We start from the raw sequence: 141,743 nt of genomic DNA, 5'->3' as shown, positions 1-141,743 counted from the left end.
AAGTGAGAACACGAGCGCAGAACTTGGCATGTCGTTTCAGATCTCCTGGTCGACGAAATGGGCGTCCACAGACACATAGAAGAGGATCAGGAGCGGGCCGTGGCGGTGGGGTGCTACTCGCAACTCGTCTCCAGCCGCATACGCACACACGCACACACACACACACACACACACACACACACACACACACACACACACACACACACACACACACACAGTAACAACCACGGTCCGTATGTATCCTCTGACATATTGTGACTATTCGTACGAAAACTATTTCTGATTGATTTCTCTGTTTGTTTGGTTTGTACTTACTGCAGACTTGTGTCCAGTTGGCGCCCTCACATCCAAGCCCTATGCGTTCATGGCCAGACCATGGGAACTAAGGTAAAAATACTGCAGCTAGAATTGTGCTGGACTCTCTATCGAAACCTTTCAGCCATAGCGTTACGGAGGGCAATGCTGAGAACGTGGGCATAGCGCCCGATAAACACTGTGTTGCTTTTGAAACAAGGCAGTCTGACGACACACTCAAACTTCGTCTAGAGTGAAATGTCCTGGAAGTTTGGCAGCTCAAAAAGTCAAGTACGAACTCCATCCGGGCATTGTAAGGGAGTCAAGCTGTGTCTGACATCTATCTCACCCATGCTTAGCAGTCTCTCCACGATGTCCTTCTGCTTTACTGCTTCTTGGCGGTGTACTTTAGACCAGAATTTCCAGAGCAAGAAGTGACTCTTCTGAGAAATTAAACTGTTTGATTGCATTTAGAGATCCCTTAGCAAGATCTTTCAGCAAGGAATAGAGCGCGGCAAGCAGGGCAGGCACCGATGACTGGCCATCATCAACATTGCCATGTTAGTTAATTGCTTGGCAAGGTATTTTGGGTAAATGGACAAACTCATCGAAAGCAATGCTCTACTACGAACTAAAATGCTTTCAAACTTGATTTTGATTTTCAATCCTTCCCGCCCAGCATGATGTACATTAGCTGCTGATGCAGAACCAGAGCTCGGAGGCACTGGTCACTACTACATGTACATGCAGGTCACATACCGCCACCGCCTTCCCACAATGTGACACCTGACTAGAGACTTAGAGTACTGTAGTAGTAGGATCTCAAGCTAGGAAATCTCTTCTTTCTCTTCTTTGACGCTTTGTAGTAGAGAAATAATAGACCTATGTGTGATGGCTGGGATTGTTGAACTTTGTGCCCGCTTGGTGGAAAAAATTGCAAATCGTTAGGTTTTAAACTCTGACAGTACACCTGGTACACTGTACACGCTCTGCGCTGCAGTGTGTGGTTGTTTCTATGGTGATCAGTTTTCAACATGTCTTCCCATGGAAGAATATATTCACCCTACTGTATAGCAGGAAATTTTCGGACGGAAATATTTTCGGACAAAGCCGAATTTCGACATTTCGTACGGATTTTATTTTCGTACAGTGGTGCATGCTAAATGCACTTGTTTGCTTGCGGTACGCATGTATAGTGTACATAACTTCACAGGAACAAATTTTAGTACGGAATTAATTTTAGTACAAAAGAGGGCGTGTACGAAATCGTACGAAAATAAATTCTGTCCGAAAATTTCCTGCTATACAGTATGTTGCTGTCAGCCCTGAAGGGGGGGGGGGGCATCTTGTACAAAGTCGCCTGGCTGGTGAAACCATGCTGTCACTGTTTCTTGTTCCTGTTCTGTTTCTTGTTATTGACCAGGCGCGTGGACTCAGTGGATGTGTTTGATGCAGTGGGATGTAACATCAGTGTTAATACACGCACCGGTGAAGTCATGCGTGTCCTGCCACGTCTCCATGAGGTCAGTACCAGCATCTACATGGGATGCCTAAGGCTAGTGGGGCTGGGGGTCGAGAGGGGAGATATCAGATGAGAGAAGGTAGGCTAGTTTATGCATTACCCAGGAGTCAACCAGTACAGCTATCTAGCCTGGTGCTAGTTCAACCCCTCATGATATCCAGCGAGTGGCACATCTGGTCTCACAGCGACCGACTCCGAGGCCAAGGGATTGGTAATTCATGGCTTGCATCTTTAGTTGATCAAGACTGTTTGGCCCCTGGGTAGTGTTGGGCATGTTGTGGTTGCTGAATTCATTCACTGAGCATGGGGGTGATGCGGCATACAGTGTACCATGTACTTGTCAGCAGTAATTTAGCTTAGTCAATTCAAGTAAGTGCATTACAAGCTAATAATGCTTAAAAAGTAGCAATATCAGACGAAATTTCCATCTTGAAACCTGTGGAATAAGTGATGCACCTATCGATTTACAATGTAGTGCCAAAACGCTTGGTACTGATCAAATGTTAGGTGAATCCATTCCAGACAATAGAAGTGGTCTTTATACGCACTCGAAGTTGGATGACAGGCACCCGCCATTGTTGCATGTGAAGATGCATCAATGCACACTAACTGCATGCTGAGACAGCACAAAGAAATTCCGCTCGCGCAGTGCATCATGCGCCGTTGCCATGGGTAACAAAGTGCAGCGCTGAGGGGAAGTGCAAAATTAAGAGGTGTGCCGAAAAGAAAAACAGATCTGTTTTCTCCAAGCAACAAATAATAGTAGCTCGTGTCTGTTTAGCTCTCGGTCATGGCCAACTCCTTGTCGGAATCAAGTATATTAATTTTGTTTATCTATCGCAACGCTAGTAATAGTGTAGTGTATGCGTGGAGACGCTTTCCACCGCATATCAGACAATCAAACGACAACTTGCTCGTCTTCTCAAGAACTCTTTTAGAACACGGTGCAATGCACGCACAAGAAACACCTTGTGCACGCAGACAAAAATAAGAGTGCACTTAGTGGCATATACCGTCACAGCTGCAGCTCAGCTCACATCAATCGCGTGATCGAGCGCAGACGTGGCATAAAGAAAAGGACAAAACAAGAAAACAGAAAAGAGTGAAGTGAATTTGAATCGCAGCGCGAAGCTTTGAAAGTAAATAAATATTGAGAGAAGGAAATAAAATGAAGTTGTGCAAGCATAACACTACGGAATAATGGCATCAAGTATGATGCTCGCTGGCCCACATGACTTTTCAGCCCAGTGTAGGATTATGATCGTGTGCCACGGATGACCCTTGACCTTGTTGCTATGGAATCATGCAACACAGGTTTAGGGCGATGGCGTAAGTACTCTGACATCTCTACTCAAAGGTCATTGGGTGGTAAATTATCTATCTAGATGTTGCCAGGAATGGACTCCAGAACCTGCAACTAGCACCAACACAGTGAAAAGAAATCATGGTAATATCTAACGCTGAATTCGAAATGTTGACGGTGTGATTCATTTACTCGACATTGCTGGTCGTGTGTGCTCTGTTTAAGGATATCAATGAAGAGTGGATCTCCGACAAATCAAGGTGGGAATGGATAGATTTGTGCTTTCACAGCTCATGCAGAGGAAGCTATAGTTTTGTACTCTTCTGCTGCTGCTGCCGCCACGTCCACTGCTGTTGCTGCTGTCGTCACTGCTCCTGCTGCTGCTCCTGCTGCTGCTGCCACTGCTGCTGCTGCTGTCGTCCCTGCTGCTGCTGTCGTCATGTTCTGTCATGAATGAATGGACGTTTCCCGTCTTGGCTGACAGGACTTGACTTGAGTTGAACAGTGTGTTGTATTTTGCTTCACTTATAAACAATATCAGCTCATGATTGTTTTGGCAAGAAATTTGGTGTGGAGCTGCACGTACAATATATAGGGCAACCTGAAATATTTCCTTTTTAAAGCCTCTCTCTTGACTGCACCATTCCGACAGAAATCTTAGCAGTGAAAGTCCACTTGACGAGTTCTTCCTCCGTGTGAACCCTGTGATAAGCCTTTTGCGCGTTGTACAGATGTACGAAGTTCAGTACTAGGGCGTAGGTGTGTACAGACCCGATTGGGTGTTCATTGTGTGCTATGCATGCGCATTTGACCAATTTTAGCCTCATAATTAATGGCAAACAATCCCTTTTCCAGCTTCTTCACTTTGGTTAGAACTAATGACTAGCTAGATCTTTGTCAGAAAAGGTTTTCGTTTGAAATGCCTTCAGGGCCCATTTCTTAGTGGAAATAGCAGAAAACACAATAGGGTCCTGCGCATTCAACACCCATTAGGTTCTACGGGATTTCGTGCATCTGTACAACGTGCAAAAGGCTTATTCTGTTGTATTGCTTGGACGTGTTCCACTGTTGGATTGTGACTAAGTATGTGTTTCCCACTGGTACTTACCTTGTATGTGGGAAATCCCCCTGGTACTTACCTTGTATGTGTTTCCCACCGGTACTTACCTTGTATGTGGGAAATCCCCCTGGTACTTACCTTGTATGTGGGAAATCCCCCTGGTACTTACCTTGTACCACTGGACATATGCATGTATGTTATGTGTAGATTTGCTTTTGATGGCTTGAAGCGTCAGCGCCTGACCACTCCTATGGCCAAGGATGACAATGGACAGCTGGCCGTGGTTGGATGGGCGGAAGCCTTACATCAGATTTCCAGCCAGGTACGGGTGTGAATGGTAGCGCTCAGGTCTGTTGTTTTCTTGATTCGTGATTGGACCACTGTCAATACTTTGCCAATACGGAAGATATGAGTAGTGTATATGAGTACGCTGGGCTCAGCAATGCACTGTTCAACACCCTACACAACCATACCCAGGTGATAGTGTGAGGTGTTAGAGTGGTACTAACTATGTCATTGCGAAGAGGACGGTGCTGAAACTTGAAACCTGACTGCATGAAACTGGAAGACACGCCCGAAAGGTGGTGGACAATGCTCCTTGAATCTCATAGACACCAGCTATAATATTTCTGTAGTTGACATGTGCGCTTCTGTTTGTTGAAATACCTGTGCTTGTAGCTTTCCACTCTAAGTGGTAATGAAGTGGCTGCTGTTGCCGGTGCTATGATGGATGCTGAGGTTAGTAGTGTCACACGCTCTTCGTCTTTAATTGAGAGTCGGGCCATACCGCTTAGAGGAGAAGGCAGAAACGCCTGTATATCTGGTGAAGTAAAAATGATATCAAACAAGTCAAGTCCACGCGTGTGGACTTCTCTGTTTTGCAGTGCATTTTGATCTTTAGAGTTCAGGTGAAGTGCTAAGCAGTTTGTTTTGTGGATTGAAATGAGCCTGATTTTGCGTTTTGTTACGTGTTTTGTCGTTTGCATTTTGCGGGGAGACTGAAAACATGTCCTTCTCCGTATGGGTATGCATGTTACCGTCGTTGACAGCTCTGTGGCAGTCTAGAGATGCCCTAGCTGGTAACGGCCTGACCTTGTTTGCATTAGCTCTGTGTGTTTTGCCAATGCGTGTCCACTCTCAGTGCTTGGTGGCAGCTAAAGATCTCCTGCACCGATTCGACTCTGAATGTCTGTATACGGAGGAGCCATTCCCAGTGGCTGCTGGCGGGTAGGTTTTATTTCCTAGGTTTCAATCCTTTCTGCCGGACATTCTAAGTACATCTAGTGTGTTTCTGGAAGAAGCTGACCACACTGTACATGTGCGAGTATTGGGTACTTCCTCCGCGTCATTAAAATTGTTGCTTCGCACACCGCAATGTTTGTGAATTGCTCGTCTTAGTCAGACTGTTGGAATTGCTGTTTTCTGTGTTCGAACATTGGTCCGACCCTTCCTGCGCAATATATACGTGTTTCTGAAGCCGTGGTGGTCTACGACTTTGTCGGAGCTCTCTTCCACACCAGACAAATTCATCTCGCTCCGCACTATTCCATGCGAGAGCGCACATCGTTTTCTGGAGTTCGTGCCGTCCCACATCGTTCGCGTGGGCATTTATCAAGATGGGAAGCTCGGGTATAAGAATCCTGGTATCTCTCCTGAATACGAAATGCTGAAGTTGACGATAGCAAGAACAGAGTGTTCTCCGATTCCTAAAATGCGCTATGAAGGTGCTGCTGTTAGCTCCCGGCTAAACGAAGTCCCCTCACACTTCCAGAACACAGGGGTTTTATAGTATTGAATATGGAATAAGTATTTCGACAAGAGAGTAGACAAGAAAAGACTTGGAGAACGGAACGACAAGAACAACTCAGGACTAGAGAACCACTGGAGCATGCGCTCTTCTTCACGTGAGTGGCTCTCATTGCTAAGGGAAACGAGCGGGAAATACGAATAGTGAGTACTGTAAGACATGTATATATAACGAGGAAGCAAATCTAACGTTTTAACGGATGACATTTCTTCGTTACAATAAGATCCGTTGAGGCGGTACTGCTTCATATATGCTGTGTGTGGATATGGCAGAATACTGCAAGATCGTTAACATATCTTCTCGTTAACCTATGAATTTTGGACAATCGTTAAATTTGCGACTCGTTATAATAACATGTCTTACAGTATGTACATCCCTATTATAAATGCACCTATTACACTGTGCCCCCCTAGCAAAAATTCACGTCCACGGAAATGAACGAAATATCTAGGAAACAAACAAAAGAAAACAAACCAAATAATAAACTCAGTCCAGGACATAGTCAGCTAGTCGAGCAGGTGCAGTGCGAACACGGCCAGAATGACGAGGAACAGGAGAAGAAGTACGAACCGGATCAGACGACGGCGGCTGTAGCGGCGGAACGCAGCGCGGCAAATCATCATCAGGCAGCGGCAATGTAACAGGACCGGACACAGTTACAGCTTTCTTGAGGCGATTGAAATGGACGGTACGTTCACACCCAGGCATGGACAAGGTATACGACGTAGGACCATTAACACGAACAACACGAAATGGACCGGACCAATAACGGTGGAACTTGGCAGACTCTCCGGCGTGAATTACCTTATCATGCAGCCAGACTAAATCGCCAACAACAAACGAAGCACCACTGCAGTGAGCATCATATACTGACTTCTGGTGACGATGGGCAGCAGCTAATTGATCACGAGCAAGAGAATGAGCCAGAGCTAAACGGTCACGTACTAGCTGAACATAGGCAAATGGGGAGAGCTCGGGAGGATCGGGAGGAGGAAAGACCAGATCAACAGGCAGGCGAAGGCGAAAGACAAACATCAACGTGCACAATAATGGGTGAGATAGCACCACATACCTCCTCGAGGGGCTCCACTCGGACGACTGACGGCGGCCCCGTGTCACCAGTCAAACCTAGTTTTTTGAGTGTGGGCAAGATGCAATGAAGTGGCCCTCTTCACCACATCCATGGCACGCTCCACGGACAGGCCTGGCAAAACTCTGGCCACGACTACGGCGAGGCGCACCAGCACCACGGGCAACAAAACGGACATGGTCTTGCTGGGGTCGGGTGGGGCGATACAGGCTCACGCTCTCCATCTTTGCCTCCAAAGCAGAGACGCGAATCGAATTTCGACAAAAGCGAAGCCAACTGGTTTCGCTCAGATTCCGATTTCAAATTCAGTGGACCGACTGCTGTGTAGGGGTCACGACCACGAGAAGTGCGACCGAGCTTCCCTTCCGGAGCCATGGCAGCAGCAGCAAATACGGCTGTGTGTACTGGGTAGGCTCGGGCCTGCTCGCAAGCATAGATAGCACCTACCTCGATGGCCTTTTGGACTGCCGCATCCAAATTAGTTGGGCAAGGTGACGCCAACGCCAAGCGCAAATCCTTTGATGCCTGCCCATCAATAATTGCAACAGCATCGAATCAAGCAGTGGGCCTTCCTGTACTGGATAGGCTCGACGAGCGAGCCGACGAAGTTCTGTGGCATATCCGTGTTGAGTTTCACTCGCCAGCTTCACTCGCTGGCGAAGACTGGCCTCGTGCATCAGGGCTTGCTGGGGCGGCTCAAGACAGACATGAAGTGCCTCGACTGCGTCGGAAACGTTCATGTCAGCCGTGTGGGTTAGGATTTCGGTAAACATCTCGTGAGCTGTACCAACAAGGCGAGTAGCCGTAGCTTTTGGTCGTCGTCGTACCCACTCAGCTCGCATGTGTGGACGAAATGCCTCATGTATGTGCTGAAATCTTGGCCTGGCTGATTTCCGAATGTCTCGGGAAGCTAGACTGGCTTCGGCAGTGGACGCGCATGTGCATGTGGTGTGTCTGTGTCCGGCAAGCGAAAACGATGGGACAACCCTTGTACCAGCGAACTCTCGCGCTCTTCAGCAATGCTCATGTCGCAGCCAGCTTCAGCGAAGCTACGATCTAGCTTTTCTTGTCTCTTGGATTTCGCTGAACGGCCCATTGTGAACAAAATTGTTTTTGTATTTTTGAATTTTCGAAAAAAATCTGCAAAATTTCCCGTGGACTCGATCGACGAGTTGATCAACTATCGATCTAAATCTACGTAACCTATCGTGTGTAGCGGCAAACAACCAAATTTGGCAGAGATTCCAAATAGGCAACTACGGCTCGTATCTACGGACACAGTGTAGACTCTACTAGTACGGTACTATTACTACCCAGCTAGCAGCTACTAGTATCCTAACAACAGACAGCAGTCAGTATGCAATCATGCACAAAACACGGACACAGAAAATGTTCTGAAAAATGTTTCGCCAGACAGGTTGGCGCCAATGTGTGACCTATGGACTGTAAACAATGCATGCAACAAGAAAACGACGAGCAGAAAGAAACACAATACAGAAAGGAAAAAATCGACGAAGAGAGTGGATGAGGATATGGTAGTTAGTTCACTTGTGTGGGCCTCCGTGGTTCTTCATAGCAGACAATCTCCGAAGGCGTACACACTCCGCCAGCGATGTAGACGTGGACGTTTTCCGCTGCCACCAGTGTTAGCTCCCGGCTAAACGAAGTCCCCTCACACTTCCAGAACACAGGGGTTTTATAGTATTGAATATGGAATAAGTATTTCGACAAGAGTGTAGACAAGAAAAGACTTGGAGAACGGAACGACAAGAACAACTCAAGACTAGAGATCCACTGGAGCATGCGCTCTTCTATACGTGGGTGGCTCTCACTGCCAAGGGGAACGAGCGGGAAATACGAATAGTGAGTATGTACGTCCCTATTATAAATGCACCTATTACTATGCAAAGGTAGCAGGTCTGAAAACACCAACAAAATCAGCGAAGCGCTTGCCAAGGAAAGAGGGTGCGGAACTGCTTACCCTATCCCGCTGGAAAGTCGTTACAGTGTACTTGAAAAATGCTAGTTTGCCGTCATCACCTGCCACCTGGAGGCATGGATCGCTTGAAAACGAAGTTTCTTGACCTGAATTTGAACGCAAGTCTCCTTCAGCGTATTGTGGAGTGCTGAAGGGTCTGCCTCAAACTCTGATGAAGACGTCGACCTTAGCTGCAAGTGCAGTGAAGCGGGAGGCCACAAACTAAAGCTCGGTCCATCGACAATGCTCTGGCTCAATTTCTAGCTGATTTCTTTGCCCTTCGAGTGGACAAAATAAATTTGAAAAATCGATCTGGGAAGCGACAATTTTAATGACGCGGAGGAAGTATCTGATATGGCTGTGCATTATACATATAGTTCGCACATGGTATATCAGTAATATCTCCATTGTAAAGACTTTGAGTAATGGTACAAAAGGCCTCGTTAAAATTTCCAGTGGCTTCTGTGCGTCCGTGTGTTACCGGTAATTTGTTTTCCTCCAGCCAAAAATGTATTCACACGGTATATTGAGCAACATGTCACAGAAATGACAGGCTGTACATGTGCTCATGTGTTTGTTGTGATTTTCTGTTTGTTTTGACGGATAGATCGGACCTGCGATCCAATTATCTGCTCAATTCAGGAATTTCTGGTGTGGAGGTTAGTGTCCGAAATGCCGGTATGTATTTATCTGTGTATGCGTGCAAGTAGGCGGACGGATGGGCAAATGGACCAATAGATGGAAGCACGGGCGTGTGTGTGTGTGTGTGTGTGTGTGTGTGTGTGTGTGTGTGTGTGTGTGTGTGTGTGTGTGTGTGTGTGTGTGTGTGTGTGTGAGTGTGTGCGTGCGTGCGTGTGTGTGTGTGTGCTTTTAATGAGGCTGGTGTTTCAGGTTGTCATATTGCTGTTGTTGTTTTGCAATTTTGATGTGATGTTTTGCGTGCAGGAAGCTGATGTCTTGCTGCTGATTGGAACCAACCCCCGGTTTGAAGCACCTCTGTTCAATGCACGCATCCGAAAAAGGTATTAGTACCATTGCCTTATGCTCTGCTCTTGTCCTCCATAGTTGGATGTGGAGTGAAGAGGGGTGGTAGATGGGTGATAGATGAGTATGGGATGAGTATGGGATGAGTATGGGATGAATATGGGATGAATATGGGATGAGTATGGGATGAGTATGGGATGAATATGGGATGAGTATGGGATGAATATGGGATGAGTATGGGATGAATATGGGATGAATATGGGATGAATATGGGATGAATATGGGATGAATATGGGATGAATATGGGATGAGAGTATCGTGGAGCAAACATTATGATGCTGAGATTGTTGGTGGTGGAAAGAGGGCAGAGGGAGAGAGAGAGGCTGAAGGAATTTGTGGGAGCTGGAGGTTGATCAGACTGTCTCAGCAGCAGGATACAGCAGCAAGGACAGCAAATTCTGATGCAGCTGCTCACTGCCGATTATCATGTCTGCCATGACTGACGACAGGTGCTCAACTACGAGAAGGTCGGACTTCGTCAGCGGCAGCTCAGCAGCTTCATCACTACGCTCGACATCGACACAAACACGTCCTAGTATTCGCACTGCCTTGCCACTAACATCCACAATCTGAGTGGCATCAGACACGATGTACAGGTCCATGGCCGACGCTGCTGACGCCGCAATCAAAGAGTTGCTGGAGCAGGAGTCTATAGCTGCCGACAACCGATGCACATCATCAGCATCACTCTGCCGTGCGTCCACATAAATGCGTGGCAAGCTACACGGGGACGATGTGGCAGTCACGGCTAAATAAACACCAGTGTCAGCTCCTGACTTGGCCACACTGGTCGATTGCTTGCTGCGCTTGAGGCAGTTAGCCTGCATGTGTCCCTTCTCTTTACAATGAAAGCACTTGCCCTTCAATTGGGGACATAAACTACGTTTGTGCCCTGACTGCTTGCAGTGAAAACACGATACACTAGAGGGAACAGCAGCAGACGAGGATCCCGTGTTGTTACTACTGCTGGCAGGTGCTGATACGGAACTTGAAAACTGGCGCGTCACTCGTTGCGCAGACCGTAATGCCTTCACCTGATCCGCACACTGGCGAATCGTCATCGAGCTCGCCGCATTCTGCAAACGAATCTCTCCGGCAAACTCCACAGGTAATCCGGACAAGAGCTGCTGCTTTAGCACAGGGTCCTCACTGACCTCTGCATGGCCACTGCACCGCAACACGTGTTGCAAATCCGCCATATAAACGTTGACAGTCTCGTCTGTTCTAAGCTGACGACACACAAATTTGACATATGCTTCCTCTTTCGTGCTGCCAAATGCAGAACGCAACTGGTCATAAATCAATGTATCGTCCTTCTGCGACGAATCCTCTAACTGAGACCATACTGCAACATCTAACTGAGACCATACTGTAAAAGATACCATACTTTAAGAACATCCTTGTCCAAGAATAGTGGTAAGTATTCAGCTCGCTTCTCTTGCTGCTGCCATCCTTGTATTTCGGCAACAACTCTAAATTTTGCCCGAAAATTTCAAGGTCTTCGCTCCGGCCACCGCCAAAAGCTTTCAACAACGACAGACCGACAGAAGACGACATTCTCAGCAAGCGACACTAACACTACTCTAAGCCGGGTTTTGGTATCACTTTGTGTGAGAATTAGACTATTATTATTACATACTGATGCCTGTGTCTAATTCCATTTCCACAACAAAACCATTCATAGTAACCGGTACAAACAGTGGACCATTAGGACCCTTTTCAGTAGACTGAGATAAATTGCACACGTGAAACAACGGTACACTCTCACCAGTATCATCATCATCATCGTACGTCGTGTCGTCATCCAACTGATGGCAATCTTGTTGGCGTTTCTTCGACCGGCAAACGCGATCCAGGTGTCCCATGCGATTGCAGAAACGGCACTTCGTCGACTTGTGGGTACACCCGTCCGCCAAGTGACTCTCTGAACCACACCGGTAACACGTTTTCTTTACACCAGACTTGCCATGACTTGTCGACCTTGCTGGTGTGCGGTTTCGAGTACCAGTGGCAGTAGAGGTACGCCTCGACCTCGAGTCTGACGACTTGACAGCATTTAGAGACGTAGTGTCAGGACGCATCTCTGCAGCAAACTTTGCCGCACTCTCCTCATTCAGAGCAATCTTACTGATTTTCTGAAATGTGTCGACATCTCCGTCTGGCTTCGCCAGAATTAATCGTTTCACTGCAACACTCCGCAAACCACTGATGAACTGGTCCGACAGCGCTCTATCCGAATGGTTCTCAAACTTGCAGTCTACAGCACTGCGTTGCAGTCGATGCGAAAAAGTCAGTCACTGACTCGGTCGGAAGTTGATTACAGTTCCTGAAAGCGTGCGCCGCGCTCAATCGTGATGTTTGAACCTTGTAATGATCCGTCAGTTTCCTCACGATCTCCTGATACTTCAAATCACTCAGAGCTTTAGGTAAACAAAGAGTCTTCAGTGTGGAGTAAACCGTTTTACTCAGAAGAGAGATAAGATAAGCTGATACCCGTTTTTCACGAGTCTTTTCAGCCGTACTGGCATTCACCGCCACAACTCCGATTTCGTTTGCACAAAAGAAAAATACAGTCTCTCCCGCTATTCATCAAAATCTCCGCCGTCAAACGGCTCTACGTGGCCTTGGCCATGGCAATGGAAACAATTCGTAACTATCACGACTGTAGTACAAGAACAACTCTATTAATAATTATATCTTCGTCGCCATTGTTGTGTCAACGCTCACACAAAGTACTCTTCAAGTTCACCAAGAAGAAAGACCATGTTTTCCTTACGCATGCGCAATATGACATGTGAACGTGTAGTCATAATATAATAACTACACTGCATAGCAGGTTTATACAATGAATAAGAGCAAATGTGAAGGAGCCATCAAAACTACGCTCCTTTCCGCACAACAAAAAAAAACAGCAAGAAAGAACAAAAAAGATCGCAGAATCACTTTGAAAATTGATGCTGAAATCTTCAAGTTCGTTGTGGAATACCCGATTTTGGCCGCATAAAAGTCTGAGAATTCTTATTCGACGCAAACAAAATGTAGGCAAACCGACTTAAAACACTCAAAAAGCGATCTGCGTGCCAGCACAAAGCCCCCAACGGGACCCCAAGTCACACAGCCAAGTGTTCCTGTACAAACCCTGGAGAAAATGCCTGTGCATGGTGCTCACCAGTGGAGCCCCTAGTCTTACTTATGTGAAACTCTGTCCTGTTCACGTTCGTGTGTAGCTTGTCCTCTTGCTGTGACTTTTGCTGCGATAGGAGCTGTGGTGACCAGTGTGTTCATGTGATGCTGTGTTCCTGTGCTGCTGTGTTGCTGTGCTGCTGTGTTCCTGTGCTGCTGTGTTGCTGTGCTGCTGTGCTAATGTATGGTACTGTGATTGGTGTGTTGGCTTACAGCTGGATACACAATGACCTGAATGTAGCCATGATTGGGTCAAAGGTGGACTTGACCTATGACGTTGAGGTTAGTTAGGACTGTAGTTGTATGGTTGATTGCTGACCTTGCACATCTGCTATGCACTGTGCATGTGTACGCACTCATTGCGCAACCATCGCGCATTCACTCGCCCATGCATGCACTCATGCACACATGCATTCTTTTGGTCTTCTTCCACAACTGTCAGTAATTACACGTGTTGACTACTTTGTGGCCAGGCAGCAATAATGTATGCTTTTACTTAGCTGCTTCCGGTCATCAGTTGTATAATGTGGTAATGTGGTAATGTCACAATGTGGTAATGTGGTAATGTGGTAATGTGGTAATGTGGTAATGTCACAATGTGGTAATGTGGTAATGTGGTAATGTCACAATGTGGTAATGTGGTAATGTGGTAATGTGGTAATGTCACAATGTGGTAATGTGGTAATGTGGTAATGTCACAATGTGGTAATGTGGTAATGTCACAATGTGGTAATGTGGTAATGTGGTAATGTGGTAATGTCACAATGTGGTAATGTGGTAATGTGGTAATGTGGTAATGTGGTAATGTCACAATGTGGTAATGTGGTAATGTGGTAATGTCACAATGTGGTAATGTGGTAATGTGGTAATGTCACAATGTGGTAATGTGGTAATGTGGTAATGTGGTAATGTGGTAATGTGGTGTGCAACTACTAAGTAGTAGTAGTGATCTGTTCTTTAGGTTTGTGTCAGATTGTGGTGCTGTTGGGATGGCTTATACAGTCCTGTAGTTTCTCACTGAGTTCTTTTTGCTCTGCTTGGTTCCCCCGAACCCCTTCTGCTGTGGTGTGTGTGTGTGTGCGTGCGTGCGTGCGTGCGTGCGTGTGTGTGCGTGCGTGTGTGTGTGTGTGTGTGTGTGTGTGTGTGTGTGTGTGTGTTTGTGCAATGCGTGGAATAGCATCTCGGTGACAGTGCCACCGTGCTTCGTGATCTAGCACAAGGCAAGCATCCCTTTTCCAAGGTGAGTGTGTTGACAGTTGTGATGGCCGCCGCCGGTATGACATGACGTTATGTACGACTAGTCGTTTACAAGTACATGACGCTGTGTTGATGGTGACAAGAGAGAAGTTGATTGCATGCACTCATTCAGACAAGGCAATATAAATGGGGTGACAACTGCTACAGGGTATAGACAAATCTAACTGCCAAACCACTTGGATGATATGTATTGATCATAGTGCAGTGATAGACCTCTTGATTTGTGTTGCTTTCTGGCATTGCACTTTTCTTGAGGACTACTTGCAGCCGCTATGCCCTTGGAGTTATGTTCTGCATGTAGAGTTGCTAGATGTCCTCCCCTGCAGCCTCAGTTGATGTGGTGCAATCTTTACTTCATTGCATAGTGATCATTAGCTTGTCTTTCAGTGATTGGATGCTTAGCTTTTATACTTGGAAAATATAATTATGTAAACTTCGGATCAAGTACATTGATTATGTATGTGTGCGTGCACGTGTGTCTGTGTTGTTATGCCTGCATCTGCCTTAGGTGTTGCGTGATGCTAAACGGCCGATGGTCGTGGTGGGAAGTGTACCGTTTCAGCGCTCTGATGCTGACTCTGTCTTTTCGCTGGTTAACCAAGTTGCTGCACTGGGACGTCAGGGTGCTGATTCGGGCTGGCGAGTGCTCAACGTCTTGCATCGGGTATGTTTAGCAGTGTTGTATTACCTGATTCTGGGTATGTACTTTGCTGCTGGCACTGTGTGTATAGTGTTTAGCAGTGTTGTATTACCTGATTCTGGGTATGTACTTTGCTGCTGGCACTGTGTGTATAGTGTTCAGCAGTGTTGTATTACCTGATTGCGGGTATGTACTTTGCTGCTGGCACTGTGTGTATAGTGTTTAGCAGTGTTGTATTACCTGATTCCGGGTATGTACTTTGCTGCTGGCACTGTGTGTATAGTGTTTCGCAGTGTTGTATTACCTGATTCCGGGTATGTACTTTGCTGCTGGCACTGTGTGTATAGTGTTTAGCAGTGTTGTATTACCTGATTGCGGGTATGTACTTTGCTGCTGGTACTTTGTGTATAGTGTTTAGCAGTGTTGTATTACCTGATTGCGGGTATGTACTTTGCTGCTGGCACTGTGTGTATAGTGTTTAGCAGTGTTGTATTACCTGATTCCGGGTATGTACTTTGCTGCTGGCACTGTGTGTATAGTGTTTAGCAGTGTTGTATTACCTGATTCCGGGTATGTACTTTGCTGCTGGCACTGTGTGTATAGTGTTTAGCAGTGTTGTGTTACCTGATTCCGGGTATGTACTTTGCTGATGGCACTGTGTGTATAGTGTTTAGCAGTGTTGTATTACCTGATTCCGGGTATGTACTTTGCTGCTGGCACTGTGTGTATAGTGTTTAGCAGTGTTGTATTACCTGATTGCGGGTATGTACTTTGCTGCTGGCACTGTGTGTATAGTGTTTAGCAGTGTTGTATTACCTGATTGCGGGTATGTACTTTGCTGCTGGCACTGTGTGTATAGTGTTTAGCAGTGTTGTATTACCTGATTCTGGGTATGTACTTTGCTGCTGGCACTGTGTGTATAGTGTTTAGCAGTGTTGTATTACCTGATTGCGGGTATGTACTTTGCTGCTGGCACTGTGTGTATAGTGTTTAGCAGTGTTGTATTACCTGATTCCGGGTATGTACTTTGCTGCTGGCACTGTGTGTATAGTGTTTAGCAGTGTTGTATTACCTGATTCCGGGTATGTACTTTGCTGCTGGCACTGTGTGTATAGTGTTTAGCAGTGTTGTATTACCTGATTCCGGGTATGTACTTTGCTGCTGGCACTGTGTGTATAGTGTTTAGCAGTGTTGTATTACCTGATTGCGGGTATGTACTTTGCTGCTGGCACTGTGTGTATAGTGTTTAGCAGTGTTGTATTACCTGATTGCTGTTGAGGTTCGACCTCAACTAACTGAACTGCTACTGATCTGCATGATATCAGTCGCCATGTATCTGACTTTGCATTGTTGTCACTACCTACATGTAGTGCACTGTTAGCTGTGTTTTAGTGTCGCGCTGTATCTGCGTGTCACGTGTTTATTGCTTTGCGCGGGCTTGTCCATACTTCGAGTGAGTGGTGAGTTTGTGCTGAGGGAGTTCGAGAGAGAGAGAGTTGGAATGGCGGACATGGTTTTTCGAGTGGTTTTCCCTTTTGCTTTTGTCTTGTAGTATTGTCTGAGATCATGATAGTCTAAGTAAGAGATATCTCAGAACCCATCCAGTTGTTGTCTAACAGTCTGCGAACGAGCGAGCCCGACTCAACATTGGCGCAGTGAACAGGATTTGGCACTCGTTCCGAAAATCTGACTGACGACGGCGACAACAATGGCATCGAAAGTCCGCGTATCTGTCAAGCTGGACTTAGATCACGAACTCGGCCATGACCATTACCAGACGTGGAGAAGTCAACTGGACATCGGCTTCCAGCTCCACGAGGTGACCAACAAGAAGAAGCAATACCTGGCCGCGGCGGCGAATCTAGGAGAAAATGCAAGCTACTATTTGTGGCAGAAATTTCCCACGATCCCTGAGGCAGACGACCCGTTCGCGGAACTAATTGGGCTCTTCGATGAGTATTTTGGAAGCCAGCGCAGCACGGATGCCAGGCTTGCTGAGCTGTTCTCCATTGAGCAGCAGCCTGGGGAATCGATTCAGGCGTTTCGGGTCCGAATCGAGAAAGAGATGAGAGTATGCAATCTCACTCCAGGAGCTGACCTAAAAGATGTACTCGGCACAGTCGCCGTACATTTGTTTGCACGTGGCTTGTCTGTGAAAGCGGCCCGGAAGAGTGTGTTACAAGAGGGAGGCAAGGACCTGACGGCTGCAGCCAAGCGAGCTCAAGCAGTTGTGTTGGCGCGCGAGACGCCAGCCAAGGAAGTCGAGGTCAGCTACGCCGCTCCCCAGACACAAGGCCGACCCAGCCTTCCATACACCAGTAACCCCGCTTGTGGGTACTGCGGAGCGACGCACCCACCGGGAAAGCGGCACTGTCCGGCGGCCGACGCCGTGTGCCACCAGTGTGGACGGAAAGGGCATTTCGGGCAAGTCTGCCGTTCCGGCGCAGCGAAGCCCAAGCCGAAAGGCCAGTACCTGAGCACGAAGCCAGGGATGACGGCCAGCCTGGCCATGGCAAATGATTCCCGACCAGCAGCAACGCCATCGTCCAGAAGTCAGGTGTCTTCACCGAAACTTGCTGAAATGGATGACAGCAATGACGACGACGATGCGGAATGTTTCAGCGTCTGGTCCGGGAAAACTGGATTTGTGCTTCCACTACGATCGGTAGTGCTAGATGGCAAGCACCAAAGGGCTATGCGCGTGGATTCGGCCAGCATGGTGACGGTCCTGCCTCAGTCACAAGTACCGAGCGAGTATCGGCTATCGTCATCGCCCTGCCCATTACGGCCGGTAGGAACGTCTCAGCTCAAACCTGTTGGTGTTTTCGAGGCGTGCATCACGTACAACCAGTTCACTGTACAAGAGACTATCTTTGTTGTTGACGACTCCAAGCAGCCAGTGCCGGCACTCCTGGGCGAAGGTGTGTCACTTGCATTAGGACTGTTGGCACCACCTGTCGCTGGCATCAGCATTCATGCCGACACCGAGGAGTTGGCGTCGCTCCCAGCTATGCGTGGACCGGTGACGATTCACTTGGATTCCAGTCAACCAGCGATCCAGCAGTCAGCTCGGCGAGTGGCTCCGGCCTTGCTCCACTCATTACGAGAACAACTGCAGGCATGGACGGAACAGGGTGTGGTCGAGACCGTTAGTGAAGTGCAGGCCACTGATTTCGTTTCTCCCCTTGTCCCGGTGATGAAGCCGGACAAGACGGTCCGGTGGTGTGTCGACTTGCGACAAGTCAACTCCGCCGTACGCCGGCCTGGTGTGCAGTTGCCAACCACTGACGACCTCCTGGCGCAGGTGTCCGGTGCAACGGTATTCTCGAAGTTAGATTTGAAGTCTGGCTACTCGCAGCTGGAACTAACTCCAGACTGCCACCATGCATTTGTCATCGCCTCCCCATTGGGGCACTACCGGTTCCGCCGATTACCATTTGGCGTGTCAAGCGGTCCTGAGCTCTTCCAGAGGAAGATGGAGCAGATCCTGGGCTCGATTGAGGGTGTGCTCATTTACCTGGATGACATCCTCGTCTTCGCTCCTTCTCAACAGGAGCATGACAAGCGACTAGCAGCGGTGAAAGCAGCACTCAAGGCGAACTGTGTCACGCTCAACGGCAAGAAGTGTGCATTCAGCGTCACGGAGCTGACCTTCTTGGGCCATCGAGTTTCAGCTTCCGGCGTCCGACCAGGTGAGGACAAGGTCAAGTCACTCCACGAGATGGCTGATCCGGAGAACGTCTCGCAACTGCGCTCTTTTCTTGGCCTCACCACGTACCTAGCTAAGTTCGTGCCTAACCTGGCTGACCTGCTCGCTCCGTTGACAGCTCTGCTCGCTGGAAACTGGGACTGGACTCCAGCATGTACACAGGCAGCCGCCGCTGTGCGACAACACCTTGCAACCGAGCCCGTGCTGGCACTCTTCAACCCTACCCTGCCGACGCGCGTTGAAGTCGACGCCTCTGGTACGGGTCTAGGAGCCGTCCTCATGCAGAAGCACGACGGTGACGAGTGGCGTCCCGTGTACTATGCTAGTCGTAAACTGACTGGACCAGAAACCCGCTACGCTACGATCGAGAGAGAGGCACTGGCGATAGTCTGGGGCCTGCAGCGTTTCCGCAGTTTCATCACCGGCCTTTCCGTGACAGTGTTGTCGGATCACAAGCCACTTCTGCAAGTGTTCGACCGTGCATACAACTTGTCAGCCGCCAGTGTACGGGTGCAACGGCTCATCCTGAAGGTGCAAGACCTTCACTACCAAGTCCAGTTCCGCCCTGGCAAGTTCAACGTGCTAGCCGATGCTCTGTCACGTTTCCCGACCGAGCCGGCAGACACCAGTTTCCTGGTCGTGCAAGCGATCTCCTGTGCTGACGGTCTACTACCTGATCAACGACGCAAGATAGCCGCCAAGACAGCCCAGGACGAGACGCTATGTGCAGTGCGCCAAGCTCTCCTGACTGACAAATGGCCGTCGACCTCCGCAGTGGCACCGTACCGTGGTCTTCGCCACGAGTTGAGTGTATGGCCGTACCCTAAGACTGACGACTTTGTCATCTTGCGAGGGGAGAGGTTAGTCATCCCAGAGTGTTGTGTGCCGGAGGTACTCGAGCTGGCACATGATGGGCATCCCGGCATCCCGAAAACCAAGGCACGCCTGCAGGAGTCAGTGTGGTGGCCTGGTTGGGCCAACGCAGCGAAGCGGCACGTGCAAAGCTGCGAGCCATGTGCGCTCGAAGCTCGACCGACAAAGGTACCTCTGCAGCCCAGAGAGCTACCACCACGGCCCTGGCACACGGTTGCCATTGACATCTTCTACTATGGTGGAAAGGCGTTTCTGAGTGTGATGGATTTGTACTCCCGCTATCCACTCGTTGCAGAACTAACCGGCGAGACGTCCTCGCGGGTGGTGACAGCGCTTCGCGCTATGTTCACCATGTTCGGGTATCCAGTGCGCGTCATCTCGGACAACGGTCCCCAGTTCGTCAGTGCAGAGACCGCAGCCCAGCTTCGTGACTGGGGCATCCAGCACGAGCGTATTGTCCCGTACACCCCAAGGCAAAACCCGGTAGAGCGTTTGCACCAGACACTCAAGCGCCATCTCAGAAAGTCATCGCAGGCGTCCCTCAAGCGAGCGATGCAAGAGTCGCTCGGTACCCTCCGCTCCACGGTGAATGCCACCACAGGGCATGCTCCGGCAGATCTGTTCCTGCGCGGTGGATTCCGCACGCAGTTGAAAGCTCTGCGCTGCCCCGGTTCAGAATCTGAGGAAGAGGACGATGACGAACTGGATGAAGCCGTTAGAGTGCGAGAAGCTGCAGTGAAGGCCTCTGTCAAGGACAGGTATGACACACGGCATCACACCGCTCCACGTCACTTGGCAGAAGGTGACGCAGTCTTTGTACAGCAAGCCTCCGGCGCGACAGAGAGAGCCACAGTGTTAGAGGCTAATGCTCATGAAGCCACCGTCGAGACCGAGGGTGGTGCCGTTCAGCGCCGTCATCTTGATCAGGTGAAGCCGTGCCGCGCTACGCCCGCCTCAGCGGACACCGAAGTTCCCATGCCGGTCCAGGAAGCGACCGATGTCACAACGCGTCGATCCGACCGAGCCAAGAAGCAGCCTGATAGGCTCAACCTGTAAACTGCTAGTCCCTCCTGCTTTGAAAGAAGGGGAGGTATGTTGAGGTTCGACCTCAACTAACTGAACTGCTACTGATCTGCATGATATCAGTCGCCATGTATCTGACTTTGCATTGTTGTCACTACCTACATGTAGTGCACTGTTAGCTGTGTTTTAGTGTCGCGCTGTATCTGCGTGTCACGTGTTTATTGCTTTGCGCGGGCTTGTCCATACTTCGAGTGAGTGGTGAGTTTGTGCTGAGGGAGTTCGAGAGAGAGAGAGTTGGAATGGCGGACATGGTTTTTCGAGTGGTTTTCCCTTTTGCTTTTGTCTTGTAGTATTGTCTGAGATCATGATAGTCTAAGTAAGAGATATCTCAGAACCCATCCAGTTGTTGTCTAACAGTCTGCGAACGAGCGAGCCCGACTCAACAATTGCGGGTATGTACTTTGCTGCTGGCACTGTGTGTATAGTGTTTAGCAGTGTTGTATTACCTGATTGCGGGTATGTACTTTGCTGCTGGCACTGTGTGTATAGTGTTTAGCAGTGTTGTATTACCTGATTCCGGGTATGTACTTTGCTGCTGGCACTGTGTGTATAGTGTTTAGCAGTGTTGTATTACCTGATTCCGGGTATGTACTTTGCTGCTGGCACTGTGTGTATAGTGTTTAGCAGTGTTGTATTACCTGATTGCGGGTATGTACTTTGCTGCTGGCACTGTGTGTATAGTGTTTAGCAGTGTTGTATTACCTGATTGCGGGTATGTACTTTGCTGCTGGCACTGTGTGTATAGTGTTTAGCAGTGTTGTATTACCTGATTGCGGGTATGTACTTTGCTGCTGGCACTGTGTGTATAGTGTTTAGCAGTGTTGTATTACCTGATTGCGGGTATGTACTTTGCTGCTGGCACTGTGTGTATAGTGTTTAGCAGTGTTGTATTACCTGATTCCGGGTATGTACTTTGCTGCTGGCACTGTGTGTATAGTGTTTAGCAGTGTTGTATTACCTGATTGCGGGTATGTACTTTGCTGCTGGCACTGTGTGTATAGTGTTTAGCAGTGTTGTATTACCTGATTCCGGGTATGTACTTTGCTGCTGGCACTGTGTGTATAGTGTTTAGCAGTGTTGTATTACCTGATTGCGGGTATGTACTTTGCTGCTGGCACTGTGTGTATAGTGTACACACGTACAATTCACAAACAGCAACGGTGCAACCAAATCCTTCCTTGCCGTTACTCGGAGTTTCGTGTCTGAAAGAAGAAAACAACACTTGTCAGACGGATTACTGGCTCTGTCCACTTGACGATGCGCAGCCTGAGGATCTTAGATACCTATGTTGGAGTGAGTTGTAAGTTCAAAATTTACTTTTCTCCCGTCTTCTCAAGCACGGAACACTTTGAGAAATTAGCAGTGAGCAAGTACAGTGGCCGACAGAATTGTTGTGTGTGTTCACGTTTCTTCGCGCACGCGCGCGCATGTGTGTGTGCGTGTGTTTGTGTGCATGTATTTGTGTGCGTGTGTGCATTTGTGTGTTTGTGCGTGCGTGCGTGTGTGTATGTGTTTAGGTTGCAAGTCAGGTGGCTGCTTTAGACATTGGTTATCGCACACTTATACCTGAGAACCTGAAGAGCGTCAAGCTGCTCTACCTGCTGGGTGCTGTGAGTGCTCATGACTACATACAAGTTTGTTATGATCTGTGTGTGTGTGTGTGTGTTTGTTTGTTATTTATGTTTTTGTGCATGCTTGTTGTGTGATAACTTAATGCGCGACACAGACCGCATGTTCCATGCTGTAGCCCACACACTGTGCTGCTTGACATCAGCAAGTCCAGGTATACACTGTGTGGTGTGGTGTGTAGTGTGGTGGGCACTGGGTGCGTAGTGTGGTGTGCATGTGTGTAGTGTGGTGTGTGGTGTGCATGTGTGTAGTGTGGTGTGTAGTGTGGTGGGCACTGGGTGCGTAGTGTGGTGGTAATACACACTAAGGATGATGCATGCCTCAGAGGAGGAGACATCATGAGAACGACAAGCCTGGGGAGTCGCTTCTTTACAACGGCCACTCAACCACTGCATAGCAGCAGCCCATGCTAACATCAGTGAGGACATGTAACCGTGACATGCACTGATATTATACAGTAGGGGATCATGCTGCACACAGATCATCACTTGACCTCTACGGCTGTAGCACATGTGCACTAGAATTTCAATACAATCTGCCTCGTATATTGTTTGGGCATGCCCCTGCAACAGCACGTGTCTTCTAGGATGTTTTCGGCTGAATAGCACGGAGTAGAGTGGAGTGAATGGAGGTGTATGCTTTTGCGAAACGTCTGACCGTTGATCCGGTGTGGAAGTGCATCATGACTGATAACGACAGCACAAGACTCGCAGTGAAGACAACACGAGCTCCAATACTATTTCCTTCATTTTATTTCTCTGTGTGTGTGCTGTAGGATGAACTGCCCGACAAGTTGAGAGAACGTGTTTCTAAAGACTGCATGATCGTCTACCAGGGTAAGACTTGTTTCCAGTTTGGTTCAACAATTCACCTCTACTAGATGGTAGAAGTGCAGACGAAGATGAGATTGCGAAGAGTCTGCAATACAATTTTGTTGAGAGTTGGTTGACTATTGAACTAGTAGTGCTGTTGCTTTGTGTGGTAAAATGTGGTCTTCTCCTAAATCTCTGTTTGTGATACTTATTTTTTCTTCTTCAGGTCACCATGGAGATGCCGGTGCAGCAATCGCTGACGTCATTCTGCCGGGTGCGGCGTACACGGAGAAAACAGCTACGTTTGTAAATACTGAAGGCCGCGCTCAGCAAACTAGGTTTGTGTCTTTGGGCTTGTTAAAACTTTTTAAAAGCCATCCATCCAAAGCTTGGGTGTGTGTGGGGTGGGGTATTTGATTGCGGTCATATTTGCCACTTAGCTCATAAAGCCTGAAACGGTCCAAGTAAACATGAGAAAGTCAACATCTGTACCATCATCCGGTACCCGGTATGGGCACTTGGTCCGTTTCCCCGGGCTATTCTTGTCTATATTCCCACTGAATAAATGGAACCAGAAATGAAATTAAAGGCGGTTCATGCGCTCAATAGTGATGGACAGGGTATGGAAACGTGTGAGCTTTACAGGTTCAGAGAATCGAGAAACTGGTGAAGATCAGAGAATTAGCGACATCGATCGCGGACATTATGCTCTCTCGAATTATTTACTCATCACCTGACAATAGGGCATGACAATAGTCTCATTGTCGACTCGAAAGGTACGACAGACTCACAACAGTTGCACAGAGCACAGCACACGATGACAACCTTGTCAATAAGTGCACAAGATGTAACTTTTTCGTCTTGCATGAGGAAAGCAATGGGCAGAGTACCAGAGAATGTTGTGTATTTCTGGCGAAGCATTCCAATTACTCGCTCCACATGGATACGGACGCGTGATACTTGTCGCGGACACTGTCCAATTTCAGCCTTGAGAGTTGCTTCTTCCCCTTCGTAATTGTGGGCATCGCCAACTCTGCACAGAACATACCAACCCTGTCTTCAACAGTGAAACCACCGTCAGCCAGGACCTGATCACCAGGATTTAGGTGACTAAGCAGCCCGCAGTGCTCCGTGGAGAAGAAGGCAAGGTTGTTCTCACATTCAGGTCGAGTGAATGTGCAGACTGGATGACAACCTCGATGGAGAATCCAGACTTCTTTCCATGTCGCGACCAGTGCACTCCATTTCCTTTAGCTGTATGTGGCAACCTGACTCTGTCGTGTTGATAGTACATGTACAGACTACAGAGTCGATCCAGCCTCTGGAGTGCCGCCAACATTCTTTCCAAACCACCACATCTCTTTCCGCGTAGTTTGCAGAACACGCCTGTACTCCTCAGCAGCTACCGTTACGCTATCTATGATGTCAGTTTCACCAGCCACTGTGCCGGTTTTGGCATAACTGCATTTGGCCTTTCGTACAGATTTGACAGGCCAGATGCCTACTTCTCGCTCCACATACACCGACATAACGACATGGACCCAGACGATAGAGGCAGGAGCTGACAGAGTGAGGGTAGTAGGCCGCAGCCAGATGTGAACCGGAATGCAGAAGAAAACTAGGAGCAACAACAGGGGGACAGACCCCAGGAGGAAAGAATTAGTACATTCATCTAACATAAATAAGCCAGGACAAGCACCACTTGGGACCGTCAGATTAATTTCTCTGGACTGAGCTAGCCGGGAAAAAACCCTCGCGCCGACGGACGCACGAATGAGGGAAAAAACCGGGTGTATAACCCCAAGTGGCAACATGGCAGCATAAAAACAGGCACAACATATCTGCAGCCAGGAAAGAAATGGAAGAAGATGGGCAGACATGAAGGGTGGGAGGGTGGGGACACTGGTGAGACACAAAAAACTGACTGAAGGAGTCAGGCAAAAAGAACGGCAACAAAAAGAGAAAACATCAGATTCCATATTCGCAAGAAAAATAATTTTGTTGCACGAGAAATCATTTCTCGCCTCACTCGCTCCGAGAAATATAACTTTTCCATCAAAGCCGTACTCTGCACGCGACTTTGCCATGACTGCTAAAAGCATCACCTTTGGCATCCGGCCTTTGTGATACACGCGGCGTGTGTCTGCAGGCATGTTGATGATGACACCGCATTTAGTCTCTCCTTTCTCATTCAGCACAGTGTGTGGGTGGTCTGCAGGCACACTACACCGTGTCGATCATCAAGTACCACCACTTCTCCTCACTGTGTGCAACATTGCTATTGTCTCCGAACATCGTCTTTCTCCTTGTCCTACTTGCTGATTGCCTATGACAGGCGGTCACGGCGGCGATGCTTCAGTTACAGCTTTCAGCTTGATATACCGACGGCGTTGTCGGCCAGAGGCTGAATAGCAACAGCAACGGCGGTAGAGATCTGGCTTGCCAGCATGGGCTGGGGTAGTTGGCCGGCCGGCATCGAAGGCGGAGGTACTTGGCCAGGTACAGATGGAACACCAGGCGGTGTGAGGTTTTGGGCGTGGGCTCCTGCTTGGGTGATGCCAGGTATGGGTACCACCTGTCCAGGAGCAGAGGAGGATGTTGCTCTAGCGTAGGGGCTAGAAGACGCCCTGGCGGACCTGCGCGACATCTCTTGCCTAGGCGTGGGAAATTTTGAGAAAATCACTCGACGGATCTGTATACTGCACTCAGAATTCCAGCCCGCCCAGGGACTGGACACCACAACTAGGCAACAAGAGAGAACTGAAACGACGATGTCACGTAGGACAAGGAAGTCTGAAGAGAACTGAAAAAACTCTGGAGTTTGAAAAGACGGAGCAAGAGTCACGCAAGCTGTTGTAACTGCCTTTTCTCCACCTGCTCCCAGCCCAGCTCCCAGTTCCGTCGCCCCTTATACAAAGGGGCGATGATAACTACATTTGAAAAGACTGTTTATTGCAAGACGACTACGGAAACACAACTAGACATGACGAACTCAAGACGAAGACTGCTTTTCACACCACAGCAACACGCGCATGCACCAACATGACGTACACACGAGTTATACCCAGCTCATATTAACCCCCACTAATTCCTGTGATCTATAACTGGGGAATATATCTCCGTATTCACCACTTTAACTTGGGGTACTGTAAATCATATTATTTGAACGACCCGCAAAGTTAACGATTTTCTGATTTTCGAAGGTTAACTGTTTGAAAAGTTAACGATTTTCTCAGACAGATGCAATAATACTAGGAATGCTCGTCAAGAACATTCATTGTTGTCCATCACAGTATACCTCGATGTCAGGAGAATAAAGAAAATGAAATTTATCCAGCGTAAGGGGTCGTCCGTATTTTTCGAAAAATTAAAAAATCCGTCCTCAGGCAGAAAGGGGGTGGGACGTCAAGAGTGCTGGCGGAATTTAATTTTTTGATTTTTCGTACTTTTTTTTTTTTGCTCCAGGCCCGGACTTTCATACACTTGTTGCACTGACTGTGTAGTGTACTGTAGACGTAGTGTAGGATCGATTGTCGCAAACACCAGAATCTACTATGATATACATGACTTTTCAGACTTTTCATGTTGGGACGTGCATGGCCGTTGGTAGACCTACTACTCACTGTACATAGCTACTAGCTACTAGTACTTGACATACATCTACACTGTAGGTGCAGTCAGAAAACATGGGGTCAGGAGTTCTGATTTTCGAGCTGGGCACCGGTAAAAATCGAAAAATTAATGGCGGAAAAATGGGGGTGGGTGGGTCAGAGACAATTTTGCACGAAGACGGATTTTTTAATTTTTCAAAAATTACAGACGACCCGTAAAGAGCGTAACAAAATTCAAATTTTTCGATCTCCTGCCGCTTCGTCAAAATTCATCTGAAAGACTTCGGAGTTGTTCGAGCCGACTGCTGAGCGTCTCTGCTATCATCTAGATCTTTCGATTGTTGAATTCCGTTGAGACTTGACCGAGTTACGATCCGTTGAACACGCGCTGCATGCCATAATGTGAAATGATCGATTTCAATCGTGCGAGGCCCAAATCATACTTTTAAACGAATTTTAAAATGACGACAAATCTTTGCTCGTTAACTCGTTAGATTTACTTGTTCGTTACATATTCATGATTTACAGTACAGTACGGATCGGCTATAGCGTTGGTGTTTGATTTTCGTGAAAATATCACTATAGGCGATATTATTACAATAGGCGATATGCATACTTACAGTCTGTTTCAAAAAGATTAGCAATCAAGTTTGGGTCTTAAAAAGTATGAAGATAAGTGAAATTTGAACAACAAAGTACATAAAATGGCTTGTTAGGGCACGGCAAATTGTTCTGTGAAGGTTTCGGAACAATTGGACCAACCGTTAAGGAGTTAGAATTTCGGCCAGGTTTCTGGCCTTTTCCCATGGTTTATAATTTGCCCTGGAAGCCAGTATCGATTTGTTATCAAAACCCACGATTTATCCCTTCCTTTTTGGCCTTGTGGTTATGAATGCTGTCTGCTGACAATGAAGACAGTTGTGAGTTCAAATCCCAACAAATCTTCAAGTCAAACCTTTTTTCTTCATTTTTTCATTGTTTTGGTGATCACGCTGGTGTTGACAAAGAAGGTGGCTGCGCCAAACGACTTGTTGTTGGAGCTCGCGTTTCCTGCCGAACTGACACTTGACTGGCTCACGCCATGTGAAGTTGTGAACACACACAACACTGAAACCGTGTGTGTGAACACGGAAGTCATTGCGCTGTAGCTACGTGTTGTTGAATACCCTGGCACATCAATCGATCGATTTCTGTTTGAGAATTATTTTAGTAGTTGAAGATCGCCAATTTATTTGAATTTAGGAGTCAACGCCGTCTTCTATCTGCTTTCACAGGCGTCTGCTTTTCTCAAAATGTCGTCGAAGTCACACGGATAGCTTTGCCACATGGGAATGAGTCTGTGTCGATGCCGTTTTCGTCACATCGTGAGAGTAAATTGCATCCGCGGCATGGTCACAAAACGAATTGGGACGCATCCCGCTCGTCAAAATTTACCACACTTTCGACATGTCCTCTCTGACTCCATATCGATACGAGGAAGAACTCGTTTGTTGTAAACCAGACGAACATGTATTGTACGAGTACCGACGTCAGTGAGTTGTCATCTTCATGGTTTCGCGCGGAATATTTCTTCGAGTTCACAGTGGGTTTTTCCAGGCAGCGCTCGAGCGCTCATACGGTAAGACGGCAAACTCCCCGGGCGATCGCCAGGATTGCTAATCTTTTTGAAACTGACTATAGGTATGCCTGACAAATGCGTGTATGGTGTCATTCGAATCAGTGCAGCGTGCAGAAGCGTGCTGTGCATGTGACTGTGCAATACGCGCAGTGCAGAGCTACTTCCTGCGGAAACAAAAACTTCGTGGCTTTTTCACATGAGTTTTCAAGGAATGTGTTCTTTTGGAAGAGAAACACTTCAACACATTCAATCGACATATCAACAATATCTACAGGATCGATTAGTGGGAGTAGAGTCTCAGTCTGGGTCGCCATCGCTCGACTCATCACCGCTGAAACCGTACCAAGTGGCAGGTCGATCGACGCGTGATGTCGTATGTCACGGAGAAGCTTCTCCGCGTCCCTGATCGTCTTCGCTGTTACCTGAATGCCTTCTCCAACATCTCGGCGGAGACCACGGTAGCGCTTCAGCGCTGGTACTCATTACTGCTCATTACTGTACTCATTACTCATTACTGCCTCGGCTACGCCTCAGTTTTTATAGCAGTGTTTATATTCCCATAAACACTACGACATCGGTGTTTATTATACGTACACAAAATAACGTACTATATACGGTATGGTAAGTCTATCGATATACGGTACATACGGTATGATACGGTGGAAAGTCCGTCTACTACACTGTTCCCCCCCCCCCCCCCCCTCAAATAATTTTCCGTCCTCGGAAAACAAACAAGAACATAACACAAAAATTAATATAAACCTAAACTAAGCTCAAGCAGCAAAATAATTATAATGAAACAAAAACTACGTAGCAAACTATGCAGCACATCAAAAAGCTGAAGACCAAGACTGACTCACTACTAGTTACATGTATACACGAACATGCATGCAACAACTGCATAAATGTATAGCACACACACACACACACACACACACACACGCACGCACGCACGCACGCACGCACGCACGCACGCACGCACACACACACACACACACACACACACACACACACACATACACACACCAAATAAACAACTCGTACACTGCTGCCTCCTCAAAAGGTTGCATCTTGCAGGGGAGCCGTTCTTAGTCGCAATCATTTATTTCGATGAGCTTGCTGGCTAGCAGAATCATTCCCCGGCCGCCACAAAGGCTTGCACGTCGTCTGGTGAGTCGAACGTTTTCTGCAGTTTCATTGTCACGGGCTTGCTTCTTGTACTGCGTGACGATCCTCTGAACTGTCCACGCTGTGAGATTTAGGTGAGGGAATCGCTGCTGCAACGTCTCCATAGCTCCTCGAGGTAGTCTATCTCGACCTTTGCTTAGCTCCATGTAGGCAGGCAGGCACAATTCTCCAGCGATGCGGAGTCTTTACATCTGCGCAGATTTTGCGAGGAATATGTGTGCGTTTTTTTTGCAATGACTAGGTGTTTGTTCACCGGCCATTTGAGCTGCAACGCGCTGTTAGCATTTATAACAAATAAATATCGCCTAGATATAGTGATCAAAATTCTTTTGGTGAGGGGATGGAAAAGGGAAAAAACTGAAGAAAACAATTGACTGTCACCACCAGGACTTGAACCCGGGACCTTGGCTTGAGGCCAGCGATGCTCCAACCACTGAGTTATGGTGTAGCTGTCATCCCAGCAGAGACCGCTAAACATTTTCCTCAGACTTGGAAACTCACACTTCCTGTGACACTGCACAGGCTGGTGGGGCACAGCCCTCTCAGTGTACCTACGCAGTCATTGTTCAAAAGACCATATTACATCATTTTTGCATCGGATATAGTTATTGTTGTGATTTCAAGTAGTTACATAGGTTTTGCAACGAAGTGAACTGCATCCATGTCGCATACAATTTAGAATACCATGTCCATTCATGCAAAAGAGCATGTACCACGGACGTCAGTGTACACATGCAGGTGTACACTGCACCTAACTTAGACCCACTCCGTAACCAAGTATGCAGCGCATCTGTGTACGACGCACTGAATCTTTTCATACCCCACTTGCATACATTGCATGCAGTATCGGCCATTGTAATATCGCTTTTAGTGATGAAATACTCGAAATCCCAACGCAATAGGCTCTGTGCTCTGTACTGTGCCGGGCTCTGTGCTCCTGTGCCATCTCAGAACTGCTGTAACTCCACCGGGCCTGGCTCGTGAAGATTGGGAAATTGTGCGAGCACTTTCAGAAGTAAGTACATGTAGATGTACAGCGGTGTGCCTCAAGCCACATGGCTGCATGGCTTCCTGTTGCATCGTATACTTATACATTGTTTACCGTTGCGTAGGTTTAATCATCTACTTTTGAAGTATTTGGTTGCTTGGTGGAGGCATTGGAAAGAAACATCTGTGACCCAGTAAGCCTAACTATGTGTTTAGAGCGTGTATGGTGCATACATACCATGAATGTGTACTGAACTCTTCTTTTTATCAAGTCTGTTGGTATGACAGTAAATTGAGTAAAATCCCAGCAGAGTGCTCCGTGACTTCAACCCCTTCTGCTGTATGATGTGGCCTCTCTATGGTGGCGATAATTTATATGATGCTCTTCTTGGCCGTGGTTGCAGATCAGTGGTGTGACGCTGAAGTACAGTGATTTGAATGAGATGCGAGCACGCCTCAATGAGATCTCTCCCAGCTTGCTGCGCTATGGTGATGTGGAGCTGGCTAACTTCTTCTCGCTGGCCAGCTCACTTGTCTCCTCGGTACGTGCTGCTGCTGCTGTCCTCACACAGCTCACACTATTCCATGCTTGGCTAGTCGCTGCTGTAGTACTGCTGCTGTCCCCACACTGCGGTTCCATGCTTGCCTTTGCCGCCGCTGCTGTAGTGCTGCTGCTGTCTGTATCCAGGCAACACACAGCTTAAACAGTCAGTGCAGTTTGTGTTTCACAGCTGTCTCTGTGGAACCGGCACTGGTAAACATTCTGAAGTCTCATCCTGTACAACGTGTGCAAGTAGACACATAGAACCCTCTAACACTTTTATAGAAAAAGACGTTTGAAATCACGCTTACAAGGAGCGCTGTGTTGTAACCATGACATTGTTATGTTAAAATGTATCAGGACAGAACTTTGTGTAGGAGTTGCTCTCTCCGGGTAGGGTGGGGGTGGGGGTATATTCTTGTGATCGGTCTGCAGCAGAGTTTGTACTGAAGAACTCACTCAAATGGGTCATATGTGTTCATGTGTGTTTGTGTTTGTTTATGCATGTTTATGTGTGTATGTTTTGTAGGGTTTCTATATGCTTGCTTGTGCTTACCAGTACTAGGTGCTACTAGTATTGTATATCATACTGGTGATGTGTACTCTATACACACAGCCGAGTAGTCTTGCTCAATGAAATGATGAAATACATTTTCACCCTATAACTTTTTATTTATTATTATTATTATTTATTCACAATCACGTGGCACTAGCCAATGAAATGGTGATGTGGGCGATAGCCAGCCATGGCGGTAATACAGCTAGAGGGGGGGAAAGAAAAAGAATGAAAGGGGAACTGAAAAGCAAAAGAAGCTAGGGCAGGGCTGGATATCAACTAGTATGTTGCATTCTGCAGTAGCTGTGTGAATGTATTGTAACATTGGCAGGATTTTAGATGTTGTGGGAGGAGAGACCAATGGCGGTAAGCAAGGAAGAGAGGAGATGTTTGCATAGAGGCAGACCGCGCAATAGGGAAGCGGAGAGAGTTTCTGGTGCGCATGTCTTGAGATTGAGCAAACCAGCTTAGGCAGGAGAGAGCATGAAGAGGAGCAATGCCCAGCTTAATTTTATGAATTGTCTGGCATGCCAAAAAACGCACGCGGACCGAGAGCGGCACAGCAGAAGCAAGGCGGTATAAGTCTGCGCTTGGAGTCAGGCGAGGAAGCCGAAATAATATTTTCAAAAGACGCCTATGCATAACTTCGAGTCGAGCAATCAGTGTTTTAGAAATGCCAGCCCAAATTATGCAGCAGTAATCAAAAATAGGCAGAATGTAAGATGTGTAGATAACATGGCGACAGTCGGTGTGCAGGTGGGTGATGTGTGATGAACTTACACGTGCACAGCCCGGCAGTGTTGGTAGGTCTGGGGCTGCTGCACATCAGATTTCATTGAGCAGAACTGCACAACGTCTAAGTGTGTTCTCATGATGTGTCGGTTTTATCCCATGCTCCCCCGCTGTGTGCCGTATTGTAGGCCAAGTCCTCATCTGCCGCCGCCTCTTCCACTCAACCACTTGCTCCAGAGCTGCAGACGCTGGCTGATTTCTACATGACTGACGTGATCAGTCGTTCATCTCCCACCATGGCAAAGTGTGTTTCAGCCGTCAACACCATGTCATAAGCATACCGCCACCGTGGCATCTTGCACTGGGCCAAAGACTTGGCTCTGTCTCTGCGGACAAGGTAATCGAAACCTCTATCCTTCATTGTCTTCCATTGTCCTTCCTTCTCCATGAGAGTAAGAGCATGGCAGTACCCAGTGTGCTGCTGCAAGAACAGGCCCGTTGTTCTTGCTGTGTTGCTTCACTGCCTCCTCAAACACACTGTCACTTGCCGTACTCTAATGAGTAATGTCTCCGTTGTACTTGTCAACATCGTATATTGTAAATAGTGTCAATCTGCCGTGCTTATCAAATTATCATATTTTGTGTAAGAATACTGTTATGTACTTGTATGTAATTTATGCTTCGGTCTACTAGTATTCGTACATGCATGAACGCGCATACACGGTGCATAGTATTGCTACAAGCATTATGTCATTTTAAAATACATGCTTGTGTTGTATGGCTGTGCCCATACCCTGGTGTGTTGTATGGCTGTGCCCATACCCTGGTGCCTGAAACCAGCATCATAGTAGAATGTTTGCTTTTATTTGAGCAAGGGCAGGTTGAAGGGTAGTCAGTGTGGATCATGTACATTTGGCAATGTTGCCATTGCTTCTGCTTTTATGAATGCTGTTGCTGTTGTTGCTGCTATTGATGATCGGATGATGACGCTGATCATAAATTAATCAGTGATGCTGATGATTGTAGCTATTGCTGCTCTTGTGCACATGACCCAGGCCCAGGTTTGTAGTGTTTTGATTGTGAACTAAAACAATTTCCTAGCAAGTTTTTGGCTCTTTACTCCCATAACGAATTACAGTTGTGGCGGGTGCTGTCCAGACCAGTACGGCACTCTTTTTTATTTAGTTTTAGCACCGCAAATTGATTTTGATGGCATTCAAAATAATATGTAGAGTAAACTTGAAGCATAGCTGTGCCGGATGCATTGACTGTAGCTGTGAAGTGTGAGTGAGAAAAGAGGACAAGACGGTAGAGAAAGAGAGACAGAGGAGAGACAGACAGACAGACAGACAGACAGACAGACAGACAGACAGACAAACAGACAGACAGACAGACAGACAGACAGACAGACAGACAGACAGACAGACAGACAGACAGAGGAGAGACAGACAGACAGACAGACAGACAGACAGACAGACAGACAGACAGACAGACAGACAGACAGACAGAGACAAAGAGAGACAGATGGAGAGAGGCAGAGGGAGGGAGGGAGAGGGGGGTGGTGAGTTGCTCATACTCAGCATGGGGCTGATTGCAACTCCGATCATAATGGGCTGCAATAGAATTTGCAAATCCTTAGGAATGGTCACGTAGTAATCATGATAGTCTACCCAGTGTAGACAGGCATGAACACACGGACACATACCGGTAAATACAAAAAGAAAAATACACCAACGGTGCACCACAGATCGGAGCCCGGACCCTGTGGCTTGCCGGGCCCCGGCGTGTATGGGTGGGCTTTGCCGCTAGTGCCGAGAGTCTTCAAGAAAAAGAGAAAAGAAAAAAGGGGGTGGTGGTTCAGTTTCACGACTCCCTCATGCACGTGCTGCCCCTTATCCCTGGGCGAGTGCAAGCATGCAAGCGAGAGTAGCACGGTGTAAACGCTGGCTGAAGAATAAGACACGGTCTTGTTGGTCAGCAAGCAAACTGCTACTGTATACGGAAGGACTAGAACTAATGCAGTAATGGTGCGAGAAATAGCAGGGAATTGATAGAAGTTAACAACTTGAGTAGGGCAAGGTGTGAAGGGAGTGTGAAGGGAGTGTGAAGGGAGTGTGAAAGGAGTGTGAAGGGAGTGTGAAGGGAGTGTGAAGGGAGTGTGAAAGGAGTGTGAAGGGAGTGTGAAGGGAGTGTGAAGGGAGTGTGAAGGGAGTGTGAAGGGAGTGTGAAGGGAGTGTGAAGGGAGTGTGATAACAGCGACAACAACAACAACAACAACCACAACAACAACCACAGCGCCAGAAGCAGCAGCAGCAGCAACAACAGCACCAGCAACACCACCAATACCAGCAACACGACGAGCAATGGACTACAGTTACCAGCCGCAAACTGAGAGGTTCTCTTGGCTCCCTGCGAAAAGTATACTTTGTTGGCAATATTGATGACAGTTGCGACGCAGACTCCATAACGTCCCACTGTGTCCAGAATGGCATCACACCCACAGCTTGCCGCACCTTTCCTTCTCGCAAGCATGTAGGCACAAAAGCTGCAAGGCTTACAGTCCGTGAAGACCAATGTGCAGCCATCGAGGCAGATGGGTTTTGGCCAGCGCCCATTCAGGTTCGGCCATGGGACTTCAGCGAGGCAAATAGGCCCACAGCCACCAACTAATCGACCGTGTTCCCACTCAATCCCCATGCACCAGTCTTCTTACCTCGCATCTATCGTGCCCAACCCTGCTCAACAGCAGCCACGACCTTGTTCCCACTCAACCCCCATGCACCAGTCTTCATACCTTGCACCTATCGTGCCCAACCCCGCTCAACAGCAGCCACGACCGTGTTCCCACTCAATCCCCATGCACCAGTTTTCATGCCTCGCACCTATCGTGCCCAACCCCACTCAACGTTTGTAAGAGAACAACCTCCACCTGATACCACACCAGTAAACGCATCCCCCCACAACAATAACAATAATTCTTGCATTCGGATATGTACCCTGAACTGTCGTAGTATGAAACATAAATTGGCTGATATTACAGACCTCCTTGACCACCATAAAGTAGACATTTTGTGTATAACGGAAACGTGGCTAAATTCGTGTATCCCAGACGAGATCATTAAGATACCGGGTTACGACCTGTTCCGTCGTGACCGGTCCCAGTGCAGCACTACATGGAGCGACTTGGGTGGTGGTGGGGTAGCAGTCTTCTCTTCGTCCGCCCTTTGTGCTATGCGCCGCCGGGATCTAGAGTGCAACAATTCAGAGATGATAACTGTCGAAACAGGAGCTACAATCATTTCCTGTATGTACCGTCCTCCAAGACACGATAGTCTTGCATTCTGCAACTCATTCAGTCCTCTTCACCCCCTCGTTGACACCCGTCCAGTAATTGTCGTGGGAGATTTTAACTCCAAGAACAATGAGTGGAACAACGCAGACCCTACGAACACTGCAGGTAGACACATGCAGTCCGCCTTTGACGACTATGGCTTCACTATGGTCTCCAAGAACCATGGAACGAGGCCAACTAAAGATTCTAATCCGTCCCTAGACCTGATTTTAACTAATATGCCCCATCTTGTCACTTCATGTTACACATCCATGCCCATTGCAGACCACTGTCCTCTATTTTGCGCATTTTCTCCACCAGAGAAACGCCACTCTAGAAGTACTGTCAACGCAGCCGCAGTCTCCAGAAAGGTTGACATGCACCTCCTCAGGCAGAAACTGAGCACACTACCATTGACCGAATGCATGCAGGGCACCAACGTGCACATCAGTTTCAGATGCATGGCTTACTCTGCACTGCTGGACCAGGCAATTCAGGCAGCAACGACCATCACACGCCGGAAAAACACCCAGTCGAACCAACCATGGTTCACAAAAAAACTTAAGACGCAACGTCAGCGAACTAACCGCCTCTATGTGCTCCACCGAAAGGAGCCACTCAACGATTCCTTACGAGCTGCATACAAACTCTCGCGCAACCTGTACCACCGGTCATTAAGAGCCGCCAAGGACACATACTTGTCAACGCTCGGATACACAATGCTTGGCAAGGAAAGAAAGGGTGGCTATGCGTGGTGGAAACGTGCCAAAGCAATATGCAATATTGACCAAACAAATAAAAAGGCAATTCCAGACCTGCAGAACGGCAATGAAATTCACAAAACAGATCAAGCGAAGGCCGAAACGCTGTGTACCTTCTTTGCCCGCCAATGCACCACTCAGTCAACGCCGCCGAATACTGTAGCAACTAGTATAACAATCAATGAAGCCGACGTCGATGGAAACAAATTTGGATTCGGAAACATACGCCCTATTGAAGTCTTCGATGCAGCAAAGAGGCTGCAACAACATAAATCATCATCAGACATCAACCTGACAAACCGTATACTAAAGCAATTCGCAGACATCCTTTCCCAATCACTATCAGTGTTGTTCAACTACAGCCTTGATGTCTGATGATGGTGTGTTCCCGTCCTCCTGGAAAGCGGCAGAAGTACGCGCCATCAGCATGCCAATGGTCTGCTCAGCCAGCCAGCTCGCAGTCGGTGTGGCCAAACGAGATTCGCCACCGCAGGAGCATTGCTGTGGAACAGTTTGCCTAGAGAGGTGCGCACCGTATCCAGATTGCAAGATTTTAAGCTAGCCTGCCTTCCTTATGTATGCCTGAAATAGGTTGTGTTTCGTCAGGTTTTGACATGTTCCTTTCTTCTCAGTATTCTCGCTCGCATAGTACTCCACTTCTATGATAATATTGCCTATGCTGTTGCTCATTAGGATTTTGGCAAATTCTATCCTTCGCTTTCATATAACTGGGCCAGGAACCCGTTTGAACTTGCGAAGTAAAATAAAATCAATCAATCAATCAAAAATCATCCACTGTAATACCGGTGTACAAGAATAGAGGTTGCGCCAAAGAGCCTACCAATTACAGACCTATATCCCTTCTCCCATGCATAGCGAAACTAATGGAAAAGATTCTCTCGGAACGTCTACTTCGATACTTGATGACCCATGGTGTAATTTGTAAAGGTCAATTCGCATATGTACGCAACAAGTCTGTAACGGACCAACTTATCTTGCTAACCCAATCAATGGCTGTAAATATTGATAATGGCACTAATTTTGACCTGATATCTCTAGATTTCAGGAAAGCTTTCGACCGGGTCGACCACTCTATACTCCTAAAGAAATTCGGTAAGATTGCTACAGCTTCGTCAGTAAAATGGCTGAAGAGCTTCTTAGGGGATCGACAAATTGAAGTGAAGGTACATAGCACTAAATCGAAGAAGCGGAGCATCAACTGCGGAGTGTCTCAAGGTTCCCACCTTTCACCACTCCTATTCCTACTCTATATAAATGACCTGCCCAACGCTATGCAACATTGCACGCAATATCTATTTGCAGATGATGTCACCCTCCTACTGGCTTACAAACCTGAAGACATCCTCGCCAGTAGAGCGAACATGCAGTCTGATCTCGATGCATGTCAAACATGGAGCAGGAACAATGGAGGTGAATTCTCAGCAAGCAAGACATCCGTGCTGTGCCATAGAGCTATCAATGATACACCTACTGCAGGAATCCAATACCAAATGTACAATGAGCCATTAACGGTGGTTTCTGAACTGCAACATCTTGGCATCACCTTGACCGACAACCTGGATTTCCGCAAACATGTCGCCTCAATAACTTCGAAGTTCAGATATCGAGTGCACCTACTGTCAATAATGTCCCAGCAACTTACGCCTTCGGCAATGATCATACTGTACAAAGGGTTCGTAAGACCTGTGATCGAATATAGCTGTACGGTGTGGTCGTTTGGATCTAATAAGAAACCCATGACCACTCTTGATCAATTACAGGCGAGGTTTGCTAGAGCTCTACTGAAAAAGAAAAAAATTGCATTTGATTACACTTCTTCCAAATCTGTCTTAAATTCTAAATGCTACCTAGAGTCACTAGCCTATCGTCGTCAAATCATCAGTCTCACTACTTTTCACAGATATGTTTTCCATCATCGTGATTACCTTGCTGATTTCCATTTCAAGATTACGAATAGTGAGCGACGACCAAATAAAATCATTCTTCCCAAATTTAAATCATTGTCTAAGTCTCTCTTCATGTTCCGAACTGCTATTCTATGGAACTGTTTACCCCCCAGTCTAACATCGGAAGCCTCGCTCTATAAGTTCAAAGCTGCCCTCAGGAAATTTACAGCTGACTATGCTTATGCAATCAACGGAATTCCGCCACCTTGCAGTTGATTTTCCCCATTTCTCTCCTCATCAATCCCTACTTGTCTTTGTACATACATCTACATCTACTGTTCTTTCAATCAAATGAACCCCTCGATAGGCACATTGCCTTTGGGTCATTTCATCATAATAATAATAATAATAATAAGGAAAGGTGTTACTGTTATGCACGGCCTGTCAGTAGATCCTGTTCCAAGCTCTTTCTAGTCCCAGATTAGAAGAAGAAGAAGGCTAGACCTACGAGCAATAAAGATCCCGACTCCGAGTACGTCCACGTCTGTGGTGTAGGTAGGCTAGCTACAAGGACTTACTACCGCCGCCGCTCCTCCCATACTGAGAAGAACAGCTAACGCGTAACGGAAGCAACCGCAAATCGCGCTGTCGACGCTGGACATACGGGCTCTCAAGGTTTTTGGACGTGGCAGCAGGAGTAGAGGCCTTCTAATTCTTTGATATCCGGGTGACACACCCTGCCCTAAGGCCAGCCTGCTGTCGCGTTCCAAAGTCATGAGTACATGCAACGAGAGAGAAAAGAAGCGTCAATATGGACGAATCGACACAGCAGATAGAGGAAGCTTCACCTCGCTTGTTTTCGCAACAAATGGCATTGCCGCCAAAGAATGCACCATTTCCCTCACATCGCTTGTGAGCTTTTATAATTCTGTAAATCGAGAAGAACCTTGATCTTTCATATTCAGTGGTCATGAATCATTTGCGTTGCCGTTTATCGTTCTGTCTCCTTCGCTGATGTATCACTCGTCGGAGGGGCTGCAGAGCATCGTATCGCGCAAAGCGGTCCGCTAGTTTTGTGCATGAATGTCGTGTGTTGTCGTGTGTCTACGTGGACTTGTAGATTTCGGGTTGTTGTTGTTGTTGTTGTTGTTGCTGCTGCTGCTGTTGCTGCTGCTGCTGCTGTTGCTGTTGTTGTCGTCGTCGTCGTCGTCGTCGTTGTTGTTGTTCTTATTTTAATTTTAATTCGCAGTGACCAAACGAGCAGAGGTGCTCGATAACAAGGAAGCGAATGAACGTGCCAAGAAGCACGATACGATGGGTTTGCATATAGCATCTCCGGTTTTTTTGTTTCTGTTTTTGTAGTTGAACTTCATCACGAATGTCGGATTGTCCCCTCTTCTTATCTACCCAATACTTATTTTGACGCTCATCTTTGGAATTACAATTGACTCGTTGTTTCCTTTTTTATTTGGATTTCTTTTCTACTTTGCTGTGCACCTTTTGCTATTCCACTTTCTTGTTCTTTCCGATAAAAGGATTTGGGTACGTAGCTTGTGGAGGACTTATAACTAATTACTTACCCCTTACATTGTACTTTGTAGGTCGGTCGCCTGCGAGACTCAGCTGCGCTGTAGTCTGGACTAGACTGCCATGTACACCTGGTACACTGATGACATTGCACTGTGAGTAGGGATTCCGAACTTTTCCGTTTGAGAAATTTTTTTTCCTTGAAATTAATCCTTGCTGGTTTTTTTTTCATCTAAATGTCCCGCTATTAAAGGGGAAGTTAAGGCAAAAATTAAAATTTCACCATGCAGTTGTAGTCTTCGGGGTGCTGAGTCGAATGGTCGTGGTCCGAGGAAGCTGAGACGCTCCCTTCCTACTTGAATCCCAATCGAACTCGCGCACTTCCACCGAAACTGGGTGACTGCGCCCTACTAGATGGGGATTTGTATGCAAAATGTCACTAAAAGCGCCATTTCGTTCTTATAAAAGTATTAATGCGATCAATAGTATAAGCGAAGCGGACATTACAAAATGATGAATGAGAATACATGTATCTAAAATGGTTGTTCCTAATCGATTTTCTTGAGACTATCATCAGGGAAAATCGTCTCACAATAGAGGCTATACGGAGAAACAAACTACTTATAGGTTATCGGATAGTGGGAAGTATACAAGGTGAGGTGTGAAAAAAAACTAAAGTGGGAGAGAAGACGAAAGAAATTAGAAGAAAAGATGTGAGAGTGTTCTGACGGTGTGAGCTACTACAAAAGGTGAGTGAAATGAAGGCGTGGAAGCAGGTGAATGTGATAGAGTGAGGAACTGTGAGGTGTAGGTGTATGCGAATGAATACGTGTGTGAATGCTAGGTGAAGAGTCTCAGTTTTGTGACATTTTCTTTCTGAATGCATAGATTAGGATTGTGTTTACGGATGAAAACAGCTTCTAATACCTTAAGTTCACGAAACCTACGAGCACGACACAAAACAGTGAGTTCTTGCCGGCTGCAACTGGTCGAGATGCATTCACCACGGAGGATTTGGTGATGCTCAGGCTGCCGACTCGTTTCGGGGGAATGGCCATTCCACACTTTCACAGCATGAGCGGGACAGAGCGCGACGCTTCCAGAGCAATGACAGCAGCCCAGGTTAGTGAAATTCTGCAACAGAACAACACATCATGGACCAAGCAAGCACCGGAACTTGTTCGGCAAGATGCTATGACAGCCAAGAGGGATTTTGCCAGACAACGCGGCACAGCAAGTGAGGCTGAGTTCCGCCAGCTGCGGCAGTCGGCGTCGGCGGATATGTCGCGTCGTTTGGAGCATTTGTCCTCCCGAGGTGTCTCTAGCTGGCTCAACACACTGCCTATCAGAGAACACGGATATCATCTGTCGAAGGGAGATTTCAGGGATGCGGTGGCGTTGCGGTATGACTGGGCATTGGTTGATGTGCCTACTACCTGCTCTTGTGGCCAACCGTTTAGTCCGGCCCATGCCATGTGTTGCCCTACTGGTGGTTTCCCCACCATTCGGCACAATGAAGTTCGCGATATTCTTGCCGATTTACTTACTGAAGTTTGCTCGGATGTCGCTGTCGAGCCTCAGCTTGCTCCGGTTTCGGGAGAGGTGTTTCTGGCAGCCTCAACTATCACCGCCAACGATGCTCGCGCTGATATCCGGGCTCGAGGGCTGTGGACCAGGGCACAGAATGCTTTCCTGGATGTCCGGGTTTTTCATCCCGATGCTCCGTCCTATGCCACCAAACCTCTCGACAAACTGTTGGCGGAGCATGAGAGGAAGAAGAAGCTGCAGTATGCTGAGCGCATCATCAATGTGGACCGTGGGACATTTACTCCACTAGTTTTCACCACGGCCGGTTGTTGTGCGCCAGAGTGCTCCAGATTTGTTAAGCGCCTGTGTGGCCTCATTTCGAGTGGGGACACGAAGTTGTATGCCCAGACAATGACATATGTCCGGTGTCGACTGGCGTTTGCATTGTTGCGGTCGGCGATCATGTGCATCCGCGGTGCTCGATCGTCATATCACCGTCCTGTGAATGCATTGCGAGAGTTGGCAATCTCGGAGGGCCGGCTGTGAGGTTTTGGAGACGATGGTGGGCAGGACAGTGCCCTTGTATTTTCCTGGTTTTAGTTTTTTGTTTGTTTTTGTTTTTGGTGTTTTTTTGTTTTTGTTTTTTTTTGTTTCTCGTTTTTGCGTTTTTTCACACATACAATTGTTTTCATTTTTTGGTGTTGTGTTCTAATCATTCGCCATGCCACTGTCAATTGTATTCTGTTTGCCCGTAAAAGAGGCCATAGACTCTAACTCAGCTCTGTGGTTCACACTTCGCTGACTCGAACACAGCTCAGTTTCTCACACTTCGCTCACATTACGTGATACATCATGACACGACACGACTCAGTCAGATGATGTGCTCTGAGTCTGAAGACAAAGTCAAAATTGTTGAAGTCAACACAAAACAGTGAAGCATGAATCATCATACACTGAGCGGCATTGGCTACTAGACAAGAGGTGTTTCTTAATGGCTGACCCTTTCGTTGTGCTCTCACCTTCAGTCCGGTCATCTTCATCTTGGTTGTCCAACTCACTCTCTTCATCACTGCTCTCACCTTCCTCATCCTCCTCCGCTTCCATCCCGTCCTCTGCACCCAGCGACAATCCCACGCTACTGCTCGCTGCCAGTCCATGTCCGGTTGCAGATGCTATTACCAGCGCACGAGTCATGCTCCTAGTTACTGGTCTCCGTACCTGTGTTTGGCCATTTCCTTCAGTCTCACGTACCTGTGTACTTGTAGTCCGTTCAACCGGTACCGTGTGGTTCTGTTGTAATTGTGCAATTTGCACCTGTTTGCGGGGACGGCCTCGTCCAGGTCGCTGGGCTTTGGCTCCATCTGACAATAGGTACAATGGTACATGTTGTTTGACGCGTGCGTTCAGGTGCTGAAGGGTTCTTCCCGTAGTTTGTTTCTCCGTATAGCCTCTATTGTGAGACGATTTTCCCTGATGATAGTCTCAAGAAAATCGATTAGGAACAACCATTTTAGATACATGTATTCTCATTCATCATTTTGTAATGTCCGCTTCGCTTATACTATTGATCGCATTAATAAAGTTGTTGTCTCCTCGTCGCCTTTTTATAAAAGTATGGATGACCGCGATTGGCCCATATGTTGTAGTCTTTTGGACGCTGAGTCGATTGGTTTTGGTCCGAAAAGGCTGCGATGCAGAGTTCCTCCTTTATTCCCAATCGAACATGGTTGAACAAGGGGTCACGTGCTCCTGCGTACACCAGTCACCTGGTCACCGTGCCTGCAGGGTACAACTTACTAGCGTGTTTGACCTTTTTTGGGTGCAGTCCTGTCACTCGAGTTGAACCTTGGTGTCAAAGTTGTACCCTGCTGGCGTGGTGACCAGGTGATTTGGGCACCCAGGAGCACGTGACCGCTTGTTCAACCCTGTTCGATTGGGAATAAAGGAGGAACGCTGCATCGCAGCCTTTTCGGACCAAAACCAGTCGACTCAGCGTCCAAAAGACTACAACATATGGGCCAATCGCGGTCATCCGTGCTTTTATAAGAACGAAATGGCGCTTTTAGTGAGATTTTGCATACAAATCCCCATCTAGTAGGGCGCAGTCACCCAGTTTCGATGGAAGTGCGCGAGTTCGATTGGGATTCAAGTAGGAAGGGAGCATCTCAGCTTTCTCGGACCAAGACCATTCGACTCAGCACCCCGAAGACTACAACTGGTGAAATTTTAATTTTTGCCTTAACTTCCCCTTTAACTGCAGAGGTGATTTCTTCCCTCGTCGATTTCTTTCCTGCTTTTATACCTCGATATTTAGGTACTTGTTTCCCTTCTTCCCATGCTTCATCTTCCACTCTCCTCTCCCCCATTTCCCCATTTTTCTTGCGATATTTATGTGGGAGACTTCCGTGATAAGCATCCATTTGCTTTTGGAGAATCCTTTTAAATAAATACAATACAATACAATAGTAGTGCAGATCGACTATGGAGATTGGAGTACTCCGTACAGTCAAGTGTAGATCTACATGATTGTATGTAGGAGGCTGTACTGTAGCATGTAGCCTGATATGACTATTATGAGTGTAGCCTGTAGGGATATGCTACAACTACAGTACTAGTAGGGAAAGAGCAAAACCGCCGGTGACTGGGGGGGGGGGGGGGGGGGGGGTGCGTGAGGTGCTAACGTTATAACTAGGCCTTTGCGGATAATGCCTGCAGAAAAATTGGCAGAATTCGGTACTTTTTCTGGTAAGTTTCATACATGTTTGGTATGTGGATAAAGAAATGGAGCAGAATTCGAGGAATTGCCCGCCATAAGGTTTGTATGGTTCTGCCAATTTCACTGCTTTTCGAGCAGAATCTGCCACCTTTTCGAACATTATCCGCACACCCCGGCCCTAGTGCTAACTGCTTGCGCTACATCATCACCAGGGAGTTGTAGACAACTCCCTGATCATCACCGAGCCTTTTCTAGCTCTAGCTGAGTCTAGCTAGCTCTACCTAGGCTACAGGGCCCTACCCCTAGCCCCTGGCCTTGCCTTGGCCGGGCCCTAGCCTAGGGCTAGTAGGGGCCTATGTACTGATGTACAGAGGTCAGTTCTGTACTAGGCTACAATCATGTAATAATAATAATAATAATTCGCGGGATTCGCGTTGGCATCGCTTGAATGTTCAGAAACACACAAACTAGCCTTCGCTTCATGTACATCAGTACAATCATGTAGATCGATCTACGTGTAGACTTCTCGGGACTACAGAGTTACGTCACTAAGCCTTCCACAGTTTTCCAGCGCAAAATCTCGGATGGGGGGGGGGGGGGGGTCTGCGCTTACACGTACAGACTACTGGACTGCACTGGGTTGTAGATGTAGTGTAGATGTATCAACCAGGCTAGACTACCACCACAGGGAGTCGATCGAGTGGGGTCAAGGCAAAAAAAATAAGCGCATTTTCTTGCAGCGCGCTTCTCCGGATGTTCTCTCTCTGTCCTTGCATTCAGTGCTAGTGAGTAGTGTTGCGTTCTCCATTTTCTGTCAAAAGCTGAAGGTGATGTTCACCGCTTGTCCTGTCGAAGACAAACTGCGGGGATCTTGACAGTTTCTGTACTACCTCGTGCTGAGTCCTGCCGTACTGCTGCAGCGTCTGGCTAGCGAGCGTGCACAGGCTACGACTAGACTGAAGCTAGCCTAGCCTAGCCTAGCCGCGTTGTTGTCTCTCTCACGTCTCAGCCTTATCCTTCCTATCTGATCTAGGCTCCGAGTCCGAGGATGGATTTGATGGTGATGCTGCTTGGCACAGCCGTCACAACATGCTCCGTGACCGGGTGCGGGAGTCGGCAGTCGAAACAGTGTGGGAAAGGATTCTTCAGAATACCGACCAACATGACATTGGCGAGGCGACAGTTATGGATCAAAGCCCTGGACCGAAGTAAGCTGGCTAATGGTGAGCCATGGGCACCAAAGTCTGGTGATCGAGTTTGTGGCGATCACTTCAGCTCTGGCCGACCATCCACGGATCCTGCAAACGAGGATTACATTCCGAATCAAAAACTCAACGCATCGGATCATCCTCGAAAACCGCGGTCGCAGCGCGCCATGCATAGGGCCAAGTCCTGTACTCGCTCCTCATTGGCCAAGAAACAGAGAACAACAGCGGCTAAAACAAGTACTGCAGCTACTAGTGAGGCAGCGCTGCCCTTACTCGAATTATCACAAGATTCGCCTGAAACCATGGACAAGGTTGCGACAGAAGAGGAGGCCAGGTTAGAGGCCCGCAGCAGGAAAGCGGCCGTACGTCACGATCACAACTATCTTTACAACGGCGGCGAGAACCCGCTCAAGCAGCGGTCCGGTTGGCGGGATCAACAGCAGACTGTTAGTGCTAGTGCCGGTCACCATGGTCACCGCCGCAGCACTGTGCCAGAAGTAGCGCCGCGACACTCGACCACATTAACGGTGCTTGGACCAGTGCAAGAAGCTATGACTGCCGAAGTCGGTGAGTACATAATGTATATCAAAATACTACTACTACTACTACTACTACATCTACAAACTCGTTTCAGACGTGCACGCGCACACACGCGCACGCACCCACACGCACGCATACACCAGCACACACACAGAACAGCAGTAGGGAGGTTCTGCTCTACGTTTCGGGAACGCAACGCAAAGAATCACGCGAACTCTCTTCGCATTCCCGTAACGTAAAGAAATCCTGTTCTGCTCTACGCTTCACGTAGAGAAGTCACGTGGAATGTGTACTGGGAATTTCCCCTTCCATATTTGGCAGTTTTCTGCATGCAGCTGATCGATACCCAGCAAATCCGTACGCATTTTCTCTGCGTGTGCCACAACGTAGAGAACCTCATCTCCGCGTAGAAATCTGGAGCCAAAACACGCGAAGCCGTAGACTCTAACCCAGACACCTGCTCTCTACTTGATTTCTGTACGTTTCACGTATAGCAGAATATAATACAGAACAACAAGGACAAACAAGGCTTGTTTGCTGCTACTTCATGTTTCATGTTGTCGCCTGATGATTGCAAGAGCATGAAACTTGAAGTAGCAGCAAAGAAGCCTTGATCGTCCTTGTTGTTCTGTATGAATACAGTGCATAATGGTGTATGAATACAGTGCATAATGGTGTATGAATACAGTGCATAATGGTGCTGTGCCGTGAAAGTGGTAGGCTGCATGAAGGTAGACTGATTGCTGGCTTTTGACTCTTTTTGAGACAACTCCTGACAACTTGGGAGCATGAGCCACTGAGCCTGGGGGCGTCTCATCGTTGAAGTTTCCTCTGCCGTTGCTGATACATCTCTGCCGTGCCGCAGAGGTTGAAACAACCCTCAAAGTAGCGCCCATGAACAGGGTCTCTAAGGGCATGTTCGATTGGTAAAGATCGGGATCCAGATCTCAGATCCGTCGGATCCTTCAGAGTCAACTGGACACTTTTTTGGGCCTTGACTGTTGCCGGCATGTTGACGAAGTAATAAAAAGTCGTACTCACCGCGCCAGTTGTACAAAAAGTCAACAAGCTCTATCTCGCTCGATCCACGTGTGCGTACCACAATGTGTACAAAAACGATTTTTACCCGCCATATACGCACAAAGGTCACATTTGGATCCGGTCAACCCTGTTCCCCGAGGTGGGTTGACTGGATCCAAATCCGAAGGATCCGGATCCGGATTCGACCAATCGAAAGGGTGCGAATCCAGTGGATCCGGTGGATCGAGATCCCGATCCTACCAATCGAACATGCCCTAAATTTGTCCCCGGGGAAAATCGCGATTCCGTGGCCGCGTTTTTTTCCGCGTTTTTTGCGATTTTTTAAAAGACCGCGTTTTCCGCGATTTTCCCCGCGTTTTTTGAGTTTTTTTGTTGCACTACACGTACACACAGTGCACTGTTCGGTCAGCAACGTCTCATCGTGGCGGCTTTTTACTCAAATATGACGAGTGCTTACACCAGAGACTTGTAACTGATTGATTTCACTACATACTCACTGAAAATTGCCTCATATTAACTGCAAATTCGCCGCATATCAATAATATTCACCGCATATTTACCGCAAATTCACAGCAAATTATGCCATATTTATGCCGCGTTTTTTCCCGCGTTTTTTGCGATTTTTCCCGCGATTTTCCCCGGGGACAGCTAAATGCCTGGTACTGATGTTTTGAACCCACCGTGGATTTAAAATATTAAATATCCCATCTGAGTATTCTTTAAGTGTTTTGCATGTACGTCAAATAAATCAAGACATTGAATTGCAGCAGCCTATGACACACGGCCCATGATGATATTCACTTTTAGAGAGTACACGCGCGCGTGGACTTTGACATCCTGCAAGACATCTTGTCAAAACTAGGCCGGCCATCACCTGCTGATACTGTGTGCGGGCACGATGGTGAATTCTAAACAGGATATTACAATATAGACCCAGCTAATCTGCACTCTCCAGCCCTGATGTTTGTGCACTATACACTCCCCACGGCCCCTGTTTCAGCTTATTGAGCATGCACTGAGATCTGAGAGGTTCTGGACGACAAGTTGACAGCTGACAAACTGATACAGTGCATGGCTTCTGTATCTTATGCTTCTCTCCAGGTGTGAACACAGACATTTCGATACCGGCAACATCAGGAATGGTAATGGTGGAGAAGGAAAAGTATGAACTGTTTCTTGCACAGCATAGTACTGCTCGTACTGGTATTGCAGTAATAAAGTGGTGATACTGAAATGCAGGTTGAGACACTCATGATGCACAGTGAGTGTAGTGAGGGAAACACAGGTTTAGACACTGGAATAGAGGAAGTACCGCGTGACCCGCTGGTACCGTTGACCATGCTTGTACAGTCCCTGCTAGCCGCTGCCAATACTTGTCTTCCAGGTAGAATGGTTGATTAGTAAGGCTGGTTCAGTGTACGGAGACCAATACGGCGGCACAGCTCAGTAACAACAGCCTTTCAACTTTATTCATACACTTTTAAACTTTCTATATAGTTCTACGGTTTTGCTACGGATCCAGCAGCTACCTTTGGAAGAATGTCCACCGAGTACAGGTGGACGGATAGCAGAATAAAGCCTTGCAGACTCTGAATGGGAATGTTACTTCAAAGTCGCCACTACGTTCAACCACATACAAATGGTGCGTCCGTGGGGTCGGAGGGAAACTCAGCCTCTGCTACCGCTGTGTCCGCTGCTACCTAGAGCACACACCTGCTTCCACTCAGCTCTGTCTTCTGGTACACACACACACACACACACACACACACGCACACACCTTCTGCCCTTCGTCCACTGCCATGACTGGCTATGTGGTCCTGTATACGGGCAGAGCAGATGTGTCGTACACTGCGCGTGGTGTGACTAGTCTAGTAACTTTTGTACGGCCGAAACATTTATACTGACTACCAACAGAGCACATGTACTCTTGATACCACTGGTTGACTCCCTTATTCCCTACTTGTAACAATCAACTAACTAACTAACTAACTAGTGACTGTTATCATGGTTACAGGCAGTATTATTGATCATTAAATTACAACATAGGGAATGCGTGTCCGCAACAGGGAGTTCTATACACCCCATTCAACTCCCTGGTCAGCAATGTACCGGAAGACCCTTTCTTTGTTTAGTTAGAACCAGTTTGCGAGTACATGTACTGTGTGCGCTGTGTGCACTGTGTGTACTGTGTGCGCTTGTAAGGTTTGTGCTTCAAAGCCCGCTTGAATTCAAAAATGCCTGTTGCTCAGCTAGCTACTCTTCCATGTTAGGCATACATGGATTTCGTGGTGTCAATCAAACAATTCTATAAAATTTCGAAAGCCAGCTTCATGTGTCTTTTCTGTTCGTAACGGTGTACAATAGGAATCTGAAAAGAAGAGAAATAGCAGTTCTGCTACCGAACAAAATGTCACGGTATCAAAAAATATCAAGCAGAAAACAAGTTGAAACGAAGCAACATAAAGCTGAGTAGAAAATTCAGCAGCAGCAGAAGCAGCAGCAGAAGCAGCAGCAGCAGGGGTGAGCTACTACTGTATGGAGAATAGTGAAAGGGTAAAAACAACCTTGAGTAGAGCCACAAAGGCCAAATCCGCTTGGCTTGACAGTGCGGCAGTGGTGGCAGTGCTCTCAGGAGAAGCTGCTGCACATCGGCATGTACTACCACAGTGCACAGGGCAGAAGAAATGATGAGAAGATTTTGCGGCGCAGAGTATAGAGCAGCAACCTCCAGAGTGTGTTGCATAAACAACACCAACACAGAGCTAAGGATAGCTCCAATATACATGTACTCACTAAGTTAACTCAGTCCAGATCATCATTAGACGCCGGCATTTGAGCAGTATTCGGCTCACTGCTGGCATCTGTTGTTGGGCCATCATCATCCATGGGTTCTTCTCCAGTAGGTGGCATTCCACCAGGCATTCCTCCGGGCATTGCACCGCCAAACTTCGTCCTTAGCTTCTCAATGACACGCTTGACCTTTGGGTTACCCTCATACATGGAAATCTTACTTGGGTCTTGGCTCACAGCTTGAAAAGCAGCCATTACTTCAGGATCCTTTGTGTGAAAACACAAACACACGGACGCACACACACGCATGCACAAGACAACAGCAGAAGGTCTTCAATATTCGAAACAAGGCAGCAAGTGAAAACAAGATTGGCTGAAAACATGTCTCTCCCACAGTGCATGGTGTATGTATATGCAGTACAGTGGTACCCCTTATCCGGGTATGTCTACAACACACCTTTCTGACCTATCTAGAGTCACGATATCTTGCATGCAATAAGTGTGTATGTTGGGAGTTACTAGGAAACAGTGAGGTTCGTCAATCCAGTTAGCAGATCTGGGGTTGCACAGCGCCCTGCACCAGTGCACAGCCCAGTGTTCGCAGGTCTGCGGCTCCACAACGTCCTGCGTGTACTGGACCTGCGTGTACTGGACCTGCGTGATTGGATTTCATTGAGCAGCACTATAATACTAGTAGTCCAGTTGTGTCATTCATTGGCTGGTGAGAGTAGATTCTAGATTTACCCATCTATTGCCAAGGATTAATTTATAAGAAGAAAAAGAACCAAAGAGCTACAAGTTACGCTATAATATTAGGTGTAGAACGTCAGTACCGTTGGTCAGGTCGTGCCATGTTATCGCACGAGCTGATTGTAAAGTAACCCGGTGGTGTTAGTGGTTAATTATAGCGTAACTTGTAGCTCTTTGGTGATTTTTCCTTCTTATAAACACTCTTTATACGAGGATAACACTGAAAAGGACACACTCAGTATTATCGCATTCTCGTCTCCGAGGAAACTCGTACCAGGTGAAGAAAATAGATAGATTTAAAAAAAAGGAGCTGAGCATAGTGATGATGGTGAAAATAACAAAACAGAAATCAAACCACCATGGAAAGCATTCTCTCATTTTCTTCACTTACCATTGCAAGATTGTTACCAATTTCTAATTGCTAGGAGCTTTGCCTCTATGCGGTATTAATAATACAAATTTGCCTCTATAGTCTTCTGTTTTCTGAATTTACAGTTATACCCAGGTGCATGTATGCCTAGATGAGCAGAGAACAAAACAGTTTGCTGCGAAAGTAAGCAAATTGTCTCCTTGCCTGAATATGGTTTGCGTGGATGAATGTGTTTGATATGTTTAAACATACATTATAATGATGGTGGCTCTTACCTGGAATGCTGCCATGATTTCGGGATCGCTAAATAGAGCAGAGAGGTCTGGTTCGCCAGCCCCTGCACCAGGGAAGCCCCCAGCACCAGCACCAGGGAAGCCCCCAGCCCCAGCTCCAGGGAAGCCTCCAGCCCCAGCTCCAGGGAAGCCTCCAGCACCAGGAAAACCTCCAGCTCCAGGGAAGCCTCCAGCACCGGGGAAACCGCCTGCACCAGGGAAGCCACCTGGAAAGCCTCCAGGAAAACCACCTGGAAAGCCACCGGCACCTGAAAATCGACCAGCACGTTCCTCTTCCTCCTGATGAAAAGTACCAGAAGCAAAGGAAAGAAGAAAAAGAAAAGCAACGTGAGTTGGCTATAAATCATCACAGCTATATGCTCAAGACGAAGCCGAATTTCATAGTACTTCAGTAGACTTGCTAATTAAGTTGCTATACAAGGGTTGCCATGAGAGCCGGGTATAAGACAAACCTTGCGTGCCTTCTCCTGTGCTGCTTGTGCCTTCTTCCTGTGGCGGTCACAACACAGATACGGGGAAGAGAGAGAAATTATCGAACAAATGATTGCACGCAAGCCCAATAAAATACATTGTACATGTACTCAGCACGAGATAGTGGTAGCGACTTCGGCGATGATTTCATAGGAATGGTGTTTGTTTGCCAAGTGTCAAGTCAACGGAAAAGCAGAAGCTCCGGTATGGCGAGAAAACACCGTTCCTACGTAGTCTCTGCGTAGTATCAGGATACATAACTGTATTCCTTTGTACTCAGTGCGTAGTATCAGGATACATGACTCCACCATGGTCAACATAGTGATACATTTCACCCCGCTGATGCATTCTTTTCTTCCGATTATCATCTTCTTTCCTTCATTCATTCTTTTTTTTTCTTCTCTTGCCATGGCTGGCTAACGCCCCCTCCTTTGCATTGGCTTCTGCCATTGGACAGTGAAATACTCCTAATGACTGTACTCCTATGTACTCAGTGCGTCAGTGTGTAGTACTGTAGCAGACACGGAAATCCAGTCGATTGACCGGGGACAGAGCCCTCAGCGCGTACAGAACGCTGCGTGCAGTGCACATGTTGATCCGATGCGACCAGCGCGCTGCAGCGCATAAATGCATGTGTGTGCCGCTTATCCACGGCTGCACGGCCAACGCCCTGGGGCCGCTAGACGTGCGACCGGATTTCCATGCCAACGACAGTATCAGGATACTACGCAGTAAAACCTGTGTTCACAGTACCCTTGCCAAAGCGCAATCCTAACAGGGCTAGACATTGTACTCCCTGACAATCCTAACAGGGCTAGACATACATTGTACTCCCTGACAATCCTAACAGGGCTAGACATACATTGTACTTCCTGATAGAGCCAGACAGACTTTCGCGCAAAAATCACCGCAACAAACTTAATCCTGGCAAACCCGGAAAATGGATTGTTTTGAGTTTTGACCAATTCCCATATTCTATATTCACCTGCAACAAGCAAACATAGTTCCATTCCATAGAACACAATAATATGGCCTGAAGTGGAACGATCTTATCTCCATTCTCCCATACAACACAAACCCAGCAGACACCATTGTCATATAGCCCACTCAACGGCACCATGGATTACAAAGAATAACAAACAGATGTCCTTCGCATACTGTACATGTCAGAGTATGAAACCCCACAATGCTTCACTTACACACGGCGGATGCGTGCTTTCCTTTCCTTCTCCTCGCGGATACGGGAAATTTCACGTTGACGCTCTTGGATCTTCAGTACCTGGACACACAGACACAGACAGACACACCCACACACATACATACACATACACACACGTACGCACATACACCCACGTGCGCGCACACACACACACACACACACACACACCCGCACACAGACACGCACAGACACACAACAACGACGACAACAAAAAACAACAACAACAGTGATACAATATCGAACATTAGGGCGCAACATGAATCTGGCTAGATAGTAGATATATTAATTGTTCTTACTCGAACATGTCTCCGGAAAACACACGACTTGTTGTTTTAGAAGACTGTATTATAATGTTTTACTCTGACTCTAATCGAAATCATCTTCCAGTACAAAGGAATGTTGCGGAGATTCAAAAACATTCAAATCAAAAGATCGCGCGAAAGCAGTGTACGCGACTACGCGCATCAGACGTGAATACAACTGCGGAATGAAAGCAGTGCACGCGACTGCGCGCATCAGACGTGAGTACAATATGAGGAATGAAAGCCGTGTACGCGACTACGCGCATCAGACGTCAGCTAGCTGACGTGAATACAACACGAGGAACGAATGTGTAGGTAGTATGATAATGCACAACAGTACAACAAGCAGTGCTGATAGACACACATAAAACAGAGTGGCTCTGCACCATAATCAGTGGGCTGGATATAAACTGTACATAAATTAAATAAAAATCAGTATCAGCATTATTATACAGCTGCTTCTAGTGATAACACATCCCCAACTGACAAGGATGTACCGTAATTCGTGCATAAAGCCAGGACTATTCTTGCTGCAAGAGAGAGAGAAAGAGAGAGAGAGAGTGTGTGTGTGTGTGTGTGTGTGTGTGTGAGAGAGAGAGAGAGAGAGAGAGAGAGAGAGAGAGAGAGAGAGAGAGAGAGAGAGAGAGAGAGAGAGAGAGAGAGAGAGAGTGAGTGAGAGAGAGACACACACACACAGAGTGAGAGAGAGAATGAAAGAAGATACAGCACACTACAGCATCACGTAATACCTTTGGGCGCAGCTCTTTGGCCATGATGTAAACATCCTCATCAAAGTCAAGCTTATTAGACATATCCAAGTCTTGAACTGCTTTCAACCATTCACCAAGTTTCCTGCAAGTAATCGTAACACAAAAAAACTGGGCGTCATGTCAATGCATGTCATCAAGAGTACATCACCCCAAGCGTCTCTAACTCCAGTCTATGGGGCCACCTGGGATGGCAGAACTTCACATCACATGACAAACCCGTAAACAATATACCAAAGGTTTACAAACCGGTATCTTGCTCAAGTCTGTTAGTGTTGGACACAAACAATGGATAACTTGTAAACCTCTGATTCTTCTTTTTTCACATTATACCCACCTTGTGCATGATAGCTACAGCGCTGTGTGCAAGCCTGCTTTGGGTTCAACTCTCTGGTGATCGCTTTGCACTCTTTGCCAGCGTAACCTAATGAACCAAGGCATGTGATGTGAAGTTCTACCATTGTAATTCAAGTAGCACTGGATAGAGATCGCACAAAAGCAGTTGCACACTCAGACGAGAAGTGAATGGCAACTCTATGTAGACTGCACACACCATAGCCTGAAGAGTGAGTTGAGGAGATACCGGTACTTACCGGTAAGCAATACCTCTCCACTTGTACGGCTGTGCTGAGTCAGGATTCAGCTGAATGGCACGAGTGGTGTCCCGGATAGCAGCGTTGGGCTTTCTCAGCTTGACGTAAGCTCTGAAAATGAGCAGAAAGACAAGGAACAAAACAAGGTGAATACATTAAATGTCTGTAACTAGAGTATTCTCCGACTTGACCTGAAGCAAATCACACATGCCGGGTATTCCACGAGTCTAGTGACAACACAAACTTTGTGCCCAGCAGTTTGGCAAAAGTCTACTACCCTGCAGTACGGGTCGACGGATCATTTTACCGAGCAATAATAATTAGGGCTGCAACGGGTAGGGGTTTGGTCGGGTAACGGGTTCGGGTTTTTTCAATCCGGATAGCACGGGTACCCTATTGGGATTTTTTTAATTAATTTGTACAGTGAGTGTGCACTTGCGCTACATAAAAAGTGTACAGCAAGCGCGTAGCCGTGCTGTTTACATGCACCGTTGCGAAAACACCGTACTCCAACTACCCGATCGGGTTCTCAGGAGCAGTTGCCACCCTGCTACCTGATCTAATGACGGGTGGCATGGGTACCCTACTACCCAATGACATTCCTTATAAGCTTACACAACTCAGCATGCCGACTATACAAACAAACACACTCCAAACATTGGGCTGCACGAGGGGGCGTCAGCAAACAGCACATTACACATGAACAAGCTGACAGACCCACCTCTTTCCCCAATGGAAATGCTTACAAACACAGTACATGTATACGCATCAAAACAGTAATGTTCTTGGCTTACTGGCCACGCTTGGCAAATAGAGGTGCTGACTGGGGGTTCTTCTCAATGGCAGCAGTGAAGTGCTCAATGGCTTCAGAGAATTCACCTGCACACATCACAAAACAATGCACACGGAGCAGTGAGTAGCACCCTCAAATCATACTCCTCTCTTTTCTCTACAACCAGTTTGGGCCAAGATACGAGAGAAGATATCCAGCCGTTGGTGTGAGCCATTCTGAGCGCTGTGCACTTAGAAGCTGGACAGTGTCGAAAGCTGTGCATGCATGCTGGTACTGTAGAAGAAAAGGTCAAGTTGGCTAGTACATGTACAGTTTACCTGGTGCTAATGTACAAAGGGGATCTCCCCTACTTTCCTCTGCACCCTCAATTCTGCAGGTACATGTACACGCACACACTGCCATTGACAAAAGCAACTACTGTAGATTTTATCAGCTTCAAAATGGGATTAATCTTTCCTACTCCAGCATTACCTCCTCAATTGCCAAGAGAAGAAGGCAAAATAGGATCACTATAATCATGAACAGAGTTACGAATCACGTTACCATTGGACATGGCGGCCATAGCTTGACTCCTGGCCTCTTGTGCAGCATCTCGCATTTCATCTGTCACCTAGCACAACCCAAGAAAGCACGCACACACACACACACACACACACAAACTTGTAGTTGATCACTGCCAAAATTGGTCATGTGGGTCTCCCCGGGAGAGGGGAGAGAGACTCAACAGGAATCTTGGAAAGATGACACAATTGGCTATTGAACCGCCCAACGGCCATTACCCCTGAAATCCCCAAACTATGGGTGGACTTGGAAATGATCCCACTTATAGGCTCACCACACCTCAGTTAGTGGGTGAGTACAGGGTGCAGAAAAAAGGATTGACTGCATCAGGGTATTCGTCCCGGGATCCAACTGCAGTTACCCCTGCCCCGGTGAAGGTAATACTTGCTACTAGTGTGGGTGGCTAAATCAGAGGGAGAGAGAGAGAGAGAGAGAGAGAGAGAGAGAGAGAGAGAGAGAGAGAGAGAGAGAGAGAGAGACTGAGAGAGAGAGAGAGACTGAGAGAGAGAGAGAGAGACTGAGAGAGAGAGACTGAGAGAGAGAGAGAGAGAGAGAGAGAGAGAGAGAGAGAGAGAGAGACTGAGAGAGAGAGAGAGAAAGAGAGAGACTGAGAGAGAGAGAGAGAGAGAGAGAGACTGAGAGAGAGAGACTGAGAGAGAGACTGAGAGAGAGAGAGAGACACACACACACACCTGATCAAATAACTGTGCGAGCACGTACACCGAACACGCCAGCAAATGGAGTCGAAACACTGGGAAGAGTTGTTGCCCTTTGCATGGTCAATGTACACAATTGTTGACCGGATGTTCTACCCTTCTTCGAAGTTGACGACATTATTCACGACTAAATTCTCTGCTTGTACAGTAGTGTCAAATCCCACTATTCGAAGGGTTGCCAGGACAACAGAATCAAGGGTCCTGACAGCAAGAACGTCTACGCCATGAGAAGAGAGTTCTGAGAATGTTCATCATGGACAACTTGCAGGCAAGTGACTGTTGTAGTCTCACCTCAATATCTGGATTACCCATCGACTGGGGCTCGTCCTCATCTGCTTCCACACACTCGTCATCTTTCTCAATTACTATACCAATCATAAATCAACCAAGACAAAAAGCAGAAAATTCCAACAGACTTAGGCGCTACGGTATTGATTTCACTACTCTGCTCCACCACTCTGCACTGTGACTTGCCCCCCCCCCCCCCCCTCCCTGCACTGTGACTTGCCCCCCCCCCCCCCCTCCCTGCACTGTGACTTGCCCCCCTCCCTGCACAAAAAATACATGTACATGTACCATCATTCCGAGGTCAATTCCGTTGGAATAATGACACTACCACACACACACACACACACACACACGCACACGCACGCAAACACACAACCCCAAAGTAGAAATGAGGGAAGTGACCAAGCTCTTACCTAACTCTTCTGGCTCCTCGATGTCACTCTCAGCTGAAGAATCCTCCTGAATTGTCAGAGAAGAGACCAAACAATAAAGTCACACAAACATAAGTGCAAGTAGAATGAATATGCATGCACAGTACACAGTAAGCCTACAGTAGACCAGGTCAACACACCACTCAGGGAGGGAGTCAACAGCAATACACCTGTCACACACACACACACACACACACACACACACACACACACACACACACACACACACACACACACACACACACACACACACACACACACACACACACAACACGCTGGTCTTGTAACGATATCATGACCACACACATACCCGGTATACTCTTTCAAGTTGAGTAGATAGGAAAACGGCAGTATCCCTTCATGGTCTTGTTTTCAAACATAAGACTGCCTCCCATTCAATGATTGTGTTCAGTGTTACTATAAAAGAATGAAGCTCACAAAGTCACACACCGAGTTGTAGTTTCGAGGCCAATGTGCATGGTCAGGCCCGCCGGAACCGCTCCGGTTGGTCAGGTTATTACCAGACCAACTTTTCGCCCACCAACACATGTTTCCTACCATGGAGGTCATGTGTACCCGCCATATCATACACAAACTGTATGAAAGGCAATGATACTACCGGACCAATCAAAAACTGCTTCCGGCGGTCCTGATGGAGCATGACAGTGTACTGCTTCCTGTACATACATACTGACATGGTGCAGTCAATGCACATACAAACATGCACTTACAGCCGAGAGAAAAAAGCAAGTGAAAAAGGGGCAACAGCAGCATGTTTTTGTTGTTGTTTCTGAGACCATGTTGTTATATACGCAGGATTACAGCACGTGTTACCAAGTACGTGTTCATTAGATACAGTGAGGAGCTGACAAAGCAGCTGGTCCTAGTGATCGTCGTATTGAAGCTATTGCCTTCAGTATCATTGTTCAAACCCCCAGATTCTGCCCTCTCATCAAGGAGTAAAACAAATTCAGGATATAAACAGTATCTACACTGACTACAATTGCCACTTGCAAAGTGGAGTGCCAACATTGAAGAAGCACTATGGCTAGAAGACTAGTCGTATACAATAGGTCATGACACACACAAGTGTAAATCTTGTGAAGAAGAGGAGTGAAGCTCACTCTTCTTCTTTTCTGCACCTTTGGTGGCGGAGCACTCTTGGTTGGTGCAGGCTTTGGTGGTGTTTCTTTCTGCTCCTCTGCAGCTGGTTCATCAGATGATTCCGCAGGAATAGTAGCCCCTAAGCTACAAACCAGTACACAGCACCAAAATACATGTTGAAATGAAAATAGAAAAATTCAAAAAAACCACACACATGCACACACACACAAGCGCGCGCATAGGACTGTTCAACAAAAGTGCCATCGTATTTACTTTAACGATTTTTCTAGCCTGTAGCCCTATAGACATGCCCTCCCACCTTCCCTAGCACGGCAGATACAGGCACACAGGTGCACACTCTGTTATTGCCATTCTCTCTCTCTGTCTCTCTCTCTCTCTCTCTCTCTCTGCCTCTCTCTCTCTCTCTCTCTCTCTCTCTCTCTCTCTCTCTCTGTCTCTCTCTCCTGCATACTGCGATACAGCCTATTTCCTTTACAGTGCCTTGTAACGGCCTATGTATGACTGGTCATCCGTCTGAGGTTCAGGGCCAACGCGACCTCTGTTGACCAAAAATAATAAATAAACTACGTATCAAGCCTGCACCGCCACTGTAAGCATGTTCCAAATGTACACATTTTTCGGTGCAATTTAATTTATCAAAATTCTGATTTTGAAGCTCAATCAGATCAATTTTATTTTACTTCACGAAGTACGTTCGTTTGGAGCGGGGCCGGGTGTATATGTATATGTGGTAGCTGAAATACTGTGTTCATGTACATGATTCACGAGGGGATTATTGTGTATTCCATTTCCCTTTTGGAAGCGGAGCAACTTGCCTGAGGCAGAATGCACGACCCTCATTTGATGTTTTCATGAGCTATATGCATACTGTATCACTATTATCAGTACATGACTTCATTCTCTTAGGAAGTCTCAGCAGTTTTAGTTTTCCATTCGAGCAAGTCAGGGATGGTGACGAATATAAATATAGCCCACACAAACACGGTGCAAGTGCTCCAAATACGCACAAAATGCTCCGACGTCACATGCCCTTTTAAAATGAAGCATGCAGTGCAACCAAGAATAATAAACTGTTTACAAGATCTTGCTGTGCTAAATACTTGTAGTGCATACAGAACTGTGGTACCCTCACCTTTCTAAGTATTCCCTGAAGAAACTCAACTCAGGTTTGTGCAAGAGGTCTGGTGTATTCTTCAACAACTCAGTGAAAGCTTTCAAAAGCGTCAGCTGCTCTACGGACGCCATGGCACCCACTGAAAAGGAGTTACTGACCAAACTGCCCGCGAGGAAATACAATTGTCGTCTGAAGTTTGTGAGGTAGTTTCGCAGACTACACGGGCTCAGGAGAACTTTTCAGAAAGCTGGCGAATGATTTTTATATCAACGTTTTGCATGCGATGTTTCGATATCCGCATGCATGTACGTACGAATTTTTGAACGGTCAGCAAATCCCACCATTTCAATCATTATGCATTGCTATGGTGAGAGGTGCGCCATGGGCGCCGGGCCGGGCGCGTACCGCTGAACCAGGGATCCCCACTGGGAAAATCGCGATTGCTAATTTTTCCGCGCTTTTTGATGATTTTTGCAATTTCTGCGCTTTTTGACGTTTACACAATACACTGGTACATGCAGCCTTCTGGCGCCGGCAAACCTGTATGTAGATTGGAAAATTACTTACAAGTAACTTGTTTTCCGGGAACTTGTCATAATAATAATAATTATTATTATGTCACATGCACAAAAATGAATGCCCTCCTCACGTGATCACACACACCCAACGCAAGCATGCATGCATGTACGTAGTACACACGCACACGCACACATACAGTATCCAACGCCCACTCAAGTCAACAGCAATAGCTAAGATTCTAGAGCAACATTATAAAAGAGCATCATCGAGCCTTAAAAATCCTAACGGATCGCGTGTAGTAACAGGACTGAGGACTGGTGAAAGAGATAAAAAGAAATGACATCGTAATCACAATAGACGTTCGAACAGGTTGGTAAGATTTTAATATCAAACACAGGGCAGTCTCTTTTCTGACCAAGGAGAAGAGGGTAAACCAAAAAAACAAACAAAACAAATGGGACGCGGACGATAGCTTTTGTACACAAAGGACAGATACAAGACGGAGGCTTTTGTACAGGCAGAAAGAGAGGCACTAAAAAGAAAGAGTAAGGAGAACAATGATTACCCTGCTCGAGTTGGTGTACAGGTGTACAGAGTTACAAGACGTACATGTACAAGGTGGGGCCACTGGGAATAATACAAGGATGAAAGAAAAAGAACAAAGCTGTACATTGCTCACTACACAACACTTCGGAGACACTACAGTCTCCCAGCGCAGCTTGCATTCGGGCAAGGGATGATGGGCTCACGCCTCACGTGGAAGGGTGCACATTTCACACGACTGGACTGAGCTGGAATTACGATAGGTGCAGTGCGCACATTCCCACTTGCCAGCTGCTGCTTGCTCGCCTGCCCCAGCACCACCTTTGCTGAAACCACTGTCAGTAACATCTTGGGCGGCCATAGGTTCGTCACCTGCGTGCATATGCAACAACAGAACAAAGCCAGAACAATGTCTGAAACGTACAAAGCAATCATCCAGAGTAAAGCAACACAGCGACACAGCACAGCATCACAGGAGTCCAGCATTATATCACAACAACACAGCACAGCAACACCGTACAGCTACACAGGAGCACCCCATTTCACAGGAACACAGTAACACAGCTACACAGCAGTACAGCAGTACAGCAGCATAGCATAGCAGTCATCACAACAACACAGTTGTACAGCATATCACAATAACCAAGAGTACATGAAAGCCAGAGTGTGCAGCTTGGGGTCTTTTCTGCTATGGGTGTCTGTCACGGCGGAATTCCGTGATTACACCATATTTGGCGCAGATCTCAGGCGGGAAGTGGCATAGTGCATACAACTGAGCTGCAGTTGTGCAGAAATAGACCTGCTTGAATCCTGCTTGTACGTACCACATCACTAAAATGATGTAATCACGAAATTCCGCCGTGACAGCAACCCATCCGAGCTGCACACTCTGGTTTTCATGTACTCTTGCAATAACACAGCAGTACAGTATATCACAGCAGTACAGTATATCACAATAACACAGCAGTACAGTATATCACAGCAGCAGTACAGTATATCACAGCAGCAGTACAGTATATCACAGCAGCAGTACAGCATATCACAGCCGTACAGCATATCACAGCAGCAGTACAGCATATCACGAGAACACAGCACAGCAGAGTACGGCAGTAAGTCAATAACTAACCTAGGGCATCCATGACCTGCTGGACAGTTGCCCACTCTGGTGATTGACACCAACGTGCAGCCTGATCATGGTCACGATTTACCACAGCCTGGCACAGCGTCATCAATGTGTCCTACACGTGAGAACAGACAATCATCATAACACCGTACTAGTACACAGCACAAAGCAAGGTATCCTCAAAGGCCCATAAGACTGCACAAAAAAGGTATGTCACCATGGATAGAGTGAGCAATAAATGACCCCACAGAACATGGAATATTTCCAAGGCAAGAGTAAGTAAATAAACTCGGAGCGTAACATATTCCCCACAACTGGAACCCAGCCCCGTACAAAGCCAGCGGAGATGTAGGTATGTGACGTATGGAACCAGCTTGGCTTGACCATTTAGGAGTACACACATGGTGGTTTTACACGGTGACAGCGTGAACAAGGTGAGGACACACTGTATGGGAAACAGTGCTCCTGACTACAACCATACACCGGTTGGTAGAGTCTCGGTCTTGCGACCATTTCAACCGTATGGGGCAATGCCCCGGTTCAGACCCTCACTGTTTCCCATACAGTGCGTCCTCTCCTTGTTCATGCTGTCACCGTAAAAAGCTAAACATATTACAGTCCATTCATCGGAAACAGTCCCGCTGGCTTTTGAAAGTCTGATTTGGGCCGAATTGAGGATCAAAACCCACTTTAAATTTCAAAATATGGATTTGGGATCTGCTTCTCCACACAATTTGCCATGGCATACCTGTCCTAATTTTGTAAAACCTGGCTGAATTTCTATTTCCTTGTTCTTGGACCTTTCTGCCCTCAAATGTGGCAAGGAGTAATTATACGGGTCACACAATGCAGGATTGTACTGTTGTTTTCACTATATCTACAACTATGTGCGGGAGACACCAAAAAGTTAGGGTGCCAGTTTCCAATGAATGGACTGTAGTAACCTATCAGGCAAGGCTTGCATATACCATACCTGGTAGTGTGAGTCAACACTCGCAGTCACTGGGTGAACATTCTACACTACTCTCTCCCCCCCCCCCCCCCTCTCTCTCTCATATCCAGTAATTTGCAGTACAGAAAAATGCTATCACAGAAACCCACACAAATACTAGTACCGTAAAGTACCGCCAGAGCGCCCCGTCTCGCGAGAGCGCCCCACCTTGATTTTACAGCCAGAGAAAGGAAAATCGTATGGCAGAGTGCAACGAAGTTTGTACGATGTCAGAAGCTTAGTGTACTAAGGTCACACTTGGCAGGTTTTTGTGTGGAGCTTGTGTCCGCTCGAAGGTACGGATTGACTGCGAAACGTGCTATATGTGTACAAGGTTCATGTCGTATGACCTACAGACAGCAGACCACCTCCACAATACGACCACGAAAGGATGAGATGGTGGGGCGCTCTGGCGGTACTTTACGGTAGTACGGTAATATTGACAGAGACCAGTGGGCAGTGCAGAGGGCAAGAGCATTACAATTTTACACGTACAGTACAGGAAAATGAGGAAAAAGCGCGGCATGAAAAAGGGTTTTCGTTGAAGAAAAAGATAAAAATCTGGAGGATGCGGGATTTGAACCCGCGGCCTCTCACATGCGAAGCGAGCGCTCTACCACTGAGCTAAACCCCCAATCTGAAGTTTGCTGGTCCTGAAGAGAAGTACTATTCTGTTCATTGAAGATGATTGTGTTTCAAAGTACTGTAAATATACAAATTTTCGGCAGCTATTTAATTTCGGCTATATTCGGCACCGACCCAAAACGCCTAAATTAAAACGCTGATGAAATTTTTCACAGCATCTGTCGCACTATACCATGCCCTCTACCCCACGCCGAAAATAAATCGCCGCCGAAATGTCAAAAATCGTGAAGTGACGAAATTTTGCAGCGCCGAAATTTTGTATATTTACAGTAGTTTATTGAATTTGAATTTGTTTGATAATGTGCAATTCATGTTGCCCGTACAAGAGGCTTTACTACTATTGAAAGCAAAGCGGATACTGCTCTGATACTGCGGATACTGCTGGTACTGCTGATACTGCTGATACTGCTCTGATACTGCTGGTACTGCTGATACTGCTCTGATACTGCTCTGATACTGCAGATACTGCTGGTACTGCTGGTACTGCTGATACTGCTGATACTGCTGATACTGCTCTGATACTGCTGGTACTGCTGGTACTGCTGGTACTGCTGATACTGCTCTGATACTGCTCTGATACTGCTGGTACTGCTGGTACTGCTGATACTGCTCTGATACTGCTGGTACTGCTGGTACTGCTGATACTGCTCTGATACTGCTCTGGTACTGCTGGTACTGCTGGTACTGCTGATACTGCTCTGATACTGCTCTGATACTGCTGGTACTGCTGATACTGCTGATACTGCTCTGGTACTGCTGGTACTGCTGGTACTGCTGATACTGCTCTGATACTGCTCTGATACTGCTCTGATACTGCTGGTACTGCTGGTACTGCTGGTACTGCTCTGATACTGCTCTGATACTGCTCTGATACTGCTGATACTGCTCTGGTACTGCTGATACTGCTGGTACTGCTGGTACTGCTGCTGCTGGCATAGTGCTGCCGCCGCTAAACCCGATGCCGGTATCAATAACAATGCTTCATGCTTGTCGTCAGGTTGCACAATACCATTACAGAATCAGCAAAGGGGCCATCCGTAAATATACTTGTAGATATTTATTTAGAAACTAAAACTAGTCGTTTAGGGGGGGGGGGGGGGGGAGGGGAGGGGGTTGAGCGCCTGTTTATTTCTCCAAAAATATCGATGCACAATTTGTATGTGTGGACACATCGAGAAGAAAATAAAATAACATCGATACGATGTACCGTTTGTATGTGTTCGTTTCTCGGGGAGGGGGTTGAAGAGAAATGACTACTAGTCCTGTAAAAGCCATAAATATAAGTGAGAATCGTTACCTTTGGTACACGTAAACCAGTCAATTTTAGGAAATCGTTATATATGCGCCTCGTTAGAATAATGACTTTTACAGTAGTTTTCGTTTCTAAATAAATATCGGTATTTACGGATGACCCCAAAAGTGAAAGTGGCATGAAGTCCACAATGCAGTCATAGCAGCTTAGAGCTATGATGTCGCCATCGCGTGCGGCATTATACAGAATGTGGAAAAGCAGGGCCACCGGTTCAGACTTCGTGTGGCTGGTTTCAGCACAGATGATGGCCTACAACCACAATAGACATGGTCAGCATTTTTACCGTTCACACTATGTTCAACGTCACAAGTCAATCGTTGCATCAGGAGTCAGGACTCAGAAGCCGAACTGCTAACCGTGTCTCGAAAACACACAAAAAACAGTAGACTCGCCCTCTACACGCCGACCGTCGAAAATAACGTAAACGGTAAAATGCAAACCATGCAAACCATGTCTAATAATGTACTTGTAGTTCCTTGGTCTTTCTCCCATGTCTAATAACTTTAAAATAAGCCTTATGCACGTTGCACAGATACACGGAAGAAACTCGTAGAATCCCGTAGACCCAGGCAGACCCAGGCAGGTGTCGGATGTGCAGGGCCTACTATACTCGCCAACAAACATCCGGCCAATGCTGCACATGGTCGTCGACGACGGTGCATGCAGCATTGGCCGGATTTTTTGGCGAGTATAGTATTTCCACTACGAAACGTGCCCTGAAGGCATTTTATACTTCGAAGTACAATTTTTTCGGACAAAGATCTAGTCATTATCTCTATCGAAAGTGATGAAGCTGGAAGAGCAACTGTCTTCCATTGACTGTTGGGCTAAAACGGTCAAGTGCACATGTCTATAGCACACAGTGAACAAGCAACTGGATATGTACACACCTAGCAGCGCGTGGTTACCTACATCGGAACGTCTCCTCTGGTACCAGTTACTAGTGGCGTACCTCAAGGCACCATTCTGGGCCCTGTGCTCTTCAATATATATGTGCGGAAGCTGCCGCTCGCAGCTGATGCTCTTTCCTGCAAGCTGCCGATGTTCGCGGATGACATGACGTTGTATGCCAGTGGAAGGTTGCCAAATGAAGCTGTCGACGCCGTCAACAAGGTACTTTCAGTGCTTGCTCTAAATCTTGCGGGCCTATGGTTGTCAGTCAACTCTGCCAAAACTGTCGCCATGGTCATTTCTAAACTCCCCTGCACCTGTCTGTTTCTGTGATACTTAACGATCAGGTATTGGCCCGCGTTACCAGCACCCGAATCCTGGGGGTCATCATTGATGACCGCCTAACGTGGTCGCCTCACATTGACCTTGTAATTCGCAAGACATGTGCTAAGGTCGGCTCTCTTTGTCGGTCCTTTCGGCAACTGAGCAGGAAGGCAAAGAGGCAATTTATTGTATCAGTCATTCTACCTGATCTTTTGTACTGTTGTTCGTGTTTTGTAACGAAGCTGTCCGCTAAGGACCGCCAAAGGCTCTCTACTGTTTTCCGCCATGCTGTGCGAGCTGCCTGTGGTGCTAAGTCACAGGACGACATCATGCCATTATTGACCACATTGTCGATTTATCCATTTGAACACTATGATTATGACTTTGCCCAGTTTATTCATAGAAATCATGTCATCATCTCACTGCCTACCCAAACGGAATTATTTTCACCGATCACAACAGGCCCTAGAACTAGAAGCCACTCTAATGCTTCCATTGCCATATCTAAGCCCCGGACAACTGATGGAGTAAATTCTTTTTCTAATCGTGCCGCAATTTTCTTTTAATACACTGCCTGCCGAGTGGCGCAGACACCACTGTACCTCTACATTTTCAAACCAATTCAGGGATCTTTTTAAAGACCCAGTGGTGTTTAAGAAGTATTTGGACCTTCTTTTTGGAATCTGTTGAGTTTCTCGATGATCTTGATCGTTCTTGTACTAAGCTTGAAGTCGATTTGGTGTTCGATTACTGTACTGCTTGATGTCTGGATTCCTATTTTTTCTTCTTCTTTTCTTTTCTTTTTCTTTTCCTTTTCACTTATCCCGTTATCGGCCCTCTTAAGAGTTGTGTATATCACTGTTGAGGCATCCGATGGTAAATTTAATAAATACTACTACTACTACTACCTACAGGGTTTCGTACATCTGTACGATGTGCATAGGGAACAGTGTGAGAAAGGGGCAAAAGATGAATGGAATCAACAGCTCAAAAGCACCGGAGATGGGCACTTTACAGTGTAGACCCTGGTCTTGACACTACAATATGCACTGAACAGAACTGCATGGTTTGATTGGCCAGTATGCACTGACCAGAACTGCATGGTTTACATTGGCCAGTGCAGCTCATAGCTCATGTGCCGCAGTGTATCGCTCAGACTGATTCAACATTGTACCCCCCCCCCCTCCCCCTGAAAAAACCCAGATGGGCAGTTTCTAGGGATCAGTCTACACGACTTTAAAAAACCCAACACCGTAGTTTCTGCAGAGGCTGCAGACTGAAGGCTGCGCCAGTGCACTTACCCGTATGGGCATCATGTCACAACATGCCATGAACGCAAGCACGTGGAAACTGCTGACAATGTCAAGGAACGATGATGCATTGCTGTGCACCAATTTGCGGAAAGCAGGGAACTCCTGTTACACAACAAGAACATCGCAGTGCAGCACACAAGCACACACACAACAATGGATTCTTGTTGGCTGTCAGTCTAAATGTAGATGTGAGAACTATTAGATAAACCTGGCATCGTAGAAACACGTTATATTTAGAATTTTTAGATGGTCGCAAGACCGGGGCTCTACCAACCGTGGATGGTTGTGGTACGGCGCACTGTTTCCGAACACGGTGTTCCACCACCTTGTAATATGCTGTCAAACTAAAAATGTGAGAACTAGTACATAGCTCTTTAGAAACAGTGCATGTACAGAAGATTTGGAGATTTGCTAGCTGAGCATCATGTGGTTGTATCATACGTCTTCCATCATCCTACTTTACTAGTCAGGGAAATGCTTCAAGCCTCCGGATTTCCTGATTTCCACACTCAAGTCGGATGTTGCAACGGCAGAAGCAGCAAGAACTACTGCACTGGGCACTGGCCTACTCTTTAGAATGTACACAACACACGCAACACATGGCATGCGGTATGCTGCACAATATGTTGCACAATAACAGCACACAAACAGCAGGCAGACATAGAGACCCTTACCTGAACCTCACCAACAGCACTTCTGTTCTCAATAGGAAACTTGGCGGCAGAAATGTCGGCAGCAAACATCGGAGTGGGATTTACTGGAGCAGCAACTGGCACCTTTAAGATAGAGGGCATGAACAGCAAGATATTGACCTGGCTTACTAGCGATGTCACACATAAACACACACGCGCGCGTGCGCACACACACACATCACACGCGCACACACACACACACACATCACACGCGCACACACACACACACACACACACACACACACACACACACACACACACACACACACACACACACACACACACACACACACACACACACACACACACACACACACACACACATATGGCAGTAATCTTCCACTACCTAGCAGCTGGAAATGGGTGAAGGGTTTAGCACAAGAAGCATGGCTTCACCTTCCCTAACATACGCACAGTTCCCTGGAACAGCTGCTGCCACAACGCCAACAGACACTATTGCACTTTCTGGCATACTTGGGGAAGTAGTGCCTAAAAGAAGTTTTTAGCTACAAGCCCAGTTACTTATTCATCACCAAAGCAAGCACCATCTCTGGGTGAGGGCTGTGTGATGTGTATAGGACATGATGAGCAAACCATCTCTGGGTGAGGGCTGTGTGATGTGTATAGGACATGATGAGCAAACCATCTCTGGGTGAGGGCTGTGCAGTGGCGGGTTTAGGGGGGGGGGCGCCCCCCCCCCCCCTCAAAAATTTCGACCTAGGTTTCGAAAAATAATAGGCAGGGCGCTAGGGCGCCGGGTCGATCGAGCTAGACTCGTTCGGGGCGCGCGCGGCCTGAAACGATTGTCCAAAAGCGGTTGCACGGTCGAGCTGGTGTTGATTGTACACACTACAGACTAGTAGTACAGTACAGTCTACAGAGTAGAGTCTACGTACAGTGAGCATGCACGGCGCGGCTACAGAAACATGGTGACCTGACTGTGTACTATTGTACAGTGTGATCCCTGCTGGGACGCGCTCGACGCGTCTTCAACGGTACAAACATCGAAGAAAAGTCTTCGAACGAGTCAACCAAAACACGATTCGAATGCCGAGGGCTCAGGCGATCATCCTCGTTCGAATCGTGTTTTGGTTGACTCGAAGGCTTTTCTTCGATGTCTCAGGGACATCCCAAAAGGCCAAGCTCTAGCCAGCAGAGCCTGGAATTTTTGTAAAGCGTTCCTGTGGCGGCGCAACTCCTGCTGCCGCTCCAACAGCAAACAGTGGGAGTGATGAAGTCGCTGTTATTCCAGTTGAACTTTCGGAGCGGACTGACAGTCACACTCCGCCAGACGCGGAAGAATCTGTTGTCAGCGAGTAGCCAGAACATGAAGAACAGCGCACAGTGACAAGTACCGCTGCCTATGTAAAGGATGCTTTGACTCTTTGAGAGCGGTGAGAAATTGTTGGACTCGCATAAATAATTGCAGTTGATTCGCTCACCTAACGGCAAATTTGAAGTTTACAATGTACATTGTTGCTGCGTGTACAGAAATACTGCTCGTGGTGTGTGAGATTTACGGCTTGTTGTTGTTGTTTATTTTACTTCACCAAATGAGCAGGCAGAGATGCCTTCTCACCTGCCCATAGGACAGGTTCTCACAGAATGATGAAGGGATGATAGGCAAGGGAAAACAAGAAATGATAATAATAATAATTATAAGACAGAAAGGACCAAAAGAAGAAAAGGAAAAATTTATATGAAGACAATTTCATGGAGTCAGAAATAGAAAGACAATAATTTCATGGAGTCAAAGAATAGAAAGACAATCTCATGGAGTCAGGAACACGTCGTTGATTTTATAGACATGCATGCACAAATGTGATAGATGAGAAGGTTGGAATTTATGGCAGATAATAAAAGTTTAACGAGGATATTCACAAAGTAAGCCAGTATATCAATCGCAGAAAGAGCTTTTCGGAAGGGACCAGGGACACGTATCACTCTAAAATCAGAGGGGAGAGCGTTCCAGAGAATGCTTCCCCGAAACATCATGGTCAATCGTCCCGCAGGCCCACGAAGGAAGGGAACTTGAAGCAAGTTCGACACTTGTCCCCGTGTGGTGCGCTGATCCTCCGGAACAGTCTCTGGGGCCGTTCGGGTGAATAACTGTTGAAGAAGGGGGCTACAGGAGGAGCTTCTTGACATCGGTTTTCAAAATGGCTGACCTGGGACAGTAGCATGATGTCATCTACCCCCACCCCATCCCGCCTTGATCCCGGCCGCAACCCCCCCCCCCCCCCCCCCCCCCCCTCAGCCAAATCCTGGACACGCCACTGCTGTGTGACCATCTCTGGGTGAGGGCTATGTGATGTGTGTATACTAGATGATAAGCAGAACAGCAGCAGCAGCAGCACATGGTATTACCTGGACAAGCAGATACTCTACTGGCAGAGGACGAGCAATCTTTGTGACCTCACTGTTATATTCATCCTTGATCTGGGTCAAACAACAACACAACAACAACAAGAACACGGTCGCATGCGTCTAGATACTTCAGTCAGTAACAGTAGGTAAGTCAAATACAAAGAGTAAGAATGCACTAGGATCACAATCCACAATAAACTGCATCTAAAGGAGGCCACTAAGAATTCTGACTAAAACCCCATGACGGGCATTTCACATAGTGTATTATCCCTGTTAGGTACCTCCTCCCGTACCTTTTCTAGCTGGCCTGCATGCACTTGCGTACTCACCTTTTGTCTCCTTTTGTTCCGTTGGCCTGGGTAGCTACTTGCGCGCCCATATTTGCCATAGCTACCCAGGCCCTTTATCTTGCCGTTCAGACTTGATCTCTTCCTCTCTTTTCTTACTCTTCAATGTAGTCGTTTCGTTCGTCTTGGTCTCTTGTCTCGTCGTCTATAATAAATGTCGTTCCCCCAACCTACCTGTTCCCGTTGTAATGTCTGGATAATGTGTCGTCAGTCGTCCTTTTCCCGATTCAACATTGGCGCCCGATTTTTGATCGACCCACGACCCTGAGATCATCCCAGGCCCAGCCGTCCTCAACCGCCATTCGTCTTGTCTATGTCAACCTCGTCTCGTCCATGTCAGTCTCGTCTCTCCTACGCCAACCTCGTCTCGTCATGTCAACCTCGTGTCGTTCAAGCCATGCAGGTCAGCTACCTTTCTCTCTCTCTTTTTTTGTATGCGTTCCTTCTTCGTCAAATATATTTTCGTGAATTTTTTTGTAGTGTGTGTGCGCGCGGGTGTCCTTCATTAATATTAGGGGTCCGATCATGGTGAGCCACGCTCTCTTATTTATGTCGTATATTAAAGTGCAAAATACTAGTCATCAGAATACAAATCAAGTCCCTCGTCGAACTCCAATAGTTATTTTTTGTGCCATGTTTTGAAGGGGCGTTTGGGCCCGTTGTTATTGGCAATGTACACACTATAGTATGAGTAGTACAGGAACGTTGACGGTTGTAATGATCTGTAGTGCACTTTTTAGTACACACTTTTGTGAGGCCCGTGCGTTGTGTGTGTGTGTGTGTGTGTGTTTTTTTTCTCCTTCAGTCATTTTTTAAAAATCTTTTTCTCTCTTTTTATTTCTCTCCGCGAGGACGCGGGATTTTTTCTCATGGAGGGGTGGTATGTTAGGTACCTCCTCCCGTACCTTTTCTAGCTGGCCTGCAAACACTTGCGAACTCACCTTTTGTCTCCTTTTGTTCCGTTGGCCTGGGTAGCTACTTGCGCGCCCATATTTGCCATAGCTACCCAGGCCCTTTATCTTGCCGTTCAGACTTGATCTCTTCCTCTCTTTTCTCACTCTTCAATGTAGTCGTTTCGTTCGTCTTGATCTCTTGTCTCGTCGTCTATAATAAATGTCGTTCCCCCAACCTACCTGTTCCCGTTGTAATGTCTGGATAATGTGTCGTCAGTCGTCCTTTTCCCGATTCAACAATCCCCAATAAATGAACAGTTTCGTTAATTGGTCAAAGCGGGTCACACATGTACATGTACTACTATCGGAGACATGGTTTTTTCTGGCAAAATTGACCATTAGAAACGTAGGCGTCCTTGATCAACAGTCATATGCACCAGCATTGCACACTGTACTGTCCTAGCATTGGGAGAAGTTCACTTTTCTTGGGAATAATAGGACATGGAAGTATTCCCGCAGCGCAGCAATCCATCTATCATCCATCTGCTGCAACACAGAGCACAGTGCATGCTGCTACCTACCTTATAAAAGACATCAGGGACATACTGCTCAATTGTAGACTCCTTGATGTATCCCAGCTCAGGAGCATCCACAGTCGGTACAAAGCATTCATCATTGACCAATGCCATGCATTGGTCAGTAACCTAAGCAATGCAGATGTGAACAAGAGAGAAAGCGAACGATTTCTAGCACAGAGTTCACCATGCATGTGACATTCAGTCAGTCAACCTCACTTGCAAGAAAAGCAGCCATTCTGGGAAAAGGTGTAGAGCAAGATGCGCCAAACCTGAATTTTACGAGCAACTAGCTACAAGCAGCAGTCCATATCTTTTTAAACTACATGCCAGCAACTACAATGCACTGGTAGTGATTTAAAGCAGAAGCAGTACACACTATGTAAAATCCTGGCACCATACCTGATAACCTTCCATGCAGATCTGATTATCAACACCACCTAGGTGAGTGAAGAATTCAAAGCAGGACAAAAAACAAGCCAGAGAGTTAATGAAAGGATGTATGATGGCAGCATCAGCATCAGCATCAGCAGCAGCAACAACATCGCCAATACTGATGGCAGGAAGAGCAGTGATATTCCTAAAATCCATAGCAGCAAAACTGTAACAATACCACTCTGGTCGCTTACCTGACACAACAACTGTGGAGAACTTCGATCCAAAGTAGCCAGACGTGGAATACTTGCATGGGGATGGATGCCGGGCCTGGTAGTCGGCAGCCATGATACACTCCTCAGCACTGATAAAATAGGAGTCCTGTAGATGTCAGCAGCAGCAGCAGCAGCAGAAATCACAGACATCAACCAGAACAGTGATAAGTTGACAACAGAGTCCAAGTTCCACAGCAGTACACTCTTCACTAAAATAGAACTGTGGATAACTAGCCAAACCCATCAGAAGGAGCAAGACTTGAAATTATTTTCATCAGAGAGAGAGAGAGAGAGAGAGAGAGAGAGAGAGAGAGAGAGAGAGAGAGAGAGAGAGAGAGAGAGAGAGAGAGAGAGAGAGCGAGCGAGAGAGAGAGAGAGAGCGAGAGAGAGCGAGAGAGAGAGAGCGAGAGAGAGAGAGAGCGAGAGAGAGAGAGAGAGAGACAGAAATAGAGGGAGAGAGAGAGAGAGAGAGGGAGAGAGAGAGAAAGAGCGAGAGAGAGATAGAGACAGACAGACAGACAGACAGAGAGAGAGAGAGAGAGAGAGAGAGAGAGAGAGAGAGAGAGAGAGAGAGAGAGAGAGAGAGAGAGAGAGAGAGAGACACACACACACACAGAGCTACTCCGAGAACCTTAAATGTAGAAGATAGAAGCTTCAGGTTACACTAATACCCCCAGGAGCTAGCTATACTTAGCTATACCTGGCTGGACTTTGCTAGAAAACAAGGAGCATGGAGAGACATGCCAGAACACAACTGCACCAGTATCAAGCTACTAGTGCACCAGAGTGCCAAAGACATGCACGCACAGAACACAGGTGCAGTAAGTTACACTCATAGAGTGAGGCATAGGCCATGTGCACAGAGACTTCATGGCTACCAGCCAGCAGCGCATAGAGTGAGGCATAGGCCATGTGCACAGAGACTTCATGGCTACCAGCCAGCCCATGACCTCTAACTAACCATGTGCCGGAAATACTTGACTGTACCCTGGCTGCGATCCTCACTCTCCAAATCACTGAATACCCAGCCGACCTACAAACACATGCGCATACCAATCACAGCCGCAAAAAACATGACATACATAGAGTACAAAAATCTGAGAAACGAACAGCGAAGACAAGCCGTGCTGCACCAGCTCCAGGAAAGGCATGCATTGGAACGAAAGTACTAGTACAATGCCGTGGTTGTTTGTCCATGTCCATGCATGCACCTTTCCTAAGTGCAAGTGAGGTACATAAAGAGTACACAGCGAAATCATAAAGAGAAACAATTGCCTGAGAACTTACCGGTCTAAGGCCTAGCTGCTGGCCAAGGCGTTGAATACGTTCATCGTTTTCATCAGGAAGAAGACGCACTCCGTTGGCTGTCCCCACCTGTAGAGAGGCGACAATGGGCACACAGTCAAGTACACCAACAACCAGAGAGACTAATTCTGATATCTACCCGCTGTTGGGTCCCAAAACATAGAATACACACATGCAGTGTGGTTCATTTCCAGAAGGCTGGCCACAAACCAACGAGCACTGATGCATATCAAGCAAGTAAGGTGTTAGGGGATGGGCCTATCCAGAGCATTCCCTCTTCAACCCTCCCCCCCCCCCCCCCCCACCACCACACACAAATACCAAGGCTTATTTCCCCCATGAAACGGCCAAACGATATCAGGGAATACAATAGATGCTGTAATTTGTTACAATACCAACAAGCACCAGCCATTCTACTGACCTGCGGTGGCTCGTAGATTGCGGAAACGACGGCCTTGATACCAAGTGGTACATCCTTATGTTCAGTGTACTTCCCATAGAGAATACCCATGCGCTGCAAAGAGTTACACACCCATGCACATACACACACACGCACACACACGTGCACACACACACATTCACACCCAGGCCCACACCCACACACACGACAACAACACATCATTTCACTAGCAAAGAAAAGAGAAGAAAAAGAAAGAAGGCTCAGCAACTACCCATAATCGGTCGTTTTCTTTATCGGAGCTGCATTTCCACGCACTGAAAGTGAACACCATGCAAGAGCAGACCAGACTAACCATGCAAGAGCAGACCAGACCATGCAAGAGCAGACTACCAGACTAAGTGAAGTAGTGTGTAGACTCACCTGCTGACCACTCGTACGCCAGAACTGAAGGAAACGGTCCATGATGGACGGATCCTCAAACATAATGTTATCAACATGACGGTACTCCTGAACAAGAGGTCACACACAAAATCAACCAAAACAACATGACGATACTGGTGAAGAAGAGGCCAAGAACAAAAGCCAAGCATCACGTCCTTTGGAGTAACATTGTACAATGCAGGCCACCGGGCTCGACTCTAGAGGAACACAAAGTCAATGATCAACAGGGTGGTCAGGAATCCCCCCATCAACAAGGCAATGGCAATATGTGGCCAAGCTGTTAGCACTTGCACAAACAGTAACACACCATACCAGTGATACCAGTGATACCAGCGATACCAGCGATACCAGCGATACCAGCGATACTAGCGATACCAGCGATACCATGAGTGATACCATGAGTGATACCAGTGATACCAGTGATACCAGCGATACCAGTGATACCAGTGATACCAGTGATACCAGCGAGGGAAATATGTGACATGGAACAGCTAATACTGGCATGCTTCCAGGAACACAGCAAAATATCACATAGAACAAAAAGTGATTTGAACTCACTTGTCGCTTTAGTGTGACAGCATTCGGCTGACATTTGGTACAAATACCGTTTGGCCAAGGCGAATGCTCTGTGCAGCCTGGCTTAATCTTGCAGCTCAGGTTTTCCAGAAACACAAATTTTCCCCTGGCAACAACATGGCCAGAAGCAGACAAACAAAAAACGAAACACTTAGGCCAGCCACTAAACCCTGTTTCTAAGCATAACACAGTATCAATACATGATCACACCCAGTTGGGAAAGTCATACATGATCAGTTCTGTGTCTTTGTGGAATGGTCCAATAACTCTCCTCTTGTTAATGCTGATAGTGCCAGAGACAGTGCAAGGAGTAGTGTCAGAACAAAATGGCAGCAATATTCCATCTGAGAGGGAGAAAGACTGGACTTACTTGTCAACGCCACTGTGAAGTTTGCGAACATATGAGTGAAATGACATATGCTTTATCTCTTGTTTAGCTAAGTATTGTGGGTCGTACGGCTGCAGAAACATGGGCAAAGTGAAGAACAAGAACAGTGAGATTCAATTCAGCCCCGACTCCTGCCTAGCACAGACACACTATCTATCTAAAATACCCCCCCCCCCCCCCTCCCCCCACAACCACCCAACATCCCCTCTCCCCCCCCCCCCCCCCACACACAACAACCCCCTCCCCCACCCACCCCCATACACAAGCACCACCCCCCCCCCCCCCCCCCACACACACACCACACATACGCAGAGTCCAAAGCATGGAAAAGAAAAGAAACAGTATTTTATTACTAACCTGTATAGGAGTACAGTGAATGCAGCGCCCTTGATCACCATGACGACAGCTGGGCATCAGTAGTAGATGGTACACATAAGATTAGATGAGTGTGCGTTTACGTGATTTCTTCCCAAGTAAAACAGTAGCAAGGAAGGCACGTAAGACTAGCACCAGGAGGTCATAATGTAAATTACAGGAGATGCATGAAATGAAAACCACCAGTTATGACATTATGGCAGGAAGTGCTTGCATGCATGCTCTACGAACAAAAACACGAAAAACAGTAATCAAGACTTGTTTGAGCAAGCCTTCCTTGAAACTGTGGTAACAAACCCACACATACAATGTAGATGTACATGTAACAACAACAACAACAACAACAACAACAACAACAACAACAACAACAACAACAACAACAACAACAACAACAACAACAACAACAACAACAACAACAACGTGAGAATAAAGATTTGAAACAACAACAACAACAACAACAACAACGTGAGAATAAAGATTTGAAACAACAACAACAACAACAACAACAACGTGAGAATAAAGATTTGAAACAACAACAACAACAACAACAACAACAACAACAACAACAACAACAACAACAACAAAAATCAATCGTGAGAATAAAGATTTGAAACAACAACAACAAATTGCTTGCCCACCCAGCTTCGCGAAATCCCTTCTCGTACTCTCTTCAAATCCCAGATATCCCTGCTGTTGCACAACTCTGTATGCTCGTGTAGCGACCACCCCTGCCCGTACACGTAAGTAGTCATTAACCCCTTGGCTCTGCCCACTCAATTCTTCCTCACTCCTGCTCCTTTCTTTCACTATTATCTCTTATTGGCCACTGGCTATCGTGAGAATAAAGATTTGAAACAACAACAACAACAACAACAACAACAACAACAACAACAACAACAACAACAACAACAACAACCCTAGGCTCTGCCCACTCAATTCTTCCTCACTCTTTCTCCTCTCTTACACTATTATCTCTTATTGGCCACTGGCTATCGTGAGAATAAAGATATGAACAGCAACAACAGCAACTTACAACTGTGCATCTCGACCTCTCTCTATAGTGCCCTTGCTTTTGGCCAGGGTCTTGTCGATCTCATCCTCTTCTACCACGTTGGACGATGTGGCTGCTGTGGCCCCTGTGGATGATGCTGCTGCTGTTGCACCGTTGACAGATGTTCCAGCCGTTGCTGCTGCAGAAGCCGTTGCACTAGTTCCTTGCTGCACGGAGGTGGCAGCGGCATCACGATTGCCATTAGCGGCGGGATGACTTGGGAATACCGACAAGTAAATCATCTCACCATTCCTGCACAACAACCAGAATTATCAACAGCCAAACGGACACACAAACATCAAAGCAAACCAAACAAACACAACCGTATTACCTTGTATGCACCTCTACCTTGCACTATCAAGCAAATGTGATGAGCATGAGCACTAGTTGTCATGGTCACAAGCTTGAGGGAGTTCTAGATAAGAGCTGCATGCACTTGCCATAGGAGTACTGCAGCCTGGTCATGTGACAAAGACTTCACATCTCTATGGGTTGCAACATGGATGCACGTGATTCTGTCCAATAGTGTGCCCATAGCAATACCGCAGTAGTCCATGTGTTGCAACATGGATCTCGATGTGATTCTGTCCCACAGTGAGCCTAGCACAGCCATACAGCAGTAAAACGCAAGCATAGTAACGATCAGAAATTAAGGTTGATTCATACTTCAGGGCAAACGGGTCACAGCGACTTTCCCGGCATAAAGGTTGACTTGGGCTCAACTTGCCTGGCCCATCGCAACAAGACCGCCACCGTACGCATAGCAAAACATTTCCCGTGCGCGGAATGAAGTATGAACCAGCCGCCGCTTTAGACACAGGAGCACTTACTTGAATCCCAGGCTGGCAATGCTGGCGTCGCTATGGTACAACGGATCACCGCCATTGCGTGAGCGACATAAACTCCAGCTGACTGTCGAGGGCACCTCAAACACAAGTGCAACCTGCACCATTCGCAAAACAACACAATCAAGCACAGTGCGATCAGCAACATGAATGCTTCACCAGATGTTATTATTATGGCTGAGTCGGGTAGTATTTTCTTCGGGTATCGAGTAGTTTTCCACGGGTAGCACGGGTACCCGATTGGGTAATGTTTCCATGGTAGCACCACAGTGCACCCCTTCCCTTACACACTGGGTAGACATGCGGAGTATCACATGAATTTACACACGTGCACTGTACATGATGTCATCTGCGACTTCGGGTTTTCAGGTACTATTCTGCACCCGTCTACCCGAGGTCCTCACGGGTAGCACGGGTACCCGACTAACCGTGCACACCACTAGTTATTATAGTGCAAAATGGCTGTGTTCACGTGACCAACAACTGTGAACAGTAGGTCAACGCTCTATGGAATTCTATGGAATTCAGAATATAAATACACTACTCACACAGCAATCACACACCCAAGTCCTCATCAGACAGCATAATACAGAATATAGATACAGTCAACTTCGCTTATAACGACACTCGGTGGGGCATCAGAAAAGTGTCCTTATTCGCGAAGTATCGTTATATCCGAAGTCTCATTATATGTGTTACAGTTGGATGGGACTTTGCTCTGGGCATGGAAATCGAGTCGTTATTCGCGTATTGTCGTTATATCCACAGTCGTTATTAGCGAAGTTGACTGTATGTAGAATGCACATGTATACGGGCAGCGGTTTTCTCCGGTTGCAAGTGCAGCAGTGTGATGTATGGGATGTTGACTATATTTTGATTCGCTGACCAAACCTGAAAAATATAGCCAATGGGGCGAATAAGGAGGGACCAGTGTGATATATGCAGGGATGAATTTATCCTGTATCGCATCGCAGTTTGCGATGCAAAATCGATCTACTGCTACTCAAAAGTCACCATGACTCGCAGAAAACTACGATACATACAGTCTATCCATACCTAGCCGGTGCAGTCAAGAAACATGCATACAGTGCGGTGTATGACTTGCAGGCACTCTCAATCTGCGTGCACATGTATGATTCAGTGGGTTTTTTTGCAAATGGGCTTTCAGGCATCACTCTCAAGAAGGACAATGTGGTAAACACCCAACCTTCAAAGAAAAATGCTAATCAAAATCAAAGACTGCTACACATTTATTGTGATTTTGTATAGCAGAAACTGCTATGCAAAAATATGACAATAAATTCATCCCTGTATATGTGTACATGACAACCTGCGCGAGGTTGCAGCTACGGCTGGCATGAAGTGAATGCGTTGCAGCACGGGACTTGCACTCTCGGTCGATCTCCATCCACCATTTCACTCTCCTTCCTCGTATGAAGCTCAAATGTTTTGCACTCGCTCGTGAGAGTCTTCGTTTGAATTAGAAATTGAATGACTGTATCCTTGCCAACAGCTGACGTGAAGTCACGTGATCAGGGGAAATCCCCACCGTTGAGTCACACATCACGCCCTGAGCACAAATCGACCGTGGCCAGAGTTACGAGCGCAGTAACTCACAAATCACTTATTGCATCGCTTCGGTGATTGTTCGAGACAATATGTGAGAGTCTTTTTTTACATTGACCTATATAATTATTTCGTTTTCTCCAAAAGACTGAGAATTGACCAAGTTACGACCAAGTTACACTCGTATGATAGTTTGAAAATGTTGCATCAATCGAACACCCGTGTCCGATAGCTGTATGGTCGAACCGTGAAGGGCTAAGATAGAGTGGCAAAACTGTGGCACGCCATTGACCCAACCTGGATTGCCACTCAATACAAAGTACCGTAAAGTACCGTTGATCTGCCCCCCACGCCATGTCGCTTCCCAGCTGGGTTTTCGGCAGGGGGTGGGAATTAGATCAAGGCTGTCAAGTGCAGTACGATGTACAACAACGTAGAAGTTCAGACTCGATGTGCTGGATTGTGCACATTTTCATCCTGGATTGGCAAATATTGTGTACAGCAGTTCATGCGTCGGTTCAACATCGTATTTTCGTTGTATACGCCGAAGTCGCTTCACAGGTGGAAAATCGACAGGGGGCGGGAATTAGAGAGGGGGCGGATCAACGGGACATTACGGTATATGCGATAATGTCATTCACAGATATAGAAATCAGCCAAATTCGAGGCTTGAGAGTCAATGGGAGGCCGACTCTGCCTATAAAGTACCCCGGATACAAAGAACCTTTCCTTTTCCCAATGATGTTCCCTACATCAGGATTTCACTGTAACTAAAAACAAACACACAGACAAGCTCACAAATAATTCTACACAGAATTGTGCTGATTCGCACCTTTGACAGAAGTTCGGTGACATTACAGCTGTTGTCAACTTCCACACGCTTCGTGCCCTCGCTTGACTGCACTCGTACGATCTGTGTGGCAAGAAATCAAGAAGGACAAGGCAGAAGCTAGAGTTCAAATCAAGCAACTACCTACATGTACAAAGTAGACAAAAGAAAGATGTCACAGCACCACAAATTCAGGACTCTTTCACGTAAATGTTCAAGAAGCATACCAAAACTCACCATTGTAGCTGAGCGAATGCGAATGAGAGAGGTGCAGTGAGGATGAGAATAGATTTTCTTAAAGATTTTCTTTGGAAGAATAAATACGAACGTGGTGGAAGAAGTGAAGTGTACTGCTGGATATCGATATGCCGACTTGCCAATGAGGCATTCAGTCAATACCACTAAATGAATACGGGAGATCCGACAAACGCCACAGCGATAAATCACAGCGCCATCATAGGAAGATGAAAGAAGTAATCAGTGAACGGCGAACACAACCCTCAAGAACAAAGTAAAAGAAGTGTTTTCATGTGCAGTTCATCTTGTACATTCGAAAGTGAAATTCAGTCATGACGTAATTTTTCTACCATGATTCATCAGTTCAGAAGTGAGCTTATTGCGGCCGAGGATGCGTTCTCCGAGCTAGCCAGAGCCACACTGAAAAACATTTTCAAAACAGATCTGCCTCAGGCGAAAAGCAGTGTTTATGATTGTACTCTTGCCGTCTTGGTGTTACATGGAGAGTGCTTCGAGTCAAGTACTTGCAGTTGTAGTAACGACCACTGGCACTGCATGGTTTGTGTTCACCAAGAACTAGCTCGAAGAAGTGAAGCAGAGTGGTTCAGAGTAAGGAATCTAAAATTTTAATGGCCAAGAGTGTGTCACAAATACTATACAGTGCACCTCCTCACTCGTCGACTGCGACACCTTTGCCGCTTTGGAACTTCATTGCCAACCAGAAATAGAGGCGTGCTGAACAAAAGAGTCAGCCTTTGTTCAAACGTCAGGAAGTCATGGGCGACGAAAAATTTCCTCTCACATCATCGACAGTAAGCCTTTTTTGCTGTTATCTTTACTTATAAAAGAGAGGCACCTGTGACGTGTGTCTGTGTGTGTGTGTGTGTCACGCTCCTTATAAAGAAGAGGCACCTGTGACGTGTGTTTTTGTGTCACGCTGAAGCGCTGCGGAGCAGCGCTGCCCTGAGCACGCGAAGCGTGCGAACAGTGTAGCACAGTAGGGATGTTCTGCTCTACGTTTTGGGAACGCGACGCAAAGAATCACGCGAACTTTCTTCGCGTTCCCGTAACGTAAAGAAATGCTGTTCTGCTCTACGTTTCACCTAGAGAAGTCACGTGGAACGTGTACTGGGAATTTCCCCTTCCATATTTGGCAGTTTTCTTCATGCAGCTGATCGATACCCAGCAAATCCGTACGCATTTTCTCTGCGTGTTCCACAACGTAGAGAACCCCATCTCCGCGTAGAAATCTGGAGCCAAAACACGCGAAGCCGTAGACTCTAACCCAGACACCTGCTCTCTACGTGATTTCTCTACGTTTCACGTATAGCAGAACCTCCCTAGTGTAGCTAGCTAGCGGCCGCAGAAGCACTGAGCACGCGAAGTGTGCGAATCGTGTAGCTATAGCTAGCGGAAGCAGCCACAGAAGCACTGAGCACGCGAAGCGTTCGAATCGTGTAGCCACCACCACGTGCTGAGCACGCGAAGCGTGCGAACAGTGTAGGTACGGTGGTAGCGCTTATACTGTAACTTATACATAGCAGACACGATCAGTACGAGTAGCAGCCGCGCGCAGAAGCACTGAGCACGCGAAGCGTGCGAATCATGTAGCCACCTAGCCTAGGCCATAGGTAGCACTACTAGCAGCCGCACAAGCGCTGCGGACCACGTGAACCGTTCTCTGCAAATAAAAACATCTGCAACAAAAGGATACAAAAGATCTGCACTGACTGCACTCTGCATCTGATCTCGGTGAAGAGCGCATCGCACTTTTGTTCGTATTAAAGTTTATGAATTTTTTGAGCCGCTTCATCCGCCACCAGGTGATGGACAACCCTGACCAGCCTCCCGAAGGCGTAACAGACGTCCCTCCTTCTCCTTCCAACGATGAAGAACCTCCCTCACCAGGACTTCAGCGGTCTGACCACCACCACGTGCTGAGGACGTGTGCTGTTCATGTACTTGCTTCACCCGCATGCCACATTCGGCCAGGCAACGCTGGCCGGGGGTGCTGCTAGTTGTTTATACAAGTCAAAAGTATCAAGTAAATTTCCTTTGATGCATCATTCATATCATCATATCAGCGCGCGACTGGATGTTTTTTTTTAAACTTCAAAGTTTTACTTCAAAGTAAATTCAAGTAATTTTTTAAACATACAATGTACTTTTAAAAGAGTTTTGATGCTTAGTACCTTGGCCTTGATATACTAGACTCAAGCACAATAGTCCATATTTAATTATAGAAATAAAACGGCACTTATTCACATCAAGTCAAAGTTGTTGGGTGAATTCCAGTCTTATTGCTATACCCAAATTGCTATTAATTATAATAAAATAAACAGGTGGCGTATTAGATACCGGCAGTGGTAGCGACTTAGGCAATGGTTTTATAAGAAAGCACGGGCTCCGGTGTGGGAAGCGAACACCTTTTTTTTAGTTGGCGTATTGCTGGCATATTGCCGACGTAAAACAAATCATACAGGGGTTCTGTATCATCGGGTCATGTATCATGGGGTTATGTATCTGTCAATGTTCATTACCCGGAGTTGCTTGTTGGTGGAGAGGTTGAAGCATTCCTGAATCGGCGCATACAGAGGCTTGGGGTCTTCCTTGCTATTGTCAACCCATCGCTTGTGGGGTCGTCCACGGTGCAGGTGGCGCTTGATTTCTAAGGTATTGAGAGCTAAATACAGCGCCTTGTAAGAGGCCGCGTCTGGTCCCTTCCGGGCAACGTGCCCCAACCACTGTGGCCCACAGGAGGCAGCGCTCTTTACAGGGCTTGATTGGTCTTTTCGTAAATATTCTCATTGGAGATGTGGTGAGGGTGGACTATGTTCACCAGATATCGAAGCTTGCGATGATACCATGCAGTCATCCAGGCTATCTTCGAGCTTCTTCATTACAGTGCATTTCAAAACTATAGACGCGTAGGGTTTTTGAAATATTTCAAATTTGGCTGGACCTTTTTGAGAATAGTTTTCGGAATGTGCTCAGGATCGCTCCACAATTACTGTCATATAGTTTCTAAACGATTGGATAACAGACGCCCAATTTGGAAAAAATTATGCACAAAGTGATCACAGATTTTATGTGGTATAGATGCTGGCATAACGGTTTTTGCCTAGGTACGCGTCTATAGTTTTGAAATGGATTAGTAAAACTCAGATGTTGAGCCAATAGTAATAATTATAATTATTATGTAAAGAAAAAGGCATCTGACAGAGATGCCTGGCAGTCACACTGTGCATCTACTGCTTACACAGCTGCATAATGCCGTTTTTTATTTTTTTTATTTTATTTTAGTATTATTATTTTTTCGGCAGCGCAGATGATGATGATGATGATGATGATGATGATGCCGTTCGAAGGAGAAACACTACCACATCGAACTGCGAACCGGTCTTTGGAGGCGCGTCTGGATATCAGGGCGCGGGGCTTCTGGACCCGGCAGCAGGATGCCTTTTTTGATGTACGGGTAACACACCCGAAGGCAAGCCTGCTGTCGCGTACAGACGTCCTGCGTCAGCTGAAGACCCATGAACAGGCCAAAAAGAGAGAATATTGTGCCCGTGTAAATATTGTAGAGAGAGCATCATTTACACCGTTAGTTTTTTCAACTTCAGGCATGTGTGGGCCAGAGGGGTCTCGTTTTTTGAAAAATTTGGTATCGCTTGTTGAGAAAAATCCTGAGTTACATTATTCTGTAGTCATGGGACAACTTCGATCTGTATTGTCGCTGTGTTTGCTCCGCTGGTGTATTACCTGCATACGTGGTTCGCGGGCATCATACAAGCGCCAGCGCCACAGCTTTTTACAAGCTGCCATACCCTTAGAGCACGTTGATGTGTACGGGTGTCTTATGTTTGTTCTTTTATTTTCCATTATGAGCCGGTCTTCTCCGATTGGTGGCCCCATGCCCCATGCTCATTGTGTTCAACTGCACTTTGCGTTCCTTTTTATATTGAGTTCCAGTGCACTTTGTGTTCATTTTCCTCTCTTTTTTCATTCTATTTGAATTTTGATGTATTGCGTTTTTGCTTGCCCGTACAAGAGGCTGTTCAGATGATGATGATGATGATGATGATGATGAAAGAAAAAGGACATATAAGTATAAGTATACCTTGGTGGGCTGTTAGTCATAACTCGTAACTCATACTAGTTATAGGTCTTTTTCTTCGTTAGTGTCCAAAGTAACAACGGTCCGTGGATGAAGTATAACAGGCAGATGCAAGCTATGTGTGTGTGTGTGGGGGGGGGGGGGCTAGCCAGCTGCGACCAGAAACCGCACTGGTGGTGTGTTGGCAAGAAACTGAATAAGACTGTGACGTGACGTAGCCTGTGAATTGAAGCGTAGAAGACAGGAAACAGGTCTCTGCCGCAGTTACATCTAAGCAAAGCTCGGAAGATGCACGAGGACTATCAAATAGCCACCTGCAGCCATGAATGCACATAATGCATGGGGAACAAGGCAGGAGAAAGTCTACACTGCGTGTGTGTGGGGGGGGGGGGGGAGAGGGGTCTGTATGGAGATGTGTATTGAATAATTATTTATATTGATTGCTTGTTACGCTGTACTGTGTGTGTAGTACAAGTGTTATTCCGTTGTATTTCCTGTTTTGCGCAGAGCCGTGGTGCCCTGAATGGTATTGACACTGATCTGTATGTCTGTGACTACTCAAACAAAGTTATGATTGGCATTACGCAGTATGAGAAGTTTGGAACAATGGTAAGCAGAAGCTTGTTTCTGTCATGTGTGGACAACCAATGAAGGAAATGGCTGGAGTGTAAAGAATGCACGAGTTCATCTAATACATGTACGGCATGTGCGCACACCACTGGCCGAAGACAGAGAAGCGTTTGCGCATAATGATGTACAGTCAACTTCACTTATAACGACACTCGGCGGGGCATCAAAAAGGTGTCCTTATTCACGAAATGTCCTTATACCCGAAGTCTCATTTTGTGTATTACAGTGAGATGAGACTTTGCTCCGGGCATGGAAATTCTGTTCTTATTAGCGAATTGTCGTTATATCCGCAGTCGTTATTAGCGAAGTTGACTGTACTGGTATACTGCTGCTAGATGCATCGTCTATACTGTACTCGAAGTAGTATACATGTCATTAAACCAATTTACTGGTTCCTTCCATCTAGCAACCACCCCTATCTTGTAGTACCTACACCAGTACACAGCATATTATTAATCTCGATCTCCAATGCACAACCCAGTGCCAATGCATGGGCTCCTTTGCGTCCGCCTGTTGTCAGGCCTCATGGTAGATCTCTCTGTAGTTATCCATCAATTCTCGGCTTGTTTGTGTTGACTAAATGCTGATAATTATGGACTTTCTATACTGTCCAAAAAATAACTGAAAGAACTTTGTCGAAGTAGAAAAAGGTTTGTTTGTAGTGCAGTCTGCAGAGTCATCTTACTACAGGATGGATTTTTTCTACTTCTTTGGTGCATTGATGACTAGATTCTGTGCTATCGCGACGGTGCAGCCGACTCCACAAACCAAGATCAGCTTGAAACATACACAGTTCGGCCACTTCTTGGTGAAGAAAACGAGGTGAGTGTGTAAAACATAGGAATAAGAACCAGCAGAATAGAATGTGTACATGTAGTGTACTGATCGGTCGTAGTTCTGCGTAAGAAATACATTCTTCACGTTATCTTCAGGTGAGCATGACTCATAATAATTTCCTTCGCCACAAGAATCCATTGTGTTTATTTTGCCCGTAAAAAGAGGCTAGTTTTTAAATGACTGTAAGGAATACTTTCCCTACCGAACAAGTGCTGGACTGAGTAGGGATATAATCTAGTGTGCATAGACTGTAAGGAATACTTTCCCTACCGAACAAGTGCTGGACTGAGTAGGGATATAATCTATTGTACATAGAAACAGAGTAAAGTTTGAAAAGATAGAACACCAAGTCCCTATAACAGGACATGTCTGGTTAAATCATAAAACATGGCATTTTAGCCATGATAAAAATTAAGGTCCAGCAGCAGACATAATCACAGCTACAGCATCAACATTGGCAGCAGGAAAGAATATAACTATGACAAGTGCTATGCAATGCAAGTTTGCTAATTTCATGATGAACACACCGCACACAGACTGTAGCCTAAAAGTCACTGCAGCTATACTATCCAGCTGTTTGTTCCTATCTTAAAAATCCCTCAAGGGTGATGTTAGTATGAGTTCTCATCACCGCTCGGTTTCTTGCTCTCATGCACTACCTGCACAGGGTATGCTGGTGTATGCACGTAGTCTTGTCGAGTCGCTGTCCAAGACGGGCCTGGCAAAGCCGCTGCTGCTGTCAGTTGCCATGAAGGAATACACGCCGCAAGGACTCGTGCCGTTCGTGGACTTCGTTACGAATCATTGCAGTGCTGCTGCATCAGCGCCAGCTACTGCACAAGCTGCCTCCGCATGACACATCATCCATGCCATAGTCACTAGTGCATGCATTCCTGACAAGCTCCCTGTACATATTGAGACGTGTTCCACCGTTGCATTACACTGTACCATCTGTACAACAGTGACACTGTATATATTGTTCGTACTACCCGAGTGTTTGTATATACACACACACTTTCGAGTACTTCTTGTACTATACAACCTTTGCTCAGGAACGAGCATCATGCAAAGCCCAGGCTTCCTCACGGATTTCTGACAGGCGGTCTTGAACTTGATCAGTAATCTGCTTTCGGATTCTCATTTGACTACAATTTCTCTCACGCATCTCCTTCAGCTGATCTGTGAAGTCCATCGCTTTGCCTAGGACTAGTGTGATCCTCTGGCCAAGGTGCATGCGATAGGGCCTTACGTTGGGCATGAAATCATCCATGCCAACATGCCACATGGGTAAGATTTTAGGAGCAGGGAACGTTGGGCAGTCTGCAACTAAGCGTCCGATGCCCCATTTCAGTCGTTGTGTAGCATCTTCTTCTCGCTTGTGAAGGATACGGCCCTGAGGGTAGATATGTAGCCAGCGGCCTTGACCCAACAAATTAATTGCTTCATCCATAACTGGCTGGTACACACCAAATCCACGCCTTATGGGCAGGATGTGTGCAATGGCGCATATGTGTGCCAACTTATAAGACCAGAACATGACCTCCTCTGCACCCATGACATATCTCATATCACCTGTCAAGGCTTGCTTGTGAGTTCCCAGGATAGAGCAGAGTAACCAATCATCTGTAACGGCCTTGTGATTGCTCGCCGAGATGATCGGCGTGCCGGGAACGCGGTCCAGAACTGATTCTTGAAAATATTCTTGATTGTACACTTTCGTTTCGGACAATTTCCATACAAGCAACTGGCCAATCACTCCGCCCAAGGACAATGTCACATTAGACGTCGCGTGCCATAATTTGCCTTTGGATGACGGGAAAACAGGCAGTGTATCTCTAAATCTGAGACCAGCTTGTGGTGGAGGAGATGGCAAAGCTGCCAGACCTGGCTGACCATTTCTTCTCATAAATTTAAAAAAAGACTTTAGCATCCTGCTATTTTGTTTCACAACCATCCAGGACGTTTAGGCCAAGGGGTCCATTCGGTCAACGTAACGTTCTGTGCCCACTGACTGCTAGCTACTCGACAACAGTCAACACAGATCGTACAGAGGAATCAAGACAGGAAGGAAAAAAAAGAGGAGGCTCATCAACTTTTTGGTCAAACGACTTACTGAGCTTTTGAGAAGTTTTGTGTTGTGACTTTTTGAAATTATAATAATCGAAAAAATAATTAATTCGCCTGCATGTACTGCATGCATGCATGCTCCATGCACGTGCACGTGTTGTCTAGGGTAACAAAATGGCCTCGATGGCAACCTCGACTTTGCGTGCACTGCATGTGCGGCCTAGCGCTTGTGCTGGAGAAAAGTGACCGATCGGCCGATCAGCTTCAGCGGCTCCGATTGCGACACACGCTGCTTCTCAGCTCAAGATCAAGCTGAACTCACGGATTTTTTCGTCAAGCCTTGCGAAGCTCGAAGGCCGAGCTAAGGACTTTGGGTTGTGGAGCAAGTTAATGACCTTGAGATTTGATGAAGAACTAGGTTCTCAAGGCTTTGACCTGAAATAAAAGATGGCATCAGGATCTCCACCTCCCCCGAAGGAGCATGGGATTTTTCCAGGCACCTACGAGGAACTGCATAAGGCAGCTAGAGGTAAGAGGCAATTTCTAAATTTCATATTTTCTTGATATTTTCGTTATTGCTAAAAATCCTAGTCATTCAAAGTTTCCGAAATTGAATTTCACTCACGGTATTTCATGCACATTCAGGGGAAATGTTTGACTTTTATTTTATTTTCCTGCCTACTATTTAAAAGGACATAATGGAATAGTTCTGGTTTCTGTATTTTTAAATTTTATTATCAGCTAGATTTTAGGAGAATTGTTGGACACTGGCGTGCATGTGATCATAAGGATGGGGTCAGTTTTCACATGCAGAGTGAAGCTACAAGCTTCATAGCAGACAGCAGTCGGTACGTGTTGTACGAGAGTTGATGCAGCTGGAGCTACTAGTGTAGTATCCACAAGTCATGTAGACATACGCAGCCATCGATTGCATGTGTGCGTACTGATGCCAGAGCAGCAATATCCATTGTTACATGTACCTGAGAGGACAAAGACATGGAGCAATGGGACTACAGTGGATGTATGCTCTGGCACACACAGTACTAGTATGCATGCATCCACAACTCGTCACAGTGTGCAAGTCCGGTCATGGTATCTGTAGCTTGTAGTGACTCACCTTTAGCTTGTAGCAAGAGTACATAACCCCAAGAGTGTGCAACTGCCTGCACAACCTCTATGCTGTGCTGCGACGGCAGAACTTCACATCACGTGACATGGTTCAAAAGGTTATGCTGGCAAACAGTGCAAAGTGACCACAAGAGAGTTGTACCCAAAGCTGGGCTGCGTACAACCCTGTATCTACAATGTATCATGCACAGAGTGCAAATAATGTGTACGGGTTCATCACGTGATGTGAAGTTCTGCCGTCGCAGACCCCATAGCTGGAGTTGCATACTCTTGGGGTTATGTACTCTTGCTTGTAGTGACTCACCTTTGCTGCATCTCACACTGGTTCACATGATTACTTTACCGTGCCACCAAGGTAATTTCTGTTGCGCATTGCTGCTCGGCGTACCAAAGGTGAAAACACACACGAGTCTCCTGCTATCACCTTAGTGATACGGTGCTTTTGCACTGAACCTACGGTATCACAGGTTTTCTATGATTCGTGATCACCTAAACAAAAAAACTTCGCCGTGGGATCGGTTTTGGTTGGTTTATGTTACTAATTATTAGTGGTGTGCACGGGTAGTCGGGTACCCGTGCTACCCATGAGGACCTCGGGTAGACGGGTGCAGAATAGTACCTGAAAACCTGAAGTCGCAGATGACATCATGTACAGTGCACATGTAAAAATTCATGTAATACTCCGCATGCCTACCGAGTGTGTAAGGGAAGGGGTGCATTGAGGTTTTACCATGGAAACATTACCCGATCGGGTACCCGTGCTACCCGTGGAAAACTACCCGAACCCGATACCCGAAGAAAATGCTATCCAACTCAGCCCTACTAAGTATGTACTCTTGCCGCATTGGAGTTTGGCGTGCCATTAAGCCTAGTTCACATTCGACAGGACGCGACGTAAGGATCGACGGGAAGCGACGGGACGGACTGACGGCGTCCAATGTGAACACCAGGAACGGGAACGCAACCGTACTACCGTACAGATCGGGAAGCGACAGGAAGAGTTGGATCGATCCAACTTTTCATACCGTAGACGGGCGTAGACGGGGACGCAAGCGTACAAAACGGCTGCAATTCGAGTGTGAACAGGAGACGGCGTCGTGCGTCGACTACTCCCGATTCGTACTTGGAAATTTTTAGCATTTCGAACACTGTGCTTCCCATGATAACTCACAGAATGGCTAGCACGACTTGAGTTGAATTTTAGCAACATAAGATCTCATGTCACTTATTGTATTTAGGGATAGTTCAGAAGCGTGACAGACGAACTATTCTATCATTTCCTGGGGCTATTATTTGAATGCCACAACTTTCAGGGCTAATTTTTTGGTCTTCATGAAAAACTGGTATTGTGAACTTGATTCCGCTTCTTTCAAGGAGAAATAATTGAAGAGAAGTCCCGAAAAACGAGAAATTAGGTCCGAAAGTCACCCCGTCATGGACCGTGCCTTATGACTCGCGCCGTTCGACGTTGAACGTCGCAACGACTGCTGCATGTCGTGTCGTACTATCGTACAGGATTTTACAGCTCACCCCAGCCCTCCGGCAAGCCCTTACGTCCCGTACCGTCGGCGTTGCGTCGAATGTGAACTAGGCTTAAGACAGCGCATGTTTGTGACTGCAACCACGTAGAGTAAGAAAGCCAGTCAACAGCCTTAGCACGTGTGCAGTGTTTCCCAATACAATATTGCACAACAGCCTTAGCAAGAGTGCAGTTTGCCAAATAGTGTATGTGAGTGAGCGTGCTGAGTATTGGCATACCCTGCAAGTTCAAAAGGCAATACGTGGAGTAGCAAACAAGGAAGTCAAAGGGTAACATTCGATAAATGGAAAATAAAATATTGCACTCGCGCACAGGTGGGACCATGCTGGATATCTACCGGTACCCCATCAGTCGCGTTCAGTATCCCTTATACTTTTATTCAAAAATTTGAAATGCTTACTGTAAGACCATTTTTGTTGATGAACATTTAAATCTAACGATTTAATTAAGTATTTGAATGGACTCGGATGGAGAGCGAAGAATAAATAATATAGAAAAGAAAAAAGACCAAGGAACTACAAGTTACGCTATAATATCCACTAGCACCACATCCCCATCCAAGGCGTGCTAGAGCTGATAGCCAGTTAGTTGTAGAACTTCAGTACCATCGGTCAATGTCGTGCAATGTTATCGCATGAGCCGATTGTTTAGTAACTGGTGTTGTTAGTAGACATTATAGCGTAACTTGTAGTTCTTGTAGTTCCTTGGTCCTTTTTCTTTTCTATAGATTTAATTTGAATTGATTTTCTGCAAAATGCGATATACATATCTTTAGTATGTGCGGTCATTTGCTGGGTAATACAGCCAGAATTTGTTACCATTTCACGTCGCTACCAAAACCGGAGACCGTTAATTTTAAATGGCGTTGAAATATGTGGTGTTACAGTACTTCGACAGCGATCTGAGTAAACTGTTCACTCAATCGCGTGGGTGGGTGTGGGTGGTGTTATTAGTATGCAGTCTGGACATAACAGTTATCTCACAAAGAGCTAGAGCGTGTGTGTTGCTATCTGTGGGCATAGCCGTATCCAGCAGCCGTGAACCACCACACACACACTTGTGAGCTCCACTGCTGTCAAAGTGCCTACAGTAACAATGATGATGCTGTGCGGTGAACACAGTTCAAAACACATATCCAAGTTCCATTGCTTTGTTCAGTAGAAGATAGCTGTCTGGATTGCCGCTGCTAGGGGCTTACTCTATCTAGACAGTCACAGTGACAAGTGCACTGAAGGCTATGTGATGTGCATTGCACATGGACTGAGTCCGTTGGCTGTTCCTATTGCGGGAGGGCTTGTACTGACCTACGAGGGGGGTGATAAGAGCTGGATGCCACCGCTGCGACGATCACAAGGCTTATGCATTTCCTGATCCTGCGAATATAAGGGCGTAAATTCCGGACTACTAGAGTGCTGCTTTCAACCGTGCATATACCAGCACTGTCTATAAGAGCGACTTGCTGGAAATCTTTCGCAGCTCCTGAATAGCCAGACTCTTGGAAGGCTTTGGTCATCCATTGATCAATTGAGAACTACTGCATGCCGTAAAGGCGTGTGCCCACCCAGTATAACACCCACTACCAGTGTGCGCGCCCAGCTGCCACGTTGCAATGCTCTTGTTCTGTTTTCCAGCCCACCTCCGTGTGAATGCCCTTGGGCGAAAGCACAGGCCCAGTACACAGTGCAGTGCATGCACAGCTCCACGTGCATGTGTAATACGGTAATTACCCATGGTTGCTAGCGGCTGACATGCCATGTGTGTATCTTTGTTTTTCTTTGTAGAAATCATGCCGATGCCTTTTGAAGGAATTAAATTGTCGTCAAACGCCGCATCAACGCCACACTTCCAAGCGTCACATACACTAGCACTTACCGGCTCTCAGCCGTCCTCTTACAAATTTGGTGCCACCTACGTTGGCGACAATCAAGGCCCTGAGCCTGGAGATGTAAGCTGCACCTACGTATACACTGGTCTTCTGCTGTTCTTTGTATGTGTACCACTGGACTGAACTGTACTCGTTACTCACAACATCTGACTTTTCATACTAATACATGTACAACATCAGTAGAAGTCTAATTTTTGAACCAGTGTCACCCTGGTTTATGTTGTGCGCTTGCAATTATGGTGGAACCTCGAAGTGTTTGTCCTCGAGGTGTTTGACTGCATAGATACCGTTTTTGATTGCTTGAACTTCTCTCTCTCTCTCTCCCTCCCTCCCTCTCTCTCTCTCTCTCTCTCTCTCTCTCTCTCTCTCTCTCTCTCTCTCTCTCTCTCTCTCTCTCTCTCTCTCTCTCCTCTCTCTCTCTCTCTCTCTCTCTCTCTCTCTCTCTCTCTCTCTCTCTCTTCCTTTCCCTTTCTCTCGCTTTATTCTTGTTCTTCTTTCCCAGCAATTTCCTGTTTTAGTCAGTGAGATGGACACATCCGGCTCATTGAATGCGCAAGTCATACATCAACTCACAGAAAGGATGCGGGGCAGATTTATCCTACAGGTAATGCCTTTATAGCAGATTGGTCATACACTATGAGCAGCGGCGTCGGCGGTGGTGTCTCAACTTCCACTACTGATCACTCGACAATATATTGTGGTCTTTTTTTGTATACTTGAACATGAACCTTCATGTCAACATTTCTGACCATGTGTAAAAATATGAGTACAGTCTGTATTGGCTATAGAGTGACCGGATATAAGAATACATCGGCTACAGTGATATTGGTACGAAATATCAAAAGCAAAACGTATTTTATCCAGTCAAAATATCACTACTGTATAACCAATATTATCGGATGTAATGATATATCGGATATTATGGTGGCAACAAAGAATCAAAACATGCATAACACACTATAATTATTATTATCGGCTATAGTGATAACTTTAGAATACAATCATGTAGCAATAATATCAAAGGCCCTATTTTTTTTTACTTTCTTCACGTTGCTTATTTTTATAGTGATACAGGTACATGTACACAATTTTTTTATGGAAATGTGGGCACTGTCAACTATGCAGAATGCTCATTTGTCCAAACGCCATGCTGGAAGTATTTCCTCGCCTTTCATGTGTTGATCGAAAAAGAAAAATCGATCGTATCGCATATAGTGATGCATCGGTTATAGTGATAAAATCACGGAAATCAAAAGGGTACGCTATAGCCGATACAGACTGTACTTGTATTATGAACTTGCATGGTGAGCCAAGGAAATACACATGTTTTATGGTGTCACAATTGTTGTCATGTTTGGCAAACATCAAGAATGTTAGTAGCAGTGGTGAGAAATGAGTTCAAGTTTGCAGAGTGACTGGGAAGAGAGCGAGTCTGCTCTGAAACCTTTTTTTTCCTATCAAGAATGTTGCTGATCTATTAGCGAGGTTTCGCATTCCGAAATTCGGCAAAAAGATTCGGCACGCGGGAGCGAGGTCGAAAATGCACACGAAGATTCGGCGTGTTTGTTCGGAAAAAGCTCATTTTGCCGAAAATATTTTTCGGATGCATTTTCTTGTAGAAGAGCGCTAGCGCGTGATTTATTCAAAGAGGTTTCTTATCTCGGCATCGCTTGGCAGGCGTCTTTGGCGACATAGCATCGTCAGCTACCTCTGATTGCTCCTCTCCACTGCCTGTCTACTCTCTTTCGCCTGGAGTGTCCTCACCGTCATCTGTGTGGCTGAAAAGACTATGCCGACACGCATAAAATTTGACTTGGCCATGGAGTTGGTTTTTCTGAGGCGACTGAGGAGGCAGGTTTGGCCCTCGACTCTTTGGGCGATCAAAGTTCGTAGGAATCAGCAAGAAAAGGAGCACGGGGCAGGACGTTGCTGATGCTGGGGCTCACGAAATGAAAACACATCATTTTCGACTTGCAAAACAAACGTTGGTGCGAAAATTCGACATTTTCATGTTCGACAAATGACCGAAGAACGCTGAACCGAAATTCGGAATGCAAAACCTCACTATTTACTATTTACTATCTTTACTCACTCACTCCTTACAAAGGCATGGTCGTTTCTGCTCGAGTAATCAGACTCACCCGTCTTGACTGCGATTGTACCTGCGTTGTTCTGGGCTTGGCTTTCCTGTGACTTTTCCTACCTTTATCTTGTCGAATTGTCTCTTTGCGTACAGACGGAAGGTACATCATGGGAGAACCTACAAATGGATGCTACATACTCTGGGCGCGATTTTTCGCTGACAGCTGTCGCTGCAAATCCCGATCCGTTGTCTGCAGCAGGCACATTTGTTGGCCAGTTCATGCAGGGAATCACGCCGAATGTCGGTCTTGGCACTGAGCTGCTCTACTCTAAATCGGCGCAGGGCGAAAAGGCTCGCCTCTCGTTAGCAGGACTTTTCCGTGGTCCTCGGTGGCAGCTGGCTGCATCTGCTAATCCTTCATCGCTTACCGCATCGTACTACTTGAAGCACAGTGATACCGTACAGGTTAGTATCCTGACTCTCCTCTCCCTCTTCTTACACTTTGTTCATACTCTGCGGACTATTTTTATTGAGCTGTGCATGCAGTTAACTCCCTATTCATTCCCGTTTGTGGCGCCGATTTTGGTGACATATTCACATACAGTAAAACCTGGGTTAAATGTCCTCTGGTATTAACGGCCTCCTGATTTTGAGCGACCGTTTTCCATGCACCGTCAGTTCTGCATAGAAACTGCACCGGAAACAGTAACCACGTGCGTTGCACGACCAGCGCCCGACTTTTAGTGTACTAAATACTGTATCATACCATATCATACCACAATAAATAGGATAGATGTCTGTATTTCGTGGCAAAATATATGAGGAGTGCTGCTTATACACCAGTGCGGCTTGTACTCCGGAAAACACGGTACTGAGTGTATTCTGCCTTCATCCCTTCCTAGCTGGTGTGGCAAGCGAAATCTGACCCCACCCGATCCCTGATCAGAGTACACCTTGTGTGGTGTCCACGCTAGTGCTACAGTCATGTATGCAGGGCCGGGCGTGGCTATTCACATTTCACTTGGCACAGGCGTACTCGTACTTGAGACGTAGAACTGATCATGGTACGTCTTCTAGCCTTGTCCCTTCCTCTTGTGTTTGCTTCTTGGTGTTCTTGGCTTAGTTGGGCGCCGAGTTGAACGCTAACTTTGGCGACACTATGAAGCACACTGCTCTGATGGTCGGCTACAAGCTTGATGTGCCCGTTGCTAACATGACGTTCCGCGGCATGGTTGACACGAACTGGACGGTCGGTTCAGTGTTTGAGAAGCGCCTGGCTCCTTACCCGTTCCTCTTCAGTCTCAGCGCTATGCTTAGCCATGAACAGAATGCTGCCCGTGTTGGTGTGGGTCTCACGATTGGATGAGAACTTCTTCACAGTGAACTGTTTTGTGTATGGTTGTTAAATATTTTTAATTTTTTTGGTGAACCTAAGGGCATGTTCGATTGGTTGGATCCGGATCAAGTGGATCCTTTGGAGCCACCAAAGTCCAATAAAACGCTGCCCTTGATCAAACCTGGAATTTTTGTGATTTTTGAGGTTTTCCATGAGAGAAAGCAACGATTTCCGCATCATCACTTCTGCTCCCGCCATTATCATGTACACAGTACACAGTACGATTTTTGGCAAAAAAATGAATCTGGTGGATCCGGTTAACCGGTTGATTGATCCGAATCCGTTGGATCTGGATCCGGATTCGTTGAAACGACCGTGCGCATATCGAATGGATCCGATTGATCTGGATCCGAACCCAACCAATCGACCATGCCCTTAGGCCATGCAACCATTTTGAGAACTTCTGTACTGTCGTAGTTTCATCAGCCTTGTCATTTACTGCCTCGACATACGGTTGGTTTGGCTATGTGTAGTGTTGAGCATCTCAATGCCTAGGTGGTGATCAAGTAAATTAATAGTTATGATGGTTTCTTTCATACCTAACCAACGTTCTGTTTCTCAATCCAATGAACCCGGTGGGTGAGTGGTGGTTGTCCCGTCAAACAAAGACAAGTAGTGCAGTCTGGCTGCATGGCACAACACTCGTAAGATTTCGTATACAGCTCCCTCGGGACGGCTAGCTGTTTGGATCTTATTAGATCTTGTCAGGGGAGAGCTCAGAGTCACTGGCTGAACCGATCGCAATCAACAATGAACGACAGAGCATCAGAGTCAGAAGGCTGACAAACACAGCTTTTTGTGAAAAACGAACAGATTCATTCTATCAAGTGTCTTGATTCTATGCTAAATTTCTGCCTCTCGACTTCCGTAAGCAACAGCCAGGATTAGGCGTCTCAACAATAAAAGGAACTACAGCAATGCCAATTCGAACTTTGAATAATACTGCTGTCTAAAAATACATGCACAGCAGTAACACATTGTCATTACCATCGACGCTGAGAGAACACAGGAAAGCAGTAGAGTAAAAAGTTGCCTGAAAAGTGAAAATTGCCATACTAGTACTACACGGCTGAGTATAAGTCCCTGGTAGTTACAACTCGGTATTATCCAGGGTGACCTTTCACTTTCTGTGTGTGAAGGCATTGCACCAAGGCCATTGAGGACTGTCCTAGCAGCTATCCCTACATAAAAAATATTGGACAAGAGAAAATAACGTGTGGGTCGAGTAACTCGAGTTCCAATCATATTCTTGATAATGTGTGATATTTGCCCTTTGGTGCTACGAATATCTGACATGCTGGTACATGTACTGGTACGTGTTAGTGCCTCATTGCACCCGCAAATACATGTACTGCACAAACAAAAGTAAGAATACGCCACGCTTGACTGCGTGTTCTTCAGGTCATTGTGTTATGTGAACACAGAATGCAGGAGTAAGTCGCTCTGAGAGCGGGATCTCTTTTTGTAGTTGCCGATGTGCACGTTTGTATTGCCCATGTACGTCTGACCATGGCACACTTCCCAGCAAGAATTACTTCAAGCAAGAAGAACGGACAACTCTGGGTGAAAGCAGAGCGAAAGCATTACGTCCAGGTGCAATACTCACTGTGAGTTCGGGTCTAAAATGTAGTGACTTGCACGTTCACAAGCACTCCCGCTACCATGCCTTGAAGCGCTGTGGGTTCGCTTTGGACTCCATTCAGGCAGTCAGCTTCCAGCGACAGAATGAGCCGACTTAGTGACTTGGTCTGAGGTGTGTACACAAGGCCCAACCAAGGCTGTATTCTATCACATCCATCTCTCCTCACAGGAACCAGTGCCAGTGTGTCAGTAGGAACAGGACTTGCCTGGATGTGGATAGCCATTGTCTCGTTAATGGCGCATTTCGTTGGAGCCTAACGAGCCAACAGTGCCGGTCGTTCAGCCCAAAACTGGTCACCGATAATATCGCAGTGCAGCTCTGCAATTCTTTTCCGCTTTCTTTGTGTGACTGCCGGCTTGCCTTCTTCCTTGTGCTTTGTGGACACCTCGGCATCCAGGCAGGTAACTTCACTGCTCCCTGAGGTCGATGCAGATGGGCCGTGAAGCGGTACTTCCTCTACCACCTGGACAAAGGAGAAAAAGAAGGAAAGAAGCAGGCACACGGGTCAGGTGTTGACCTCTGCTTTACCAGTCCACTGTAAGGACATTGCAGACGTTGCACATTCTAATCGCAAGCAAAGAAATAGAGTGCATTTCAGAATGGTCTTTCCTGCAGTGAAATCCGACCAAAAGTGCATATTTGGCGCCCTCAACGTCCACGGCCCTTGACGCCCTGGAAGTGGTACGAATGCAGCTGGATGTACACATGTACCAGTACAGTGATGCCATTGGAACTGGTTGAGGGCGCCAATTTAGCACTTCGGGTCGGATATAATTGAGGGTAAATTACTGTACTTTGATTACGCTAATCTTAGGAAACTAGGACAACACGTTGATGTGTTCGGCATAGCGTCCTCCATACTATGGCACGGTCCAGGCCATTCCACAATTCCTACATATGATGACACTCACCTCCTCCCATACGAATGTTGTTCCTTTCCTTGCAACATCGGGCTCCTTGCTGTAGTTAATGTTGCACTCAGTGAAGAGAATTTCATTCTTGTCACTGCTGACCGTGCCCTGTAGAAAGGAGAAGAAGGACATGATGCTGAGTTTCTGGCTGTTGCATGTACTGTGTTGCGATTCACACATGTACTAACTACAAATGGGAGAAGAAGGAAAAGAAAACAATAAAAATAGTTTGAGGTAGGTGTAAAGAGGATTTCCGGTAAAACAACACCCACCACTCACCAGAGAGCTAAGGCAGTAGAGCTCCACATTCATGTACAACATTCAGCTAGCTACATGCACAGCAGACAGAGGCAGAGGAAACGGAGGCTTACACAAAGCTTAGTCTCTGCTTCCTTTCCAGTTAAACCCTTCTTGACCAGCGACCAAAACACAGTGTTATACAAGTTGTTGATATGACCTGTAGGAATTAGACACCATAGACAGTAATGACAGGTGGAATTATCTATGTGACTGCATGACTGTAAGTACTTTGAAGTAAATGTACTCTACGAACACTATCAGGGATTGATCCTTGTTTCTCCCAGTTCCACACAGATGATGATGGCTACTACCACTACCAGATATCAAGGCTTTGTGTCTGGTGTTCACCCAGTACGCAGAACGTAGTGTTCCAATAGATACTCGCTAATCTTCGTTTTACACAGCTCTACCCCTGGGTATTCAGAACAAGACTGAATGTTTGGTACACCTGGCACTTGTGTGTTTCCAATCTACAAGTAAAGTAGTTGCAAGTTGTGCCGTGGTATATGTAGAGCAGTCAGGAGGACATAATGCCAGTCATGTACACAAATGTACCCCTCTGCACTCTGACAGTCATGTATACAAATGTACCCCTGTGCACTCAGACAGTCATGTACACAAATGTACCCCTCTGCACTCAGACAGTCATGTACACAAATGTACCACTCAGACTCTGCACTCTGACAGTCATGTACACAAATGTACCACTCTGCACTCTGACAGTCATGTACAATAGTAACATGGGTATGGAAAGCATACTCATGACGTCATGATGACACAGCATGTCATAGCTGAGGGCTATGTCTGATCATGTATCCGGGACACTACTGCACCCATTCAAGCCAAAGCAATCAGCTTGCACCACTCACAATCAGCTTGCCGCCAGCACAAGTAATCACGCAAGTTCTCCACCGTCGGATAGCACACTGCACGGCCATCAAACGTTACCGGGTACTGCATGCGTACATCCTCAAAGTGTGCAGCCCAGTGGAAGACAAATGAAGATGCAAAGTATGATGCCATACACGTTGCCAGTTTACTGGAAACCACACACAAAACACACACACACGCATGCCAAACATACATGAAGTTGATGAACATTGTGATTAGGGCTGAATCGATCATTCAATAACTCCTAACGATCAACCGATATCATTAACGGTTGATATATTGGTTTTATCGATTCTTGTCGGCTCTACCTTTGCTACGTTAGAAATGTATGGCTCAGCAGAGTCAGCACTGATAACATCTGGCTGGTTTATCAACATGAACTAGAAAATTTCACGTTGTTTCTAGAGCGAAGAATCTTGTCATCATCCTCTGGCAACTGCTCTTATCTTCGACCTCCCCCACAAATGAACCGAAAAGACAAATTCTCCTCCCCGATCTCGTTCAAAGCCACAAATCAATATTACTGTGCTTGAAAGTACAAATGTACATGATTGCACTCGTATTCACTATCGGATGGAGTGCAAGGGATAGAATACTCTCACTGATATGCATGCATAAAAAAATCGTTAGCACTCGTTGTGAACACTAACGATTATCGATTGCACTCTTAACGATCGATATGCGAGTTATCGGTATAATTGTTTCAGCCCTAATTGTGATCAACCTGAGACCTTCTCTCAGTCTGCCATGAGAAACCCAACATTGGCTGAGTGAGAGATGTGCAGTCACACCTCTGCTTAGTAACCATCGAATGCTGCACAGGAATGATAGTCAATCAACTAATAGCCTACTACAGTGCATTTCAAAAGTGCCGATATTCAGGCTTTCTCCAGTATTTTTTAAATTTCTACTGCCCACGTCCGCACAGTCCTTGGCTACACAAATGAAAACCTCTCCAAATCTCTCCAAAAAACTAACTTCATATTCCTTCCAATTTTTTGGCCCAAGAGGGCATCTTCAGGGATATATTTCTTACCATGTGGCTATGCATAATGACTCGATTTATGAGTTGCACGTACATGACAACAACAGTTGAACCTGCAGCACTACGATGCAATGCGAGTCTCAGAACTGCATTGGACAGGTGTTATTACTACAGGCGACCCACTTTGTACTACCGTACTGGCAATATATATGGTCGCAGTGAGGCCATGAAGCGTTACATTGGCACATGTTTACCGCACGCAGGGCGTTACATGCAAAGTCGCACAGAAGCCGTTACACAGGTTTCTATATTGCCGCAGTCCTTTTTTTGCTATTGCCGCATCACTTTTTTGCTATTGCCGCATCATTTTTTGGAAACTGCAATGAAAAGATCGCCGCACCCTGCCGGACGCGCGTTACGAACGCAACGAAAATTTGTCGCACTAGCCTGGTCGCGCGTTACGCCGCACCCCCCTGCGTTACGCGGCAACATATATTGCCAGTACGGTAATCTGGCATGTTTTGCTACACAAAGTCCATTCTTAGGTTCAAATAGGACCGATATATTCTACTACGTGATAACATTACTTGTAAAACTTGAAAGTTGAAACCTATGTTATGATTATGAAAATATGAGAGTTCATTCTTGTAGGTAGTACAACCGTGTATATTCTTTTACACGACTACACTATAACCGATACGCACTGTATTGTCTCCGCGCCGCCTATTCGTAAATTCCTAAGCGTTAGGATAATAAACACCCAATTTTGAACAATTCAAGTATGCGCAAAGCGTCGCAAACTTCCTCAATAGGACGTCAATACAGACGTGGCTCTTACGTTGCCCTTCGGCCAAACAGATTGCAAGACGGACGCAAAACGAAGCTGAATGAGAGATGAACACACGAGACAAGATAGCACTATTCATCATCTACTGGTGTATACAATGTCATGTATGAACACGTTGCCATGGCAGCAGATGAATAAGTAAGTATTATTAAACACAGTTTATTGACAGATGTGAACGAGATGATAGATTAGATGCCTAAATGGTGAAATATGATGGAGAACACTGCGTTAGGGCACTCAATCAGGAAAACGATAGATCACTGTCTTCACTGGTACTGAATGACAAGCTGTGCCATTCAGTTCTGATATGACAATAATCATGAATGGAAGTCAGTATTATTTTAGAGAGTGGAAATACACCAATGCGTGATTGTACCACAGCACCTACCTGAACTCATCACTTTGCCCATACGCTAGTACAATCTCCGTGAACTCTTGCATCACTTCCCGGGCACAACGCGCCATCAATGCTATACAGCGGTAGTCATTGGGCTTCTCAAAGCCATGCGAGTCGGAGAACCTGGACAGTGATAGGGTGATAGATACAAACAGAAATCAATTTTGATTACTGGGATAAAAATGAATAGTGGGGAACAAATTATGCCTTACAGTTCACCTAAGCCAGCTCTCGAACAGTCAGATATGCAAAATGTAGCACAATACTGACACTTAGACATTGCAATACATGATACTGGGCTTGAGCACAGTTCGATAGCACTAACTAATGACTTTACAACATGGAAGGTTCATGGTTATGAGTTATAATGCCGATAGAGACAAAGTTCTACTGTCTACAGCTTATAAGGATGTATACCGAGTGTATTCGTTCCCTTCTCATCTGGGTGTTGCAGCGAATGAGGAAATATTGTCAGAGACGACAACTACCGGTAGTACAGGGGCGTAGCAGCCGCTCCGGCTTTGGCCGGACCAGTTTTTCGCCCGACCACGATCACCATAGTAAAACAATGCCAAAACTTGCCCAGAATGCAGGATTTTGCACCCTAATTTCAAAAAAAATCAGGGGGACATCCCCCCGGACCACTGTCAACGGCGGTGCTACGCGCCTGTAGTATCATGCTGCACTCTTGCCTTAGTAGATGTTTGAGAATTCTTTGGGATATGTAAGCTCTGCTTGATACTAGTAATCTACCACAGGTATGATGATGGCAGAATAGCACAAGGCCGAGGACACTGACTGTATGGAAACAGTGTTCCTGACCGCAACCAGAGACCCCCCCCCCGGAAGAGCTCGGATACGGTCGCTCTCCTAATATGCATGCACAGTAGCGTGTCAAGTTATTGATTTTAGATTGTCCAAAGGCTGCGGAAGCCTATCGAGGTGCTCTACTGTGTGAGGAAAGAGGAGGAAGAGAGGGAGGAAGGGAGATGAGTGCAATGTATGTTATGGCTTGGTTAATCAATACTGTCGGGAGAAAGCGGGTATACCAGAAACAGAATACATACAAGTAGAAAATTCTTGCATGAGGGATGTACGGAATTGCCGGGGGTGTTCAATCTCCCGAATACGCGTGGGTAATGAATTCCAAACTGATAGACAATGGAATAACATACACACAATGGAATAACATAAGTATAATGTTGACGAGAGTACTAGTATGTGTTGATATGGTATGGTCTGCGTGGACTGGAACTGAGGGTGTAATGAAATTCATCAAGGGTATCAGGCCAGACGTGAAGGATATGATGGACTGTACAGAGACACTGGACGTGGCGCCGCCAACAAGGGACTGCCGGCGAGATAATTGAAATAAGTTCTCTTGGGATGTGCCAATCAGGGTTTCGACTGTGGAGGATGCATCTGCTAATGCGTGCCTGCAGTCTGTCCATGCAAGTTCTCTCAGCTTGCGTCAGAGAGAAGGTCTAGACTGGGCAAGTATATTCCAGTAGAGGTCTGGCACATCCACAGTACAGGCTGAAAATGACTTTTTTCTGGCAGACGGTGGGACGTAAATCCCAGCAGACAAACCCGTCGCCGGAAGGAATATACGACGTTCGTAATAATATTAGGAACGTCGTATACCTCATATTATGGGGAGAAAATGTCAGAGTAGGCAGGAGCAATACACCAAGATGTTTATGCTCTTGTGTACTCGGGACACGAGCTGTTGAAACTTGTAGCGGCGACATCCAACGCCCTCGGGACCGGGCCCTGCTAGTTAAGTGAATACTCCAGATAACTGAAGGTAAATTATCACCAATCAATCCACACATTAACAAGATGATTACTGGTATGCATGGTTGCACATGTCCAGGTCCATGTGCTGTAATGTGGGCACTTTTTTCATACTGGAAACTCGTGTCACATCACTATGAACCCACTCCATACCAATAAGGCAATGTTCAGGGTATTCAAATGGTTTGCATGGAACACACCGGAAAACTAAGTTACTTTAGCTGCCAGCACGCTGTCGGATAACCCACATGCCGGATGACTGAACGCCGGATAAGTGACGCGTGGCTGTACTACGTTAACAATTTATAATCGTACTTTGTTTTCCAAACATATCGCCCAGGCACAAACAGCCAGTCAATTGTATACACGTGCAGTGATTTAATAGTACCAGCATAGTGTGACTGTGAGTCTAAGAACCAGGGAGTTGTATGAACTATACAGCTCCCTGCTATGACCTACTAGTATCAGAAGCTGAGGCATTCAATTTGAAAGCAACATACCGGTGAAAACTTCTGCCATCCAGGCGTATCGCAACCCAGGTGTTCCTCAAGCACTTCTCGCATGTCTCGAACTGCTTGACGTATTCGTACTTTGACTTGGCCATAGCAGACAGTCGAAAAACAACAAGCAAAATATTAATTGAAATAAACGCAAAACCTCAATTTTGTTTATGCGCGCACTGATCTTCTTGATCATGTAGTTGCGCGTTGATCCATCGAAGCGCGCCATGTCACCCATGTATATAATAATTATGTGCATGCTAGCGAACGTGGGAGTGCAGTGACCTTTTTGTAAGTACAGTGTAATAATTATTAGTTTTGAATCTTGAAAATCTCGAAAAAGTGACGACAACGGTAGATCCGCGAAGGGTGACTGAGTCCTTGCAGACCAACATCAAGCTGCAGACTATGGCGCTCGGCTCTGCAACCAGTCTCGTGTTCGTACTGCCAAGGCGCAAGCGGAGGTGAGGATAACAGCACGGAATGCTGTCAAAGCCCAAGCCCTGCTGCTCCGCTCCAGTGTGCCGGATGCCAAGCAGCGTGTAATCGACCTGGCTGCGGAGAAGGGCTCTTCTTGATCCAGTTGGCTGACCTGCAGGCCCTTGAAGCGCCATGGATTTGCCCTCTCCAAAGCGGAGTTTCGCGATGGAGTGCACCTAAGGTACAACCACGACAACTGGCAACCACAGCGCATGCCATCAGGGTGCGTTTGTGGAAGCCAGTTTACTGTGCCTGTGGCCCATGCCCTCTCGTGCCCCACCGGCGGTTACCCTACCATCAGGGCATAACGAGATCCGCGATGTGACCGCTGGTTTCTTGAAGCGTGTTGCCACCAACGTATCTGTAGAGCCTCATCTGGAGCCCCTGAGTGGGGAGCAGCTGCGCTATCGCACCGCCATCCGCGACGACCAGGCTCGCTTGGACGTAGCAGCAAATGGATTGTGGGGAGGGCGGTTCGAACGCACCTTCTTCGACGTCCGGGTGTTCAACCCTTTTGCGTCTTCGAACCAGTCCTCCTCCATTTCTGCCACCTACGTTCGCCATGAGAAAGCGAAGAAGAGATCGTATGAAGAGAGGCTGCGGGAGATCGAGCATGCTTCATTTGTCCCGTTGGTCTTCTCGACAACCGGTGGCATGGGCAAGCAATCTGCCTCGCTTTACAAGCGAATTCAGTACTTTCATTTCTAGGGTACCCTGTAAGAAGGCCTTAGGCCTGTGGGGATTGCCCTATCAAAAATTTGATAATAATAATAATAATAATAATAATTGCATCTCTCATTGCTGAGAAAAGCGGCGAACCGTATTCGGTTGTTATGTCATTCATCCGCTGCCGCCTTAGCTTTGCGTTGCTCAGAGCGAGTGTCATGTGCCTGCGTGGTAGCCGCTCTGTTTTCGCTGTACATGCACCTGTCTCTTCTTCTGCCTCTTCCCGTCATTAATTTTATAGTCTTTAGTTCTTTAATATTATTATTTGCCATGGCGACACCCGGTACCCGTAAGCCCAAATAGCTGGCAGGGCTACATTGTAGGGCAGGGTTGGGCCTTTTTTTTCTTTTACTTCACAGGTAGACCCAGGTGCTCGAAGTCCGTACATGGTATCCTAAGTTCGTACGCCCATAATTTCATGTTCTGTTATTGTATTCGACTCAAATATTTTATGGAGGGGACAGTGTGGTATGTTCTCCTCGCGTACCAATTTTCAGGAATCTACGATAAGCAGAAGTCCCATACCACGCGAGTGGGTTTTCGAGTGTCCATACGAAATACAAATTGGGTTACATTTCATGCAAAAATCAACTTTGCCAAGACCGATTTCGAACGGACAAAGCGTCAAACGGACCTTCACTCAATCATCAAGAGCCAGCTTAGAGCTGACAATGGCCAGAGGAGAAGAATTTACAGAGAACCACCAATCCTTGCAGAAAGGTTGACACTCCTGGCATCTTCACCACTGTTTTCCCGCGGTTTTCACAGCGCAGCTGCTTCTTCTCTGAGCCGACTAAAACAGCTTGCATTTCGGCAACAAACTACGCTTTTGCAAGAAATACTGGTGGAGGCACATGCCAAACATATCCCTTCGGTGCTTTCGTCGTAACCGAGGGTTTGCAAGTTAGCAATTAGCGGAAATATGTGCGTATTTCGAGTCACCTCTGATCAGTACGGACTTAGAGTACCCTCTGCGACACCAAAATTTGATATGAAAAATCAGCGAACTCCAGAGAAACAGATCGGATCGAAAGATGGCCTGGTTCAATCGAGCCTGGCCTCAGAACAAACTTGGACAAGATACCTTCCATCCACGAGCAGAATTCTGGCAAGTGATCATTGCTAGTGTGAGTTTCAGCTCGGCAAACACACACTGTAAACGTGTACGGACTTCGAGCACCTGGGTCTACGGTGTAGCATTCTATCAGTCATTACGTATGATTTATACAGCAGTACAGTGACAGATCTGCAGACTAAAAAAACAAAAACAAAAAAAAAAAAACAACGGTAGATCTAGATATCTACGGATGGTACGGGTGGGTACGTTCAGCTCAGGGAGCCCTACGCATACGGTACACATATACGGTATACATACGGTATGCGTAGTGCTCCCTGCAGGTGGCCTGGTTCAGCTCAGCTTTTCGCTGGGGACATGTGGCGAGTTGCACGTGCGACTTCAGACATACATCGATTGCGTACAAAATGCAAAAATCAGTTTTCTGTTTCTGTTTTATCAATGCTTTTGTGAAGGGATTCATGGCGTGTTAAAAAAAACAGTGCTAGAGAGAGAAGGCTAAGTAATTCCTAAGCCTCGAGTAATTGTTCTGCTCAGAGTGTAGGTACTAAGCAATCTGGTTCTAATAGCAGCCATGGCAAGTCCGGCGGGCGAGAGTATGACGGTAAGAATCAGCCACCCCGAAAATTCAACAGACTTTGATATTGTGTGCTTCTGACATTCTTGAAGTTTGTCATTGCATTGGTGCATGTGGTACATGTATTTGAAAATATCAGTATTGTTATCATTATCCACAGGGCTACTCGTGTTTCCGACGTGTCTTCATGCCCAGAACGCGAGTTGAAAATGAGAAAATAGTTCATTTTTTTCGCAAGCTTCGTGTATTGTACTTCAAAGGAGGAGTATACTATATTTTTGAAATACTAGTCAATGTAATAGGCAGAAGTCGAATTCTATGTGCATGCAGAGTGCTATGGTGTATCCAAAGTTGAAGAGAACTTCGGTGTGTATGTCACACAAGGGAGCATTTCGAGAAATTCATTAGACGAGTGGCTATAGCTGAGCTGGTTCAGTGTGGTGCTCTTTTCTTCAAGTCTTCTTGCCGGAGTAAACGTTTTTTTTTGTACAGTTTATTTCTACATGTGAGCCGAGCCAAGCAAAAAGGTGGCTTTGGCATACTTTTTGGAAAATTCTTTTTTCATGCCAAAGTGATGTCTATATGTTTGGTGATTTTCTCGATTTGTTCCAAGTTGCAAAACGTTAAGCCACTTCTTAGTGTGACGCGGCTTATGTATGTAGTGCTGAATGCTGTTTATGTGCCTTATAAGGGCATTGTAGAAGCGTGTGTGCATGCCTTTCTATGTACATGGGACACGTCGCGCATTTCCCTTGATGATCATCCTTCAAAGCGGTGAACCCCTTGATAGGCGACAGGCCTCTGGGTCATCCTAATAAAGATATTATTAATTTATTATTTACTATTATTAACGTTTGTCTCTTTCCCTCAAACCAGTTAATATATTATTAACGTGCATTTTGTTTCTCATGGTTTCTGTGATTTTTGCAGGCACCACGGTTTGCCGCATTCCGTGGCCGAGGTTTAGGCAGATCGAGCGTAAGCAGTCCGTCACGCTCAAGTGACGCACGGTCAGAGCAGTCTCCATCGCCAACTGCTTCCTCTCCTGGCCATCAACAGCAAGAGCAACAGCAACAACACACTGACACTAGCAGTAAAGCAGAAAGTAGTTCAAGTCGCTTCAGCGGAGGAAGAGGTGGATTTAGTGGAGGCCACTCTGGCGGAGCTGATGATGGTGACAGCTCCGGAAGGCCTATGTTCGGCGGACGTGGTGGCGGTGGCGGTGGCTCTAGCTTTGGTGGTGGAGGTACTGGTGGATTTGCCGGTCGATCGGGTGGCTTTAGGCGGAACGACAATGATTCTCAAGACGGCGAAGGTGACGAGAGTAGCAGCAGAGGTGGCCGAGGCGGTGGACGTGGTGGACGTGGTGGACGTGGCGGCGGCCGCTTTGGTAGTGATTTCCGCTCTGGAGATCGTGAGGAGAATGGCGGTAGCTCTGGTGGTGGCCGGCACGGTTAGTGGTCTTCTTTCCGTGATCTATGAATCAAGTAGCTTATTGTCACTTTGATTTGGTTCTTCCGTATCTCAGCTCGACAAGCATCTGGCAATCAAAATATTATTTTGATAGTAGGATGCAGGACTGGCACGTATGACAAATCATCGTCATACCTGCCAGCCGTGAGTGTAGAGTGCAGCTGGTGGAATTAGTTCATGTTTTTTCTCGAATAATTATAAAAAAACTAGCGAGGTGTAATTTGACAAGCACTAGAGAGGTTCTGCAAAACAAAAATGCGTACAAACCTTCGCTCTACATCATGATGTGCGAAACTTCGCACGAACTTGTGCAACTTTGGACGCGAAACTTGCAGGGAACGCGAAATGAACTTTCGTAGGAAGTTTCGTGAGATGGGGTCATGGCGTACTTGCACTTGACGCGTGCAAACTACGAAAATGTGCAGAACGCAAAGTTCGTGCGAAAATTCGTGCACACTTTCGCAAGGACCGTCGTGAAACTTCGTTCGAATTTTCGTTTTGCAGAATCTCTCGAATATGATTGACATGGCGTATGCCTGCTGAGCATTAAAATGCTTATATTGGCGTAGGCAGCTGTACAGGCAAAGGTGAATACCGATGGTTTGTGATGCTTTTCTCCCACCCTGGACAGAAGCATGCATTGTTAGTGCACATTAGCAGACTGATGGGCATGCATGTTGATCTAGATCTAGTAGTGTCTGCAGCAAAGTAGCATGCATTACAACATTTCTTCTGGTTGGCTGTTTGCATTGATGGGTGCAATGCATTCAGTGCAGTTATTTTCAGTAATTTTATATGGCCGGCTGTGCAGAAAAGTGTGCACCTTTGCTGTGATTTTATGACTACAGTTTTACATTTTTGGAAGTCATAAACAGGTAGCGAACCACTGCACAAAGAGTGCTCAGCGAATGCAAATCGTATGTTCCCAATGCTGTAGACAGCTGGCTGTTTCTGCCACGAAAATCATATGATTGGGAATGATTGGGAATGGATACTTTTTTTTTAGTGTAGAGAAATTTTGTTTCAGTGTCCTTCAGTTCAACGACGATTCCTGATGAGTGTTGTATGAGAACTTGTTTGGATACTTTTTTAGACTCCATTTTTTCTGAATGTGCTTCATGCTTCACTATAGGTGATGGTATGGACGATGGTGATAGACCACCTCGCGATGAATCACGTCCTCCGCCATATGTGCCACCTCCTGCGCCCGAAACTGAAGACGAGCTCTTCAAGCAGAACTCTACCGGTTTGAACTTCAACAAGTTTGACGAGATCCCCGTACGGCTTACTGGCCGCGAGCCAGTCAGCCCGGTTTCCAGCTTCGAGGACGCCAACCTGAATGGCACGATAACGGAGAATGTCAGTAAGAGTGGCTACAAGAAGCCGACACCTGTACAGAAGTATGCCATGCCTGTCATCATGGCTGGTAGAGACCTCATGGCCTGTGCACAGACTGGCTCAGGGAAAACAGTAAGTTCGGCCCTGGGTACATGTACAGTCATAATATTATTCTGCCATTCCTATGCCGCGGTGTCGGGCCCATACATTCACCCACCATTCCTATGCCGCCGTGTCGGGCCCATACATTCACTTACCATTCCTATGCCGCGGTGTCGGGCCCATACATTCACTTACCATTCCTATGCCGCGGTGTCGGGCCCATACATTCACCCACCATTCGAATGCCCAGGCTTTCCCACCCTCCATTCTTATTCAGTGTGCATGATATGGCAAGGGTGGGGGTAGCTATGGCAATGCGCCATCCCGGTGCATGGCAATATTTTGCATTTCCTTTCATTGGTGTGCTCTAAAAGTCTAAATCTGATGCAGTTCAACGGTTTTCCAGCTGCGAACAGACTGCCCCAGCCAGGATGATACTACCCTGCTGTAGGTGTTGCGTGTTACGCAGTGCGAGTTCTCATTTTGTTTTGCAATGATGTTGTTGTCTGTTATCTCACTTGTCCCTGGCTTAATTGTCCCTGGCTTCTGTTGCTGTGTACAGGCTGCATTTATCCTTCCCGTCATGTCTCGTATGATGAAAGACGGAATTGACGCGTCAAAGTTTGCCGAAGTGCAGTCACCTGCTGCCATTATTGTAGCACCTACTCGTGAACTGGTCACTCAGGTATGGACGGCATAGAATACATGCGATATGCACTATTCTGTATGGTGATACTGCTTTGGTGGGACCCCCCCCCCCCACACACACACATTCTGTATTATCTAGTCCCTGCGATGTCATGCCTGGTTGCTCAAGTTTACTCGCACTGTAGAAAAAGAAATAGTCATCAGTGAAATTATCATAGCAATTTGGCACTGCTTGCTTGGAATTATATCTTGTTAGGCTGAGTATAGCTCTTGTCTTCCCCAGTAACAGTGTAGTATGCATGTGCATGGCCTTTTAGCTCGGAGTTGAATTTGGTTAGCTCGGGCTGCGTAACGAAATTGACGAATTGATAATCCTAATAATACGAATGTCACGCTCGCTATACACAGTATCGTGGCCGTTTACTGCCTGTGTGTTCTGTACTACCAAAGACTGTACGTTGTCATTTGTGATTCAGTTACTTCCTCCGCGTCATCGAAATTGTCGCAGTTTGACTTTTGACATAAAACGAGGTATTTACTCACCAGCACTCGTACCAGAGGCCAGGAATTGGACAAAGGCGATAGTCATCAATATAGGGTGACGGCAAAGTTCTATTTTCTGTTATTGGAAGCTGAAATCTTTGAACTAGACGCGATTTCTTCGCTGATGTCGCTGCGATGGTAATTTCGACTCGTTGAGATCAGTCAGGCGTTGCAGCCCGCACATTTCTCGTGCTTATGGCCTTTCACTCAAGCCTCATCACTATTTTACCTTAGCTGGGGTGAGAATGACTTCGTGGAACAAGTAGCGGCGCGTGGAGAAACATCGCGGGGTCAGCAAACTAAATGCATGCAACAGCGATAAAATTTGTCGCTCTGGCTGAGACACTCAGTACGAGTATGATTGTACCTACAAGAGCCGTGTAGACTCTACACGTAGTGCTAGTGATGCACGCGCAGATGCCGTACCATGTACCAGTGATGCAGAAAAAGAGGGCGCGCTGGACGTGACAGTACACTTACCTGCATGAGCTGTGACCACACAACTAAAATGAATGGGCATGCCACGGCTAAAAAAAGTTCATTTCAAGATCGAGGTGATTCCGCCGATGGTAATCAACCGACCTCGCAACGATCGTGTATTCTTACTTCGTTGGTGGTGAAGTAGAAATCATCCAGAGCTAGCAGACGACAAGCATAGCAGGTCTTGTCCTGTTGAGAAAGTCAAAGCGTTTGAGATGAGGCGCGACCAACTTACAACCTTCCTTGAATTATTTTGGAACGATATTTTTGCGTCCATTGACATCAACGAGGACGAGGCCTTCATCTCTGCGTGAAATTTCTCAGTCCAACTGTCCTGGAACGTTACTCTAGTCTTCGGACTATAATACTGCGTATTAAGTTTTGAATGGTTTAGCTTATGGAGTTGTCAGTAACAAGTGACAAGTCACTTGTCAAACTGCGACAATTTCGATGACGCGGAGGAAGTACAACTTCAGGTTACACTAGCTGTAGACTGGCACACTCAAAAGACTGTTTTTGTTTCTTCCTTTTTGTTCCTTTCCTATGCTTTCCTTTCGCCTTGCAGATTTGGCTAGAGGCGAAAAAGTTCTCCCACACAACCATGCTCCGACCTGTAGTTCTATATGGCGGTACCAGTCTTGGGAGACAGATCCGTGAAGTGGAGGAGGGATGTCACATGGTCATAGCTACCCCTGGTCGCCTGATGGATGTCATCAACAGAAGAAAGGTACTACTATGTGCAGCGCAATGTCATGTGTGCCCCGTGGTAATGACGCTGTGTGTTGTGTTAGCCACCGGTATTGCTGATCAATCGTGAAGAATTCTAGTTGAGAAGATAGTGACCCTTGTCTCAGTACGGGCAAGAGTACATGAAAAGTAGAGTGTGCAGCTCGGATGGGTTACTGTCACGGCGGAATTCCGTGATTACATCATGTTAGTGATGTAGTGGGTACAAGCAGGATACAAGCAGGTGTCTTTCTGCACAACTGCAGCTCAGTTGTACGCACTACGCCATTTCCCGCCTCAGATCTGCGCCATAAATGATGTAATCACGGAATTTCGCCGTGACAGACACCCATAGCAGAAAAAGCCCCAAGCTGCACACTCTGGGTTTCATGTACTCTTGGTACGGGTTGTAGTTGACATCGAATTGTATTTAGTGCTACAAAATAAGTGTGTCGTATTTCTTGATATTTGATACTTCCACTTGTGATGTGTGTTGCAGATTGATTTGGGTGCAGTTAAGTATCTGATTCTTGATGAAGCTGATCGCATGCTCGATATGGGCTTCTTGCCCAGCATTCAGAAGCTTGTTGAGCAGCTGGGCATGGCCTCCGGTCGTCAGACGCTCATGTTTTCAGCCACCTTCCCAGACGAAGTGCAGCAGCTGGCAAAGAACTTCCTGGATGACTACTTGTTCTTGACTGTTGGTATCCTGGGCTGTGCAGCCAGTGATGTCAAGCAGAGTGTCGTGCAAGTGGAGGAGTTTGGCAAGCGCAAGAAGCTCATTGAGATCTTGAGCTCGCAAGGTATGTACTGGTGTGGCTGGTGTGGCTGGTGTGACTAGTTGAGATGGGTACAGCTATCACGGGTACATGGATAGCGGTCTGGGTTTTCTTGTGCTATGGCCACTTGTGCGTAGCTGCAGGGGCATGTTCTGTTTAGTGACTGTGCTCTGCTGATAATCATTTGCATCCGCTGATTCTCTTTTACCTACTGTCTTCTATGCTTGGTGCTATCTTCTACTGCTTGTGTGACCAGGGATGGACAGAACGATTGTCTTTGTGGAGACAAAGCGAACAGCCGATTTCCTCGCGTCGTACCTCTGCCAGCAGCGTTTCCCGTGCACTAGCATTCATGGGTATGTGTTTTAGAACTGCTTGTTATGTCCGTTACATGTACAGCAGTGTGGATAGAAAGTACTCAAATGTTCACCTGAATCATTGCCAGAGGTTCTCATTTCAGTGGTGACATGTGATGCTCATTTTCGAAAACCAAGCGAGGTGTTTATTTCTAGCTTCCGTGCCCGGCTCCTGATAGTGTGGTACATGTACACGACTGTATACCGTATATTCTCTATTATGCGCCGTGCTTATATTTTTTCAACACCCTCTACCCCGTGCGTATATTGGAGACCGTGCTTATATTTTTTCAACCAATGCATCCATACAGAGTGAGAAGAAATACATGCTAGATATCATGCATGCAGCATTGATTTCCACCAAGACCGTGCTAATAATAGAGACCGTGCTTATAATGTTTCGAAAGGTGCTCACAGTGTGCTAGTAATGTGCTTATAATAGAGAATATACGGTATGTGTGTTCCTGTAAGAATGGGATGAGATGCTGTTATTCTACATTTCTGTGCTTTCTCGGTGGAACTCACTGCCACCATCACAAATACACAAGCCGCCCAATTTTTATAGCTGCTCATCTGTGCTTTGTAAATCATGGATGATGTTTATGCTTTGTAAATCATGGATGATGTTTATGCTAACTATTACACAAAGACACACAATGAAACCCTTGGGCAAATCCCGTTGTGACCCAGAGTTTCATGGCTGGACCAATCATCAGGCAATTGTGTACGCCGCTCTGCCTGAATCAGGTATTGAGCACTTTCGCAGAACCTAAGCCTACTGCCTCTATGCTCACTATTAATCAAGAGTACTCAGATGGCGAGCCAAGCAAGCCCTTCGTTTTCCTTGTTTTCGTTTAATATTAATCAAGAGCTTTTGTACATTGCACTTTGTTGTTCAGTGATCGTCAGCAGCGTGAGCGAGAAGAGGCACTGCGTGACTTCAAGCGTGGCGAGAAACCTGTACTGGTGGCCACATCCGTAGCCTCGCGCGGCCTGGACATTCAGGACGTCAAGCACATTGTCAACTTTGACCTGCCTTCCGAGATTGAAGATTACGTTCACCGTGTGGGCCGTACTGGTCGTATCGGTCACTCTGGTCTTGCCACTTCCTTCTTCACCATCGGCAAGGATGAGGGTATTGCAAGAAGCTTGGTGAAGATTCTTTCAGAGGTACGACAGTTCTTGCTGGCAGTTGAACAGTGTAGAGTGTGATCTATGCCCAAACTGTAGATGTTTCAGGAATTGTAATCAAACAAAATGTGCCTATGGACTATGGGTAGGTCACCAAGTGCATATCAATCTCAAGCAAACACGATACGGAGATATGCAGAGCGTGTGCGATACACCACATAACAACAATGTGTAGAATGTCTATTAACTGTTCTGTGTTTGTTACTTCCGATGGTGCTGTTGCTGTTGTTGTTGTTTTGTTTCAAATCTTTATTCTCACGATGGCCTGTGGCCAATAATTGTTGTTGTTGTTCCCCTGATTGCAGTCTTTGCAAGAAGTGCCTGACTGGCTGGAAACTGCTGCTGCTCAGGCTGTAGGATCTGGCATTCACAGCGGCCATGGCAGTGGCTTTGGTGGACACGACATGCGTGAAGTAAGTTTTAGCTGCCGTATGGGGCACCGGCACCAGGTCGCACACTCTGGATTTGTGGATAATGTGTGCAGAGCATGCATGGTGAATGTGCAATGCATCCCTATTAGAACTGCTGCATAGGGCTGAAACGGTTGTTACGAATAACCGGTTATGTAACCGTTAGGCCACACGTTTTTATTTCTATGTTTCTCGTCACCCGCGCGCATACGATTCAGGAGTCTGGAAGAAAAAAAGAAAAAAAACTGTGCTGCAGTGACTGTGCATTTGGGGACCAGCACACTCATGCACATGTACATAATTTGGCCTGGCCTGCGCGACACATGATGCAAGGACGGCATTTTTTGTGCGCAATCTAGCTGCAAATGCACAGATTGTGACAGAAGCTCCTACCACATACTAGTACTATTACTAGTTGCTAACTATGGATGCTATTTTGCATGGTGTATTGGTGGATTTTAGTGTGAACAAAGGTCTAATAAGCTTTTTTTGTTTTTCAGTCATTTTTTATTTTTTTCCACCTCTCGCATACGTTTTTAGATTTTCAGGTGACGAGAAACATAGAAATAAAAACGTGCGGCCTTATGGCCGAACAAACGGATAACCGGCTGATCGACGGTTGCGCCAGAATGTTTTTGAACATTTTGCGAAAAAAAGAATCCTTAATAACTCCGTCATTTCTTGTTCAAATTCAACAATCGAAGGGTCTACGTGGTAGCAGAAACTTCTAGCTCTCCACTGCAACAGTCGCCAAAGATCTGCGATGTCTTGACTCCAGAAAGATCGCATGTCGAATTATGATCTCTGCAAATTCAAATTTTCGATCAATACTCATCGCCATTTTTGCGGAAAAATCATTTTTTGCGTGCCTTTGGAGCTACTAAGCACAAGCTAGTGACGTAGTAACATAGAAGTGAACCGTCAAAAATAATATTTTGTGCGTTCTGCGATGGAGGATAGTGAAATGGCGCTGATTGGACGAATTTGCTTGCACATCGGGTTTGGAGACGACTTCGCTGTGTTCCTGCGCCTGATATGTGGAGGCTGCTTGGTGGAACCTGGTATCCTCGCATGGCTCTCACCTGGAGCTTTCCAACGAGGCCAAGATTGTGAAAATTGAGTGAAGGAAGCCAAAGTTATGACCTCAGGCTGAAGGTGAAAATTGTGCTGAAATTTCTAATTGGACTCGGATGGAAAGCCAAGGATAAATTTATAGAAAAGAAAAAAGACCAAGGAACTACAAGTTACGCTATAATGTCCACTAACACCACCAGTTACTAAACAATCAGCTCATGCAATAACATTGCATGACACTGGCCGACGGTACTGACGTTCTACAACTAACTGGCTAACCCTCCTCATGTTATTTCTATAACTTAGAACCTTCCAAGTAATTAGTTGGAAGGCTGTTGGTGTGCGCATCCAAGATGTGCTAGAGCTGTTAGGCTGCAACCACACTAGGTACAAAATCACGTACAAACTGCATTACAGTAGAAATCGTCATGCGGAAGCGTGCGAAAAGCAAAACGCGCTTTGTAGGTTTTCAGCAACTGGCGCACCCCTGTAGAAAGCCACGTTTGTCGTTTTCGTCGTTTGTTCTTTGTTTTGTACCTGGTCGTCGTACATAGCATCAGCATCAGCATTGTTTTTTGAATTTCCCGGTCTTTTCCAGCGCATGGCACACGCTTTGGTACGACAACGTCACGTGCTGTTCGCGTGAAAACGTCATCTATGCAGACCGAAAAGTGTAGTGTGGTTGCGTACCGACTTGTACTGAGATATGCATGCAAATTTGTACTGTGATTTTTACGTAGTGTGGTTGCGGCCTTAGCCAGTTAATTGTAAAACGTCAGTACCGTCGGTCAGTGTCGTGCAATGTTATCGCATGAGCTGATTGTTTAGTAACTGGTGGTGTTAGTGGACATTAGAGCGTAACTTGTAGTTCCTAGGTCCTTTTTTCTTTTCTATAAATTTCTAATTGTGTTTCATGCTGTGCTGGTAATCAGTGCACAACGGATTAAAAACTCTTTTTCCCGTCACTTTCGGATAACTGAGTGACATGTCAGTTTGATATGTGGAGTACTTTATCGTACATGTTGCAAATAATGTAGTGAAACCTTACTACATGTACAGTTGTGCTCGGTGAAATCCGACCCAGGGTGCATAATTGGAGCCCTCAACTTGCACGGCCCTTGACGCCCTGGAAGTGGCACGAATGCTACTGGGCGTACACATGTACAAATATAGTGATGTAATCAGAACAGGTCCAGGGCGCCAGCTTTGCACTTCGGGTCGGATTTCACCGAGCGCAACTGTACATCCGGTAGAGTAGCGCTTGCGTGAACTCTAGTATTACTGTATGTCTGCACCTTAAGCCATGGCTTTATATTCAAAACACTGCTGCTTTCCAAGCTATTTTTGATGAAAAATGAGTCTAATGACTCACCCACTACGCCATGCCATAAAAGTCAAAGTTCACACAGAAATTTCAATCTATTTCCACTTGCCGGGCTGGAAGTTTGTACCGGTAAGTATGTATCACTTATTCCTCGAAACATAATCCAAATGATATCTCATTTATGAAGCCATGGCCGTATAACTGTGACTGGCTTTATAGTCGAATATACCACCATGGCTTTAAAGGAGCAGACATACGGTATTATTATGTTCAAAAGGTCGCAGTTTGACTGGTGGGATTTTTCTTTTCAAAATGTTGTACTTTCATTAGATTTGACGCATTGACCTAGGTTTCTTGTTGCTGGTTTCTTTCTTGTTTTTAGCATGGGGGACGCCGTGGTGGTGGTCGTGGTGGCGGTCGTGGTGGTGACCGTAATGGAGATGACAGTGACTTCCGTTCTAACCGAGGCAGTGGTGCCGGTGGCCAGGAGAAATCTTGGTCTGTGGGCAGATCCACTGCTGGAGCTGCTGCTCAGGAAGAGGAGGAGAGCTGGGACTAATCAGATTGCTTTCTTTTCGACGGAAGGTCTTGCTTCCCGAATAACTTTGCCTGTTGACTGTTGTAGTTGACAGCTGCACTGTTTTATGACAGAACTCTGGATCCGCTGCATGACTTCATTGGCGTTCTTTCTGTTACTTGAGTTTGTGATCTGATGTCTCTCTCAGTGAGAGCGGGAAGGCATGTGGACCGCTGTGCTTGAGACGGCACGCCAGTTACTGACTCACACTTGTTTTCATCCAGCTAGCTGTCTTTGTCATCACGCTAGCAATCATCTTGTTCGCTGTTCTTGGGTGAAGGAAAGCGCTTATTCTGCCCGTGTGCTTACCTTCTGTGCTCACAATGTGTGCCTGGAGTAGATAATGCACACGTCAATCATGATTATCTACGACTCTCTCTTCGTTGCCGTCATATCGCAAGCAGTCGGGTTGTCACTTGCCTGCATTCTTCTAAACCGTCTTATGTTTGAGTTCATTGTCGATTTGACTTTGTGTCTCGCTGCTCTTTAACTTCAGTTATTACGCTGAGCTTCAAACTTGCATTCATGTCCATTTCCGGTAGCAGAGTTTTTGTATATTGTGTGAGGAATACTCTGCTTCTACCCCACGCACATCACGCACACATCACACACACACACACACACACACGCACACACACACACACACACACACACACACACACACACACACACACACATCGCACATCACACATCACACATCACACATCCATGACAGTGAGAACCAGCCCACTCACTCTCCTGCCATTTTTTCTTTTTCTGTCTTGCTTGCTTTCTTGGTCTGGGCAACTCTCGGTGTGATGTGTGTTTTTATTCCGCTCTTACGTAATGTCAGCGGCAAATCTAGCTCTCCTGTTCTTTGGTGAAACACCAACCCCGAGCGTTCTCTCTTTGTCCATGTTTGTTTTGTCAAGCCGCACACACTGCCTTGTTCGCTGTGGGCTTTGGTACTACAATCAAGAGTAAATGAGCTGAGAGCTTATTATAATACCAAGAATATAATTATAAGTCCCATACACGAGTACTGACTTGTTGGTTTGACAGCATAAACAAGGTGGAGGACACCGTGTTCGGAAACAGTGACCTTACTACAACCATCCACGGTTGGACAGCCCCGGTCCGTTGGGACCATCTGAGCCATATGGGTGTTGAACCCAGTTCTGACCCTCGTTATGCTAGGGGAGTTTTTAGATTTCTCCTAACGTCAGTCGTGTATTCTTTGATCGCTCCTGGATGTCGTCCTGATAGTCATAAATAAAAGCAAGAGTACATAACTATAATCAAAAGTCCACAAACACTCTTGCTATAATCAAGAGTAGATAAACAGTTTATCTACTCTTGCTATATAAAGCAGGGGTATTGTACTAATACTCATAAAAAGGACACACTTCAGGCTCATTACAAACATCTTGAAAGTTTTTGTCTTCACAAGTATACTTTCAAGCCTTCTCATCAGGTGAAATACAGGCAAGGGAAAAGGAACAGGAACAGTGGATTAAATACAGTAAGAAGGTGGCAAAACAGCGCAAAAAAGAAAGAAAGAAAGAAGATAGCTAAAGTAAACAGCGAAAATTGCAATAATGACACAAAGGTGCAAATGTACTACTCCCTGATATAAAGTATAATCAAGAGTTCATAACCCCCATGGGGGTTATGAACTCTTGCAGTCTTGGTAAATGTAGGGGGTTATGTATTGGAACTAGACTAGTCTGCTAGTCTCTGCTCTTGCTACACAGATCGGGGGAATCCCCAAGCACTTTTTGTTCCACCACGTGCAGCCGCAAAAAATGTGCGAAAACTTCAAAAGGAAAAGTCAAAAAATCATCATAATAATCAGTGTTCGAGAAGAGTGATATAAAACGTCAAGAATACCCCCGGCCCCCAGGCCCAGCCCCCTTGCCCTTGGCAAGCTTGGTCGAATGAAGTCAAGAGTACATGCTGTAGGTCTGATTTTGCCTTGTATTCAACCCATCTGTTTCTCAAGTTGACCATCGACGGTGGTGTACATACAGTGGCGACCATGGATTTTATTTCCAAGAGTCTCGTTTCTCCAAGCACGGCGTTATGTTCCGTTTCAAACTGGGTGATATCAGGTAAACAGAAAAAATATAAAATAGTCTACATGTATTAGATTACAAATAATCTACGTGGAGAAAAAAGTATAATAATAGCTATGAAAAGTATGAATGCCGCAGACATCACCACGCAACATGACAATTTGTTCAAGGTTTTAGATTGTGTGTTTCCAGAATCGATTTTCAAGCTCCGATCATCAGTGGAAATACGGAACTAAAGTGATCAAGGGAAAAACAAAGGTTAAAATCCAAAGAAGTGTGACACATGACGCGTAAGTATTACAAAAAGTGAGGGCTAAGATAAAGAGTAAGTGTGACAAATGGGCATGAACAGTGCAGAAACAACTCATGAACACGGGGTGCAAACTCACGAAAATAACCTAAGTGCTACTACATGTTCTTTTTGCTTACACAAATCGGGCTTATGCGTACGAATACACACAGCTTCAAGGACCTTTAACTGCTGGACATAACGGGCACGACACAGTACAGCTCGATAGGCCTCTGCGGCCTTTGGACAATCCTTAAATAAAAATCAATCAATCAATCAGAGAAGTGGGAATCATCATACACACTCAAACAATCGGGACGAGATAACAAATGTAACTAATAATATCTCTATAATAATAGAGATAACAAATGCATTTGTTATCTCGTCCCGATTGTTTGAGTGTGTATGATGATTCCCACTTCTCTGTACTGTGTCGTGCCCGTTATGTCCAGCAGTTGAAGGTCCTTGAAGCTGTTTGTATTCGCACGCATAAGCCCGATTTGTGTAAGCAAAAAGAACATGTTTTAGCACTTAGGTTATTTTCGTGAGTTTGCACCCCGTGTTCATGAGTTGTTTCTGCACTGTTCATGCCCATTTGTCACACTTACTCTTTATCTTAGCCCTCACTTTTTGTAATACTTACGCGTCATGTGTCACACTTCTTTGGATTTTTAACCTTTGTTTTTCCCTTGATCACTTTAGTTCCGTATTTCCACTGATGATCGGAGCTTGAAAATCGATTCTGGAAACACACAATCTAAAACCTTGAACAAATTGTCATGTTGCGTGGTGATGTCTGCGGCATTCATACTTTTCATAGCTATTATGTATTAGATTGGTAGTATTTGAAAGGATTGGGAGAATTTCAGATTTAAGTTCACTTCCCTGACGGTTTACATTGAAAATGATACAGTGAAGTAAATTGATAGATACGTGACTGCACTGTATACCTTTTATCCGTGGAGGGGAGCGCAGTTTGCTAGTCACATCTGCATCCAGCATGAGCATCTGTTTGCACGGTCATTGATAGTCAGAGTGTGAGGTTGTATGGAATAGTCAATACGTATATACAGACTCCACACAAGGAGTGAAACATGTACAGCACAGTGAACACAGACTCGCGACAATAAAACATTGGTCGGCAGCAAAATTTGTGGAATTACACTCGTACTTCGTTTATCCGTGCGGTCCGGGACCGCCCACTGCCCGTAACTGTGAAGTGACTGTAACTCCGAATCACATACATTTTGATGGGAAAGGCCATAGGTATGGCATGTGACATCACTATTTTCATACAAAGTGACAAAAGAGTGTATCTCCACTGAAACTCGCCCAAACGGGTGTCCGGTAGACCGAAGTGCCCGTAACTTCGGGGTCCGCGATAACCGAGGTATGAGTGTACCTGATTCGGCCAGGAATCAGGATACTCCACTGTGCCCGTCACTACAGGTGCTAGTACTGTATTTAACTGCATGCAGTAGTCGTACTGCTAAGCTGATTATGACTTCTTCTGTTTTAAAGTCTGAAAGCCTCTTCTACGGGCAAAATAAACATGAATTCTTGAGGTAAAGGAAATTACTACCGGTATACTTACATTGTATAAGTCATGCTCAACTGAAGATCACGTCCAAAATGTGGAGAACTACAGTCACATGAATGTGCCATGCAGGATGTCCAAGGTTAGCCAGGCAAGCAGCACTCTGAGACCATCAGCGATGCGGAGCCCGTCGACGCTACAGTGTGAGGGCAACCGCGGTGGCCTCTGGGGCACGCAATGGCCGAGCGAATCAGCGCAAAGCCAAGCCGACACCTGATATAAGCCATCATGACAGAATACAGCTCCTTCCGCTTCTCGCAAAGCGTAGTGGCGAGGCGCTTGTAAAGAGCACTAGCGGCCTTTCCCTGCCCTCCAGTGGTGCTGAACACGAGTGGTACAAACACCGCATGTGCAACCTCCCGCACACGCTCCTCATAGTGTCGGCGTTTCTCACCTTCATGCTTGGCATATGTAGCGAAGAGGGAGGGGGCCTGATTTGAGCTAGCCAAAGGGTTGAACACCCGAACATCAAAATAGGTTCGCTCAAACTGGCCACCCCACACTCCGCTGGCTGCACCATCAAGGCGAGTGCCGTCCTCCCAGATTGCGGTGCAGTGGCGAAACCACTCTCCAGACAGCGGCTGGAGACCTGGCTTCACCACAACGTTGTGGGCTACCTCATCCAGGAGCCTAGCAGTGACGTCTCGCAGCTCGTTCTGCCAAATTGCAGGATAACCTCCTGTCGGGCAGGATAAGGCGTGTTGTAGCGAGAATGCCATGCCACAGGTACACTGCTGAGGCAGATGTGGCGGTGTCCAACCATAGCGGACAAAGATGCCGTCGCGAAAGGCCTGCTTGTGCAGAATCAGGCCATGACGCTTGATTGGGCGGCATGTCAGCCAGCTGGATGATCCCTTTTCGGCAGCAAGGTCGAGGGTGCGCTTCAGGCAGGGGTCACATCGTTGGCCGGCACCCTGCGCCAACTGCCCATCAGCCATCCTGGCAGAGCTGGCAGGTGGTCAGCTTTCACGCGTAATGTTAAGTGTCACAAGAGCACAGCACCACCTGGGCCCCTTCATGGCCGTGTTTTTAGAGTCGGTGCGGGTGAGCGAGTCCCTACTGTAGGTCATAGTGCAGCACGTACATTGTACGCACGTGCATGTTGTACAGTCAATCTGTACTCGTTTCGCCTTCGTGTGTCAGCGAGCCCCACAAACAAATAGTGGGTTTGTGTGGTGGTAGTACCAGTCCATGTATGACCTGTGTACGCTTGAGTTGGGTGCAGAACCACCATGTATTGTGTGCAACTCTAGCATACATGTACTAGTACTGATGCAAGATCACATACTTGAGTGGCCACTAGTGCAGGTACAGTGTAGTAGGGGTACATAATCAGTGTTGGAAACTTGACACTGTATATGGGCACAGTACCATCCAGGTACATTGCCGTTCTGGTGCTGTGCACGCATGGCAGAATATTTACGCTGTCCCTCATAATGTCATGTCTATTCTGCAGGCAATGGGTCGTTCGTGTCAGTATACTCGGTCTCTTCAGCCACCCGTTTATATGGCATGGAAGCTTTGCCACGCTGTCGGATCCACGGCATTCGAAAAGGTACACGCTGTGGAGCTTTGAATCTCTTCTTCTTTTCTTTCCGCACTCAGGCACCTAAGTCCCTGCATGTTCCCGGCTATGCCATACTATGCTATCCAGCTCTGCGCTGTGCACTGTGCAATGCAACTTCTAAAAGAAAATGGCTGGTCATGTACATGATTGATGTACAAACTCGCGTATGAGGCATGGTGCTTCACATAGGTAGTGAGTGGCAGGAAGAGTACCATGATGTACTTTTATACTCTTGTCTTGAGTGTTTGGTGGCCGATCATGCCATGTGACTAGTGACTTGGCTATGCATGTGACTTATTACATGACCCATTAATACCGGTACCCGCTCCGTAGTGGGTGCACAGGTACATGTACCAGTATTTGGAGTGCAGATATCGAAGACTGTTTGTTGCAGAGTATCCCCACGACTTGGATGAGGGTACCCAAGCACTGAGGCAGCTTCCGCACACACAATGGCAGTTCATCCGAATATTCTGCTCAAAATATGTGAATAGGATTTGCAGATCACTTGCCCCCATTCTTATTTCAGTTTCACTGGTTCTTTTTGTCAAAGGAAAAATGAGTGATGATGGTACTTGGCCCATCCTCGTTTTTGGTCAACGATCATGGAGAGTGTTTACAGCGACAGTGTGTACAGATCGCCAGGAGTTTCAGTAAGTGGTGGTATGAAGGCATGAAGTAGCTGTGTGTAGATGTCTGTCGTGTATACTAGCCATGGGAGTTGACGCATTATTGATGTTCGGCTCTACGTTACGGAAACGCGACTTGATCACTCTTCGAAGCCCGGTCCCGTAACAGGAGAAACCTGTTCTGCCCTGCAGTCACACAAAGAAATCGCGTGGCATGTTTACTGGGAATTTCCCGTTCCAAGTTTGGCAGTTTTCTCCCTTGTTTGAACGATACCCAACAGATCTGTACACATTTTCTTTGCGTGGTGACTAGCCACTTCAGCGAAGCCACCATCAGCGCAGAAAAGTAAGGCGCTGTCATTTTCAGCACAAAAAAGTGCAAAAGTACAAAAAGTACACTTTTTTAAGTGCTCATGGACTCCATTGCAGTCATGTACACATAAGGGTCCCTCAACTCAAACACTCCAAACACGGTCTCTTTGCTGCATACGCCACTTGAAATGTTCACCAAATTGTCGAGCCTGGCCCATCATCATGGTGAAACAGAAGCTAATGCCAACTAACAACGAATTGAGAATTGAAATTTGAGTAAAGTGATAATGAAGCAAATTGTGCAGTCATAACAGTGTAAAAGATAAATGTACTTTGAAGTACTCACTTCCAAAGCGTTTTCGCGTGACACTCATCAGTGGAAAGTCGTCGCTAAATTAGGAATAACCCAAACAATCAATATAATTTATAGCCAAAAACATTTTGGCTATAAGTGATTGTTTTGGTTATTCCTAATTTAGTGACGACTTTCCACTGATGAGTGTCACGTGAAAACGTTTTGGAACGTTTCCAGCCCATTTTTAGCAAGCAGCGGAGTAATAAAAAAGCACCCCCTGACAGAAACTTCCTTCGCGTATGCAATTCCCTAGTATGATCATGGCAGATATTCGGATTGCGCGCGTGCTATCCTTCGTTGTACGTAGTACGAAACTTACCTGAGACACGCGATGTGAGTTTTCGCTATCGAAGACCCTATATGCAGAGTTGCACACTCTTGGGAGCTTATTTACTCTTGATACTAGTATTTGAACGGTAAATTTACTCTTGATACTAGTATTTGAACGGTAAATGGTATACTAAAATAATGGTAAGAGATGTGCCTATGTTCATATACTAAATAATGATTGTTGGATACATTGTTGGATACATTGTTGGATACATTGTTGGATACATTGTTGGATACATTGTTGGATACATTGTTGGATACATTGTTGGATACATCGTTGGATACATTGTTGGATACATTGTTGGATACATTGTTGGATACATTGTTGGATACATTGTTGGATACATTGTTGGACACATTGTTGGACACATTGTTGGACACATTGTTGGACACATTGTTGGACACATTGTTGGACACATTGTTGGATACATTGTTGGATACATTGTTGGATACATTCTCGGATACATTGTCGGATACATTGTTGGATACATTGTTGGATACATTGTTGGATACATTGTTGGATACATTGTTGGATACATTGTTGGATACATTGTTGGATACATTGTTGGATACATTGTTGGATACATTGTTGGATACATTGTTGGATACATTGTTGGATACAATGTTGGATACATTGTTGGATACATTGTTGGATACATTGTTGGATACATTGTTGGACACATTGTTGGACACATTGTTGGACACATTGTTGGACACATTGTTGGACACATTGTTGGACACATTGTTGGACACATTGTTGGATACATTGTTGGATACATTGTTGGATACATTGTTGGATACATTGGAACTTGGCTTGGAGGGTATACTAGTAGTCGGAATATACACGGAGATTTAAAACGTTGTACGCATGGGGAATAGATTTCGGTGATGCCCAATCATAAGGTTGCATCAATAAATATAATTTGCTTCGTGTAGTTTGTAGGAAAGAAAAGGACCAAGGATCTACAAGTCAGGGGCCGTCCATTTCACACGAAATAAAAAAAGTTTCGTTTATGGGTGTGTGGGTCGAGGAAAGTTTGTTTTGAAAAATATTGATAGCTGAAACACCAATCAATTTTAGCTATCAAAATAATCACTATACATGTAGTTTGGTGCTGAGACAGTGTGCTGGCGTATTTGCCGCTGAGATATTCGGCGCTTATCTGCTGGCGCTGAAATATTTTGGAGCTCTAAAATACCGGCGCTGGGCCTGGGGCAGGCTGTGTGCAGTCCTGCTGCACATGCCCCTTCCCTCTGCACCGCCAACAGGCCAGCTCCTTGAACATGGTGGTTTCGGTGCCGCCGGTATGGTCTGGGTGCGAGTAGCCGCTCCGAGCCCAACCCCGGCGGGGCGGCCTCCTGGAAAGGGCTTACTATTGCTCCAGAACAATTGGAGTGTGAGGGGTGTGCGTGGGTAAGGCAGGGTGTGTATGTGCGTGCGAATCAGACACGAATGCATTAGAAATAACAGGAGTGTGAGGTGTGTGCGTGGATAAGGCAGGATACAGACTAGCCGGGGCCTCACTGGCCGGCGCGCGCCCCGCACCGGGTGGCGACGTGGCCGGGAGCTTCAGACGTGGCGAAATCTGCAGTTAAGAAATTACACCGCCCCTTGTACAGCTCGCACGCTGGCTGGGTCGTGCCGGGCTTGCGCTGATCCCGGGAGGTGCAAGTGGTGGCGGTGTGGCCGAGCCGTTTGCAGAGCGGGCAGAGAATGAGCGCCTGGCCTGTGAAGCAGCGGGTGTAAAGGTCCTGGTCAACCACATCCCACTGCATGCTGGGGCTGTGGGCGAGTTTCCGACGGAACTCCTCGTCGTATTGGCACACCGACAATCACCGATAGCGTTTCGCCGCTTGTATGATGCGCAGCTGATACGTGATTAGCGACACCGCCTTTGCGGGTTGGGTGTCGCAAATCAGTGCACAATACACGGACCACGCCTCCAGCCAAACGGGCAGGCTCTCAAGCTTGCGGCGGGGTGGCAGGGACGGGGAGAGCACTAGGCCCCTCCTTGGCCTCCACCCTGGCCCTTCTCATTCTGCGCTCATCGTCTGTATCCGAGCCGCACTCCACTTTCCCATCATAGACGTTGGCGGCCGACCATCCTTCGGCGTCCACGAAGAGCAACAACTTAATACGCCGTTGGAGGATGCTCTCATCTTCCTCAATGCTCCGTGCGATGTCTCTTTCCCCTTGTCGCTCTGCCTTCTGCCTTGCCTTGGCTAGAGGCTCCAACGCCTTGCTGAGCACATTAAACTGCTCCTTTTGGGCCTTTGCCTTCCACACTCTCTTTTTCGCCGCCGCCATCCTCTCGTCCTGTCTCTCCCTCTTCATCTGCTCACTCTCCTTGCTCTTCTTGCTGTTTCTCCTCTTGCTACTTCTACTCTTGCCACTTCTCCTGCTCCTGCTCCTCTCTGACTCACTCTCACTCACACTGCTACTCCTACTCTCTCTTTCCTCTTACGACTCTCCGTCTTCTCCAACTTCCTCTCCAACGTCTCCAATCTCACAGCCATCTCTCTCATCCTCCTACTCTCCTCATCATACCCTTCACTCTCACTACCACTACCACTCGGCGACACACTTCTCGACCTCCACACTCTTCTCACTAACCAAACCAACTTTCAAAATAAATTTCCGAACTCTCACTCCACTCTACGCACAAAGACAAAAGAGGCCGACCCTGCACTCGTCACCTTTTATCCCACACGGTGCTCCCTCACACCCGTTCCCGGGTGGACAGAGAACACTACTTCTCTGCTAATTCTTATACTGTGACGTCAACCTCAGAGAAGTGACATTTTTCACGCGGAGCGGAACCTCACTATTGCTCACAGAAACAGGGGCGCTTCTCATTGTGCTGTGCTGTGGAAAACAATGTGCATATGGCTTGGCTAATGTTGCCAGGAGAATGTGTTCGTAATGTGTGTGTGTGTGTGTGTGTGTGTGTGTGTGTGTGTGTGTGTGTGTGTGTGTGTGTGTGTGTGTGTGTGTGTGTGTGTGTGTGTGTGTGTGTGTGTGTGTGTGTGTGTGTGTGTGTGTGTGTGTGTGTGTGTGTGTGTGTGTGTGTGTGTGTGTGTGTGTGTGTGTGTGTGTGTGTGTGTGTGTGTGTGTGTGTGTGTGTGTGTGTGTGTGTGTGTGTGTGTGTGTGTGTGTGTGTGTGTGTGTGTGTGTGTGTGTGTGTGTGTGTGTGTGTGTGTGTGTGTGTGTGTGTGTGTGTGTGTGTGTGTGTGTGTGTGTGTGTGTGTGTGTGTGTGTGTGTGTGTGTGTGTGTGTGTGTGTGTGTGTGTGTGTGTGTGTGTGTGTGTGTGTGTGTGTGTGTGTGTGTGTGTGTGTGTGTGTGTGTGTGTGTGTGTGTGTGTGTGTGTGTGTGTGTGTGTGTGTGTGTGTGTGTGTGTGTGTGTGTGTGTGTGTGTGTGTGTGTGTGTGTGTGTGTGTGTGTGTGTGTGTGTGTGTGTGTGTGTGTGTGTGTGTGTGTGTGTGTGTGTGTGTGTGTGTGTGTGTGTGTGTGTGTGTGTGTGTGTGTGTGTGTGTGTGTGTGTGTGTGTGTGTGTGTGTGTGTGTGTGTGTGTGTGTGTGTGTGTGTGTGTGTGTGTGTGTGTGTGTGTGTGTGTGTGTGTGTGTGTGTGTGTGTGTGTGTGTGTGTGTGTGTGTGTGTGTGTGTGTGTGTGTGTGTGTGTGTGTGTGTGTGTGTGTGTGTGTGTGTGTGTGTGTGTGTGTGTGTGTGTGTGTGTGTGTGTGTGTGTGTGTGTGTGTGTGTGTGTGTGTGTGTGTGTGTGTGTGTGTGTGTGTGTGTGTGTGTGTGTGTGTGTGTGTGTGTGTGTGTGTGTGTGTGTGTGTGTGTGTGTGTGTGTGTGTGTGTGTGTGTGTGTGTGTGTGTGTGTGTGTGTGTGTGTGTGTGTGTGTGTGTGTGTGTGTGTGTGTGTGTGTGTGTGTGTGTGTGTGTGTGTGTGTGTGTGTGTGTGTGTGTGTGTGTGTGTGTGTGTGTGTGTGTGTGTGTGTGTGTGTGTGTGTGTGTGTGTGTGTGTGTGTGTGTGTGTGTGTGTGTGTGTGTGTGTGTGTGTGTGTGTGTGTGTGTGTGTGTGTGTGTGTGTGTGTGTGTGTGTGTGTGTGTGTGTGTGTGTGTGTGTGTGTGTGTGTGTGTGTGTGTGTGTGTGTGTGTGTGTGTGTGTGTGTGTGTGTGTGTGTGTGTGTGTGTGTGTGTGTGTGTGTGTGTGTGTGTGTGTGTGTGTGTGTGTGTGTGTGTGTGTGTGTGTGTGTGTGTGTGTGTGTGTGTGTGTGTGTGTGTGTGTGTGTGTGTGTGTGTGTGTGTGTGTGTGTGTGTGTGTGTGTGTGTGTGTGTGTGTGTGTGTGTGTGTGTGTGTGTGTGTGTGTGTGTGTGTGTGTGTGTGTGTGTGTGTGTGTGTGTGTGTGTGTGTGTGTGTGTGTGTGTGTGTGTGTGTGTGTGTGTGTGTGTGTGTGTGTGTGTGTGTGTGTGTGTGTGTGTGTGTGTGTGTGTGTGTGTGTGTGTGTGTGTGTGTGTGTGTGTGTGTGTGTGTGTGTGTGTGTGTGTGTGTGTGTGTGTGCTATGCTGTGTGCTATGCTGTGTGCTGCATGTCTTTGCATGCATACCCGGTAATGCTTGTTGACAATTCCACCTGTTTATTTTCCTTTCTATTGTTGACTGGTCTACATGTTGCCTGTGATAGACTGCGGGCGGTAACAGGGTCACTGCACTGCACTGATTGGATTTTGGATTGTTGCTGGCTGACTGGAAATTCGGTGAGTGCTGGCTTTGATATGAATAATTTCTGAATCGTTGTTGGTATCAGCAAGAGTACATAAATACGATTTATGTACTCTTGCTATCAAGGTTAGTGTAGACACATCATATTGTATTCTGGTATTGGGTAACACGTTCTGCATAACTTTTTCTTTTAAATTGTACTAGTGATATGCCCATCTAATTCCTGCTCTTGCTTGTGTCAAGTTTGCCTTCATATACGTGTGCTGTGATGTGTCCCCGGTTGGTTGACAGAAGCTGGCCATTGCCACGGCCCACAATGCTGTAGAGATCTGGGAGGAGCAGCGGCTAGAGCAGCAGCAGGATGCCAGGCAATCCACGGGTGCTCTCGGCTCTTCTGAGCTGAGCGGCGACGCCAGTGCAGCATCTACCTATGTACATGTGCGCAGTGCACAGTGCAGCACCGTGTGCATACTGTATCCTTGTCTGATCATCTGATGTAGCTACTTCTTCTGTCATAGCAAGAGTTCATGTACACAGGAGACGAGGTGCTGCTCAGCGGGTCACGTTTGCGCCTTGCACCGGTGCACAGTCCAGTGGTCACAGGTCTGGGGCTGCACAGCGCACAGCGTGACATTGACTCGCATGATCAGATTTCATTGAGCAGAACTGTAGTATAGTGTCAGTGTCCTGTATGGTGTACGGGACATCACGTGTTCCAGATTCCAATACTGTCTCGTGACCGGTTTCTTTAGTTTGGTGACGGCGTCTTCTGGGGGTATGCACTGCTGCAAGTTTGATGGCAAAGACAATGTGAGAAAGTATGGATGTAGCGCAGTACATGCATGCGCACAGAACTCATACGCCGGATAGGCATGCATGCACCACACATACACACAGCAAGGCCAGAGAGGAAGTTCTGTTGCAACTCAGAGCTTCACGTTCACAACCATCAGAAAACAGTTGCAAGAGAACTTCCTCTCCTTGCTGTGTGTTCGCCAGGGCATAGAGCACTCTTGGAGCAGCGCACCAACCTACTCTTGTATACCCTATACTCATGTGCATGTACACAAAGCTGCCTCGTCCAGCCCTGTTTGTACATGTAGTTGTATATTATGGGTTGGCTATGCTCGTTCATGTATATCCCTTCAAAATGTCCACACGTACTTTCAATGCCTTCTCACCAGGTGGAATACAGGCAAAAAGAAATGTGCAAGGAGAATGAATTTCATACAACAGAGATGTGATAGAAAACAGTGCAAAGAAGAGTAGCCAGAAGCCACACTGTAAAATGCATAACCTCATACACATAGAGCTTGTTAGGTTTCTTCATATTTGCAACTTTTTTTCTCAATCCTTCAATGTATACTTGAAGTATGAGGTTACGCATTTTACCGTGCGGTTTCTGGCTACTCTTCTTTGCGCCGTTTTCTATCACATCTCTGTTGTATGAAGTTCATTGTGCTCATTCATTCAGTTTCTCTTCGCCTGTATCCCTCCTGATGAGGACGCATCAACACATCTTGTTGGCATTTTCAACAATGTTGCTTGTGAGAAGCCTAAACTTGTTTTGTCTTGATTGTGTGCTTGTATTCAAACGTACTTTAGTAGTATTTGGTGCGACCATCCTGTGAGGTAGAGCTGTTGCCTTGACTCTGGAAATCCTGTAGATATTCCTGCTTGCTATCTGGGTTGACGGAGAAGACTCTGATCGTGTATGCAGGCACTGTTTTCAATCAGGTTCTGGTGTGGCAGCCGTTTCAAGCAGAGTCAACGAGTGATGGGCTAGTGGATGTTCAGCATAGGCTATGCGGCCACGAGGTAGGTACAGTACTGTACACTGTACTGTGCTTAGTTAGATACATCCGTACTAGATAGGGGTGACCTTGACAAACTGGCTAGAGTGCTCCATTCTGGTGCTTACTGGTCAGCACAGCTGAGCCTTACCACATACAGGTACTGTTCACGATAATTCTACAGTTGAACTCCTTTTATTCGATTTGTTGAACGCCATTGTTGGACATTCTGACACAACGCAAGGCAACAACTACATTATGACTAGAGAGAGCTCGACTCAATAGAGCGATTATTTGAAGAGAGTTGAGAGAGAGATTTGAAGAGAGGCAACGCAATAGATAGGGCCTGGGTAGCTATGGCAAACATGGGTGCGCAAGTAGCTACCCAGGCCAACGGAACGAAAGGTGAGAATGACGTAGTACGGGTGCATGCAGGCCAGCTAGGGGAAAAGGGTATACTGTACGGGCGGAGGTACCTAACATACCTCCCCTGCGTAAGAAAAAAGAACCGCGGCCTCGCGGAAAATATCAAGAAATAAAGAAAAAATGACTGAGGAAGTAGAGAAAAAAACACAAAAAAGAAAGAGAGAAAGGTAGCTGACCTGCATGGCTTGAACGAGACGAGGTAGACATAGGCGAGACGAGGTTGACAGAGACGAGACGAGGTTGGCGTAGGAGAGACGAGGTTGACATGGACGAGACGAGGTTGACATGGACGAGACGAGGCTGACGACGAGTTCTGGAGCAGGGTCATGGGTCCGAGAGAAAAGCCGGGCGCCAATGTTGAACACCATTGTTGGACATTCTGACACAACGCAAGGCAACAACTACATTAGAACGTTACCGCGTAGCACAAATGGGGCGACAACCCCCAGCGGGTCAAACACCTTTGCGACTGCTTGCACTTGCAGTATGGCACGTTTGGTGATGCGTTGCTGCTGTGGTGCTGCCGCGGAACTGATCGAAAACGAGTCGGTTGAAGCTTGCCAACTGATACCCAATGTCTTCGTCGTGGGCAAGCTGTCACCAGATAGGTTCACACTGGACGCTCGGTGCTCGACAGGGATCTTTTCCAGCAGGTTGCTGAGTTCGACAACCACTTTCTGGCTTTCATGCCGCAGCCGTTCCATACTGTCATTAGCTCAGTATATAGCTGTTCTGCTTGCTGATTATTTTGCACGGAGTCCATCGTATCGTCCATGTAGGTGGAGTTGTTGATGGCGTCTGCTGCTAGCGGGTACTCACCGGCCACCCTGGACATCCAGGGATCTGTGGAAGAAACTAATCAGTCGGTCTCTTCTCAGAGTTTCTTGCTAGTACGCACACATCAGGAAACTCCTGATGCTTGCGTAGTAGCAAGAAACTCTGATCCCTGCATGTATTAGATACATATGGTAGGTATGTATGGTATGGTATGGTATGTAGACAGGTATAGACAGGTATAGATAGGTAGATATATGTACATGTAGGTAGTGTTGTCCGTCCCATTGGGCCTCACCTCCCCAAAGCACACTAGTTGAGGGAAGAGTGGAAAATAGTTCATTCTTTCACACAAGGACTCGGCTGACTTGACACCCTTGAATGACTTCTTGATAGCGACTTTCTTGAGCGACCACCGCTGCCTCTCCTGTTGTAACTAGACCGAACCATTATTGTTGTTGTTGTTGTTGTTGTTGTTGTTGTTGTTGTTGTTGTTGTTGTTGTTGTTGTTGTTGTTGTTGTTGTTGTTGTTGTTGTTGTTGTTGTTGTTGTTGTTGTTGTTGTTGTTGTTGTTGTTGTTGTTTCTCTTAACTCTGGACTCTGCTTTGCAGGGCGTGATCTTCTCCATAGCACTGAGCTCCGATGGGTGTAGGGCCTGCACTGCATCTGATGACCGTACTGTTCGTGTGTGGGACCTGCTGCTGCTGTCCGATGATGGTACAGTGGTGTCTTCCAAGTGCATGTGAGTACAATGTAACTTGGTGGACTTTTAGACTTGATTTTGTTCTCTTGTGAGAAACAAAACAGAACTGGAAGGCAAATGCGTCTCTTTGCAAACATATGCTTCAGGGCGAGGTGGCCAAATGAAACCTGGAAAACTCTCTCCTAAAAGAAAGCAAGCTCCCACAGCAGCTGACTACTCCTAGTTACCTCAATCAGAGGACTGTTTGCTCTTGCCTGTCACCTATATCTAGGGTTTCACCTTACTTGCATCCTTCTCTTGTTGTTGCCACACAGACATGCCCTATATGGACACAGTGCACGTATATGGAAGGCAATATTCGTACAAGACCTTATCGTTAGCACTGGAGAAGTAAGTGGCTTTGGACAGTGTAACTGGAGAACCTGAGAATCTGACTCTCAGATCCTGAGTATATAGGCTTAGTTGCTAGGCGGGCCTTGCTGTTGTATTGGACTGGGAACGGTCTCATGTGTGCTGGGCTTCCTTTCCGACATGCCAATATCATGTAGGTGGAGACCAATGGCGTCACGAAGTGCAGTACGACCGTACATGTACATGTACTGTAATGTTGCCCTGCTTATTGTTAGGTAATTCTTGGTCTTTGTAAGCATTATACGCAAATGCCTGTCAACAATCACACTTCGCAGGATTATGCCAAAGATTGACTCCTACCTATCTCCAACCCAGAGCGCTTCCCGTCCGGGTCGGAGTACCGCGGATATTGTCTGGTGTGGCCGGTGGCTGGCAGCCAAGGCTGAACGTTTCAAGTGGCAATGTACGGTCCTCGGAATGGATATGAGCAAGGCGTTCGACACAGTGCAGCGGGGAAGATTGGTGGAGGTAATGAAACAAATAGTTAACACAGATGAGGTACGAATGGTGGAGATGTTGTTGCACAACACAAGGCTAAGAGTGAAGATAAAGAATGCGCTCTCGGCAGAATTTCCAACATCAATAGGCATCCCACAAGGAGATAGTTTGTCGCCGGTGCTATTCACCTGTTATCTCGAAGCGACAATGCGTTGCCTGCGTCCCAGGATATCGCCAAGACCTGCCATACTGAATATTGGAGGGACAGCCTACACGACTGTCGATATGTCCATACCTTGCGAAACAGCATACATGGACGACGTTAACCTGTACTCCACGGACCGTCAACATCTAGCGTGCGCACTAACAGAGGCAGAGGTAGTGTTCAAAGAGTGGAACCTCAACATCAACCCTACCAAGACCGAGTGGACCCATCTATACCAAGAAGAGGATGTTGCAAGAAGAGGTGAGGAACGATGGAGGTCCACCCGGTTGCTTGGTTCACTGTACGGAGTCACAGAAGACCTCAAGCGCCGGCGCCAGCAAGCCGCAGCTGCCTTCAACACACTTGTCAACCTGTGGATGCGGAGACAAGTTATCTCTGAAGCAACCCGCCTGAGGTTGTTTGATGCATTTGTGCTATCTATTTTGACCTACAACTGCGGCGTGTGGGTGCTTTCATCCCGGGATGCTACAGCAATGGATGCGTTCCACAGAAAGCAGCTCCGCCGTCTATTAGGGATATCTTACCCGGAAATTATCTCCAACACAGACCTATATGCCCGCTGCAATGCCGAGCCAATATCCGTACTAAGCAGAAGAGCACGGTGGAAACTGTTTGGTCATATTCTACGCCTCCCTGAAGCAACTCCAGCGCAGGTGAGCATGACAGCGTATTTCCAGCGACAGAATCGGGGCTGGCTCGGACGCCCGCGCATCACCCTACCAGTGGTGATAGACAACGAATTAGCTAAGGCAACGTCCATGCGTCTCCGGAGTCTGAAGGACCTGGAGACACTGCGTTTGGTGGCTCGGAACAGGCAATCATTCAACGATATAATCGCACAGGTCACATTGTAGAGTGCAGATCACCTAGTGCTTTCAACAATAATAACGTACTTCCACATTATGGGAATTTGGTATAACCCCACACCCGTCATTGTTGAATATTCGATAATAGCGTGGATTTCCCCAACATTAATTATATTTTCATTTTTTGTTATCCTCTCCCATGCCGTTGTACATAAGCGGCTTGCCGCGGATATGTCAATACTACTACTTGTAAGCATTTTTACAGCCCAGTCCTTCTTTGTAGTCTCATACTGCCTAATGTTGACAGTACATGTGCATAATCTGGTGCTGGGCTGCAGGATGCTCTCGTTTGTGTCTGGGATCATACTGGTCATCTTTTGAAAGAGATCAAAGGACATCAGGTGAGTACTGTTGTCGTCGTCGTCGTCGTTGTTGTTAGTGTTGTTGCATCACTTGCATCACCTAAAACCGCTCAAGACATGATCGTATTGTTAAAAAAATTCTGCTGCTTGAACAGTGCAAAGTACAATTATTAAGAGGGACGAACAAAGAAAGTCCACTTTGCATGGCTGAAAGAGAAAAAAGAAAAGAAGAAAAACCTGAGCAGAAAGTAGTATATGTCAGAAGGCTATCTGCTGTCATGACCATCTTTTACTAAAAGCAGCCAAAAGTAATTGAACAACTTTCTAGGAGACCTCGCCCAGAGAATTACGCTACCTCGCCTTGGCTTGGCTGAGCACTCTTTTTTGGTTTGTGTTAACGTTGCCTGCCCTGGTGCAAAGCTTGCTGTGTTTTGTCACAGTTCGAGCACTTTGGCTTTAGCGCTTTGAGCAGCCGGTTTCGAAATGCTCTGCTGTTCACTAGACTTCAATGCGATTGGTTTGGCCAGTGCCTCTGAGCTCCGCTGAGGAGACCTAATAAGGTTGAAACAGCTATATACAGCTGTCTGGAGATTGAGTGGGAGACTTCACTTGAAGAGAATGTGCGAAAACTGGTTCGTGAAAATTTCTTGAGTCCTTGAGTACTGATGATGGTGGTGAAGAGTTATTTGTTCTTTTTTCTTTCAGTTAAAACTTAAAAGTAATTAAAATGGCGAATACAGCTACCAATCTAAATTCTAGTGGTCTTACCACATACCAACCGACTGAATTCAAGAAAAAATGATGGATCCTGTAAATGTAGTTCAAGTGCACATCGAAATTCGGAGAGGGAGGAAAGCTCTTTCCATGATTGCGGTTAATCTATTCCACAACAAAAAACCTCCGCGAGCTCTGATTGGAGTTCTACGAGGCCATCGTACCATACAGGAGCACTGTGCTGGTCACAGTAAACTACATTCTAACTTGAGAGAGCGCCCCGGAAACCGCCTTTCAAAGATTATTTGTGTGTTGCCATGGTGCAATATGGCCACCACCACATGCCCAAAACCCTCAGTATTCAAAGACGACAGTAGTGAGGGAACAAGCCTAGGCAAGGGTCGTGAGGGTGGGAGCACAGTGCTCCTGTATGTTACCAGGGCCTCGTAGAACTCCAATCGGAGTTCGCTGAGGCTCCTCCAATTGTAATTTCTACTTCATCCCTCTCCACATACAGGATCACTGTGCTGAGTACAGTTTACTACTGTAAAAGCAGACATTTTTGGTGGTGTAATATTTTCGATATTCTCCAAAATCGGCGGTTCGGTGGAGGGAAATTTTCGGTAAACCCGCGTTCCAGGTAAGTGTACTAGTACTATACCGACATTTTCGGTGTGTTTTATTTTCGGTGAAAATTTCGGCACCGAAGTTTACTACCGAAAATTTCTGCTTTTACAGTACGTTCTAACTTGAGACTTCAAAGCAGCCCCAGAGCAGAAACCGTTTGAAATTCAATTTCAAATAGAACAAACTGAAACAGCAAAGGCCAGCACTTATGTCAAAGCTGCCATCAGAGCATTAGCAACAGCAGGGGCAGGCAAGTGGCTATTCGAGCGGGAATAATGATGGGAAAAGTACGGCCTGAGGACCAATCGCCGGCCGCAAGCACGGAATCAAGGGGAACATTAGAATTTGCAGTGGCTGATGCAGATGCACCCCCCCCCCCCCCCCCCCCCCGGATACGGTGACTTCCAAATTTAGTCACTTCGATGCCGGCTGCCGACATGACATTCTTGACCCATCTAGAAAGAGTGCCAGACCACACGCCACGGTGTGGTTTGCGGCAGCTGATGAAAAACTGAAAACAATCAGCGGGATGACGAGAGGCAGAATCGGCCGAATACTTCTTAAGCAAGGCAACCAGGTGCGAAGGGTGTGTGTGTGTGTGTGTGTGTGTGTGTGTGTGTGTGTGCGTGTGTGCGTGCGTGTGCGTGCGTGCGTGCGTGCGTGTGTGTGTGTGTTCTAGGGTCTCAATGTGTGGAGTGTCTGTGCTGCTGATGATGGTGATGCCACATCACTGAGTATTGTAAGTCAACATGCACAACATCCGTGGGAGTACCAGTTTGTATCTGAAACTCAATGCTCCGTATATTAGAACTGTCATCTCTGTTCTGAACCTGACACACACCGTTGCAAGTGCTTGGTATACTGACTGATGACTATCGATTTGCAGCAGGCGTTACTTGTCCCATCATGTCCATGAAGCTTAGAACTCCACTATCTTTGCTCTAGTTTGCTCTCATCGACTCATGCAGGATTCCCATGTCCCCACCAGGCAGGGCCAAGTGTCCTCTGAATTCTGTCGAGCATCACGTTTTGTCAAGGGTCACTATGATTGTAGTGCCTGCTATTTAGCCATCCTTGGTTGGCTGTGTGCGCGTGTTGTGTTTGTTGTGTTGTGTTGTAGATAACTGGTGGTGGTGATGGTGGTATTCGGTGGTGGTCCCTTGATGAAATCAAGGAGACTGTGTCTCAGCAGTTTTCTTTGTCGGTGCCAGACCTGACAGAAGCAGTGAGTTTAACCTCTTCTTGTCTAGATGCATGCACTTGTAGACCAGTGATCCCTGTCCAGAACACTTAGCAATGTTATGTACACATGTTTAGGACTTCCTTGTATGTAGCTGCTGCTGTGGCTGTCTCCTTGTTCCCCGAATTTCGCCTTGTCGAGTGTTCTAAGTTGTCTAACCTTGCATTGTGCGTGTGTGCGTATGCGTGTACTGGCAAAACAATGTCACTGTTGTAGATTGGCAACACTACTAAAACACAAGTTAGGTATCCAGGTAGCCATTGTAGGCTTCGTCTTCAACCGTCTGTTCTGTTTTGTGCACTGCACTGCATGCATGCATGCATGCATGCGGAGACTAGACTGTGTTCATCACTGCAACTCAACAGTGTTGCACCAGTTGAATAATCCTGGCCAGTAGTCATCATGAGTATGAGGTCAACGCTTGCTTAGAATTACAAGTAGCACCTAACTTTGCGGTTATGTGTTGCTTGTCCTTGTCCAGGCTTTGCAGTCATCATGCGGTAAGAGACAAGACGACTATATCCGTGATGTGGCCGTGTATGAATCTCAGCATGTGCTTCTGCTCATGAACTCAGGGTACGTCCACTGTATGCTTACCGTCTCTGCAAATAAATGAAACAATGAATGAATAAGTTCCGGTCAAGCTGGTATTGTCTTGTACTTTTTTCTTCGGACTTTTCCCGTTTTCAACTCCCTCAAACTAATCAATAGATTCAATAATGTGTTGATGATGAATTTTGCCTATCTCTGCACCAAGGCTGTGTCTAATGCAGCGTGTGTAAAGGAAAGATTTACACTTCACTAGTTTGAGGGAAAGACACAAACGGGAAAAGTCTGGAGAAAAAATTGACTGTCACCACCAGGACTCGAACCAGGGACCCTCGCTTGTAGCTAGCGATGCTCTAACCACTGAGCTATGGTGTAGTCGTCATCCCAGCAGAGGCCGTTCAACATTTTCTTCAGACTTCGTAACTCACACTTCCTGTGAATCCACACAGGCGGTTGGGACGCAGCCCTCTCTGTACCCACACACTTCACGTACAAACTAGCACGCGGGGAGCCCCAAGTCATAAAAAGAATTACACCAGAGGAATTTAGATTGTGGCGTATTACATGTCTTGTGTGGATATTTGTTTGCTGAACTACAGACGTCTGCTGTTGTACGATAGCGTCAGCAAGCACATCCAGTTGCTGTTGCATGAGCCAGCCTTTGCGTCATACAGTGTGATGTCTCTTGACTGCAAGACGGGTAGATTGGCACTTGGCGGGCTGGCTGGCCACGTGTTGTGTCTCAGTGACTGGATGACTGGTGAGTCGCATGTGTGCATGTTCACACGCCCTCGCACGTACACACACTCACCTTGACCCTGCCTGTTGCCTAGCAATGGTAGTGAATGGATACACGCACACAACATACACAAAGCATCGCATCGAGACTGTCATGATCCTTTATCTTGAGTTGCTCAAATAACTTGGTGCATTCCATTCCTATTGCTACCTCTGCTTCATGTTGACGGTTAAAGGGGAAGTTAAGGCAAAAATTAAAATTTCACCAGTTGTAGTCTTCGGGGTGCTGAGTCGAATGGTCTTGGTCCGAGAAAGCTGAGACGCTCCCTTCCTACTTGAATCCCAATCGAACTCGCGCACTTCCACCGAAACTGGGTGACTGCGCCCTACGAGATGGGGATTTGTATGCAAAATGTCACTAAAAGCGCCATTTCGTTCTTATAAAAGCACGGATGACCGCGATTGGCCCATATGTTGTAGTCTTTTGGACGCTGAGTCGACTGGTTTTGGTCCGAAAAGGCTGCGATGCAGCGTTCCGCCTTTATTCCCAATCGAACATGGTTGAACAAGCGGTCACGTGCTCCTGCGTACGCCAGTCACCTGGTCACCGTGCCTGCAGGGTACAACTTACTAGCCTGTTTGACCTTTTTTGGGTGCAGTCCTGTCACTCGAGTTGAACTCGAGTTGAACCTTGGTGTGAAAGTTGTCACCTGCTGGCGTGGTGACCAGGTGATTTGGGCACCCAGGAGCACGTGACCACTTGTTCAACCATGTTCGATTGGGAATAAAGGAGGAACGCTGCATCGCAGCCTTTTCGGACCAAAACCAGTCGACTCAGCGTCCAAAAGACTACAACATATGGGCCAATCGCGGTCATCCGTGCTTTTATAAGAACGAAATGGCGCTTTTAGTGACATTTTGCATACAAATCCCCATCTCGTAGGGCGCAGTCACCCAGTTTCGGTGGAAGTGCGCGAGTTCGATTGGGATTCAAGTAGGAAGGGAGCGTCTCAGCTTCCTCGGACCAAGACCATTCGACTCAGCACCCCGAAGACTACAACTGGTGAAATTTTAATTTTTGCCTTAACTTCCCCTTTAACTAACTTTAGTTCCAGTGGCATTGTCAGTTGTGTTGCAACTGTATTCACAGCCCATAGGCTCTTGCACACGGTCCTTTGCAGTCTTTGAGGCCTCTTTCAGTTGTTCCTCCTCGTCCGCTGAACACTCACCTAACGCCGCTGTCATATCGTTTGTTTTTGCTTTCTCCTTCTCAGATGCTGTGTCTTGCTCTAGCTGTGTCCTGGCACATGATGGGAAAGTCTTCTCAGTTACTTGGGCAACTGCATCTGCAACTTCATCTTCTGATGCTGGTGTTGGTGCTGGTGAGT

At 46.6% G+C, this 141,743-nt stretch overlaps 10 protein-coding genes and 1 non-coding gene across 14 annotated transcripts in view; 6 read left to right on the top strand and 5 right to left on the bottom strand.

Moving 5' to 3' along the window:
* LOC135806626 (NADH-ubiquinone oxidoreductase 75 kDa subunit, mitochondrial-like) overlaps positions 1–33,766 on the top strand; it is a 37,339-nt gene extending 3,573 nt beyond the window's left edge. Inside the window, exons 8-24 of the mRNA XM_065320850.1 lie at positions 321–387; positions 1,718–1,817; positions 3,345–3,379; positions 4,387–4,501; positions 4,858–4,917; positions 5,321–5,406; positions 9,662–9,713; positions 10,000–10,076; positions 13,497–13,563; positions 14,459–14,521; positions 15,047–15,202; positions 22,361–22,453; positions 23,248–23,308; positions 23,511–23,622; positions 30,653–30,716; positions 31,093–31,230; positions 32,706–33,766. Of these exons, the coding sequence (XP_065176922.1) occupies positions 321–387; positions 1,718–1,817; positions 3,345–3,379; positions 4,387–4,501; positions 4,858–4,917; positions 5,321–5,406; positions 9,662–9,713; positions 10,000–10,076; positions 13,497–13,563; positions 14,459–14,521; positions 15,047–15,202; positions 22,361–22,453; positions 23,248–23,308; positions 23,511–23,622; positions 30,653–30,716; positions 31,093–31,230; positions 32,706–32,852 (1,493 nt within the window). The 3' untranslated portion in view covers positions 32,853–33,766. The remainder of the gene's footprint in view (positions 1–320; positions 388–1,717; positions 1,818–3,344; positions 3,380–4,386; positions 4,502–4,857; positions 4,918–5,320; positions 5,407–9,661; positions 9,714–9,999; positions 10,077–13,496; positions 13,564–14,458; positions 14,522–15,046; positions 15,203–22,360; positions 22,454–23,247; positions 23,309–23,510; positions 23,623–30,652; positions 30,717–31,092; positions 31,231–32,705) is intronic.
* An 11,250-nt stretch (positions 33,767–45,016) lies between these two features.
* LOC135806633 (THAP domain-containing protein 11-like) lies at positions 45,017–49,290 on the top strand. The gene is made up of 2 exons (XM_065320857.1): positions 45,017–46,061; positions 48,177–49,290. Exons 1-2 carry the CDS (start codon positions 45,335–45,337, stop codon positions 48,299–48,301), a joined length of 852 nt encoding a protein of 283 aa, XP_065176929.1. The 5' UTR covers positions 45,017–45,334; the 3' UTR covers positions 48,302–49,290.
* A 98-nt stretch (positions 49,291–49,388) lies between these two features.
* On the bottom strand, positions 49,389–59,928 carry LOC135806628 (uncharacterized). 2 transcript variants are annotated; one of them, XM_065320852.1, is made up of 12 exons: positions 59,677–59,928; positions 58,544–58,667; positions 57,402–57,447; positions 56,992–57,065; positions 55,967–56,033; positions 55,425–55,509; positions 54,631–54,741; positions 54,020–54,122; positions 52,949–53,028; positions 51,731–51,767; positions 51,261–51,557; positions 49,389–50,132 (listed from the first exon to the last, which is right to left on the bottom strand). In XM_065320852.1, the coding sequence occupies exons 1-12, from the start codon at positions 59,787–59,789 to the stop codon at positions 49,878–49,880; spliced, it is 1,392 nt and encodes a 463-aa protein (XP_065176924.1). In that variant the 5' UTR covers positions 59,790–59,928; the 3' UTR covers positions 49,389–49,877. The 2 variants fall into 2 exon arrangements, with proteins under 2 accessions (XP_065176924.1, XP_065176925.1); XM_065320853.1 differs by having other exon boundaries at positions 58,562–58,667; positions 59,677–59,927.
* Positions 59,929–60,389: 461 nt separating this feature from the next.
* On the bottom strand, positions 60,390–81,138 carry LOC135806627 (nuclear protein localization protein 4 homolog). Its single transcript, XM_065320851.1, has 19 exons — positions 80,857–81,138; positions 80,623–80,703; positions 78,210–78,322; positions 77,362–77,631; positions 76,311–76,359; positions 75,936–76,024; positions 75,548–75,671; positions 74,969–75,055; positions 74,570–74,662; positions 74,131–74,217; positions 73,805–73,876; positions 72,823–72,949; positions 72,596–72,633; positions 72,200–72,322; positions 70,379–70,450; positions 67,994–68,095; positions 67,308–67,421; positions 61,847–61,958; positions 60,390–61,092 (listed from the first exon to the last, which is right to left on the bottom strand). Exons 1-19 carry the CDS (start codon positions 80,857–80,859, stop codon positions 60,923–60,925), a joined length of 1,926 nt encoding a protein of 641 aa, XP_065176923.1. The 5' UTR covers positions 80,860–81,138; the 3' UTR covers positions 60,390–60,922.
* On the bottom strand, positions 63,397–63,468 carry Trnaa-cgc (transfer RNA alanine (anticodon CGC)). The gene has a single exon. It is a non-coding gene; the product is annotated as a tRNA-Ala (tRNA).
* A 144-nt stretch (positions 81,139–81,282) lies between the features above and the next one.
* Positions 81,283–87,618, top strand: LOC135806636 (proteasome assembly chaperone 3-like). The gene is made up of 4 exons (XM_065320861.1): positions 81,283–81,668; positions 85,481–85,582; positions 86,333–86,425; positions 87,108–87,618. The coding sequence occupies exons 1-4, from the start codon at positions 81,633–81,635 to the stop codon at positions 87,294–87,296; spliced, it is 420 nt and encodes a 139-aa protein (XP_065176933.1). The 5' UTR covers positions 81,283–81,632; the 3' UTR covers positions 87,297–87,618.
* LOC135806629 (tafazzin-like) lies at positions 86,377–88,565 on the bottom strand. The gene has a single exon (XM_065320854.1). It carries the CDS (start codon positions 88,392–88,394, stop codon positions 87,489–87,491), a length of 906 nt encoding a protein of 301 aa, XP_065176926.1. The 5' UTR covers positions 88,395–88,565; the 3' UTR covers positions 86,377–87,488.
* A 212-nt stretch (positions 88,566–88,777) lies between these two features.
* Positions 88,778–97,106, top strand: LOC135806631 (mitochondrial import receptor subunit TOM40 homolog). The gene is made up of 5 exons (XM_065320855.1): positions 88,778–89,036; positions 92,957–93,120; positions 93,563–93,664; positions 95,297–95,608; positions 96,267–97,106. Exons 1-5 carry the CDS (start codon positions 88,955–88,957, stop codon positions 96,507–96,509), a joined length of 903 nt encoding a protein of 300 aa, XP_065176927.1. The 5' UTR covers positions 88,778–88,954; the 3' UTR covers positions 96,510–97,106.
* Positions 97,107–97,304: 198 nt separating this feature from the next.
* Positions 97,305–105,026, bottom strand: LOC135806632 (probable tRNA(His) guanylyltransferase). The gene is made up of 7 exons (XM_065320856.1): positions 104,810–105,026; positions 102,504–102,635; positions 102,107–102,151; positions 100,262–100,431; positions 99,464–99,549; positions 99,093–99,200; positions 97,305–98,644 (listed from the first exon to the last, which is right to left on the bottom strand). Exons 1-7 carry the CDS (start codon positions 104,911–104,913, stop codon positions 98,435–98,437), a joined length of 855 nt encoding a protein of 284 aa, XP_065176928.1. The 5' UTR covers positions 104,914–105,026; the 3' UTR covers positions 97,305–98,434.
* Positions 105,027–107,519: 2,493 nt separating this feature from the next.
* LOC135806625 (probable ATP-dependent RNA helicase DDX4) lies at positions 107,520–119,706 on the top strand. Its single transcript, XM_065320849.1, has 10 exons — positions 107,520–107,694; positions 108,598–109,120; positions 110,273–110,610; positions 111,143–111,265; positions 112,817–112,978; positions 113,477–113,780; positions 114,013–114,112; positions 115,012–115,282; positions 115,609–115,716; positions 118,494–119,706. The coding sequence occupies exons 1-10, from the start codon at positions 107,665–107,667 to the stop codon at positions 118,668–118,670; spliced, it is 2,136 nt and encodes a 711-aa protein (XP_065176921.1). The 5' UTR covers positions 107,520–107,664; the 3' UTR covers positions 118,671–119,706.
* Positions 119,707–120,540: 834 nt separating this feature from the next.
* LOC135806617 (tRNA (34-2'-O)-methyltransferase regulator WDR6-like) overlaps positions 120,541–141,743 on the top strand; it is a 36,632-nt gene continuing 15,429 nt past the window's right edge. For 2 of the 3 annotated variants that reach the window (XM_065320843.1, XM_065320842.1), the window contains exons 1-14: positions 120,541–120,778; positions 124,085–124,183; positions 124,749–124,848; positions 130,511–130,583; positions 130,840–131,021; positions 132,216–132,366; positions 134,153–134,283; positions 134,559–134,634; positions 136,464–136,526; positions 138,508–138,567; positions 138,949–139,053; positions 139,550–139,644; positions 140,217–140,377; positions 141,630–141,737. In XM_065320843.1, the coding sequence (XP_065176915.1) occupies positions 120,706–120,778; positions 124,085–124,183; positions 124,749–124,848; positions 130,511–130,583; positions 130,840–131,021; positions 132,216–132,366; positions 134,153–134,283; positions 134,559–134,634; positions 136,464–136,526; positions 138,508–138,567; positions 138,949–139,053; positions 139,550–139,644; positions 140,217–140,377; positions 141,630–141,737 (1,477 nt within the window). In that variant the 5' untranslated portion in view covers positions 120,541–120,705. The remainder of the gene's footprint in view (positions 120,779–124,084; positions 124,184–124,748; positions 124,849–130,510; positions 130,584–130,839; positions 131,022–132,215; positions 132,367–134,152; positions 134,284–134,558; positions 134,635–136,463; positions 136,527–138,507; positions 138,568–138,948; positions 139,054–139,549; positions 139,645–140,216; positions 140,378–141,629; positions 141,738–141,743) is intronic. The other variant, XM_065320844.1, reaches the window with a different exon arrangement.

This window comes from Sycon ciliatum, chromosome 1 (assembly GCF_964019385.1).
Source record: "Sycon ciliatum chromosome 1, ocSycCili1.1, whole genome shotgun sequence".
In the NCBI taxonomy this organism is placed as follows: Eukaryota; Metazoa; Porifera; class Calcarea; order Leucosolenida; family Sycettidae; genus Sycon; species Sycon ciliatum.
The sequence above is the reverse complement of the archived record's forward strand: the minus strand, read 5'-3'. Positions and strand labels throughout refer to the sequence as shown.

Excerpts from the sequence above, each read along its gene's own strand:
- LOC135806636 (XM_065320861.1), top strand. The coding sequence starts at position 81,633 with ATGGGCGACGAAAAATTTCCTCTCACATCATCGACA. Across the intron at positions 85,583-86,332 it reads ATGAGAAGTTTGGAACAATG|ATTCTGTGCTATCGCGACGG; the intron begins GTAAGCAGAAGC and ends ATTGATGACTAG. Across the intron at positions 86,426-87,107 it reads TTCTTGGTGAAGAAAACGAG|GGTATGCTGGTGTATGCACG; the intron begins GTGAGTGTGTAA and ends CTACCTGCACAG.
- LOC135806633 (XM_065320857.1), top strand. The coding sequence starts at position 45,335 with ATGGATTTGATGGTGATGCTGCTTGGCACAGCCGTCACAACATGCTCC. Across the intron at positions 46,062-48,176 it reads AGCTATGACTGCCGAAGTCG|GTGTGAACACAGACATTTCG; the intron begins GTGAGTACATAA and ends GCTTCTCTCCAG.
- LOC135806627 (XM_065320851.1), bottom strand. Across the intron at positions 75,056-75,547 it reads CTGTCACACTAAAGCGACAA|GAGTACCGTCATGTTGATAA; the intron begins GTGAGTTCAAAT and ends CCTCTTGTTCAG. Across the intron at positions 73,877-74,130 it reads AGCAGCTAGGCCTTAGACCG|GTCGGCTGGGTATTCAGTGA; the intron begins GTAAGTTCTCAG and ends ATGTGTTTGTAG.
- LOC135806628 (XM_065320852.1), bottom strand. The coding sequence starts at position 59,789 with ATGGCGTCCGTAGAGCAGCTGACGCTTTTGAAAGCTTTCACTGAGTTG. Across the intron at positions 58,668-59,676 it reads TTCAGGGAATACTTAGAAAG|CTTAGGGGCTACTATTCCTG; the intron begins GTGAGGGTACCA and ends ACTGGTTTGTAG. Across the intron at positions 54,742-55,424 it reads CTATTTGCCAAGCGTGGCCA|AGCTTACGTCAAGCTGAGAA; the intron begins GTAAGCCAAGAA and ends GCTCATTTTCAG.
- LOC135806631 (XM_065320855.1), top strand. The coding sequence starts at position 88,955 with ATGGCATCAGGATCTCCACCTCCCCCGAAGGAGCATGGGATTTTTCCA. Across the intron at positions 89,037-92,956 it reads ACTGCATAAGGCAGCTAGAG|AAATCATGCCGATGCCTTTT; the intron begins GTAAGAGGCAAT and ends TTTTCTTTGTAG. Across the intron at positions 95,609-96,266 it reads AGCACAGTGATACCGTACAG|TTGGGCGCCGAGTTGAACGC; the intron begins GTTAGTATCCTG and ends TTCTTGGCTTAG.
- LOC135806629 (XM_065320854.1), bottom strand. The coding sequence starts at position 88,394 with ATGGTTGTGAAACAAAATAGCAGGATGCTAAAGTCTTTTTTTAAATTT.
- LOC135806632 (XM_065320856.1), bottom strand. The coding sequence starts at position 104,913 with ATGGCCAAGTCAAAGTACGAATACGTCAAGCAGTTCGAGACATGCGAG. Across the intron at positions 102,152-102,503 it reads GGGCAAAGTGATGAGTTCAG|CTTCGTTTTGCGTCCGTCTT; the intron begins GTAGGTGCTGTG and ends TCTCTCATTCAG. Across the intron at positions 100,432-102,106 it reads CTGTTTGGCCGAAGGGCAAC|TAAACTGGCAACGTGTATGG; the intron begins GTAAGAGCCACG and ends TGTGGTTTCCAG.
- LOC135806625 (XM_065320849.1), top strand. The coding sequence starts at position 107,665 with ATGGCAAGTCCGGCGGGCGAGAGTATGACG. Across the intron at positions 114,113-115,011 it reads CCGTGCACTAGCATTCATGG|TGATCGTCAGCAGCGTGAGC; the intron begins GTATGTGTTTTA and ends TTTGTTGTTCAG. Across the intron at positions 115,283-115,608 it reads TGGTGAAGATTCTTTCAGAG|TCTTTGCAAGAAGTGCCTGA; the intron begins GTACGACAGTTC and ends CCCTGATTGCAG.